At 31.9% G+C, this 132134-nt stretch overlaps 8 protein-coding genes, 1 long non-coding RNA gene and 1 other non-coding gene across 13 annotated transcripts in view; 7 read left to right on the top strand and 3 right to left on the bottom strand.

The window, feature by feature from the left end:
- Positions 1-6782, top strand: part of LOC118039682 (starch synthase 3, chloroplastic/amyloplastic-like) — a 10827-nt gene extending 4045 nt beyond the window's left edge. The window contains exons 3-6 of the mRNA XM_073412220.1: positions 5681-5837; positions 6166-6234; positions 6351-6526; positions 6762-6782. Of these exons, the coding sequence (XP_073268321.1) occupies positions 5681-5837; positions 6166-6234; positions 6351-6526; positions 6762-6782 (423 nt within the window). The remainder of the gene's footprint in view (positions 1-5680; positions 5838-6165; positions 6235-6350; positions 6527-6761) is intronic.
- Positions 6783-10718: 3936 nt separating this feature from the next.
- On the top strand, positions 10719-10790 carry TRNAH-GUG (transfer RNA histidin (anticodon GUG)). Its single transcript has one exon. It is a non-coding gene; the product is annotated as a tRNA-His (tRNA).
- A 5383-nt stretch (positions 10791-16173) lies between these two features.
- Positions 16174-17661, top strand: LOC118039680 (protein S40-4-like). Of its 3 annotated transcripts, none has more exons than XM_073412511.1 (2): positions 16174-16454; positions 16740-17661. In XM_073412511.1, exon 2 carries the CDS (start codon positions 16745-16747, stop codon positions 17309-17311), a length of 567 nt encoding a protein of 188 aa, XP_073268612.1. In that variant the 5' UTR covers positions 16174-16454; positions 16740-16744; the 3' UTR covers positions 17312-17661. The 3 variants fall into 3 exon arrangements, with proteins under 3 accessions (XP_073268612.1, XP_073268613.1, XP_034902336.1); XM_073412512.1 differs by having other exon boundaries at positions 16174-16465; XM_035046445.2 differs by lacking the exon at positions 16174-16454 and adding an exon at positions 16486-16647.
- A 7428-nt stretch (positions 17662-25089) lies between these two features.
- Positions 25090-30237, top strand: LOC118039681 (probable beta-1,3-galactosyltransferase 2). Its single transcript, XM_035046447.2, has 11 exons — positions 25090-25569; positions 26283-26340; positions 27115-27179; positions 27285-27475; positions 27576-27636; positions 28228-28300; positions 28409-28529; positions 28741-28828; positions 28905-29030; positions 29257-29366; positions 29742-30237. Exons 1-11 carry the CDS (start codon positions 25442-25444, stop codon positions 29888-29890), a joined length of 1170 nt encoding a protein of 389 aa, XP_034902338.1. The 5' UTR covers positions 25090-25441; the 3' UTR covers positions 29891-30237.
- Positions 30238-30509: 272 nt separating this feature from the next.
- On the bottom strand, positions 30510-32886 carry LOC140956125 (uncharacterized). Its single transcript, XR_012171184.1, has 2 exons — positions 32201-32886; positions 30510-31085 (listed from the first exon to the last, which is right to left on the bottom strand). It is a non-coding gene; the product is annotated as an uncharacterized lncRNA (long non-coding RNA).
- Positions 32887-40820: 7934 nt separating this feature from the next.
- On the top strand, positions 40821-43199 carry LOC118039679 (autophagy-related protein 8B). Of its 2 annotated transcripts, none has more exons than XM_035046444.2 (6): positions 40821-41017; positions 41170-41241; positions 42028-42083; positions 42176-42228; positions 42703-42821; positions 42898-43199. In XM_035046444.2, the coding sequence occupies exons 2-6, from the start codon at positions 41205-41207 to the stop codon at positions 42990-42992; spliced, it is 360 nt and encodes a 119-aa protein (XP_034902335.1). In that variant the 5' UTR covers positions 40821-41017; positions 41170-41204; the 3' UTR covers positions 42993-43199. The 2 variants fall into 2 exon arrangements, with proteins under 2 accessions (XP_034902335.1, XP_073268559.1); XM_073412458.1 differs by having other exon boundaries at positions 40846-40926.
- Positions 43200-52544: 9345 nt separating this feature from the next.
- Positions 52545-55584, top strand: LOC118039678 (uncharacterized). The gene is made up of 2 exons (XM_035046443.2): positions 52545-54018; positions 55043-55584. Exons 1-2 carry the CDS (start codon positions 52615-52617, stop codon positions 55427-55429), a joined length of 1791 nt encoding a protein of 596 aa, XP_034902334.1. The 5' UTR covers positions 52545-52614; the 3' UTR covers positions 55430-55584.
- A 12235-nt stretch (positions 55585-67819) lies between these two features.
- On the top strand, positions 67820-73696 carry LOC118039677 (arogenate dehydratase/prephenate dehydratase 1, chloroplastic). The gene is made up of 11 exons (XM_035046442.2): positions 67820-68669; positions 69785-69852; positions 69932-70024; positions 70113-70313; positions 71217-71297; positions 71390-71485; positions 71600-71677; positions 71781-71870; positions 71955-72022; positions 72911-72992; positions 73229-73696. Exons 1-11 carry the CDS (start codon positions 68381-68383, stop codon positions 73283-73285), a joined length of 1203 nt encoding a protein of 400 aa, XP_034902333.1. The 5' UTR covers positions 67820-68380; the 3' UTR covers positions 73286-73696.
- A 4046-nt stretch (positions 73697-77742) lies between these two features.
- Positions 77743-79260, bottom strand: LOC118039675 (F-box protein At5g49610). The gene has a single exon (XM_035046439.2). The coding sequence runs from the start codon at positions 79173-79175 to the stop codon at positions 77874-77876; it is 1302 nt and encodes a 433-aa protein (XP_034902330.1). The 5' UTR covers positions 79176-79260; the 3' UTR covers positions 77743-77873.
- Positions 79261-97723: 18463 nt separating this feature from the next.
- LOC118039676 (lactoylglutathione lyase GLX1) lies at positions 97724-101677 on the bottom strand. The gene is made up of 9 exons (XM_035046440.2): positions 101557-101677; positions 101309-101466; positions 100579-100703; positions 99803-99867; positions 99497-99709; positions 98965-99012; positions 98742-98849; positions 98505-98657; positions 97724-98030 (listed from the first exon to the last, which is right to left on the bottom strand). Exons 2-9 carry the CDS (start codon positions 101428-101430, stop codon positions 97986-97988), a joined length of 879 nt encoding a protein of 292 aa, XP_034902331.1. The 5' UTR covers positions 101431-101466; positions 101557-101677; the 3' UTR covers positions 97724-97985.
- Between the last annotated feature and the right edge of the window lie 30457 nt (positions 101678-132134).

Below are 132134 nucleotides of genomic sequence, written 5' to 3'. Positions count from 1 at the left end.
ACCAATCAGGAGGTTGAATGACAGGAGCAGAAGTAAGCAAGTTTTTAAGTTTAACAAAGGCTTCCTCACAATGTTTCAGTCCATTCAAAAATATTATCCTTTGTTAGAAGGTTACTCAAGGGCTTAGATATTACACTAAAATCTTTGATGAACCTTCTGTAAAAACCAGCATGTCCTAAGAATGATCTAACATCTTTAACAGATTTTGGTGTTGGTAAGTTGGCAATTAACTCAATTTTAGATTTGTCAACCTCAATTCCTTTCGATGAAACAATGTGACCAAGTACGATGCCGTTTGTTACCATAAAGTGACATTTTTCCCAATTCAGTACAAGATTCTTTCTCTTCACACCTGCTCAAAACCTTTTCTAAGTTAGTCAAACAATCATCAAATGAATCACCAAAAACAGAAAAATCATCCATAAAAATTTCAAGAAAACGTTCAACCATATCACTGAATATGCTAAGCATGCATCTTTGAAACGTGGCTGGTGCATTACATAATCCAAAAGGCATCCTTCGATATGCAAAAGTACCAAATGGACATGTGAAAGTAGTCTTCTCTTGATCTTCCAATGCAATTTCAATTTGATTGTAACCTGAATAACCATCTAGGAAACAATAAAATTCATGACCTGCAACTCTTTCTAGGATTTGGTCCATGAAAGGTAAAGGGAAATGATCTTTTCTAGTCATTGAATTAAGTTTCCTATAGTCAATGCACATGCGCCAACCCGTAACAGTCCTAGTTGGAATTAACTCATTTTTCTCATTTGTTATCACAGTGACTCCAGACTTTTTGGGTACAACTTGGGTAGGACTTACCCATTTGCTATCAGAAATAGGATAAATGATTCCATTATCTAGAAGCTTAATGACTTCATTTTTCACTACTTCTTTCATATTAGGATTAAGCCTTCGTTGCATTTCTCTAGAGGGTTTAGCATTTTCCTCCAAATAAATCCTGTGTGTGCAAATCAAAGGGCTAATTCCTTTTATGTCAGCTATGGTCCATCCTAATGCATTTTTTGTGCATTTTCAGAGTCTGTAATAACTTACCTTCTTGATGTGCATTAAGTTTGGAAGAGATTATTACCGGAAAAGTTTCATTTTCTCCCAAAAATGAGTATTTGAGATTAAATGGTAACGGCTTCAATTCAGGTTTTGGTGGTTGAACACTTGAAGGTATGGGCTCAATTGATCGTGGTGGCAATTCTTCAATTTGTGGTCTCCAATTGCATGCCTTTGATTCCTGAAAGTAGACCATTTGCAAATCATCAGATTCATCAATCTCAGTTTCACTGGAAGTGGTTTGAAATTGATCATGAACTAATTTTCAATAAAGTCCACTTCCTGTAAATCATTATCATCTTCAGGTTGCTTGTAAATGTTGAAAATATTCATCTCCAATGTCATGTTTCCAAATGATAGCTTCATCAGTCCATTCCTACAATTAATCAATGCATTAGAAGTGGCAAGAAATGGACGTCCTAAAAATGACAGGAATTGAATTACATGCTTCAACAGGTTGTGTTGTATCCAAGACAACAAAATCTACAGGGTAAATGAATTTATCGACTTGTACTAACACATCTTCAACTATTCCTCTAGGCACTTTTACAGATCTATCAGCAAGTAAAAGAGTTATAGAGGTTGGTTTTAACTCACCTAGATTGAGACTTTGAAAGACTGAATATGGAAGTAAATTCACACTAGCTCCAAGATCAAGTAAGGCTCTTTCAATTTTGTGTTCTCCAATAAAGCAAGAAATTGTAGGACAACCAGGGTCTTTATATTTCAAAGCATTATTGTTTTGAAGAATGGCACTTACTTGTTCGGCTAAAAAGGCTTTCTTTTTCACATTCAGTTTTCTCTTCACAGTGCACAGATCTTTCAAAAAATTTAGCATAGGAAGGAATCTGTTTAATAGCATCCAACAAAGGTATATTGATCCTTACCTGTTTGAAAATTTCAAAGATTTCAGAGTTGTGACTAACTTTCCTTTGTTTGATCATGGCATGAGGAAATGGAAGTGCTGGCGGGGAATCAGCCTTTTCTTTGCAATGTTCAGGTTCAACCCCTTCCTTACCTCAGAGATAGACTCATCATCTTTCTCACAAGGTTCAAGAATAGGTTTTTCAATAACCTTACCACTACGAAGAGTGATGACTGATTTGACTTGATCCATGTGTTGGCTTCCAGAACTACTTGCATTTGCATTGTATTGCCCCTTTGGATTTTTGCTGTGGTTGAGAAGGAAACTTACCTTTCTCTTGGAAACTGAGAGCAGATGTTAATTTTGCAAGAGCATCTTTAAAATCAGTCATGCTTTGAGCAAGTTGAGTGTTGATTGTCTCCTGCTTTTCAATGAATGCATGCAATGATTCCTCAAAATTTCTTCTAGGAGGTGGAGCATAAGGAGGTGCATATCCATGAGAATTTTGGAAATTATGGTGTGCTTGAAACGGTGGATGTGAAGTTTGTGCATTGTTGCTATCACTCTTCCAACTAAAATTTGGGTGATTTCTCCAACCAGGGTTATATGTTTGTGAGTATGGGTTATGGTTGGGTCTTTGGAAACTGTTTAAAGCATGGGCTTGTTCATGGAGGCATTCCTTGAAAGAAGGCAAAGTTGGACAATCATTGGTTGCATGCTCATTTGTTTCACAGATTTGACACACAATGTCTTCAACAGATTTTAATTGACCACTCTTTTTTAATTCTAGTGCCTCGACTTTTCTAGCTAAAGATGCAAACTTGGCTTGGAGGTCATGATCTTCCCTAAGGTTGTGCATACCCCCACTAGATGTATGAGGTTGAGTTTTACTTGGTGCCTCATAAGTACCTGTGGTGTCCCAATTTTGAGCATTTTCGGCTAGCAAGTCTAGGTACTCCATTGCTTCATTAGGGTCTTTATCTTCGAAAGTTCCATTGCACATCAATTCAACCATTTGCCTATCTCTAGGTGTTAAACCTTCATAAAAATGTGAAACCAATCTCCATGTTTCAAAACCATGATGTGGGCAAGTATTAAGTAAATCTCGATACCTATCCCAACATTGGTAAAATGTTTCTCCTGGTTTTTGAGTGAAAGTGATGATTTGTCTTTTGAAAGAGTTTGTTCTGTGAGATGGAAAAAACTTCTTTAAAAATTGTTGTTTGCATTTCATCCCAAGCACGAATGGATCCCGGTCTCAAATTTTGTAGCCATGTTTTAGCTTTATCTTTTAATGAAAAAGGAAAAAGCTTTAATCGAATGGTGTTCATGCTACAATTTGAGTCATTATATGTATTACAGACCTCCTCAAATTCCCTTAAATGCAAGTATGGATTTTCTAAGTCTAAGCCATGAAAAGATGGTAAAAGTTGAATAATGCCTGGCTTAAAATTAAAAATGAGATGCGTCAGGAGGGAAAAACTATGCATGAGGGTGCACTTGTTCTTGTGGGATTCATGTGGTCTCTAAGTGTTCTCATACGGTTATTCTCATTATTCTCATTATGAAGCGATTGATTATCTTCTTCGGCCATATTTTCTGAAAATGATGAGGATACCCTACAAAGTCGACCACTTAATGTACGTGACCAAACTCGCATGCACGTGTAAAAAGAGAAGAAAAAGAAGAAAAGAAAATAGAAGAAAAAGAAACAAAACAAAACAAAGAGAACAAAAGTTGGATAAAATGAAAAGTGAAAAGAGAAAATAAAATAAATATTATAATTTATACAAGAATTTACCTCCCCGGCAACGGCACCAAAAACTTGACACGACCAAAAGCTTGATGTCTTTTCCCAAGTGCAGGAGTGTCGAAGTAATAAATAACCCGGCAAGACCGGGGTCGAACCACAGAGAGGTTAATTGTATAAATTATAAATAACAAAACAACAACAACAACAACAACAACAATAATAACAATAGTAATTACAATACTCAGTACGTGGCGTTGTTACACCTGAGAATGATCCAAAAGACCGGGTCACAGGTTTCCAGCCTATATACTGAGTTTATGAAAAGATCAAAGGGATATATTACAGAATGTAAATAACAACAATAACAATAATAATAATAACAATAGTAGTAGTAGTAGTAGTAATAAAAGAAGATGAAGAAATTAATGAGAACTTTGAGTTGGAAGATTAATGTAAGGATTAACCAATGATAAAAACGAATGTCAAGGTTAGAGGATCCACTAACGGTACTTCAAACAAGTATAATATAAACTCTTATTACTCAATTGGAAATCACACATAAAGGAGGTTCCCATCAGATTATAAATTGTTAACATGATTACATTAGTTATCTTATTCGAATAAAGCTAATACTTGTAAATGTTGGCAGACATTCATGATTATAACTTATGTTAACAACAAATCAAGTCCCTTTCATAACTCAGGTGTCGGTTATACCATACAGTATGGGCTATGAAAGTACCAAGTATTTGTTGTACCAAGTGTTATACAACATAAATCTAGATTAACCATTTAACAAGCAAAGTATTAAAAGTGAACAAGATAACAAATATAAAACATGTTAGTATCCAACGTTAAGGTCCATGTTAAGTTTATATTATACTTATTCTTACACCATTAGTGTACCCTTTTCACCTTGACATAATTAACTTAGCTAAACATAATGAAAGAAAGAAACATAAATGAACAAGGTAAGAACATAAATGAGAAAGAAGTTAACTAAGTAAACGAAAGGAAATGAAGTGCATAAACTTGATATTAATGAAAGAAAAACATAAGCAATACAAAGAGAGAAAACAAGAGCATGATCTTGATCTGGAAACCAAGATGCCTCAATACATGGTAAGTGCCTCCTTTTATAGGCCAAAATTTGGAACTATTGATTTGTTGACTAATTGATGAGTGGGTGGCCACATCTTGACTAGATAACAATCCTTATCTTCTTGTCTGATCAAGACGTCATTGCTAACATCATAATTTGCCCAGAATCCTCAAGAATGTTCTAGGAAATTGTCTCAGCTTTCCAACAAAAAAAAGATGAGGTCATTTGGACTTCTAGAACTCAAGATATGGGCTGAACACTAAATAGTGTTTGGGCTGCAGGACAGCTTCGGACTTCTTCGTTGTTCCTTCAATTTGGACTTCAAAACGACCTTTTCAAATCTTGGGCTCCTCATGAAAGTTGTAGGCTTTTGTCTTACCTTTCCATCCATATAAAGTGGACCTAAATCCGAAATCTAGAGCTCCAGATATGATCCAATTACCGAGCAATGTTCCGGTTTGGACTGCACCGACATCTCTTTTCTAAGTTTGGCCATCTCTTTGTCCTTTAACTTTCAATGCTTAAACTCATCAATCAATCCTTTTATTTATGTGATAGTCCTGCATTTAAAATGAGAATTTACCATAAATTAAGGTATCTTATAATATCAAACTTGTTATTATAAAACATGCTTTAGTTAAGGAGTTATTGATACTTCAAGTGCAAAATGATGATATAAAACCTTGATAAACATGCACTTTTAAGTACTAATCATTTATAATGAAATTTCAATCTGTTTTGGTACCTTTTAGGAAAAGGGGGTGTCTTTGATGCATCCTCCTTTAGATTTATTTTTTGTTTAATTTATGAAAACTTGATCGTCTTAGTGTAATTTTCTGAATTTCAAGACTACTAAATCCTACTGCCTCTATGCTTTCTCTTGTCTCAGGCTGAGAAAACAGCACGTATGAAAGCTGGAACAGAGGAAAGAACTTTGAAAAGGTTTTTGCTGTCACAAAAGCATATAGTTTATGCTGAGCCTCTAGATGTTCAGGCTGGAAGTACCGTGACAGTTTTCTATAATCCTGCTAACACCGTTCTGAATGGTAACCCCGAAGTTTAGTTCAGATGTTCATTCAACCATTGGACCCACCGCAAGGGTCCATTGCCACCTCAGAACATGTTGCCTGCAGGTAATGGCTCTCATGTTAATGCCACTGGTAAGCTCTTAGTTCTAGCTTCTATTCTGTCTTTTGTGCAAGCAAGTTCTTTGTATTCTTAATATACTTAGTAATTTTATTCCACTTAAAATGGTGGCTTATCATCAGTTTATGTGTTATTATAGCATTCATATTTTTGTTTTTGAATCATCTTTTTTGTTCATGCCTCACTCTGGATTTTTCTTGTTTTTCTTGTCATGGAAATTGTGAGCAGCATCATACAACTCACAGATGACATCCATTGAGTTCAAGTTTAAAGGTGTAGAGTGTGATGGCATATCATGTCAGTACATATCACTTGCTTTTGTTTCCTGCTGACTAAGAGAAACAACGTAATTTACAAATGATGTCGTGGGTTTGTTCAGGAAAAGAAAGGTTTAATTTTGTGTGTTTTTGCAGTCAAGGTTCCACTGGATGCATACATGATGGATTTTGTATTCTCCGAGAAGGAAGATGGTGAGGTTTTTTACAATAGAGAAGGCATGGATTATCACATACCAGTGTCTGGAGGAATTGCGAAAGAACCTTCAATGCACATTGTGCATATTGCTTTTGAAATAGCCCCAATTGCAAGGGTAATTTTACATCTGCTACTACCGATTAGTTCCTGGAGTACACATGCAAACCAATTATCAACTCTCTCGGATTTTTTTCAATAAATTTCCTCATCACAGAAAACTTCTTTTGCCATCATATTTTTGTTTTGTAACTTCATATTTATTCTTGAACATGTGAAGAAGAAATGATCTGAGTTTTGACTGGGACACTGTACAATGTTTTGATGACATTAATCTCCCTATCCTGTTGTAGCTTGCATACTCGTGCATATAAAATCTCTTTCAGTTTTAGAGCTTGAAATGGATCGTCCATTTTTGAGTGACACAAAACCATAGGTTATACTACAATTTAACTTAACCCTTATTTGGTTGAAGTCTGCACAACGGTGGTGGTCCTTCACCAACAACCGTAATCTATCTGTCCATTGTCACGCGGGTTTGAATTCCTGACATGAGATGCATCTTCTTTCTGCATTTAATTACAATCCAATTGACACATCATACAAGTCATATAATATCATTTATGGGAAAGAAAGTTTTGCTCTTAAAGGTTTGAAATTAAGAGCCATGGAGCCCAAACACGGCCAATGCATCTCTTTCACATGAAAACTACCTGCTCAGCATTTGTTCTAGGAAAGTTCATGTCTTCATGTTGCGTTTATGCTGCCACTCCCGTGTAATTGTGGAGAGATTAAATGTCACTGTTGACAACTTGAGGCAACTGATCGAAACATCATATACCCTACCGAAGGTGAAGGAACCAAATAGAACGTGGTTGAAACTATGTTTTTAAATTTTTATTTTTATTTTTATTTTTGTTAAAATTTAATATGATTTATATGTTTTGATGTGCTGATGTTAAAAATAATTTTAAAAAAAAATAAAAAAAATATTATTAACATGTATTTTAGTATAAAAAATTATTTAAAGAGCCCAGTTAGCAAGAGAGCTTGCCATATATGTTAACCACCAAGTTTGCCATAATAGCTAGCCATCAAAGATGCATCCTTTTTGGCTGGCATTGAAGCGACCACAAACTGGTCGGGATGCTAGTTCTGTGACTTGACTGTGGGCCGGGGGGGTGTTTTGGGGTGCAAGTTTCGTTTAAGACTTACAAAATTGTTGTATTTTGGATCCATTTTCAATGTCCATATGCATCAAGATCAAAGGTAGATCATCATGTTGAAATTAAATGACTTGTTGGGGGAACCTGATCTAACTAGTGATGTAGGTTTTGGGTTGAATTGCATGGATTCAGAAAATCATCAACGTTGTTTTTTAAAAAAAAAAATTAAAAAGTTGAATTTGGTTTTCATCGGTTCGCAATTTAAGTTGATTAGATCAAATTGTTTTTTTTTTTTTTTTGCCTGTCTGTAAAACTATATATCAAGGCCATGTCAAAAGCATAACATGATCATTGAGTTAACCCTCTCTCATTTATCATCATGATTTTAAAAACCCACTAATTATAATCCCATGGAAGGGGGGGGAAAGCATGAAAGGAAAGGGAATTAATGTCTGCCTTGCTTATCTTATCATCAAGATTTGTTAATCAAGTGGCTGGATCCCTTTCGGATGGTAGGAAATGGTTTCTTTATTTAATGATTCGTAGACAAGCTTTTGATAAGTTGATTTTTGTCCATTCAAGTCTCATACTTGGATCCCACGTAATTATGTATTCAGCTCTCAATCCCAATAATTAAGTCAAGCATGTTATGCCCTGATTAATAATCATCTCACTTTAATCATCAAGTGTTAGCACTTGAAAATATACATGCAAAAACTCTTTTTTTAAATAAAAATAATAATTGATTTTTTATGTTGACATAAAAATGATGAGAAATTCAAGTTGGCCAAGGAGATAGAAAGTATAAATGATTCCATCTAGGATACTCTAGTTAAAACATTGTTGATAAGGTACTCAAGAGTCTTATCATTTGCTTTTTGTATTGTTGTCCAAAACAACACTTGATGTTATTTTTTAGATGCATGTTTAGTTTAATAATGTGGTGTATGATATATTTTTTAATTGAAACTATGTTAAAATATTTTTTTTGAAAATTTTATATTTTTTTTATATTAACACATCAAAATCATTGAAAAAACACCTAAAATATTAATTTAAAAAGTAGAAGCTACTGTAATATCAAGCAAGCACTAAATTCCATATTTTCAATGTTTGTCTAACATCATTTGTTATTGTCCTTTATTCAAAAAGGAAATTTTCTATATTAGCTTTAGCCTTTTGTAAGACTTATATTCTTGGCCCATCAAACTCAAATTCAAAATTCAGCTTAAATTCAACCCAAATAACCTTTTTATTTAAAGAAAAGATTGTAAAAGAATTTTCTTGACCTCTCTTCTATTTTTTTTTCCTTCTTTATCGTGACTTCCATCCCAAGATCTAGAGATTTCAGTTTTGAAACTTAAGCTTTTGGGTTTAGAGAAGGGTTGGAGCAACGAGTAAGTGATTTTTTTATTATTATTATTAGAAATTGATGGCTGAAGGATTAAAGAAGAGTTTAAGGTTTTATTATGATTTGATGATGGAATGATTTAAGAATCTTAATTCAAGTTTAGAGTGTTCATTTTGGCTTAAAACAAATTGATTAAAAACTGAAACTATGAGTTTTAAAGGAATAAATTGATTGTTAAGGAATATGTAATTTTGAAAACCAACAAATCAGGATTCTAAAAATCTCAATCAACCAGTCGATTAGTTGGTGTTAACCGATCGACTATTTGGCTTATGCTTCCGATCAACTAGTTAGCTTAAATTGGTCGGTTGGCTTGTGATGGCAATCAATTGTTTGGACATTTCAATTGACTGGTTGACCCAACAATAGTGGTTAATCAGGCATGTTAGGTTCAAATAGTTTGGATTATATTTGGGATCGATTGAGTGAATTACTAGTTCAATTTACATTTTATATTATTTTTTATTTGATTCATTTCTTAGTATTTTTTGTATCCGTTATAGGTTTTACTAACATTCCTACTAACGATCTTCACTACTCTCCAGTTCTACATCCGTTTGTCTTTTTTTTCTTTTTTCTTTTTGGATGAGTGGAATAATCTTTAATATGCATGTAATATAAATAATATAGGTATGTTGATTATATGATGAATACAATTAATCAATTCTTGAATATTTATATATGTTGCTTTATTATCTAAGTACTCATCTGCTCTTAAATTTCACATTCACATTCTGTTGAATTTAATTTTGTTTGATATGACATTTGTTTATATATATATGTGTGTGTGTGTGTGTGTGTGTGAATATCTATTATGTTTTGATATCAAACTTGTGAGTAACTTCATATTAATAGAGAGTAGTTAATCTATGTGCACATAATATTTTGTATACTTAGCTAATAAAAAAGACACCAGCATGTATTGATTAATCCTCCTATAGAGTTATCAGGGTTGTAAACCTCATATGTTATTGGAGCCTAAGGGTTTCATCTTTTATAGAAGTCAATGGCTTTGTCTGATCTCTAACATGTATTTAATTACTATATGCTATTATGCTTAATATTTTGTGTGTCTATGTATAGATATATTTGTTTTAGTTCTTATACTTATAAATTGCTAAAATATATATTAAATGTTATTCCTTTAGTAAGTTGGTCCAACTCACCCCTCCATTTCAATATTTTTTCAAGTTCTTAGCTCTCATTAGTAGGTTGACCTTTAATTGAAAGTTCCTACTACTTTTTTTGTTAATATGTCTTGCTTGCTTCCACGAGGCTTTTTATTATTATTATTTGTGATTTAAAATCTTATACACTCCACTGTCACGTTGTTTTCTTTAAAGTCTAGATTTTTGTTTCAAATATTGAATTTTATTTAATATAATAAGTATTTGAAATTATGAATTGAAATATTTGAAAGATTACAAAACGTTGCATGAATATGTTGCATATATATATATATATATATATGTTTTATGATATGTATGTTTTGAAACTTAATATAAATGAAATATTTCATAACATCACTCCTGCAATGCCCATCACAAACTCAAGATTCAGGTTGCTACAGATGGATACACAAATAATCATAGTTATGTGAAGCAGATTCGAAATCTAGTGATTTAAATTTATTTGATAATTTGTAATGAGAAAGGACTGCCTCTTATTATATAGCTAAAACCCAGTATCGGAATATATTGATCTACTTATATCTGAAAGCCTTTCACAACAAAGTGGCTGTAGTTTAGTGGTGAGAATTCCACGTTGTGGCCGTGGAGACCTGGGCTCGAATCCCAGCAGCCACACGTATAATTTTTAATATTTTTGCCAGGGGGATTATTTTTTTTTATCAAATAACTAATTTTAAGTTTGGATTGGGACCTTTTATATTAAAACAGTTTGGAACCCACTGACTTTGAGAATTGATCCAGAATCATGAAGTCCTAAAAGTTAAGATTGAATGAATACGAAAATATCTATTTTTTTTTTTTTAATTCAAATTTGTAGCCAATATTCAATAAATTTTATTAAATTTCTTTAAATATATCTAGTAAATATGGTACTTTGAACAATGATCCAGAATGATTAAATCTTAAAGTTGTGATTGAATAGGAAAATATATATTTTTTATTTTTTAATTCAAATTTGTAGCCAATATTCAATTAAATTTATTAAATTTCTTTAAACGTATCTAGTAAATATGGTATTATATCTTAGATAACGTTTGATTATTATTTTGAGATTAAAAAAAAAACAGAAATAATAAGGACAGGAGGACTTCGTATGTCTTTCCTATTTTTAAATGAAAAAAGATTCACTCGAAAACTTTAAGCATTTATTTTTACTTCCTTATATCCTACCTCGGGAAAAAAAAACACTTATTTTCGACTTAATCTTAAAAAAAAATATAAGGTTGGATTGAAAAAACAAAAATGCAACTCACTTCTCATAGGGCATGAGACTAGATCTTCTTGGAACAAAAACAGATGCATCTGGAACAGGATAAAGAACTGTTTCCTGAAGTAGAAATAGATAGTGCAAAATTAATTAAAGGCCTTGGTGTGTATAGTGCTCACTGATCAATTAATGACTTCCACGACACATAAAACGTAAATCTTGGTTCTATATCACTAGAATGAAGTTTATTAGTCCATAGCCAAGTTAAGAGGATGTTTATTTACGAGACAGCTTTTATTTTTAAAGCAAACTGTATAAATAATATATTTGGTTAATATTAAAATTTAATTTAATGTTTGTGGGATCGGTGAAAAAATATGTTGAAACCACAAGTTTGTCGAAAACAGCTTAAAGTTGCTTCTCTCTTTCTCCTACAATCTTGACAATGGAGAGTGAAACTCTCCACTATTCATGTAAACAGTGGAGAATGGACCGAGTCTGATCCAGTAAAAAAAATTCAATTTTTATTTTTATTTGTGTGTTATTCAAAAAACAAATATTTAACGTTATTCAATGACACTACATGAATTAGAAGGAGATCGCACGACGTAATATTTGCAGAATTTGATCACAATCTTAATTTTGTTCCCTATGATATTTTACTTAATATTGTTGCATGCTTGAAAAACCATAGAAACTATAGTTATTGTCAATTGGATTTCGTAATTGTAGATAATTTAATAGAACAATAAAAAATATTTTATATATAGTATTATTTATTTCATGATGTAATATCAATATTCAAATTAAAAATCATCAATATATATATATATATATATATATATATATAATCTCAGTTTAAATAGCATTTTTAACCAAATATATTAAACTAGTTTTTATTCAATCTTAATTTTAATCACATTTTTAACCAAACATATATAAATATCAATCGGTCAAATCGACTTGATACCCAAATAGAAGCTTAGTTTTGTTTAGATTTGAAAAAAAAAAAAAACAAAGTAAGGAAATGAGATGTATCGAAAAATGAAGAACATCACCTAACTCAATTTTTTTAAAAAAAAAATAAACAATGTTCAATCATGAGATGAAAAAAAAAAGATCAAAAACAAATTGAAGTGAACCCCCATTTAATTAGAAGCACAAAATAAAAATAAAAATAACCATGAAAATCAATTCTTAACAAATCACATATCGAATAATAAATTTTTTTTTTAAAATCAATTACATAAAAAAATACAGAATAAAAAACAATAATTAAAAGCAAAAAAGGCGCGAGCACTTTTTTTCCGCTCAGGTAAACTAACCAAACCAACGAGTTTTGTTATGAGATCGAGATAACCCAACAGAAAGGAAAACAAAGAAAATCATGGAACCCTATTTTCAAAAAAAAAAACTAATGTCGAATCATGAGATAAAAAAATATAATATGTCCCAAGAAAACTAATGCCGAACTTTGTCTTGGGCCATTTGATCGAAAGCACTAAATAAGAAAAAAAAAACCATGAAGAATAATTTTCACCAAATCAAAAATCAAAGAATAATTTTTAAAAAAAATCAATAAAAGAAAAGGATACAAAAGAAAAGGTAGTAATTAACAAAAGAAGAAGAAGAAGAAGAAGAAGCATGAGCCCATCCCAGTTAACTTGCCAAACACACAAGACAAGTCATGAAATCAAGAAAACTATATATATATAACCATGAATCCTTTTTAAAAAAATCAGCATCAAGTATTGAGATCGGAAAAAAAAAAAAGTAAAAATAATAATGTGAACTCATATTAGCTTATAAAACTTGTGACCCAAGCCATTTGATTGGAAGCACTAAAAATAAAAATAAAAAAACCACGAAGCTCAAATTTCAATAAATCAAATGTCAAATAATGAAAATGAAAAAATAAATCAATGACAAAAGGCGATTCAAAATTAAAAAAAAAAATTAAAATAATAGAGATCAAATTTAAAAAAAACCCGAAAGGATGACTAATTTTAGATTGAAGAGATAAATTAAAAAGAAAAATCAAATATACAAAAGAATTAAAAGAAGAAACCACTAAAACAATGAGGATGAAATCTTAAAAAAAAAATAACAAATTAAAATTTTCAATTAAAGGATGAAATTAAAAATAATTGAAAGTTTTATAAAAGAGGCAAGAAAAAATGAAGGCAAGAAAGAATCAGAACTAAATTTGAAACACAAAAAATGAAAAAATTAGATTGAAAGGTAAAATTAAAAACAAATCCAAAATTACAAAAAAACTAAGGAAAAAAATTATAAATCAAAAAATTGATGATTGATACTTAAATATCCCAACCTAAAGGACTACCTTGAATTTTTAAATATTAAGTGCGAATTTCAAGGGAAGAGAGGGGGACGAAGAATAGAAAAAAATTATTGGTGCCAAACCTGACAGCCTTTGGCCAAACACATGGCCTCTTTGAGAAGGTTATGACAAGGTCAATTAAATGTCATAGTGAAAGATGGTATTTGACCAACAAGCGACCTCATACGCACTGACGCGTGTTGCATACATGAATAGCCTTTTATTATTATTTTATATATTAAATTACACAATTACCCCTAAACCAACCTAATAATTGAAAAAAATATAATGTCAAATACGACAAAACCCCTAAATGTAAGACATAGCACTCCTGAGAGCATATGAATCATTTATCTATTTATTAAAAAGAAAAATACAAAAATGCCCCTGAATGTAAGCTTTAAATTTTTTTTAATCAAATGACATAAGGGTATTTTCATTATGTATTATAAAATAAAAAGATATAATTGCCCCATTAAATTATGAAATGCCAAATAAACCTTTGTGACAATACTAAAGAAACCAAGTTGATTGGCTTGTTGTTTTTTTAAGGATAAAATAAGTATTTCACCTAAAAGTTTAAAAACACCACCCATTACCCTTGTATTTTTCACTTTAGGTTATGTTTCTCTAAGTCTCACCCTCATTAGCCTAAATTGGTTCACAATTTGATCTCACAAAGGCTATGTAAAAACATAATAAAATAAAATCCTTGTGAGGAATGGATTCATGGTGTTATGTGAGGGGATCTATAGTGCATTGTACATAGTGAATTCTACACACCTTCTAGATTTACTTATAAGATTAATCTGAAAAGATATTTAAGTTATTGAATGATTAAATCAATCATGCGAGTCTTTTTTTATTAAAACAACATTATTATTTTTTTGAAAAAATTCTTGGTGTTAACCCAATAATGTTTGAATTGAGTTTAGTAGAATTAATCATATCACTACAAATTTGATTATATCAATTGAATTTTACCAAATCAACATATTATCTAATTCAACAAAAAATTCTATTCAAATTAAATTTTGAATCTTAAGTTTTTTAAATTAACTTAACGATTAGATCGAGTTTAATAACATAACTTTCCACCGAAAGAATAAAGAGAGAAAAAATTGTACTAGAAGAACGACAAGAAAAGATGGGGTAAGATTTGGAATTTGAATAGGTAACTTTGTGGAATGTAAAAATCTATCGCTAGAATGGGATCACACTCACATACTTGTCCATGATGAAACCAAATTAAGCGTTGACCCACACATTTCTCTCTAGTCATTATCCAACAGATCCTTCTGATTTGAGTTGAGAAGACACCTCCCTTTACCCCCCTCCCTGACCTAACTTGTAATTGCCTATTTGTAATTATACTTTAGTTATTTATGTTTAGAAACCTATAAAACCAGTCCCTCACTCTAATAGCTAATGGACTAAGTTATAATCAAGGGTAAAATACAGGGATTAAAGCACAATTCACTCTAATACACCTACAATAATAACACTCTCTCAATCTCTACGCTATCTGATGCAATCCCCAAAACCCAGGAAGCTTTGAAAACTGGAAGTACTGATAGATATTGCGTAGATACAAGTTCGAGAAACAGTTAAAAACCCACCTCGCCACATATCTCAAGGCAACAACAGCAATAATATTGCTGCTGGCCAACTAATAAAAGCGCTTCTGTAAGTCTCCTCCGTCCCTCCTAGGCAGCTGTGTACTCTTTAAAAAAGGTTGCTGCTTCACGCCTTCTTGTACTAGTTACTGCTACTGGACACTGTGCTGTGAGAGAAACTGCCTAATGAGGTTGTACTGCCCTTTGAGTAAATTAAAGAGGATAAGGTTTTACTGAAACTTGTGGCACTGCTCTAACCACTTGACTTGCACCATCTTTCCCAATCAAAATCCAGCCTTTCCATTGATTGCAACAAAGAAATACTGCTCAATTTATCTAATGAAATATTATTTAAAAACTAATTATTATTTGATGAATTATCAATTATAAACACACTGAAAATCATCTAAAGAACTAACTATTCTTATCCATAGGTGGTAAATTATGACCTAACATGACTTTTGTTCTATTGATTTTGCTCTTAACAGCTCTCAAAACCATTTTCTAGGACTGGCTGCTATTGGTTTCTGTGGGGCGTTTGGATTTTAGTAGCGAAGCCCACCAATACAGTGACCATTTCAATTGTGAGGATAAAAAATTACCGGGTTTTTATACAAATATTTTTTATTTAAAAATATATTAAAATAATTTTTTTTATTTTTTTAAAATTTATTTTGACATTAAAAAATAATTTAAAAATATATAAAAAATAATTTAAAACTAAAAAACTTCTTACAAAAATCTTAAAATTCCGGTTGAAGTGCCACTTTATTAAGATGGTAATCAAAAACCATTACAATTATTACTTTCTTTTGCTGCTTTAAAATTGTTTTTCCCGTATCAGGAATTTTGGTTCGATAGGCCATTAAAGCTGAACCCCCACCCCCCATTTTTTTTGTTGTCTTTTTCTCTCCTTTTCCCATATCAGGAACTGTAAAAGTTTGATGCCATTGAAGCCTGTGACTTTCTTTGGATCTATCCCATTTTAGCTACAGAAAAAAGAAGAGGTCTTGCTAGAGGTTTTCCTCTTTTGTCCTAGTTCGAGCTTCTTGTGTCACCCCATTCTAGATTATCTTTTCAAAAACTCAGTTGGAGGGTTTTGAAACTAAGCTAAGGTAGATTCCTGGTATTATTCTCTCACACAGCTTTCTCCCTTTCTGATTCCTAATACAAATAACTCAGTATTATCCATCTCTTTATTGTTAACAAAACAAAAGAGAGCACTAACTAATAGTAACCCAAAAGAAAAAAGGAAGAAAAAGAAAAGGAAACCTCCCTTTTACCTTATTTATTTATATATTCGTAGAAGTAAACTTCAATTTTTGCTCAAGTCCTTTCACTGTCTCTGTTTTGATTTCTAAAGAACTTACTTTGATTCCTTTTCTTTTTGTCGTTTTTAGTGCTTATGGCAGATTGGTGTGGTGTCATGGGCAAGGGAAGTGGTAGAGTTGGTGGCTATGGTACTAGGAGATCAATGAGAGATGAAGATTTTGAAGAAGAAGATGTTTGGTCAGTCATGAAGGAGATGGGAGATTCAAGCTCTAACTCCAAGTACCCCTCCTCAGGTTCTTCTTCTTCTTCTTCTGCATGGCATATCCCTACAACTGCTCCAAGAATGATCCCATCAACAAAGCCAGCTCCAACAAACCATGGAGGCAAAGTAGTTCAACAACAGTCATCTGCTCCTGTGAACATCCCTGATTGGTCTAAAATTTATGGGAAAAACCCAAGGAATATGGGCTCATGGGCTGATCATAACGGTATTGCATATGATGATGGAGATTATCATATCAATGATGATGAGGGTGGTGATGATGACATAGTGCCTCCACATGAGTGGTTAGCTAGGAAGCTTACAAGGAGTCAAATCTCTTCCTTCTCTGTGTGTGAAGGGATTGGAAGGACACTCAAAGGGAGAGATCTCAGTAAAGTAAGGAACGCTATTTTGACAAAAACCGGCTTTCTGGAATAGTGAAAAAGTTCTTCAACCACTATTCAAAACCAAGCTTACTGTCGTCTCCTCCTCCTCCTAATTAATTAATCATCATTATTATATGGAGGTGTTTGAAAGTAGAAGCCAGGGAGGTAGTAGAAAGTAGAAGCCTGAGCTTCCCTTTTTGTTGTCTGCTCTCTATGAAGGGAGGGGAAAGTGAAAGTAAAAAATAACAGAGAGAGTTTTTGTCTGGTAGCTGGACAGAATTTTGTGTTTTGAGTGATGCAGTGAGGTTGTAAGAGGATAGCATATGAACAAGAGTCTAATCTTCCGTATCTCTTTGCTTTTGGCTTCTAATGCATTATATTACTATAGCCTTTTGTTTCTTTACAGATGATTTCTAGCTGCCTCATGCCTTCCCTTATTGCTTGCATCGTGCTTTCGTTTCCTTTATGACTTTGATTTTTTCTTTAAAGTTGAATTTAGTGCATTAAATCATGAAATGTACCATCTCACCTTCTCCAGTTCTTAACTCCTTTGAACTGTCTATCAACAAGAGAATTTGGCACCATATATAGTATTCCTATGCCTATGGTTTTCTACTGGACTTTTTTGTGTACTGATCCATCTCTTGTCATAGCAAGAGTTGCGATTTCAAACACCGAGGCTTGTAGCCCAGTGGTGGCAAGGGTTTTCTTGCCTCTGCATCCTGGGTTCAAGCCTCAGTGTGTACGCCTGTTACCTCCATGGTGCCTTATATGTTCACTAGGTTTGCAGGATGTTCAGTGAGTCGTGGGATTAGTCGTGGTGCGCGCAAACTGACTCGGATACCCACATAAATCAAAAAAAAAAAATGTGATTTCAAATAGCTGAAAAATGTTTGGTCCTTGAGCTACCACAACAGCAAACAATCCCTTAGTCCACTGAGCTTTCATTTGTTTTTTTTTTTTTTTAAATAATGTAAGCTACTTTTATAAAGAATTCAATCCAGTGTTCACATCATAGTCATCATGTAATTAGCTAGACCTCTCATTGCAATACTTTAATATGCCATGTTACTTATACTTAGTTTTATTATATTTATATAAATATATATTTATTATTAATAAACACTTAATTTATTTTTAATATTCATGTAATATTATATTAATGAATCTAGAATAAATATAAAGTTCATGAGACAAAAATACTTTGCAAAGAAAATTATAAAATTATAATAATTATTAGATTTCTTATTACATCAAAATATTGTTTTTAAAATATTCTTGGTCGATGCTTTTTTAAATACTGAACATTTATTTGAGTCCGTAAAAACTTATATATATTATATATATTTTCTTTATGAAAGGAAGAAATTAGTTGTTCTCATAATATGAGATATAAAAGATACCTAAAACTAATATGTAGGTGTTTATCATAAGACATGTACATTATACTGACCTGCATAAGAATTTCATATGGAAAAAATCATCTATGTTTATGGAAAGGCTTAGGTGACGGTTGTATAAGTGATCTTTACACTACCAAAAAATTGGTGAATACAAACGGAAACACCAGCATATTTTTTCTATCGATATTTTACGATGATATTTACTAACCAAATTTTCCCATCACTAACCCCATCAGTAAACACCGACGGAAATATATTGTCGATATATACCGAGAGAATTATAGTATTATAGTCAGAATATAAGGAATAAAAAAAATCCAAATAGTGTAATGACATATAAGTTTTTACAAACGCAATTACTAACAAAATTATAGTAGAATTCAAATAGGCAAACCGTACAATGACATGGCATTGATATCGATAGAATAGTTGATGGAGTCACCATCAAAATATTTACATTGGTAAATCCATCGATAATATTTAACATATGACATCGCGCTCGACCCTTCTCTCCCCCTCCCCTCATTTCTACTTTTTTTCTTGTAAAATTTCTTTACAACAAAACAACCCTCCCTTCCCTACCCCCCCTTTTAATCTCAACACAACTTAACATCCTATAACTTAAGTAAGCAAATCTACTTTTTTTAAAAAAAATTAAACACAATTTTAAAATGCTATTTTCTTTTTTTTTGCATATTTTTGTAGTATTGTTTTTGGGTGTTTACTTGTTTTATTATTTTTTTCTCAATCAAACTTATCATATGGATTTATGATTTGTACATATTATGGTTTGATCTAGATTTTGTAAAATTATATTTGTTTGTAAATTGTTGAAACTTATATCAAATTACCAGAAATTACCAACGAGATTTTTTCTAACAACTGGTTTCTGCTCGTGAATCCATCGATAAAATAATCACCGACAGCATATTAGTATAAATACTGACAGAATTTTCCTTTGAGAAAATTATTAAATGTGGTAGTGTTAAACTTGAGATCACTAAGTCATGTTATATAAAGAATGTTATATTTTGATCCTATTATATATTATCTTAATCGAGAACGAAATGACAGACATTGGATATAACATGAACTACATGAAGGTACATGAGTGATTAAGAGATGATTCATCACTCTAGGTGAATTAGGAAAAATGTTCCATATGTTTTTAAATAGTATTGACTGAAAAATATTTGGCAAATGTGAAATGAGATTTGAAAAGAGTTTTAAATCTTAATTATTCAAATAATCAATGACTATTATGTAGAGAGCAAACATGATTTAACATTTAAGATATATTATATGCTTTAATGTTAAATCATAATATTATTAATGAAAAGATATTAATTACATTGAAAAGCCAGTCACTGAAAGATTAAATCAAACTAATAATAATTTTTTTTTTTAATATTTGGGGGATCATGATATATTGCTAAATGATGCACTTGATCTTCAAATATAAATTAATCAATTTTTTAATTAATAAAAAATTAATTTGCTTAATTAATTTAATTCTATTTAATTAAAACTATAATTTATATTTGGAATAACATAATAGAAGTGAATGTTTTTGGAGGTTATTGCGAATACAGTTGGTAAAGTAATGGCAATCTATCTCTTGTCTCGATGATTTCCATGGTCGAAAAGTGTTCAAGATAGAAAATGGATTGCCTTTTCGTTGTGTAACCTATCTATCAAAGATTTCAAAAATCCATTACAATCGGATCAAAGGGGCACCACCGTTGCCAAAAGTTCAAGAGAATTGTCCTCTGCTCATTGTCCTTGGACAGATTCTTGCTAGTAATGGTATCAAGATCTGGAACAATATATCACCAGCACTTGTAACTCAAAGCTCCCCACAGCTCCAAAAGATGCATGTACAGGTCTTTGACCCTTTTGCCGACAGGAATATCAACGATTTCCTTTGCAAAATTCTCCATTCCTTTCACTCCCCGCCTCTAGATTTCACATGTTAGGTATCCTCCAACTGTTTCGAGGACCACTACAAGGAAAAAAAAGAAGAAGAAAAACCTTTTGCTATTGCCGCGAATACCCGCCAAAGGATTCTTGAGTTCAGTAGTGTGTTTTTGGTAATGTGGTGAAAAATATTTTTAAATTAAAAATATATTAAAATAATAGTGTTTTAGAATTTTTTATATTTTATACGAATACGTTAAAATCATAAAAAAATTCTAAAATTTATTAATTTGATGTATTTTTTTAGAAGAAAAGCAATCTAAAAAACAGAAATTATAGCAGTGCCAATCGGAAATCACAAGTCCCTTGATTGAACATTGCTTGGTGATAAGCCGATATTGTTCCCTTTTTATGATATTGCCATCTTCTTTACACATTGGCAAAATAAAGGCGTAGCAGCCATATGCTAGTGTTCCAAGAGTGCTTTATTATGTGTGCTTGTAGCTCATCAAAAACCTCTAACTAGAACCTTTAATTTGTTCAAATGGATATTCCATTGCATAAAGTACAATATCCTAAACTAGCCGCCCCCTTTATTTTATCTTTCCATTGATGCATTGATTAAAAAAAAAAGGTGTAGGCTGCTAGTTTGTGTTTACATGACTTCACCTCTTATTAAAGTTTTCCTTTTTGGTTTTTAATTTTGTGAATTTGTATATTGGCATCAATACTAAAGATGATTTATTTAGTTAGATATAAATTGTTTAAAAAGAATTTAGTTTATATTGATATTAAAAGTAGTCTATGAACACTTATTGCTTAAAAAATAAAGAAGAAATAAAGTTATTGTTGAAGCCCAACCCTTATTGTTGTTAGATATTAATATAAATTATAATACTTAATAGTTTAAAATTTTAGATTGAATTTTTTAATGTGATATCAAAAAATAAAAAAAAAAACCTTACTACCCTGCATATTAAAAATAATATAAATCACATAATATATTAGAGCTTGACAATTACATATTTTGCCATGGTTCTCTTGTGAGTATTACTTCCACTTTGGCTACTAAAAAAAAAAGAAAAAAAAAGCAAAATGAGTTGCTTTTTCTATGCCATTCAGTCCAAAATTAGTTTTTTTTTTTTTAATTTCTTTTATAAAACATATTTGTTTTTTTTTTTTTAAAAATAAATAAAATGATATCATTTTTAATTGAACCTGAAATAACTCATAAACATGTGAATTGAGTCTTGAATTGGGCGAGTTTAATTACTATAATAAAAACGTTCATGTTACATCTTTTGCCATGGTTCTATTGTATATATTATAGTTATCAAATTCAGATTGGCCTAATGGGTTGACCTAGTGACTGAACCGATTAGGATAAGGTGAAAATCCAGCAAGAGCAAAAAAAGGTCAAAATCTGCTGACCAAGCAAAACTCGGAAAAGACTCGTTTTTTTTTTCAAATGTATTTTTTCTCCTAGCTAGAGATTCTTCTAGGTATTGACTTCAAATGATATGTTTACTTCCAATTGACGATGAGCCCTGCTTGGTATTGTAATATTAGTTGTTTTTTCAAAGTATTTTTTACTAAAACTTATATTGAAATAATATATTTTTTTTTATTTTTAAAAATTTATTTTTAACTTTAGTACATTACAACTTGAAAATACCAAAAACAAAATAATTTGAAACAAAATAAATAAAAAAAATATTTTTATAACACAAAAAAAATATACTCAAAATATAAGGTAGCTTTTTCCATGCTTCAGTTACGAGAAGAGATAGCCCACGACCGATTTTGCCAAAATATTTGCAATAAGCCCAATTCATTCTCAGAATATGATCAGTTCTGTTTTCAAAACTAGCAATATTAAAATTTTACAAATCATTTTTTTTTTTTCAAGAACAAGTTAGCCCAAATTTAGAGAGATTAATTTTCGTTAGGGGTAAAGTCATCATCAACAACAGGTACGGACAATTCTACCAAGGGAAGTGATAAGAGGACGAACACTAATTTGCGTAGTATGACCCAGATCAACGAACAAATCCCACAAACATTTCCTTCATGCAACATGAATCAACTTGTTTTTTTGTTGCTCTAAACATTATTTATATGTATTTTTACTCTCTTTTTTAATAATTACAAGTTTGTTAACTTAATTTCACAAAAATAATCAATCCCAAATATTTTTGCTATTTTCTTGTTTGTTTGTTTTTGCATTACAACTCGTTTTTTTTTTTTTTAAAAAATAAAAAAAAAACAAATTGCATGCAAAAATAAAAAATTATGCTTTTAGGTGTTTTTGGATGATTTTAATATGTTATGCCAAAAATAAAAAAAAATCTATTTTTTTATTTTGATGTATTTTTAATAAAGATGACAATTTAATCCGAATTCAATGGATACTAACTTGAATGGATAGATATTTCTTGAAATATTACCTTATCTTCTAGATAATGAATAAGGTTATAAACATTGTCAAATCCAATCCTCATCCAAGCATAGCCGCCCCCCCCCCAACACACACACACACACAAACTATTTTATTTTTTTTTAAATAATAAATAATAATAGATAATGAATAACCATATGAATACCCAAATCCCGATTGGTAATTAGTAATGTTGGATATATAAAAAAAATATAAGTACTATCATCTCTAATTTTTAATTAAAAAATATTTTTAAAAAAGTATTTTCATCACAATACCAAGCTAATTAAGCTTTCATTGAATTCATAGCATGAGAAGACCACATTAATGCCGAATTAAAAACCTTCAATTTGTTGTAAGAAAACAAAAACCTTTAGATTCATAGTTTTTTTTTTTTAAAAAAAAACATGTGAATTGAGTTAATGCTGTTTAAAGTAAAACATCTTTATTGTTTAAATAGCATTATAAATATGTATGAATATTGTCAAACCCAATTCCCATCCAAGCCTAACCCAACATGTATATTTATATTATATAGATATATTTGTGGAACATTTAATTTTTTTAACACACACACACACACACATATATATATACTATTTTTTATTAAATAATAAATAATAATAGATAATGAATAACCATATGAATAACCAAAACCCAATTGGTAATTAGTAAGGTGTAAATATAAAAAAAATATAACTATTATCATCTCTAATTTTTAATTAAAAAGTATTATTAAAAAGCTATTTTCACCACAATACCAAACTAGTTAAGCTTTCATTGAATTCATAGCAAGATAAGACCACATTAATTCCGAATTAAAAGACCTTTAATTTGTTGTAAGAAAATAAAAACATTTAGATTTATGGGTTTTTTATTCTTTTTTTTTTAAAAAGAAACGTGAATTGAGTTAATGTGTCCAAAATAGAACATCTTCATTGTTTAAATAGAATTATAAATAGGTTTTGTTTAAAGGGTTTTCTAAAATTTGCCATAATGACATAATTAATTGAGAGAAATAAAATAATTTATTTTCATAATTAAGTGGATTAACTTCTATGATTTAATACAATTCTAATTTATTACAGTTAATTATGAAAGTTATAACATTGTATTTTTATTAAGGGAATATGTTAGAAATACAATTGTTTGAAGCCTCAAATTTTTGTGTCATTTTGAGGAAAGAGTCAATGGATATAGCTTAAGTTGAAGAAAAAAAAATGTTTTTGGGGAAAAGGAAGAGGATATTCTATCATACTCCATTGATTCTAATTAACTAAATATATTATACTTATGGGAAAAAAATAGTGATAATTTATCAAGAATATTTTTCTATATCACTTTCCAAAAAATCCAATTGAATGAGATTTTTGGAGAAGAACTTTTTGTAGAATTACATCACCGAAAATTTTCTATTCGGTAAACTATATTATAGTCTCTATAGATTTAATAATGTTCTACTTCATTCCATGCAAATCAAAACATCAATATGTGTGATGATATCCCATAAAAATCCTAAAAAACTCTATTTTCAAGTGTTTTCTAATTCTAAAATTTTCTAGGAAAAATTTACTAACTGAGAAAAAAAGTTACTCTTGAAAAAGATTTTAGTTTTCCAGAAAAAATAAACACATGTAAACCTGTAGAAAATCTAATTCAAAAATCAAATCCAATATTAAATTGTGTTTGATTAAAAAAATAAACTGAGAATACAAAAGGATAAGTCTTCTATATTCTTGTTATCTTAATATGTCATGAGATAATAATGAAATGCTTCCTTAACTTTTATTAGTTATTTGGAATATGGCTACAAGATTAACATCCACAAATTATAAAAATGAAGGATTGAAATGGAACATCATGAAAGTTTTAGTGACTAAAATATAATTTATAGTTTTATACTCTTCTAACATGGACTCGACCCACTTGGGTTCCGATGTCTAAATTAATTTAACCCTATGAACAATCAAAAGAGAGAAAAAAGTACTAACCCCATCAAAATGAAACTGTTACTGTTATTAATGTAAGGCTATAAAAACTATTGTTATGGTTTCAAAGAAAAAACATACATTATTGTTAATGTTGTCTAGAACATGTAACATCATAAGTACATTAATGGTGACAAGCTGGAACATTTGATTAAGAGGTCGGTTAAGTGATTTTTGAGCTTATTTAATGAGTGGCAGTTGGTAAACAGGTCTTTTCACTTTGCACACTTTTCTCTGTGTGTGTCTTTGCTCTTTTGTGGAGGGAGGGAATAGTGTGTGTCATTGCATAGACATGAACACTTGTACAACACCACCTGCATTTGTTTTTTGAACCAAAACAAATTCTGGGTTGTCTCTAAATTTGGTTTAGAGTCTCATTTTTTGATGAAGTTTTAATCTTTTTGGTTTTGTGTGTGTAAGTTAAAAAGTAGAACAGAATGTCAGTGAAGGGTAGAGGAGGAGTTGGAGTAGGAGAGATGGGTTCAAGGAATGTAGTAGTGTCAAGGAATTTGGCACTTTTGCTTTGTTTTAGTAGCTTCTTTGCTGGGATATTGTTCACCAACAGGTAAGTTTTGATTAATGGGCTCTTATTGCTTTCTTCTAAGATGTAAACTTTGGTGGTTGTTTTGATTGTATGATGCATTTTAACTCAACTGGGTTTCACTGAATTCTGAGAAATATGTGATCTTTGAGAGAGATATTGAAATAAGTGAGGCTCTTTGACTGATTTCTTGGAGTTTTAATTTGCAGTATTGTCATTGATTTTCGAAGCTAAGTGTCTTGAGACAGAAGATGAATGTTGTAGAACAAATTGTGTAGTAATTTACTCTTCTGTTCTTGATTTTTGGATATTGTGGAATCAAATGGCAGCCATGATTATCTTTTTATTTTTTTTTGGCAAATATGTCTCCACCGACACTATCTTCACCTTGGAAACAGAAAACTGTGAAGGTGCTGTCGTTTCTTTCTTTATTTTCCTTTACTTAAACTAATGTCTAATGGTGTAGGGCTGGTTTCAATTGCACTTTTTATTCTATGTTTTGAGCCACATAATTGATAATTCCATATATAGCACTAGTGTTGGTGCCAAGTGGTAGCAAGCTTCATTTATTATATTTTGGCAGACAATTGAAGTTGTCCTTATTTTTTGTATTTACTTTTGGTTTTGGACTTCTTTAATACAAGTTGAGGTGAATGATATGTCATATATATGTATATGTATGGATGTATGGATGTGTATGTATGTATGCATGTATTGATCAAGAAATATTGTACCAGGATATGGACAGACCCTGAAAGAACAAATGTAGAATCTGAGGCTTGTGATCAGAAGCTTGTAAGTGCATTCCAAGCTTTTATCTAAATCTCACTTAAAAGCATATGGATAAAGCTTAAGCTTAGTGTTGTGTTGGACTATGTGGCATGGAGTGAATTCAGAATGCACCGTGACTATTTGGTTGTCAATGAATAAATTCGTATAACTAAATTTTTGTGTTTGGTTTGGCTATGAATAATTTTTTCATGTAATATAATCTTTACTTTCATCTAGCCTTTTTGATTTGTAAAATTCAACTAACATGGAAGAACATTGCGATTATTGCTTATGTTTCTCTGTCTTATGCATCTTATTATCCTAAGACCTTGGTAGTTAATATTTGGAACAAAAAAGGTAGGAACATGTAGCCTGACACATTAGCTATGACATTTCTGTGGTTGATCAATAATTTCTTGGAATTAAGAATTTAATTGTTTAATTTGACTATGGTTTGTCTTATCATAAAAGCCGTTTTCTTCTATATAAAACTTTTGATTTGTGCTTGCAAAAGTGGTGGACAAAAGAAGCAGTTCTCTTCAAAAATGTATTTTTGATTTGTCTGCAAACATGGTGGAAGAATATATTATTACATGTTAGTTTTGATATCGGTGCAGTTTTTTTTTTTTTGTCATTTTTTCAAGCAAAGGTTAGAATTTGCTGTGTGCATGTTTCTGGAAATCTATTTTTCTGCGTAACTAGCTTTCCTATGATCAGATTTAGCTATGCTTTTTCTATCAAGCCATTGCAATTGACATGCCAATTATAGTATTTGCTCTGATTTTTTGCCTTTATCAGAAGGTTGGAAATCATATATCCAATTACAGTCTAGGGAAAATTTCAAGTGCTCAGAATGATATCAGGTAAGCCCTGCTGATACATGTTGTGTTGTGTTTTTACATATACGAGGGTGTCATTACCCTTCCATTGACCTAAATTCAAATCCTAATGCTGTATTCTGAAAGCAGTACACTCAATAGTAAAATTTCAAGTATAGAGATGAAATTAGCAGCTGCCAAGGCAGAGCAGCAATCTTTGTCGAGTGCCGATGCTGCATCAGGAAACTTGAAAAGAAAATACTTTATGGTAATTGGAATCAATACAGCTTTTAGCAGTCGGAAGCGGAGGGATTCAGTCCGTGCAACTTGGATGCCACAAGGTGAATTGACTGGGCCATTATGTGTTCATATGCTATTCCAGTTGTAAATTTTGCAGTTAAAGTATGACTACTGAGTTCCATATTTCGAAATTTTAACTAGGTGAGGAAAGGAAGAAGTTGGAGGAGAAGGGTATAGTCATACGCTTTGTTATAGGTCACAGGTGATATTTTATACCTATCTTGTTGCTAGTGTTATTTGGTGGTGTGCTGGATTTTCTTAGAAAGTTTCTGCCCCTTGTCCATCCTTTCATCTACTATTAGTCCGTGGTTTTAGCAAGGGAGTACAAGTTTGATTATATCATAGTAAACAGATCAAAAAACTGATGTATTGATGAATGCAGGACTTTGTTTCAAAAGCAAGGAATCTTGAAAGATTTGAAAATTTGTGGATAAAATAATTGCAATGTCATGAGAAGGTGTCGATGCATGTGAAAGTGTGGAACTATTTGTCTGGTTATGTTATGAAAAAACCCACAGCTAGGAGCTTTATGAACCTTTTCGTCAATGTGCATGGATTATTTACCTCATCAAATAGTCACAATAGGTTAAGAGTTTGTATGCACGCCAACCTTAGCTATCACTAGTCCCTGCATGATATGATTAATGACTTGCTTAATGAGATCTGGTGGCTTATGTACACATACTTATTACATTCTTGATCGCTGAGTCCATTATTCATGCTAGATGGCTGTACATTATGTGGTTGTGGAGTATGGATTTGTAGAACAACTGTTAACTGGTTTTTCCCATAGTTCAACCGCTGGTGGCATTCTGGACAAAGCTATTGAAGCAGAGGAAATGATGCATGGAGATTTCTTGAGGCTGGTGATGCTCTTGTCTTAATGGTTTTACATTTAATTCATTTCCTAGCCATTACATTATCTCTGCACTTCCGATGGTTCAAAAATAGGTCTAATCATTATGTTTTAACAGGAACATGTTGAGGGCTACCTAGAATTATCGGCCAAGACAAAGACTTACTTTAGAACTGCTGTTGCTTTGTGGGATGCCGACTTCTATATCAAAGTTGACGATGATGTTCATGTGAATTTAGGTAAAACGAATTTCCATCTTTTCTTGCATGTTTAATTTGTAGATCTTGTATGCAATGTCTCTTTCTATCCCCCCAAGCACCCACACTAATATGGAGAATTGGAGAAAATGACATCAACACTCTAGAGATGAGTACCTGTGAATTTTCCAAGTACCATGTTTGTCACTTTTCTCCTATCTGATTGAGTTCTTATACTGTGAAATTGATGTAGCAACGCTTGGCACAATCTTAGCTGGACACAAAAAGAAACCTCGGGTTTATGTTGGCTGCATGAAGTCTGGTCCTGTGCTTTCTAAAAAGTAAGCTGAATGGCCTGAGCTTTTTGAATTACCTCAATATTAGTTAGGCATGATTTATGATATTTCCATGAAACAGGGGTGTGAGATATTACGAACCAGAGTATTGGAAATTTGGAGAAGCTGGAAACAAGTATTTCCGACACGCTACTGGGCAACTTTATGCTATATCAAAGGATCTGGCAACCTATATATCAGTAAACCAGTGAGTCTGCACTCCAGTCATATAGGTTTTTTGGTTTACAGAAAATTTAAAGTCCCTTATGAGTAATGATTGAATGAGCTGAAACATTTATTTTTTAATCCAGTTTACTACCAAGAAACTGGAACGAGGGGTTATAATTCTGGCTCCACATATTTGATTCCTTAAAGATTGCGAGCTTTGTTTTGCTAAATATGCACTTAAATTGTGTTTTAATCTTATCTTTCAGGCACATCTTGCATAAATATGTCAATGAAGATGTTTCTCTGGGATCTTGGTTTATTGGCCTAGATGTGGAGCATGTTGATGATAAGAGACTTTGTTGTGGCACCCCACCAGGTAAATGTGAAATTCCTAGCCTTACATGTTTATTATTATTTATTTGGTTTTCACATGGGAAAATGGAAAATCACTCCGGTCAATGATATGCTACAAGGAAGATAGCAACACCTGAATATGTGTAAAATTTCCATGCCTCTATGGACAGATTCATTTCTGTAACACCCAGATTGACATTATGCTTCTCTGTTGAACTTAATTATCTGGTTAATGTTAAAGGTTTTTCCTACTATCTGTGAGTTATAAACAGACATATTCAGGATTCTTTCAGGGTAATTATCCTTTAACCAAACGGAATATATTGATTAAAAGAGTGCGGATATAGCAAACAAGTAGAAATACTTACAGAGTTAATGATGTGATTTGTTACTGCAGATTGTGAGTGGAAGGCTCATCTAGGCAGCACCTGTGCTGTTTCGTTTGATTGGAAATGTAGCGGGATTTGCAGGTCTGTTGAAAGAATGATGGAAGTTCACAAGACTTGTGGTGAAGATGTGAAAGCGCTAGAGCACGCAAGCTTCTAACATAACAGACACCTTTCCTCCAAACTCAGAAAGGGCAACTGGGGAAAGTAGGTTGTAGAGATGCATGTGACATACTAACAGAAATCATAGATTTACAGTGAAAGAGAATCGAGATCCTTCCGGCTTTAAGGGCCGCCGTCAACAGGCGACCAGCCTCAGATAGTGGCAAGACAGTCAAAGGACAGAGCTGTAACAATCGTTCTTTGAATGGTTTGGAGGGCTGTTTTGTTGGTTCTCTGCCATGATTATTATTACCAAACGTTAAGTTAGAAAATCTATATGGACAGCTTTCACTTATATTTTGCTTTATAGATCAATATAATATACAACAGGTATTTTTTCTTGTGTCATGATTGTTATGGTTTTCACTTTTTAATACCCTTTTCTTTTCATGCTTAAGTTACGTTCTGGAGGTCACATGGATCTTTATTGCGTTTGTTAGTATCTAGGAAATAAAAGATAGATTTAGAGAAATTAGAAACATATTCAGTTGAAGAGATCATGAGCACTTGAAGAGACGACTTCGAAGGTCTAAAATAAACTTTTCTCTAAAATAATTGTAGAGTAAATTTGTATCGTTTTAAAATACAAAGTTCAGAGGAGATATGTTCTTTTTATATATATATATATATATACAGAAACCAAACATTACTAAATACTGTTGGTTAATGGCAATGAGAAGAAGCTAGTCATCGAACTTGGTCACATTATGTTACCATATCCAAGCTGATGAATATAAGAATGCTTCCAGGTCAAATGGTGAGTTTCAGCTTGGAAACTATTAGGCACCTGCAGGCTACAGAAACAAGTCAGCAACCCTTGTTTGTTTGCTAACCTAACAGGACCAGAAAGGAGAAAGCAAATTCCATCAGTAACCCCACTATCACCTAGAATAACAGTTGAGTGCAACACTGTCTTCCCCCCTTTAGACCTCTGCTAAGAACCCTCAGTTGTCAAAGAAATTAAAGAGAGTGACAGAGAAAGTGATGAAGAATCCCATGGATCATATTGACTCAGGAAAGTAGATGCAAGACTCAGGGACAAAATTATTGCAAGGCACGTTTTCAAAGTCTACAGGGACACAAAATACTAGCACTTGTCGCCATAGGTGACCTGGAAGTTCTGTGTAGTGACAATTTTCACCTCCCTGAGATAATGTGCTCATAGGGCCATGGGTGGCTGTTGAGTCTGCAACCTGTTGATAGTGTGCTTCAAAATATAATTAATAACATCAAAGGATGCATGAATACACTCAATTCATAAGTGTCGTATATACTACCAACTACAAAAAAGTTAGTGTAATGCGTTAAAACTCATTCGAGATTAATGTTTTAGAAAGAATAACACGCCGTTCACATAGAAATCTTAGCTAGACTTCCATGTGTTTAAGATTTTTCTTTCATTTCCCCTCTGCTAAGTGAAAAAACACGGGAAAATGTTGAGTATCTTCGTTTCAATGGGATAAACAGTTGACCTTCTATATATAGTAACTCGAATGAAGAAATATTTTCCGCATGAATTATACACTATGAAGAAAAACTATAATTTTGAAATATTTTTACAATGTAAACCTAGGGAGTTAGATGGTTTTGCAAGGAATTTGAAAAGGAGGGAGGAAAATAATGCAATTATTCGACTTTTGGGTATCATAGCGTCTTGCACATTTGGAAATTATTATTATATTCAAACTTTTAAAAATGCTTTTAAATAATGAATCTTTTTACCTACTAAAACCATTTTGTCAAATCAAAAAAGAGTGATGGTACTCTACAATGGAAGGAACCATTTGTAAAAGAAAGAATAAAAATTATTAATTTCTGGTCTAGTCCTTACCTAACACAAAAAAAAAAAAAAATCTCATTTATTTTGATGATTTGGTTACTTAATATGATCATGGTTTCTTTAAAGCCAGAGAAAAGGCAAATTTACTGGTAAGAAAAAGGGAAAAAAATCCAACAAGATTACATCAAACCATCCAAATACATATAATTTGTACAGATTAATCTTGCCAATCAAGTGTCTTGCTGGATTCACTTGATTTTCTGCATGGAAACATGGCCCAGATAGCACAACAAGATGTTGCAACGACCAGTATTGTTAACAATGAACTTATAACTCGATTAAATCCCATGCCCCCTCTGGTATAAAGGTATTGGGATCGAGATATTTTAAACAAAAAAAATGTGAAAAAATGATAAACTATTGCTTTGCTCTTTAAATCACACAATAATCTGTCTTGGAATAAGAAATTTAGAATATGTTAGAGACAAGGAAACATTTTGAAGAGGAGATCAGAGTTAAGAATCATACCTTCCAAGTACATCACTTTTTTTTTTTTCTTTTTTCCTGAGAGGAGGAACATAGACGTACGTGATATTGGCACGGCTCAATCAAACAATAGAGCTCTATGCTTATGGAGCATTACTATCAGATTGAACCGCACCAATATCTCGTTATATATAATTATGTTAACAAGTTTTATAGCAATATATGATTTCAAGAGAAAATTAACCACGCCAATAAAACTTAGTTTATAAAGAAACAAGCATAAGTACATGCAACACCAAGCCCTAAAAATTCACAAGAATTGAAGGAATAAAGCAATGGTTTCAGGTGAAAAGTAATATACCAAGAAAAGGGTTTCAATAGAGCTTTCAAGTGAGTGGATATATACTCCATATAGAGATAGAAAGATCAAGGGAGTAGGGAAAAGAAACTATGAAGGAAGAGAAAATTGGATTTTTTTTTTCTGCAAGGTAAGGAAATGTTCCAGGACTCTGAGATTGTGATTCATTACTTAATGTGTATGTCTGTGTCTGTGAAAGAAAGAGAGATGAGAAGAAGGGATGTATAGGCAAGAAGTTAGCAATAAATTCACTGACAACCCAACAACAAAAAAAAAGAAGGTGAGTATATTAAATTTAAAGCTTATACGAACGATGCAAAAAGCACTCTGAGGTCCCTTGAGCTTTCAATTTGTATTTATGACTTCTGAAAGAGAGCTTGAAAGAGAGGGCATGTTGCCATTGGGATGGTGCCACCAGTCATCATTTTGAATTTTAAAAAAGCAACGCAAAGCAAATCTCTTGGTGGTGAAAATTTCTGGGTTAAGTGTAGTCTATCTAGTTGATTTTTTACGAAACAAAATTGATAGCAAAGTTGGTTTGAAAATAAATAATAAAAAAAAAAACATGAAAACTTATTTTGTAAGAAAAGTACTGTCGTAAAATGCCTGAATTTTGATGGAAAAATAATAGAGAAGTTTGATGCCATCTTATGTATGGCTTGCGTCTCTTAAGAGATTTGTGTTTGTCTTGAAACAATATGAATTGTCGAACTCAACGGCGTATGATTTAACGAAGCATGAATTACTAATATGAGTTGTCGAACTCAAAGGCATATGCTTGTCTTGGAGCCTATATGATTGGATTAATCAGTACGTACTCTATGCAACATGTAATTAATTTTTTTATGTGTGATATAAAAAGGGTTAATTTTAGGTTTTATAAGAACTATCAACAAATGATTTTACATTCACATATAGTTTATTTAATTCTTGCTAATGTTTTACGTTAAATTTTTTTTGATGAAGATTCATTTTCAACAAATTTTAACATAAAAAATAAGTGAAATCCACTTTTAATTTGACGTCCACATTATTGATAAAGTGAAAAATATTAAGTTTCTTTTTGACAATGTTGAGTGGCATATTAAAAAGTTTATTTTTTGAGATTTGTATCTTCTTCTTCGATTATAAAATCCACACCTTTTAATTTAAATCAATGATTGAGATTCTAATTCATATATGAATAATGGGTAATTGTTCAAAAACATAATATGATAATTTATTAAAATTTGATAAAATCATACTATGTTCTTTATAATTTTAATAACATAAAAGAATCTTAATATTTTTTGATAATTTTTTTTTTTCAAATTAAAAATGATATGTTATAGAATAATTTAAATTATATCGTAGAACTTTACATAATAGTTTAAGTTATTGGGTTGTGATAATTCTTTGATATGGTATCAAAGATTTAATCATCAAGTAATCACGAGTTCAAATCTCATCATCTCTATTTATTTAATAAAAAAAAATTAGTATAAGGTAATGTAGGTTTATCCAAGTTTTAAACCCATTAGACTTTCATTTAAAGGGGTATGTTAGAAAATAATATAAATTATATTTTGAGACTTCACCTAACAATTTAAATTATTGGGTTGTTGAGATGATTTTTTGACATTATAAGACTTTTTTATTCTAATTTAGATGAGAAAATTTAAATTGTTAGTTTTTTTTATTGTTTTTTTTTTCTATTGCTGCTCATTAATAAACCCATTTAGAGTCGAATCCTCTATACCTTGATATGAATCTTACGTCTTTTTTTATTATTGGGAATTTATAATTTTCAAATTTGGAGATATATGCTCTTTTTTCCACCATGGGCTCTTGAATAGATCTTCAGAAATTCCAATAGATAGATAGATAGATAGATAAAAAAAAAAAAACCCCTACCCTTTTAAGGATGGATCTAAACTCCAATAACTAATGAAATTACATCAAAACTAAAAAAATAAAAATTTAAAAAATATATATCTATAATTATTTTGGACATCAAACAACATCAGGTTTTATGATAAATCACTAGTTTTTGGATGACTGATAAAGAAAAGGAGAGAAGAAAAGAAAAAGAGAAAATTGTATCTATAATGTATAATGTATTTGCATGTTTAAGAAAAGAGAAATTAAGTAAATTAATTATAATTTTAATAAGCCTCGTTATGGTCTTACACAATATTATTTGTAAGACACAGACAAAGTAGGAGACTTAACTAAACTTATTTAACCATTTGCTATTGTAGAATTTAGTATTTTATTTTTAAGTAAAATAAATTAAAAGTTTCCATTATAGTTATAAAACCTGACCGAGCTCTAACCAAATGTTGATGGGTTAACTTAGATATAATGGGTTTGTTTTTTTTAATGAAACAACATTGTTTTTCATTAAAAAAAAAAAGCAAAATAAATGATGTGTTTTAGTTAAAAATAAAATCTTTAATCAATTCTCATTTATATCTTATGTTGATTAGGCAATCACATAGTTTGATCGAGTAAACTATTTAGATTATTTAAAAACAAACCTAAACTAGATGTCATGTTATTTTAGTTTTAAGTAAAATAAATTAAAAGTTTTCATTATAGTTATAAAACCTGACCGAGCTCTAACCAAATGTTGATGGGTTAATTTAGATATAATGGGTTTGTTTTTTTTTTTTAATGAAACAACATTGTTTTTCATTAAAAAAAAAAAAGCAAAATAAATGATGTGTTTTAGTTAAAAATAAAATCTTTGATCAATTCTCATTTATATCTTATGTTGATTAGGCAATCACATAGTTTGATCGAGTAAACTATTTAGATAATTTAAAAACAAATCTAAACTAGATGTCATGTTATTGAGTTTAATAACTACGGTTTCAAATAACTATGATTTGATATTTCATAATAACTGTTGATTTCACTTATAAAATATATTTTTAAAAGGATTATTTATAGTTTTCTCAATTATGTGTGACATTTTTTTGGAGCCATTTAAGTATTTTTATTGCTTTTACGAGCGTTTCATCATCTTTTATTGTGTAATGAATAATCATATTAATGTATAAAAGTTCGTTACAGTAGTTTTTTTTTTTTATTAAAGGGATGTTTAAGAACATTAAGATACTGGACTTAATTGCACTCATAGTTAATGAATTAGGACATAAAATTAAAAATATTGAGGATTAAAATTAGCAACCTAACCAAAAGTGAAAATATAAAAGCTAAAATCATTTATGAGTATAATGCAACAGCCTTTCACAAATTCATGTATTTTGACCAATTATATATATTGAAAAAAAAAAAAAAAAACCGTTTGTTATGTGGTCCACCGCATAAAAATCAACAATTCTTTAATTTTTTTTATATGGTGCACGGCACAAACAATCAAACCTTAAATTGCACAGCTCCCATACAAGAATCCTTTATTATAGTAGACATTAAGGTCATGCTCCAAGTAAAGTGAACTTTAAACATTTATTAGGAATAAAATCCATTCACACATTGTAGACTCCACAGCTAAAAATTTTGTTGAGAAACATACCAGTACGTGAATTACTCAATCATATAAAAAAAAGTACATAATTTATGGCAACTTGTAGATATATAAAAATTCATTAACCCCAAAATAATATTAACTTGATAAATAAACCTTAATACATTAAAAGTTTAAAATAACTAAAATAAAACATAATCCAAATAACTCTTAAATGATACAGATCCTATAATAAACTAAAAAATAATAATAATCTTGGATGGTTGTGGTGAAAACTAATAGAGTATATATGTCATTATACCTTTATTAGTGATCTTAGTTATTAAAAAATTCGTTTGGGTGGTGTTGGTGGCAAATCAAGGATGTGACATTAGCACAATTGTCCCCTTTGAGAACCATTATTTTGAATGGGACAAATGTCGATATTGCCTTGGGACAAGGATTGATTTAATTATTCAAGTTGTTTATAACACGTAAGGAATCATATATGAATTTTGGATCCATATTCTATTTTCGCTAGGATTGAGCTCTAAATTATATTATACGTACGTTGAACAAGTCCAAACACCAAAAATTTCAGAACCTCAGCCACTCAAATATTAGGGTCTTAAGGACAATTGGGACCTAAAAGCTTGATGCATATTGGTATAGTGATTACACACATCTTTTTGCTGCTAACGGTTAGACTGTGCAATTGAAATGAATTTCGACCTAATTTGATCTTAAACAAGCTACTTAGTTCTTGATTACTATATATATATTACAAATTTTGTGTTCTTAGAATCCATTTGGATATGCAGATGTATCTGCGCGCAGTTGCACTCTCTACTGGTGTTTTCAAATGAAAAAGATCAACAGTGCTGCAGTCGTGTGCTCGTCACTTAAGAGCTTTAACCTCTGCAAAGATTCAAACTCAAATGACAGCGTGCATGGGCACACTTACAATGAAATGATAAATTCATCAGCATTCAACCAATGATGGTAAAGCAATTTGTTGGATTAGATCGAAAGTCGAGAGGTGAAAAGGAGTTACAGTTGGGCATGAACCGAAGCTAGCATTTGAGACTGATGATTTTTCTAGCATGGGGTCTCCTAGAGAAGAGTCAGCATTCCCATAACGTTAGATATGCATTAATTTCACTTCTTCCTAATGTCAGAACCCATGGTCTACAAAGATTTGAATGCTTCGAGCTTGTTCCCCGATAATATAAAATAAATGTTTAATTTAATAGTTATTTTTTAAAACATTTTAGAAGTATTTTAAAATAATATGTTTTTTTAATTTTAAAATTCTTTTTATACGTTAGTGTGTGTTTTTTTTAATTTTAAAATTCTTTTTATACGTTAGTGTGTGAGTGTGTGTGTTGAGCCCCCACTTCGTGTTGGAGGTGTTCTTGTTGATAATTGAAGTGGAGAAGGAAATCACGAAGGTGAGGATCACCGTTCCATATATAATGCAAATATGGAAACATAAGTATAGTCAATAGCCACAAAATCCCAACTTTGTTTTGTTGTCTAAGCTAATGTTGTTTTTAGGGGTTCACCAGTAGTTGTTTTGGGAGATAGAATTAAACTAGTTAGACTGTCCGTGGAGTTTTGGTGCTTAATATTGTCTATGTCTCAATATCACAGCTCCGGTGACTTTTGATATTTGTTTTCATTTATGTGCTCTGCAGATTTATTTTTTTATCTTATTTCACATTTAACATGCGTTGTTAATCATCATCCTGCTTACAGAAGAAGAAAGAAGAAAGAGGATGGATATCTTTGATGAAGAAGACGACGTCTTACCTTAGGCCAAAATCCAGCCCCATCACTATCAAACGTCAAATGCAAGTAAAATTGTATTATCTTCTCCGATTTAATTTACCATTTTTCACCACATTTCCTTGATAACATGCACATATGAAATAAGCCATAAAATTCAATTCAGTTAAATCCAAGCAGGATTAATTTGGGGTTAAACTTTATGGTATTACATGGACAGGCAGTAGGTTCATAGCCCACAAGCCAAATCTAGTCCTTGTCTCCCAAGTCCCACCAAAAATTGCCGTGTCTAAGATCTGCTGTCCTTCTCCCGATGTGAATTAATGGCTGTCTTTTCCTAGCTTTCCCTTACAGTAAGGAAATAAAATTAAGCAAGCCCCACTTTAATCAATGTTTTCACGTGAAAACCCTGCAGCAACATATTTCATCTCCATCTTGGTGCACAAAACCCTACTGTATGTATATCATGATCAATTCATCCTCTCTAACATTCTTCTAATGACTTATTAACTGACAATATCTCCTGACTACTTGTCTAATCCTTAAGAGTCAATGCCCTACTTAGGATCTTAATTATTAAGAAAAGCACAACATTAACCACCCAAAAAATCATGACCATATTGATTGTTAAATGCCTTAATTAAGCTTGGTAGAATACAAAAGAAAAGATAAACGAGCAAAACCCCGTTTTCTTCGATGTTTCCTCAACCTTCATGGTGGTTTTCTAGCCTTAAAGTTGTCCATGCTATCAAGAGACAAGGAGTAATAGCGGTGCCGGATATGTAATGAGCTTAGTGTTATTAATACTTGCCGTATTTCTGCCAGCATAGTAACATAATGATGCACCTCCTCTTTATGTAGAACCTAGACCTTTGTTCTCTAGCCATAAGCACCCTTCTTTTCCTCAAGCTCGAAGATGTCTGAGCATGATCTCCACTACAGTGTCCTCCGTGTGTTGATGATGATGATGAATAACACTGACCCATATTCCAATTTTTTACCACAATTAAGGAGCCACGAGCTAGAGGGAAACTCTAATAAAGAAGAGTGAGAGATTTGTGCAGGCTTGAAGGGGTTAGTAGATGCTCTTTTTTTTATGTTACCTAGATGGACCACTTCCACAAATCTCTTGGTATCTGGTCTGTCCTCAAAACAGGACTAGAATAGAGACTTTATGAAGAGAGAAGAAGAGATGTAGGAGATGCCAATGCCTTGGAATACTAATGTATGTGTTGAGATGAAATTTTGGAGTGTTTACACACATTTCTTTATTTTCTGTTGAAGTGTACTAGACTAGACCAAGCTTTTGTTTGTATACTATTCAATATTTAATGCTGTTAGGTACATTGATTATAGCAATGGACAAGTTGAGATCATGTACATTCCTATTTCAAATCCTATAAAACTCCAAATTCTTTGTAGATGTAAAATTAAATGTGATTTATTGGGCTTGCTATGCATTTGTTGCCCAATCTGATGGACACATCCTGAGCAGCCCAAAACTGTGATTGAATATAGGGGTGGGACTTCATAGAAGTTTGAATTTGAGAGCAAAGATTGGACTTTTTGTTGGCTTATAGTTGAGGAAATTTGTAAGTAACATTTCAAATGATGCATGTGCTTTATTGAAAAGAAAAAAAAAACTATCATATTTTCTTGACATCTATCATTGTTTTTCTTTGAAATCCATTTACATGTTGTCATTGTTTTATACAATTTAACAAACTTCACAATAAATCAAAAAATGTTCCCTTCACTTTATTCTTTTACACAATAACATTTGTGAACTCGTAAAATGTCAACTTTTTTTTTTTTGAGTTACAATTTGATCCTTCCACTAAATAAATCCATAATGTCATTAGATGAGGAGATACAATGGAAGGAACAATATTTTCCTGAACTCTTACTTCAATTTATTGCAAAATCAAACACTCATCAAGTGTTGGAATGTATTTTTGACACCTCAAAAATCCAAACTCAAGTTTATCAAGACAAATAATCAAACTCAATATTAAATTAATTTAATATAAAAGGATCAATATAAAAAGAAATCATGACCAGAAAAAAATAATCAAGCACCATGTAAATTCATAATGTTAGAAACAGAGAAAGGAATAATATTTGACCTAACTCTAATTACAACTTTTAAAATAAATTGAGATGAGTTTGGTAGAATTGAACATAAACTTGATATTATTTTTAACTAATCTTTAATCTAGAAAGTAAAAATATGAATGTGAAAGCTATCTTCTTCCTTGCTTTAGAAGAAAAATTAAATAACTCAACACTCATAACCCTAAGAAAACTAAAATACACTTTTCTTTTCCTTGTGCAATAACCTAACTAAGTATTGAAGGATAACATTAAGTTTTTTTTTTTTTTTTTTTTTCACTTTGATAGCTAAGACATCTTCATTAAAACTAAATCTGAAGTCTTATGCATATCATTTATGTCCCAATCACCATAATCATGAAATTATCCCTTTCCGTACTTTAATTGAATTCAAATCCCAAATATCAAAGGAGGAATAAATTTACCCTTGTAAGTCTAAAGGTTAAAGGTTATAAGTAACATTAACTTTTATTTTTCTTGGGTCATATATAGCAACAACTCTATGAATTAGCCCTTGAATTAATCTACCGGCCTGTTAACTTATTATGTGTTTGGTAATACATATTAATTTTTAAAAATATTTTTTAATTGAAAATACATTAAAATAATAATTTTAAAAAAATTATTTTTAGTATTAGCATATCAAAAAAAATATATATATATATATATAAAAATATTAATTTAATATATTTTTAAATAAAAAAACTTTAAAAACACACATTGTAATACAAAAATAAATTCTCATGTTGATCTATAAAATTCTTTAGGATCCTAGTTGGCTAAACCAAGCCCAACTAACATGCACTTGCTGCCTCAAACCAGAATTCTTTCTTGACAAGCAGGCAACCCAAGTATTGTTTGTGATCCAATACAATCTTCCTAAGACACTTCTTGTACCAAACCAATAGGTTTCTTGTTGGCTTCAAATTAAAACCCAAACAAGTTACCTTAAGTCCTCAACCTCTTCCTCCCATAATTTATGTATATAAACAAACATAAAAACACTCTTTTAAGACAAAGACACCGAATCATTCTCTCTTCGATATTGACCCCTTTAAGGTTCTTGTTGTCTTTTCTTAAGCTTCACTTAGATCGATCAATCAAACCTCAAGCCACCTTCAATTAATCTTTGGTTTTTTTTCTCTGTTAGGTGTGTTGTAAAGTTTGAAACTTCATCTGGGTTCATTGTTTTTTATACAAGATTGAAACTTTTTATTGTTTTTGATAAAAAGATTGAAACTTTTCTGTGGGTTTTAGTGAAAGAGAGGATTTTAATGATGTTTTGGTGTTTTAAATTTGCAGTGAATTATAAAAGTTCCAGTCTTGATACAACCACCATGGCTAAAAGTTCATTCAAGCTTGATCATGCTTTGGGTTAGTATTTTTTTTTTGTTGTTTTGTTTATTTTTTGATTGAATTGTTAAGACCCATATTTTTGTTTTGATCAATTTTATTGAATATATATTTTAGTAGTTTGAAATTCGTGTTTTTTTGAGTTTTTTGAGGAGTTGTGGAAGATATTGTTAATTAGAATTAATGCAATTGTGAAGGGAAAAAAAGAAGCTTGATGATCTTATTTTTAGTAATTTGCTCTTTATGTTTTGAATTGTGAATAATTTGGGATGTTTGAATTTCAAGTTACTGTTTTGATGATCTTGTTTGCTTGGTCATGCTGTGATTTCTTATTAGGTAGGTATTTAATTTGATATATGCAGATAAGATAGGCTTATTTTTGGAAAGAGATTCTGGGTCTTAATCTGGTTTTGTCTTAGGTGACATTTCAGTGTGATGTATAAAAGAGTATTTATTTTCATAATGAAACTGTTGGACTTAATACAGTTTGATATGAAGAGCTCAGATGTGTGTTTATTTTGGTACGCGACTCATATGAGTTTGCAATGTGCTAATGTGGTCAGGGAATTTCGCTAATTTCATTGTTTCCAAGTATTCTGTCTTTTGTCTCATCTATGCTTTTCTTTGATGACATGGAAGAAATCAACTTTATAATGAGATTTGAATTTTGTGACTGTGATTGTAATCAATTGGTTGGATTTGTTAAAAACAACAAAATGAATGTCACCTTTTCTTTTTCCTTCTTGTTAACATGTAGATCCTATATAAAATCGTCTTCCTTGCATCTAAAATTTGGTCTTACTTCAGAGAGGAGGCAAGCAGAAGCTTCTCGCATCAGAGAGAAACATCCTGATAGAGTACCCGTAAGAATATCATCTGGCTATGAAGACTCTTTATATTCAAGTAATTCTGGCAATACATTCCCTTCTAACCAGGCATGTGGTGCACTGTGCAGGTGATTGTGGAAAAGGCTGGAAGGAGTGATGTCCCTGACATTGATAAGAAGAAGTTAGCTCCATGTTCTTTTATATTCTGTTCAGTTTCATATTTTCTTACAAATTTAAGTTGCAGAACAATGGTATCTTACTTTAAGGAGCTCCTATTAGATAAAACAATCCTTGAAGAAGACACGATGTCGAAACACACATTTCCATAGAATGCTGTACATATAAAAATTAGAAATCGTTGATGAAAATGACAGGGGTGCATTGGGATAGGGTAGGTCAACCCAAAAAAAATCAGCGGTATAGGTATTAGGAAAGCTAAGGAAAATAATAAGGCTCTGATCATGAAGCTAGGATGGGGTTTGTTAGCACAACCGGATAAAACTGGGTGCAGATTTTGAAAGGAAAGTATGCTTTGAGTATTTAGCAGCATTAATGATACACTGCTTACTGAAGTTCTGTAGACCAGAAAGAAGATTTCATTTTTTACTCCATACTCCTCTCGGTTCTAATTACCTCTCTGTTGTTGTAAATTCAGATATCTGGTGCCAGCTGATTTAACTGTGGGTCAGTTTGTTTATGTTGTCCGAAAAAGGATCAAGCTCAGTCCTGAAAAGGCTATATTTGTCTTTGTAAAGAACACTCTGCCTCCCACCGGTGAGTAGTACTCTGTAATATTCAAGTTTGAAGCCTTCTGTGAATTATGTTGGTAATTTTCCTTTCCTTTTTGCAGCTACATTGATGTCTGTACTCTACGAGGAAAACAAGGATGAAGATGGTTTTCTTTACATGACATACAGCGGGGAGAATACCTTTGGATTTCACTAGATTGTGTCGTCAATTTGTGTAAATGAATCCTGGAAGATGTATATTATTAGTATTCAACATAAGCTCTGGCTTTTCATCTTTAGTTTTGAGTCATGCCATTGGGTGGACAATGGAAGTTATTTGATCTATGAAATGAAATGGAATGGATGGCATGGCATCATTGCACATATAATGAAAATTGAATGGATGAAAAGCTTCGATTTGTTAGTGCTGCTTTTCCACTTTGCTTTATGTTTTCTTGTTTTTTTGTGCTAGTTGCTTTGGAAGCATATCTTTTTTCGAGATTTTTTGATCTTATGCTTGGTGTTCGAGGATACAAAGTGAAACTTGTTCTTGATTCCCCTCGAAGCAATAACAGGTGCTGAACAACTTATAAACATGGTGTTCAAATCATCATGCTATCAAGTTACCTCCAGAAGAGGATAACCTCGTAGAGGAAAAAAAAAATATAATCAAAGCTTTCAAGTCAAATAAAAATAAATATAAAAAGATGAAATGAAAAAAAAAAAAAAAAATGTCAATCTGTTTAACTAGCATAGCTTGTTAGAATGGAGTAATTTTATAAAAAAACAATTCAAAAAAATTATAAAATTTAATTTTCAAACTAGCACATGAAATTAAAAAATATTAATTTAAAAAAAATCAATTAAAAAAAAGGAATTGTCAATATGATAATTTTATAAAAAGAAAAATGAAAAAAAATTAAGATCAATCTCGTAATAATAAAAGATAAAATTAGACAAAAAAATAAAATAAAACAAGGACCTAAAAAAAGCAAGGTAACCAAGGTAACTTTTTAAATTTATGACTTGGGTTATGACTCTATGATTAGTTCATAAAAGACAAACTGAAAAAAAAAAAAAAAAGTCTAATTAACAATCAACCTAATGAGAAGGGTTGAAATTAAAAATAAAATCTAATTAAAAAAATATATAAAAATAAAAAAATAACAATAAAAAGAATCAAAACTAAATTTAATATAAAAATAAAATTGAAGACACCTTGGTATTTTTATAGAATTTGCTTGAAAATCAAAGCGAGGAGAGAGAGAAAAAAAAAGAGAAGAGAATGGAAAAAAGAAAAAGGAAAATGAACCTCCACGCTTGACCACTCTATACACATGTCGCATCAACTATTAGGGCTTGCTGAGATGCATCCAACACCACTAAGAAAGGCAACATTCTGACAACGATAAGATGGGGCATGCCCCATTTGATCGCAATGACATCTTTCTTCATACACAATGCATGTGCCAATCATTTTTGTCACTGTGTAATTGTTTTAAATTTATTTTTTATTTCTCAAGTTTTAATTGTTTTAAATTAATAAAATTGATGTTTATTTTGTGAAATGGCATCAATAACATTAAAAGTCTTCCTTAACATTGCAAGATCCCCCATATCTAGACAATATTCAAGAAACATCATTAAGCTCAAAACTCAAATAAATTCAATGTTAAAAGATCAAATTGAAAAAAAAAAAAAAACTGAAAAGATAAATGGGGTTGATATTTTCTTTGCCCTTGCAAGTTAATTCTCTATTCTTTCAAGAAAAAAAGGCTAGATATTTTTCTATCATTCAATTTTGATTCTTATTATTAATAAAATTTAATTTAATTATTTTAAAATTGAGCATAATGTAGCGTTTTTTTTTTCTTTTTAAATCATGAGAACCCTATGGCGTCAATTAAATCAAACTCTCAAATCCAATTTGAATTTAAGCCAATTTAAAATGATGAATTCAAATAGCCAAATAAACTCTAGTGATGAAAAAAAGAAAAAGAAAAAAAAAACATGTGGCACTATCACAATCCATTGCAGTGTGAATAGTGTTTCCAAAAAAAAAAAAACTATTGCAATTGTAATTACCATAGTTTTCCAAAAGTAGTGGTTGGTTTCATGGTGTGTGTTAAGTTTTTTGGATGCTGCAATGGGGGAAACACATCAGATACTTGTATGGAATGCAAAACGTTGCTTGCTTTGGGTGCTGATCCTGTTTATTTTGTGACCCAGCAAGCTTTCTAACAACCTCTTAGACTGATAAACATGCAAAAAACAAAAGAGAGAAGACAAGGGAAGGATTAATAGCAGCCCAAAACATAATCTGCCGGAAATATTCATCTGCTGTTGCAAGTATAAGATGAGGCCAATTTCTTTACATGTCTTTCAGAAGATTATTTTTTCTGGCATTTACTTCTAACCCATTTGAAGCTGTTGGATGCTCCACTTTTGAGCTTTTGAGCTCCAGACACAGCAGCTGCTTTGGCTTTGTTTAATCCCCCTTTGGCATCTTCCTTCTTCTTGTTGCTGGTATGTTGCTTGGTCCCAGTGTAATTGTCATCTTCCATTGAACCAATACCTCCTGCACCCCATTGATCTGCCCAGCTTGGGGCCTCACTCGCCATTGTTTCTTCTTTTCCTTCAATAAATCCAAGAATACAAGAGCAAAGCCATTGATTAGTAGCCTATATTGCATGCATCGAAAGGAAAGCACAGATCCAAATAGCCCATAAGAACAGGATAAGTGAAGGATCAACAGAACTGGTCACATTTGCAAGAATTTCAAGGGAAGCATTGAGAAAAGCCATTTTTCATTAATATGTAGCGTTTAAAGATCATATTCAAATGCATGGAGGGGACCTAAACTTAATTTTGTCATTTTATGGAGGCTAAGGAACAGATCCAAACCATGAACATCTTAATTCAATTTTAAAAACAAAACACAATCGAAGAGAAGATGAAGATATTGCATATAATTAGGTGGGTGAAAGAGAAAGAGTAGGGTTTACCTTGTGGTGATAAGCTTTGGTGAGAGATAGAGAACCTTGATGGAAGAGTTGATGGAAAATGATTAAGGGCTCAAGAGCCTTTAAGCTAATGAAAAAGAAGAAAGCCGCCTCTTGATAGGCTGTCTTTAACTCCATTTCTATGCTTTAAAAAAGAGACTTCCCAACTTAACTTTTTCTTTCCTATCTTTGGCATCCAATCACCATTACATTTTAATGCTCTTTCTTTCTAGACTTCGATCCAGTTATGTCCACTTGCAAATTTTAAATGCTAAGTTCATGCATTCCATGTCACTTCCCATTGGCTTTTACTTATAGTTGTTCCATGTCACTTCCCATTGGCTTTTACTTATATTTGTTATAATCCTGATGTAATATACAAGGTTAATATGAAAAACTTACAATTTAAATCTCGGAGCCAAGTTTATAGTTGAATAAGAAAATGTATTGATGTGATAAAATCAAGTTCATATATACCTGATTAAATTTAGTCTAAACTCGAGTGTGTCAAAATCCAAAGTTTTTTTCTTAATAAAAAGAATGAAATAATATTATTTTTAATAAAAATAATTAATCCAAATTCACCTGAAAACTTGATTTTTTTTTTCTAGTTAATCTCTAGATCAAGTTTGACAATTATAATTCTAAAAGCAAAATATATGCAGCACATAATTAAACATGCATTCATACACCTACATGCATTAATACATAATTACATGTTGGTGTTTTTCCATTCTATTTAGACTTGTGTGCTCATTTTATCATGTTTAACCTTGTTAATTCTTGACGGGATATAATTGGGAAATGGGAACTCACATATACATCTAAAAAAATTTGGCCTCCTTCACTGTAAGAAGACGTGCTGTTTCTCTCTCTCTCTCACCTTTTTTTTTTTTTTTTTTTCATTTCTTTCCTCTCTTTTTTTTTATTCCTTTTTTTCTTAATTTTTTCCTTCAAGATTTACTTCATTTTGAATTTATTATTTTGATTTTTTTTTATATAAAATTATCATAGTTTTAGATAAAATATCTTGATTTTTTATTTGTACTTAATTTTATGAACATTATTATTGTTATTGTATAATTAAATAAAACAAAATTTAAAAAAAACAAGGTTTTCAAATCCAATTGTCCATCACTTGAATATCTAATATATTGTATCTCAATATTAAAAATTAAATATTATCTTGAATTATTTTCTTTTAAAACCAAATTATATTTTTTTATCAATTATTCAAGTTGTTTTTGGAATCAGTTAAATTGACTAGATCACATTGTGAATAACTTTTACATGATTTAATTTGAAACTGAGTTTAAAAAGTTAGGTGGAGAGTTTTCGAGGTTCACTCTTTAAACTGAGTTTAATAACAATATCAATAATTTCTTATAACTTGAACATTTTTTATGTTCAAAAAATCTTTGATTTGAGTTGAAAGCATAGTGTGATCTTGTAAACTAGTTGTAATTATAGATTATGTCAATTTCTTATTTATCTATTTTTATTTATTTTGTGCTTCAATTAATCTATTGAGATTTTTAACATTTCTCATTGAGCCTACCATGCCATAACTTTAATCCACCTTGAACATATCATGGTCACGAGACTCTTAGGTGGGAGCACTTCGTACTAATCTTCTCTTTTTATGTGTTCAAGAAATGCTTCTCCTTGTTATCATCACTTATTATTTTGTATAATCGATCTCCTATAAATGGATTGTTCTTGTACCATTTAATTTGTCTTTAGTTCTTGGATGATGTTAAAGAGCATCTCCATAACATAATAATAAGAAAAATTAAGACAAAAATTAGTATACAAAAAGAAATTAACAAAAACTTTTACAATAATTTTGGCTATTGGCTATGATGATTAAGTTGCTACTAGATGTAAGCCTTTATTATTATTATTATTATTATTATTATCATTATTATCCATGCACTTCTATTTAATTATATAATGATCTAGTGGAAACATTTTATAAAACATTAAGATTCTCTCAGTTCAATAATTATTTTATAAAAAAATTACTTGTATTTGTAACAGTTTTTACAATATGAGGACCAATTTCTAGTTAAATGTCAAAGATCATATATTTATAATAATTAGTACAAGAATTTCTTATCGTTTTTATTCATAAAAATTTCTCAAGAACTTTTATATTAGTTTTGATTTACTTTCTTATAGGATAGGGATTTGCTTCCTACTTGTATCAATGACGTTTTTCAAAGAATAGGATTTTGCTTTCTACTTTTATGATTTTTATACTAAAATTATCATATAAAAATCTAGCAAATTATATAAAAGTGTGTATATGATTTATTATTTTAGCTTTTTTATTAAGAGACTTAGATTCTCACCTTGTAAATTAAGAATATAATTAAAGAGACTCTTAAAATATGTAATTATTACTTTAGAATTAAGTGATTTGTAGAGATTTACCTACCTTGTAAAACTTTCTAGCCTTTGGTTTGGAACCTATAAAAAGGTCAATAAGCTCGTTGTTCTAATCGGGACTCAAGTTGTCTTTGTAGTGTTTTCACCGGAAGTAAGCCTCTTTTCCTTTGTTGATCCTTCTGTTAAATCCATTTCTAATCACTTTCTTGGTATAGATTTAATAGAAAGGATGATCAAAGGAAAAGAGGCTTACCTCCAGGTGAAAACACTACAAATGCAGCTTCAGTTGACACTCAAATTCATAGTTTTCAAAAGTATTTATGTTACAAATATGTGTTTGTGCGAGCGCAGGCGATTTTTCTAAACTCAAACACAATATCAAACAAGCACACTGATCGATGAAGATAATATCAAATGGTGAAGGATAAGTTCAGAGAAAATGAGAGCAAGGATTGATGGGACGATCTTGTTGAGGAGCTCAACTTTCATGAGAAAAAGTTCTATGGTGCTACACATGATCTTGTGAAGGAGATCGAGTCATGAAGAACATCACTAATGGAGCTCTTCTTCGCATTCTGTGCAAATGAACAATCCCTTTACTTTTATTTGTAAATCGCTAAGAATTTTCTTCTTGGCTTTCCTTCTAGACGTGTGAAGTTTTGAATAAATATTTTTTGTATTTATGCTATGATTAATGGTATTCTTATTTAATTATCCCTAATTTAAGTCATCTCATTATCTTTAGAGAGAGAGAGAAAACTTGTTGTCGTCGTCTCTATTGTGAATACTTGAGAAAAACTATGGCTATAAGATTATCATATCACTCGATACAATGTTCATTAAAATTAAGCTACACGGGTAAAATAATAATGTATTAAAATCGATATGATGTTTGTTTTTTATTTTAAATAATATTTTGGTTCTTCTAAATCATTTAAATTTCTCAAGATTGATATGATAAGTCATTTTGTTTATGTGGCACTCTTAATTAATTTTTTTCTATTTATTTGTAAGAACATGATTCTAACAACTCACTATATTAATTGCTTCATTTTTTTAATATCCATAAATGAATTCAAATAAGAGTTAATTAAGGTGACTTTAAGTTATTTAACAAACAACATACTTTATTTTTTACAAAATATATTTTATTTATAATACAAATAGAACAAATATATCATCATTTTCATCATTTAATAATACAAAAAACTATGATACGAGTTAAATATTTGATAAAATCCTTTACAGTAATTTTGATTGTTGGCTATAATGATTAAGACACCATTTATGTTGTAATTTCTGTTTCCTATCCAATCATAGAAAAAAAACTGTTAGTCAAATAGCTTATGCTTTTTGCAATAAGCCCCACATATAATTACGTTACAATCCTTTATTTTGTAGAAACTAAAATATCCTTCTTATTCATGGAGACTCTGTTTTCATTTATTTTACATATAAAAATTTATCCCATAATAATTTTAACTAAATATATATTAATATTGTTATTATTTATTTTTGGGATCTTATATAAACAGAAAATAAAAAATATAAAAAATATATAAAAAATATATCAATGCAAAGAGTATACTAAAACGTTTAAGAAATTACTAAAAACTAATTAAGAAAGATCGAATATAAAAGATAAAAATTTTTTTACAGTGTATCTTTTAGTGATAAACATCCTATTAATAAAAAATATTAAATTTGATGAGAAAAATTAAAAATTGAATGTTTTTCACCCGTTAAAATTAATATATAAAAAATGTCTTAAAAGAGGTGAAGTTTCTTTATGATGAGCTAGGCACGCAGACCGAGAGCATGAATTGTTCTGTTTTATTGTGTTTTTTCTATTTTTTATATTTTTCCTGGCATTTTACACCTTAACTTCTTTTTTTTTTTTTTTTTTTTTTATGTTGTTTAACACATTTTCAGTCCCTCAAATTAAAAACAAAAATCTTCATCATTTGTTATTCAATGATCCATTTTTTTATTTTATTTAACTTAAAATAAAATAAAAAACCTCTTTTATTGTTAAGCTTAAAAACATTAGGTATACATTTGCTATCTTAGTCTCATGTGTATTGTTTTTTTTTTTAAATAATATTTATTTCATACAAAAAAAATCCCACAAGCAGTATAAATTAAATAAAAAAATAATTTTAGGGATAGAAAATTATTTTGCGTGAAATATAAACCTCCCTTAAATGCAAAAAAGGGCCAGTAATCTGGTTCCCCTTACAGTGTGCGCATGGCATGGAAGAAAGTGAAATCAATTAGGGTTTGGTCTAAGCTAATGGAGACATGTTCCACTCTTGTGGGTTTCTGGCGCTGCTTACGGTCACGACAAGGGGAGATTAAATGCTTAGAGACTCATCGTTTTTACTTACCCTGCTAATCATTTTTTCATCAGCTTTCTCGAGTTTACCTGAAAAACTTCTAAACAGTCAGCTATTTTTATTTTTAATTTGGAATTATTTTAATAAGATAAGAAGATTGTCCAATGACTGTCCCCATCTGGAAATTATAGTCAACTGGATTAGTGATAGAGTGCCCAATTACAGAATGACAACTCATCCTCAATCCTCTTTTTTCTGCCCTTGATGGTCTTTCTAACTGTTGGCTTTGCTCATCAGTCACACAACTAATAAAATTGCAGAGACTAGAGACAAGGCTATTTATATGGGGTTTATCAACACTTATCAGGAGTCACCTGACCTGTATATCAAATCTAATATTTGTATTATTATTTTTTAAAAAAAGTTTTTGTTTTAATAAATATACTTAGCTAAGTTCCCGAAGGGCTTAATTCTGATTAAAAAAAGAGAGCTTTCTCACAAATAGCTTACCAGTAGAGAGCTAAATGCTCCCGATCGAATTAAAGTCTCAATCTTGTTGAATATATATATGCTTGTTGTCCTTCCTGTATTGATTTTATTGGTAGAATACATGCATTTACGTATAATGTGTGTAGAATTCATGACTGTAGAACTGGGTCCAAATCAACCAAATTGTACGAAGAAAGTAGCAAGAAGGGCCCAAGAAGAGATCGGAAACTTAAAAGGCAAAAATGGCAGATAGCTGGCTCTGGTTTTCCTTGCAGTGTATGGTAAGGCATGAAAGGGAGTGAAATCCGTTGAGATTTTGGTGTAGGTTAGTGCAGACAGGCTCCACTGTCGTTGGTTAATTGCTTATGGTCACGACAAATTAAGGAATGCTTAGAGACTCCCTTCTTTTTTAATCATTTCAGGCACAACATAATCTTGACATGCTTCAAATCAAGAGTAGTTTAAGCCTTAAGAGTTGTTCACTTGCTGTCCTCATCTCAAGATTAGTCATTTTAATTAACAGTTCGTTTAATTAACGCCACGATCAGTGTGGCCACGTTAACAAACACACACTTAATTATCAAATTAAGTGATCATTTACAAAACCTCATCCTTTTCTCTCTTTGCCTCCTTCATTGTCTTGCTCATCTTTCATATGCTTGCCTTTAGAGACTATTATCGGTGTAGTTTATAGGTGAATAAGAAGGAAAAGAAAAAAATATTCATATTCTTCCTCAAAACAATAATATTCATATTTCCCCCCTAAATTATCACAAGGCTACAGAAAAAAAAAATTAAAAAAAGAAAAGGGAAAGCAACGGAGAGTTTCAAATGTTGTGAAAAAGGGGCATCTTTTATCATTAGATCATAATTTCAAAAGCTCAGTCATTCGGTCAAAAATCAGTCCCTCTTATTTGAAAAAAAGAAACAAAAAAAAAAAAAAAAAAAAGGGGGAAGAAAAACCATTACTGACAGGGAAAGAAAACATCCACAGGCTCCTTCCTCTTCCAGCTCCCTGCTGTCTGTTGTCTGTCTCCGGCGTATGCAAGAGAGCATCAAGAAAAGTCGAGCCAAGGACAAGATTCCGTGCATCTTCCCTCTCCTCTCTTTTACACTGCCTCCAATAAAACCATACCACACTCTTTCTAAAATATCTTGTGCTCTGTGTGGCCAAGTTGTTCGGGTACGATTAGGAGAAATTTTGTTCCTTTTTTTTTATAGCATCAATACAATAAAGTTTTTTAGCAAACAACGAAAATATCAGAAAAGAAACATTCAAAAATATAATATAATAATGAATTTAAATTTAATTTCAAAATATAAGTAATTTACTAACTTGTGATTAGATTTAATTTCAATAAATACAAATTAAATGAAAACAACACCTCAAATTCCCTCCTCATAATATATAAATTTAATTTTCCATCCAATTTGAAATTCTTTTTTGTTTTTTGTTTTTTATTAATTGAGTAAGAGACAATTCTACCCTGCCCACAATCCTTCTCCTTGCCTCCATAACATTCTTTCACCAGTCAAAAAGAAGACAGAACACAGACACATGCTGTCTACTTCCCTCTCCTTCTCTCATCACTTTTCTCTCTAACAAGACCAAAACTAGACGATGTCTAGATCCTCTTCAACGTCGTCGTCCTCCTCCTCAGCAACGACACCGTCTCCTTCAATAAAACCCGAATCCTACTCTCACAGTCCAGTCCACTACGCCGTCATACTGGGCGACCACACAACCCTCACCCGCCTCCTCTCCACTCTCCCCAAACTCACTGATCCCACCAAAATCCACACCGAGTCAAACTCACTGAATCAAGAGCAACTCGCAGACAAAATCTCCTCTCTCGTCGACCGCCGTGATGTCCCTTACCGAGAAACGCCTCTCCACCTCGCTGTCCGCTTAAACGACCTCTTCGCCGCCAAATCCCTAGCAGCTGCTGGCGCTGACGTGTCATTGCAGAATTCCGCTGGTTGGAACCCTCTCCAGGAGGCATTATGTCGCAGGTACTCAGAAATCGCTCTCATTCTCCTCCGCCTCCACCACCGCTCCGCCTGGTCCAAGTGGCGCCGCCGCTTGCCTCGCCTCACTGCCGTGCTCCGCCGTATGCGTGACTTCTACATGGAAATCTCCTTCCACTTTGAAAGCTCAGTCATTCCTTTCGTGAACAAACTCGCTCCATCTGACACGTACAAGATTTGGAAACGTGATGCTAATCTCCGTGCCGATACTACCTTAGCTGGATTCGACGGCTTGAAAATCCAGCGCGCCGATCAAAGCTTCCTCTTCCTCGGCGACGGCGACCAAGCTCACTCCATTCCTCCTGGTTCTCTCTTAGTTCTCAACCACGATGAACGTAAAATCTTTGACGCATTCGAATCCGCCGGAGCGGCGATGAGCGAGTCCGACATCGCCGGATTCTGCTCCCAAACTAGCGTTTACCGTCCCGGCATGGATGTCACTAAAGCCGAATTAATAAGCCGAACGAACTGGAGACGCCAAGAGAAAACAGAATCTGTTGGCGAATGGAAAGCTAAAGTTTACGAATTGAACAACGTCGTTTTTAGCTTCCGATCTCGGAAAGTAATCGAAAGCGACGTCGCAGGAAGCGAACAGATCTTACCATTAGAGCTTGACGAAGATGATGACGGCTTCTTAGTAGCTGAAAATCCTAGCTTTCTCAATTTCGAGTTTAACAATGGAAATGAGAGTAAAAGGAGGCACAGTAGTTTTGTGAGGGAGGAGAGGGAGTTTGTGAGTGTAGGGAGGAAGAGTGTAGATATTTATCCGTCGTCTACGAAAACGGAGAGGAGGAGAGTGGTGGCGGTGCCGGAAAAGGTGAAGGAGAAAGAGTATGTGAAGAGTTTGAAGCCGTCAGTTTGGCTAACGGAACAGTTTCCGTTAAAGATTGAGGAGTTATTGCCGTTACTTGATATTTTGGCGAATAAAGTGAAAGCCGTTAGGAGGATGCGTGACCTGCTGACTACAAAGTTTCCGGCGGGAACGTTTCCGGTTAAGGTAAATTAATTAGTTAGTTAATTGCGTATTTAGGTTGTGATTTTTGGATTAGTGTTTTGTGTGTCGTTTTGGGTTCTTTTTTACTGTTATATTCTGTCGTTTCACTGGTATTTAAATTTCTGTTAGACTTCCGTGCAGTGCTGTGGTTCAAAGCCACGGAGATTTGTGGACCCATCATGCAAGAGGGGTCTTTCGTTTTGTGTTTTTCTTTTTTATTCATTTGACTTCTGATGTGTGAGATTAAATAAACTTGGAAAAGGATTAATTTGGTAATTCAATGATAATCATATGTTTCAAATTATATTATCAAAACGATCAATGAACTTGTGCATCAACTCTGGAGATAGGCTGCCTTGTTGTTCTATTGATTTCTGTGTGGGGCTGTAGTTCAAACCTATAGAGACTTGTTGACTTATGTTTTTTTACTCTGGTCATTATTGATTGATAATACTAGGTTAATTCTAAATTGATTTTAAAGTTAGATATTCAATTCTAAATTATTATTTTTTATATTTTCGAATCTGGTTAGGGGTTGAGTATAGTACCGGTTCCAAGTCGGACCCGACATGGGATTCGTGGGACCCATTTTGTGTTTTTGATACAAGCTAGGGAGAAGAAAAGGGGTGATGTGTGCGATTAGTGGAGAAGAAACTTTAGTGAGGAATGTAAGGTGGGGTTGGGGGCTTTTAATGGTCGGTGACGTGACGTGACGTGGGATACTGTGATCAGTTTTTGACCTGATCGACGATGATGGTGTATGGGACCCAAAAGATCCGATGTTTTCCTTTTCTTGGGAAGCAGGGAATGGAGCGGAGGCCAAAGGGTACCCCATGTTTGCTCCCTTCTGTATCTCCTCTGCTCTGATTTCTTTTCTTGACTAAAAAACAATAGTACCGCCCTGATTCTGCCACGTCTGACATGGCAAGATCAAGGGCTTGATGGGGAACAAGTTTTATTGATTTGATTTGGTGGATTATAAATGTGTTAACGATGGTGATGGTGGTTGGTGTTTTGGTGGATGCAGGTGGCGATTCCGGTGGTCCCAACGGTGAGGGTGGTGATAACGTTCACTAAGTTTGTCGAGCTACCACCTGTTGAACAATTCTACACTCCACTTTCTAGTCCAAGACTTTTGGGTGGTCATGAAGGAAGTAGAGTAGGATCATCAGATGAATCAGACAAACATTATCCATCATTGTCATCGTCCTCCTCAACGTCGTCGACCACATGGTTACAGCGAAGCAGCAGCCAATCGGCGAGCAAGCAGCACCGGCATAGTTCTTCAGTATGGGGGCAGCAGCAGCTACAAAGTGACCCTTTTGCCATACCAAGTGGATACACATGGACAAGCGTTGATGATCAGAAGTCGACCAAAATGAAGAAATCCAAGTCCACAAGGAAATCCAAGTAAAGATGGCTACTATAGGGCAAAGGCAAATGAGGGATTTAATTAGGGCAAAAGGATCGAGTTAGGAGATTGGTTGGTTGTGATTAATTAATTACTTCCGTGGATCTTTGAACTTGCAAATATATATAATGTAGATATCTCCATTCTATTTAATCATATTGAGCCTTTGATGTGTGGTTTATGACAGTTTTTGACAGCATTATGATTAGAAGATTAACTAATTAATTACTACAAGTTTAGGTTTTTGTCCCAAATCTTGTTGATTTTCATTGCTTTTTTGAATTAGATCATGTTGTTTTACCATCAATTTCATGACCTTGAGCAAAGGCCGACCTGTAAGAGATGCTAGTTGGCTTCAATTTTTTTTAGTTTTCTGTTTTCCGCTCATACTAGAATATCCATGAAATTCACTTAAAAGGTGGCGGGAATTCGACGATGAGGGTCGAAAAACAGTGGGACGTTCTTACATCACGACAATCATAATTAACAGCAGTAAACATGAAAGCAATAGCACTTGCTTGATTTGCCAAAAAAAAAAAAAGGTAATGGGGCATGTTGAGCCTGTTCAGAAATGGCAGGAGCCATTATTACTGCTGAGAAACAACTATCTCTTTATTCTTTTTACAGCAACTCAATGTTGTACCCATGCATAGGCAATCCCAGGTTTGTAACCACAGTTATGGTTGCGGAGATTTATGTGTTCTTGAGTTTAGATTACTAGATTGTCGAGTCCATGTACGGATCATTAAATCAATTTATATTAATTATTTTATTTAAAATAATATTTATAGTTTTGACCGGATTAACCAGGTGAAGTATAAATTATACTATGCTACTAGAGTTTGACTAACTTAATATAAAATCGGTTTAAAATGAAATCTGACCATGTCAAGCTCCGAATCACCGAGTCACTAAATGGAACAGCAAAGCTAACAATGTAATGTGAGTGCCAAAACCTCCGCAGTATTTGTTTCAGTGTGCTCCCCTGTCAAAGCAGGGTATTAATTGTAAATCGAATAAGAAGAGATTGAATCTGCAAAGTTATATTTTATTGAACCTTTGGAGAGAAATATATACAGATGATTACATGAGTAACTGTTAAAATAATAAAGCTATTCAATGCTACAATAATGCAGAATTCTAAGGGATTTGATTTACATTCAATGAATCATAAAAGGAAACAAATACATGAACAATAACTGTTAAACATATTGCAGCAGATTAACCTTCCAACACTCCCCCTCAAGTTGGAGAGTGGATGTCTTGCAATCCCAACTTGCGGACCATAGGAATGAAGAATTCCTTTCCCAATGGCTTAGTCAAAATGTCGGCTAGCTAATTTTCAGAACTCACAAATCTTGTTTCTACAGAACCATCTTGAATCTTATCCCTTATAAAATGACAGTCCATTTCTATATGTCTCGTCCGTTCATGAAAAATAGGATTCGATGCAATGTGTATCGCGGCCTTATTATCACAATACAATAATGTTGATTGTTGATGCAACACACCCAAATCTTTAAGTAAGCAACGAAGCCACGTTAATTCGCAACAAGCTCCTGTCATAGCACGATATTCTGCTTCAGCCGAAGATAGAGACACTGTCTTTTGTCGTTTTGATCGCCATGAAATCAGTGAGGGACCTAGGAATACGCAGTATCATGTGGTCGATCTTCTCGTAAGTGGGCATCCTGCCCAATCAGAATCAGAGTAAGCTCGCAGTCTGAGATCACTGGTTGCGGAGAAGAAGAGGCCTTGACCAGACGCAGATTTCAGATATCTCACCACCCGTAAAGCTGCTTCCCAATGATCCTTTCGGGGTTGGTGCATAAACCTGCTTAATATGTGAACAGAATATGTAATATCTGGCCTTGAAACCGTGAGGTATATCAACCTCCCAACCAATCGCCTATATCGCTCTGGATTTTTGAGTAACTCACTTTTGTCAGACAATTTTAGGTTGCGTTCCATAGGAGTATTGATGGGAGCTGCTCCCAGCAAACCTGCATCCTTAATAATTTCCAATGCGTATTTTCGTTGAGAGATAAAAGTACCAGCTTTGGATGTGGAAATCTCAATACCAAGGAAATATCTCAGTTTACCAAGATCTTTAAGGTGAAATTTTCTATGCAGGAATTTCTTGATATCAGCTATGCTCACGGGATCATTACCAGTAATTAAGATATCGTCTACATATATCAAAAGAACAGTAAATGACTTGCCTTGCTTTCTGATGAAGAGAGAATAATCGGCTTTTGACTGTTCATAACAAGCTGATTGTATGGCCTCAGAGAATTTGGCAAACCATTGCCGTGATGCCTGCTTCAACCCATACAATGATTTGTGTAGACGGCAGAATAAGTGTTCCTCCCCCTGTCTTCGAAGCCCAAGAGGTGGAGACATGTAAATTTCTTCGTGAAGATCACCGTGGAGGAATGCATTATTGACGTCAAGTTGATGAAGATTCCATCCACGGGCAGCAGCCAGAGCTAATAGACACCGAACTAAGATGATCTTGGCTGTTGGGGAGAAAGTATCCTGATAATCAATGCCAGCTAATTGTGTGAAACCCTTCGCCACAAGCCGTGCCTTGAACCGTTCAATTGACCCGTCTGAGTTATGCTTGACCTTGAAAACCCAACGGCAACCAATCGGGGTCTTACCAACTGGGAGAGGGGTGAGTGACCAAGTGCCATTGGCTTGAAGGGCTTGTAGTTCGGTCTGCATGGCTTGTTGCCATTCGGGATGAACAACGGCCTCAGAGTATGATTTTGGTTTCGTGACAGTTTCAATTTTAGCCACAAAAGAGTGATAAGCAGGGTTATATCTGTGGTATGAAACGAAATTGGACAGTGGGTATCGTGTACCTTTGATCGGAGCTGGAACGAGGGAGGTCGATTGATCGGAGTAAGCAGCGGAGCAGAAGTAATCGGCGAGTTTAATTGGAGGAACAATTTGGCGGCTGGAGCGACGTGGGGCTACTGGAGGTGAAGTTGTAGGTACTGGAGAGGTGTGGGTTGGGTCAGGTTCAGGCGAGATGAGGGATCGGAGGGGTATTGGTTCAAGCGGTGGAGACGAAGATTGTGGAATTGGATTTGGGGAAGTTTGTGTGGATGACAGGTCATTGGCTGGAGAGGGCGTGGACTCGGTTTGGATAAGTGGAGAGGGGCTGGGCTGAAGGTGATGATGTAATGGATCGGGAGGTGAGGCTGAGTTGAGGGGAACTGGGCTGGGCCGAAGGTGATTTTGTAAGGGATTGGGAGTTTGAGCTGAGGTGAGGGTTTCTGGGCTGGGCCGAAATTGAGGCTCAAAAGGATCATGGGGCGGGGTTGGAAGCGGGAGGGGTCCAGATTTGTGGGTTGATGAGTTTTGGGCAGAATAATGGGGCACATGGGAAGGGTTGACCGTGGCATATGGAAAAATATTTTCATGAAATTTTACATCCCGGCTAGTAAAGACCTTTTTTGTTGATAAATCAAATAACTTGTATGCCTTTTGACCGATTGGATATCCAATGAAAATAGAAGGAATGGCGCGTCGGTCAAATTTATGAGAAGTGTGAACATTAGTGGCATAAGTGAGACAACCAAAAACGCGAAGATGAGAGTATGAGGGTGGTTTGGAATAGAGAAGTTCAAAAGGTGTTTTGAAAGAGATAACCGGTGAAGGTAGCCGATTAATTATATGGACAGCCGTGAGGGCACATTCTCCCCAAAATTGTGAAGGGAGTTGAGCATGGAATTTTAAAGCACGAGCAACTTGTAAGATGTGTCGGTGTTTGCGTTCCACTACCCCATTTTATTGAGGAGTGTAAACACAAGAAGTTTGAAAAATGACACCTTTATCTTGAAAAAAAGATCGAAGTGAGATAAATTCTCCACCATTGTCACTTCGAAAAATTTTAATGCGAGATTCAAATTGAGTGAAAATATAACTGAAGAAATGTTGTAAAATTGATTGTGCTTCAGTTTTGTGACGCATTAAAAATATCCACGTAAAACGTGTATAATCATCAACAATGGTGAGAAAATAATTAGCGCCAGAAATAGATGAATGTCGATAATGACCCCAAATGTCACAATGTATAATATCAAAAGGCTTGGTAGATGAAATAGTACTAGTACCAAAAGATAGACGACTTTGCTTAGCCAAAGGACATGTGGCAAGCATTTTTTTGACTCAACGGAAAAATTCAAAAAAAATTTAGCGAGAAAACTTAAACGGGAAGGTGAGACATGTCCTAGACGATTATGCCACAGGTCGGTAGAGGAGAGGGTAAGGTAGCATGCAGGATGATTTGTGGTTGAGGAAGGTTTGGTGAGGTTTTTTTTGTCGCTAATGCCACCAAATAGTATAGGCCGTTTCGCTGTTTACCCAAACCAATCGTCCTCCTCGTAGCCAGATCCTGCAAAATACACCAATAAGGGAGAAAAGTCACTGAACAGTTCAAACTCCTTGTCAAACGACTGACTGACATCAAGTCGACTTTGAATGTAGGCACAGATAAAACATCATGCAGATAATAGACTGAATTTAAGGGTAAAGACCCTTTCGCAATAATATCTGCCTTGTCTCCACTAGGTAACAGTACAGGTGGTAGTGAGCAGTCCTTATTTTCATTCAACAATTCAGATGAAGATGTGATATGGTCAGTAGCCCCACTGTCAATAATCCAGTTATGGTTATCAAGTTCAGACAAACCTGGCTTTGTTACTGCATTGGTTTTTGAGCTAGAACTGTCCTCATGATTATTTAGGAGTGACAAAAATTGCTTGAGTTGAGTTTCTGACAACGAAACCGTGGGCCTTACCTCATCTTTGTGGGACATTTCAGATACCTGGTTAGCTAAGGGAAAACCATTGTGCTGATTTCCAATTGAGTGCTGATTTCCAATCGGGCTTTGATTTCCAATCGGGTACCCATTCATCCTCGCTTTAGGGTGTCTCGGTGGATACCCATTTAACTGGAAACACTTTTGCACCCAATGCCCCATTTCTCCACAATGGGTGCACTGGGGCCTTCCCCTTCCTGACCCAAAACGGCGCCGATCCTGGTCAAAACAGCGTTCTCCTTGCGGTCGAGTATCACGAGGCTGAGAGAAGCGATTCACGGAGTGTTGTGGGCGATCTGTCTCTAAGACAAAATTTCTTTTTCCTTGATTATTATAACGTACTGCCATGGCAGCACTCTCACCCATCTCCGTTTGTGCAACGCTGAGAAATCGTTGCTTTTCTTCTTGACATACCGAAGAATAAGCTTGGCGAGTGGATGGCAGAGGATTCATCAGCAAGATTTGGCCTCGAATTGCAGAGTAAGTGTCATTTAAACCCATTAAGAACTGCATTAATCTTTGTTGGTCTGCCTGCGTTCCATGTGTTGTGTCTGTGTATGAAGCCAATTCATCCCACAAACCTTTCAATTTCGTGTAATATGAGGAGATGGAGAGCTGCTCCTGTCGAAGATATGCAATGTCCCTCTGAATTTCAAATATGCGAGGCACATTGCTCTGTGAAAAAAGTTCCTGTAAATCTTCCCAGACTTCATGTGCGGTGGGATAATAGATTACACTATCTGCAATTTCCGGGTTCAATGTATTGATGATCCAGGAATGGACCATATCATTATATCGTGACCAGGTAGCATAGCCTTCAGGATCAGTCTGTTCTGAAGGAATTTCAATTGAGCGATTGACAAAACCGAGTTTGTTCTTGGAGTTTAGGGCGAGAGTCATAGCCCTTTTCCACCCAGAATAATTATCTCCATTCAGTGATTTGGAGACAAGGATGAGGCCTGGATGATCCGAGTGATGGGTGAAATATGGGTTTGAGATGTCAGATTTGCAGAAGTTTGATGCAAGGTCTGATTTGGACGAATCAGATGGAGCAGCGATGGTGCTGGGACTTGATAGATTGATTTCTTCATTGGCCATGACAGTGAAGGCAAAATTTCGTGAGAATGTTTAGGAAGGATTTTGAATGCAGAATTTTGATTTTAGAATTTCAATTTACGTGTGCTCTGATACCATGTAAATCGAATAAGAAGAGATTGAATCTGCAAAGTTATATTTTATTGAACTTTTGGAGAGAAATATATACAGATGATTACATGAGTAACTGTTAAAATAATAAAGCTATTCAATGCTACAATAATGCAGAATTCTAAGGGATTTGATTTACATTCAATGAATCATAAAAGGAAACAAATACATGAACAATAACTGTTAAACATATTGCAGCAGATTAACCTTCCAACATTAATTGCCTAAATCAGTCTATAAACTGGTACTATTAATTTAGCACAACTTTTTGTTCTTAAGTAACTGAGATTATGCTACTAAGCTAATCATTTTTCACTTGTGCTCATGCTTCCAATGGACCTCATTTGATGGCTTGTCTGGAAAAGATAAATGTAAGACTTCATCATCATCATGCTTCCCTTTCACTGCTAATCAAGTTCAAGTGGGACACAATCTTTCCATCTTCTTTTCTTTTGGTTGCCAACGGTACAAGGCTTTAGATGCACAAAATACCAGTTGTACTAGGCTTGAAATGATTAGTGGGGCTAGGTTAAGAAGAACAGCACTCTCTAACCATTTCCATTGTCGTGACCTTGAGCAGCCAACAACAGTGAAACATGTCTGCAGCAAACTAGACCTAATCTAAACACATTTCACTTCCTTACAAGCCATGCACTCACTAAGGGGAACCAAAGCCAGCTCCAAGCCCCTTTCTTTTCCTTCATGTTTCTTCTATCTTCTTGGACCCTTCGTCGTCCTCTTAATTTCCTCCTGCATGGCGCCTAGCTCTTGTCATACAGTAAATTTGGCTGGTTTTCTTTTCGGATTCCATTTACAAGTACTCTTGGTATCAATGCTCGATGGCTTGCAGCTTTGACGATGAACTTTGAATCAATTAGCATGGTGTGTACGTATAACCTCCCCGAGACCTATGCCAATGGTGCCATCAGGGAGGATCGATCGACATGGTTACCATTACGTGTGATCACCGTGAAGAAAATGAGCCCACGCCCGTGTTAGCATAACATGTTCACTTTCTTTTTTCTCAATAGTCGTCCATGAGTGGAGGATTTTTATCACTATATGATAATAACAAAAAAAAAAAAAACTTTAAATACTTTTCCTGAAAACCATGATTAACTGTAATTTATATTCGATATATAATTTTAGAAAAAAAAAATGAAAGTGGAAAGCAAGAATTATGATTATTTTTATTTTTATGTTTTGCTAAAACTCAATTGCATCGCTCGACTAGTTAAATTCCAAAAACTAAAATAGTATAGCGGGGGTTTGTTATCATTTTTCTTTCCCTTTTTGGAAGGGAAGAAATTATTTATGAACAATTTCTGTGTACAAATGGTTAAAGAGATAGGCCTGTAGGCCCGATGATGTATGTTTTTTCTAGGCTTCAAGCCAGGCCTTTTAATAGTTTTAGAACCCACCTGTGTTTTCTTGGGGCCCATAAGTCCTTTTGAATCCTAACGTCATTAAATGGGCCTTGGAATGAACACGAGGACTTTTTCACATGGCTTATATAAAACTTTTAAAGTCTCATCTCATGGCATCCAAATTAGAGATAAATTGAATTTCTTTATATAGTCTGTTTTATCATGTGATATGAAAGATTTCAGTAAATTCAAATGTTTTTAATGAGTTAAAGGGAAATCAAATTATTTTTAAATGATTTAACTTTTTGAAGGACATGATTTTCGATCAAATCCTTGACTATTATGCTAACTTAGACTAATTAAAGAATATGATTGAAATGTATTGGTATGATAAGGATCTAATTGAGATGGAAACTATGGACTGGGAACTTTTTAAATTAAGGCTTGCCTTGAAGTTTCTAGTGTGCCGTACCGCTACATTTTTAGTCGGTGAAAGCATCTTTAATGAGTGTGTTAGATAAAAAGCTAAATATTAAAAAATATTATTTTGATTTTTTTATGTTTATTTTGTACATTTAAAGAAAAAGCTAAACAAAATATTAAAATGTTTTTTTCTCTCTCATAAATACTATTCATACATATCTTTCAAAAAAAACTAAAACCAATAAAGTGGGACCACTAAAAAAATAAACAAATTAAATGTAATCATATAAAAAAAATAACATTAAATTTATTAAGAAATAATAAATTATTAGCTTCTTTCACTCTAATATAATTGGCTCTTCAAATGGTTTTTTTTTTTATTGAAATAAATATTGTAAAAAAAGCTATATTTATATTATTTAAAATATTATTTTATTAATTTAAGTTTTTAAAATAGGATTTTTTTTTTAGAGATGCTGACACTGAAATGAATGATGATATTGTCTTCTTGCCATGTACGTACAATATCTCCATCGTTGTGGAAATTATGTGACAACGAAATTTCAACCATGCTAGAATTGACCTTAGCTAGCATGTGAAGTGTTTCTTTCCTTATAGCAGCTTAACCCAACATGTCATTTGACACATGGGGTCCAAGGTAGTTGTTCATGAGATTTCTAGCAGCTGCCACATAAATTTGGATGCTTACTTGTGAAGAATTCTAGCGTGTGTATAAATGGAGATGGAGAAAGAAATTGTGTTTCCATATCAAGAACTCAAAGCAGAAAAAACCCTACTGGATCTAAAGAATTCGTTTTCGACATAATTTAAGAGCTTAATTGCCACAACTAGCTTCTTATCGATGGCTTTGTTGCCTGGTTTCCTTAGCTGCTTCTCGGATTCTGGCAGGTTTGCATGTGAAGGAGAGGGAAGTTCAGAAAGAAGATTGAACGAAGAGGACGAGGTTAAAGAAGACAAGTCCATGAAGACGAACAAGTCGACTAGCAAAAGCCGGCTAAAGATGCTCTTGGAATAAGATTCTCTCACTTATGATCAATAGCATTTTAGCTAGCTAGGGCATATAAAACTAAAGATCATTTAACATGTATGATAATAGCTTCTGTTTCATACACAGTAAATTACATATTAGAGTCCGATTTTCTAAGTGAATTCTTTCTATTTTCCCTCTTTGAATCTTCAAGGTAATCTTTAATTAGCAGACATATTTTATGATATAGTATTACTTCCAATCATGTATTGAAGTCAAAGTAAAGAAAATACACTTGATGACCAAATAGTCAATAAAATTAAACAAGAGAGATCATATGATAATTCAGTAATAATTAATAGCCAGACATTTACCTGAGATAGGATTGGCTAAGAGAGCTTTAGGTGTAAGATATCCCTTCAACTTGAAGCCCACAGATTGAAAAAGAAGAAAATGACGCTCCAAATTCCCCTCTTCACAAGTACTGCAATGTAATTAACTTTATCTTTCAAGAATATCATAATGTTTGCTATCATCATTTTCTACTCTATGCCCTAGCTCCTATCACTCTTCTTAGATCAACTTCTTTTTCTTTTTCCAATAGACTTTTCAACACCTACCTCTTCAAGAAAACAAAACGAGGTTAGGTGGAGGACTTAACGCAACATCCAAGAGAAAATAAATAGAAATATGAGGATTTGATTCAACTACCTGAGGAAATATGTGGTTTGTGAAGGGTTCGAAGCTGTGACAGGGACGACACTCATTGTTTTTTTATAGAAAATTCTTGTACATATATTATATATAATCCTCCCACCGATTCTCCTGTAAATAGACTAGTAGACAACTCTATCACATTGTGGGATGATTGGCAGATGGGTAAAAAAGGATGCATTGTCCTCGACATTAATTTTCATTTGTCTATCAAGATTTGAATTTTAACTTAATTGCTGTAAAATCAACAAATATTAAATACATGGAGAATCATATGCGGTAAAATATTATAATGTCTCATACACTAACTCTAAGGTCACTAGCTCGATATATTATTGCAGCTATATGATATTGTGGGATGATTGGCAAATTAAAGAGTAGACAAGGATGTAGTGATCGATATAATCAAAGGAATCTAATTGACTCACTATGATATTGTCGCATATGCACCCAACTTTCTTAGCATTCTTTATAAGGCCAGGATAGTTGTGTGTTTTAAAAATATTTATTAATTAAAAATATGTTAAGATAATTTTTTTAATTTTTAACATTGGTATATTAAAATATAAAAAAATTAATTTAATATTTTTTAAATAAAAAATATTTTAAAAAACAAAAATTACTGTAATATCAAATACGCAAGTTAGCATTGACATATTCTAGAACTCATTATCTTTTACCTAAAAAATGATACCTTTGAATAATACAAAGGATATTTCATCAAAGAATCCCATCATCACACGCGGGTTGTGTGCACATCATGAACCTTTTCTGCTGATCATACTTTCTATTTAAATAAGAGCAAAAGCTTTTAGGTGTATCCTCAAACCTTTCCAAGAAAACCGAATATATATATATATATATATATATAGAGAGAGAGAGAGAGAGAGAGATAGAGAGAGAGAGAGATTTTTATCCCTGTCAATGTCCTTCAATCAATGTAACTATATATAAATTTTTAAAAATATTTTTTACTTTAAAATATCTTTTTTCTCATATTTTTTCTTTTTATTATTTACATCAAACACATTAAAACTATAAAAATACTAAAAAAAACATTAATTGAATAAATTTTCAAGTAAAACACACCTAAAAATATAAACTATATATAATACTCTCAACACACTTTTAAAGTACCTTATGTAAGTTACGTATAAATATAGTTTATATTTTTAAAATAACTTGTTAAACTCATGATTTAAGTCTTGAAATCAAGATAATTTTATAGAAAAAAAAACTTAAATTAACATTGATTAATTTGTCAAACTCATAATCAAAATTATAAAATTGAGATATCTCTATTAAAAAAAAATTATGAAACTCAATTTATAATAAACTCATTGTTAAAGATTAATGATGAAAAAAAATCAATTTTAAAATAGAACACAATAAAATAACCCGAATTTACTACTAAATATAGTATTTTGTGAATAGTATAAAAATAGTATTTTGTGAGATGATAAATAATAATAAAATTACGAATAGTATTTTGTGAAATGGTCAATTATAGGGGAAAAAAATGTATAGAAAAATTTTAAAAATAAGTGTGTGTCGGACGGAAGTGCAAAACACCACTAAATATAGTATGATAACGAGTTGCTTTCATCTTTCACGAACTTTCCAAATAAGCCGAGCAATCCAGGGACTGCAGTGGGGTTTCAGAGGACAAATAGCCAGCTCAGTGTACTGTAAAGAATCTACACAATACCAATAGAGCAATTCCATGTCATCGTTCACCCTGTCCTTCTCTTCTTGTCTTGCCTTAACATGGAGATTGCTCTTATCTGGTAAGAAGATTCTGCTTCACAAAGCCAAATCTAACCATTTTTGGTTGCCGGAAAGTAAAATTGCAGGCTTTTGGCCCTACCAAAGTGAAAAATTCATGATAACGGTGACTCCTTTCCAAAAACCTTTGTCCAAGATAACCATGCGCCATTACTTTTGTCATGGGTTTTTTCCAAGTATTTTTAATTCAAAACATATTAAATAATTATAGAAAAAAAAAATTTGAGATATAAACAATTGCCGCAAATGTAACATCGTTCTTCACATATAGTAATCAAAACATGCAAGGAAGAAAACTCTCAAAATGGGATATCACAAAACCACTAACCGAAACCTAATTACTATTAGACAAAATTAGGGAAACATTCCTGACTAAAATTGCTAGGTTTGGCTTTACTATAACAACTCTGTTTTCCAAGTATTAAATAGCCATTAACAAATGTTGATAGCAACATGGTTAGATATGACTTTACCGGATTATTATTTAAAAAAAAAAAACAAAGTTGTTTTTATTTTTTTTAATATGTTAAGCCTATGGTTTTAGCCTTAAATAACATTGATTTCAAGGGATGAAAAACTACTTCCTATGGTTTAAAATGCTTAGCAATACTCTAAAATGATTGAAAGAATCAAAGAAAAGAAGAAGGGTGCATTCTAGTTTTATTTATCATTATGGTTTTATCAATGTCATTTCCCTGTCTTCCATAAGTTTAAAATTTCCCAATCTTACCTCTACAGTTGTCAAAATTCTTCAATTGTGTTTTTTACAACGAAATTATTATAATAAATCTCTCTTTTCATCATGTTTTTGTTACTTTTTCTCCCATTCTTTCCTCTCGAATCCCCATAAACCTATAATATTTCACAAAAACACCTAGCAGCCTAAGAAAACTCAAAATCCAAATATATATATATATATATATATATATATATATATATAGAATTGTTAAGGGGGAAAAATACTGACATAATACACTTGGGACCTGCTAGGTATTAAAGTGAAACATTGATAAATCTTCAAGGGTAGAAAACTAGAAATAACGTTTACCCCACCACAAGATAGAACCACCTCCCACCCTCTTCTTTGGTAATACCTGTTAAGAGATTGAGTTTACTTGTAAATGCATACTAGAGACATTGAAAGCAAGAAAACACATTTATTTCTCATTCAATGCTGTCTCTTTAATGCCTCTTTCTCTTGTAAAGCCTTTTCTCTTTTGTATTTCTTTTTAATTTTTTTCTCTCTCTAGATTCTGTGGAAACGAGTAGCCAAAATTCTGGCTCACCTACCTCACTAACAATCTCTTGTAAAGAGCCTTTTTTTTTTTGGTCGTCAAATTCTTTTTATGAAATAACAAAAAGTGAAAAAGATCACTTCTTTTCTTGATTTTCATTACATAGAGAGACCATAGAATTGTGGGTTTTAGTTGTATGGGTTTTTTGGGTTAGTGGGGTCCATTTATTTGAGTCTCCTTGACAAATGCTGTAGGAGATTTCACCAAAACTCACCTCCAACAACCCCATCACCAACAACCCTTCTCTTATGTTTTCTTAATGCCTTGTTGGTGAGGTTGTTTTGTTTTGGTTTTGGTTTACATTTGCATATACATTGTGAAAGTTGCAATCTTTTTTACTCTTTAATGGCTTTAAGGGCTGCTTCTCCCATCTGGATTAGCCCTTTAAGGCCTCATTCTAAAGTGGGCGTGTCAGATTTGGGGTTGAGGAGATGTGTGGATTTGAGGTGCTATTGGGATCTTGAGAGGGTTCCTAAATGGGAATGTTGTTGCTTAAGTGTTTTGGCTCAAAGAGCTATCACTCCTGTTGAAGATGAGAAGCCTTCAGCTCCTCCGGTGGATACCTCTGGGGCAACTGATCAGGTTCAGGACACTCAGTCCAGAGGGTTTCACAAGGATTTGAACCTCCTTCCTAGTGAGTTATTATATAATCATTCACTGTTTTTGAAGTTAAGCTGTTTATTCTTCTTGGATTGTTATATAGTGAATTACTGTTTTAAATTTACTAGCTTTGTATGCTGTAGAATAGAAAAACAGCCTGCTTTAGTGTAAAACAGGACTTTGATTCACCGGTGGATTACTAATTTACATGCGTCTGTAGATGAACATTCAATTTGGTTTGGATTTGAAAACCAAAACATAATCAATTGGTTGGCAATGCAGATTGATTTTCGGTTCTGTTCTATAGTTTTTGTGGTTCTCAGCCAATGTTATTGTGGTTACAGCTGGGATGATGGGATGGATTTATCTTATTTAGCTGATAGAATCAATTATGTGTTTCCATTTATATTTGGAAGATAACTAATGATTTGAAGCTATTAGGATCATTTTGAATGTTTATTCAATTTATGGGAAGAAGATTAATTCAGAATCTTGAAATGCAATATATGATGCTGATTGTGTTGGATGCTTATAGAGGGCATGCTTTTAGGCATTTTTAGGTTTATATTACAAGAAGAATTTGTTGAGAATTTGTATTTCCATAGAAGAAGATTTATTCAAAATCTGGAAATGCCATATAAGACGTGATCAAGTTGGATGCTCATAATGTGCATGCATTCAGGCATTTTTAGGTTTGTGGAAGAAGATTTTGTTGAAAATTTAAAAATTCTATATAGGGTGCTAGCCTTGTCGCAGATGCTCGTCGAGTGCATGTAGTTGAGCATTTCTTGGTTTAATTTTCGTGTTCTGCATGCATAATTGGACTAAGGATCGATTTTTATAGTAGTAATTAATTTAATTCCTTTTCAGTCATTAATATGAAATTAGTGGTTTCCATTATTTGTATTAGTTTGTCCACTAGTCTGGGTATGTTAGATCTTTTGGAGGTTTGTGATGGATCTTATTCATACGAATAGCTTCAAACCATGTGATGGATAATTACCATGTCGCCTATTAAGTTAGTCAAAGCAATAACAATGCATTGTGCCAGTGCAATAATGACAAAGAAAATCTAGTAAGCTGGTGTCGATTTCCAAAACTCCAAAAAATGTTCTTTGATCCATTTTGCATTTTTGCTATGTATTGTAGAACCGCTGTCCGCTACAGATCTTTCTTCTTCTCCTGGAAATGGTGCACAAGTACGGGTTGCTTATCAGGTAACCACTTGGATATTCTTCTCCCTAACATCCATGTCTTTTGTGCTATTCTTATGTTTGCTTGGATGCCCACTTTTAGGGGATACCTGGTGCATACAGTGAGGCTGCTGCGCTAAAAGCATATCCAAAGTGCGAAACTGTTCCATGTGATCAGTTTGAAGCTGCTTTCAAGGTTCATAAATTTCTTATGCATCACTTTTCTTTGTTAAACTAAGCTACAAATGATTGTCACCAATATTTTCATGTGCTCAATTGACCAGGCAGTTGAACTCTGGTTAGTGGATAAAGCAGTCCTCCCCATCGAGAATTCAGTGGGTGGCAGCATCCACCGTAATTATGATTTACTCCTTCGTCATAGGCTGCATATAGTAGGAGAGGTGCAGATGGTAGTTAACCATTGCCTTTTGGGATTGCCTGGTGTACCAAAGGAGGAATTGAAACGTGTTTTGAGCCACCCCCAGGTTAGTTGTACTCAGAGTTCTGCTCTCACTCTTACATTTTTATTAGGTCCACATACAGTTTTTACGAGTAGATCTTATATGAATGTTAGACAAGGGAATAAATACCCAGTTTATTGATTTACTCTTCTGAAAATGGTGTTTTTTCTTGCTTGCATGAGACAGTAAATGGAGATAGGCTTCTCCAAAATGTTTGATCTAACGAAGAACAATATCATGATTTGCCTTGAGAAGTGCATCCGATTACATACAAAATTTTAATTTTGCTGATATTGTTAGTGTCATTACCATTATTGTTTTCCTTTACAAGTATAACTAACGATTTTCTGGATAAAGTGATACTAAATGATTTGGAAAGCCAAACTTTGCATGCAGGAATTTATTGGAAGTTTGTTTTAGATTAGGAGACACCCTCCAATGAATGGTTGTGTGCTAATTTTGGTTTGTTTTAGAAAACATCTACTGATGTATACCATGAGATTCAGCTGTTAGATATAAACACTCATCGATAGATTAGGAGACACCCTCCAATGAATGCTTGTACTAATTTTGGTTTGTTTTAGAAAACATCTACTGATGTATACCATGAGATTCAGCTGTTAGATATAAACACTCATCAATTTGTGGTCAAAGTGCTTGTGAAATTTCATTTATTACTAAAAACTTTGGAGCTCATTCCATTATGGTAAATCATTTCTAACCTTGTATAACACCTATTAACTAGTGCTAATCCAGCCAATGTAGGGTCATTTTAGTGTGATCTAATTACTTTCTCAACTTTTGATTCTTGACATTTCGAGCATTTGATCTTTAAACTTTATATGAGACCGACTAATGATGCTTGGACTTGATGGTTAAATTCAAAAGTACATATGATGCTCTATTAAAAGATATTCTAACTTGTAGGCACTTGCTCAATGTGAGATGACTTTGACCAAATTAGGTATCATCAGAGTTAGTGCTGATGATACTGCAGGTGCTGCTCAGGTAATTTTCAGATCCTTTAAATCTTGTTTTGACTAAGCTTGAATCATGCTATAGATTGTCTGTGTACCAAATGTTAAAATATTCAAGGACAGATGGTTGTGGCAAATGGGGAAAGAGATACTGGAGCAATTGCTAGCGCTCGTGCAGCAGACATCTATGGGCTCAGCATTCTATTGGAAAAAATCCAGGTAAGGCTTCTCCTTTAAGTTTCCCATGACTGTTTATTGCATGAATTTTAAAATTAAGTACTTTCCTCATATTGAACTTAAATTAGCCTGATTTTGTTCACTTACACATGTTAGGATGATGATGATAATATTACCCGCTTTTTGATACTTGCAAGAGAACCTATGATTCCTGGAAGTAACAGGCCCCATAAGGTACTATTACTCACCTCCCTGTCCTGTATACTTTCTTTTAACATATCAACAAAAAAGTTGTTATAAACATTTGTTACCGAGTCATGATTTTTCCCCATCTTAGACAAGCATTGTTTTCACTCTCGAAGAAGGTCCTGGCATGCTGTTCAAAGCTCTAGCAGTGTTTGCTTTGAGGGACATCAACTTGACAAAGGTAATTTTTCTAATAGCTAACATATTTTCCCCCCTTAACTGTGTCCAAAAAACCAATTTCTTTTTCTTTTTGACCAACTTTCAGATCGAGAGTCGCCCTCAAAGAAAGCGTCCATTAAGGGTTGTTGATGACTCTAACAAGGGAAGTGCCAGGTTAGTGCTAACCTTTTTTATGAAGGTTTGCAAGTTGTGACGTTGGACGTGAGCTAACCTACTATTTATATCTGGTGGTCGATTCTGTTGATGAAAATCAATGCATTTTATGATGAATGATTTGGAAAAACCATCAAATAAAATTGAAAAGGAGAATAACACTAGAAAAAGATATGGAGAAATAGGTAGTTAATAGCAAAACTAGGAAGTAAAAAATGTATATACTTTGGGTCAATGGAGCTTTGTAAATTATGAAGAATACCTGTTGAAAGACCCGAGAGAGAGAGATGTAAAATGCAATAGTTACATATTACCATGCATTTTCCTATATTTAATGCACCTGTAATGACCAAGATGATGACTGGAAAGGATTTTTTCTTTATATGAAAAAATGCTGCCGATAACCCTGTTCTTCTATCAAGCAAATAGAACCATGGTTAGAGTTGAGTGAGATAATTTCTCAAAGCACTCTTTTATGTCTCTATGATATGAAGAAGATGAGATAAACCATTTCATGAAACATTCGGAATGGAAGTCTTGTGCTTTGTCATTGTTCAGAAAGCTTGTCATTTTTCAGAAAGTGTATATATTTTTCTGTTTTCTTATCATTGAGACTTGAGACATTTCCGTGCTCAATTCAGTGCTGAAAATATACTGTTCATCTCCATTTACCTATGCACCATAAGTTTTGCATTATTGTCGATATGCAAAATATAGACTTCACTCAACTGAACCTAAAATGAATTTTTGGTGAATCTCGAGTTTCTCATTTCTTTCTAAGACCTCTGCAACTAAATGGTCTATGCTGTCTTCTGTAGTTTCAAATGTAAACACCATTTCTTGAATTCTGGATTCTGTGTAATAGTGATGATGTATTTCTGGTGACAGGTACTTCGATTACCTTTTCTACATTGACTTTGACGCTTCCATGGCAGAACCTCGGGCCCAGCATGCTTTGGCACATTTGCAGGTCAGTGAGTCGTCTTAAAATTTCCTGACACTTCTGAGAAAAATCATCCTTGTTATATTTCAGAAGCGAACCCCTGACTATATGTTTCTTCTTCAAGCTTCTACTTCGTATAATTCTGCATTTTGAATGTACTCTCTGATATATTGCCTGTTTTTTCTTTCACATACCCTAAACCTCGAGCCAGAACTTGTTAACTGCAACTGAATTTATTTTGGATTTTATTTATCTTCGCCCAGGAATTTGCAAGATTTCTTCGTGTTCTTGGCTGCTATCCAACAGATGCAACTCTTTAGGTGGTCACTGAACCTGCAATGAAGAGATTATGATTTAGCTTTTGTCACCGTACATATGCATGCTTCTGATAAATCTGGAGGAAGGGAGATAACTGGGATGGGGTGAAGATATGTTGAGGAGAGATTACTGGGATATGGTGAAGACTTGTTGATGAGATGTTTGTTTCTCTTCGGCATGATCTCTCTTTCCATTTTCAATTTTCTCTTTCAAAATTCTTGCAAAATTGAGGTTTCTTGGAGTAAGCTGTAACAATTGATGCCTAAATGGTCTCCGAGGACATTCCCTCGGTTTCTTGAAATAATTAGTGCATGAGACGTGTAAGCCGCCGCCGCCGCCCGCGCGCCCTGTCCTCCTCTATTTTTGGATCTGAAAGATTTAATAACATGGTCTTCAAAGCATTTATAGTTTTAGGCATGCTTTCTCTAGTGAATGATCATTTCTTCCCATTATTTACTGTCATATGTTAAAGGACTGATTATAAATGCATCTTTTAGAGCAAATATAAACAAGTAGCTCCCTCCCTCTATCCACTTCCGACCACCAGGAATCATAAGCCTTGTTGCACTTGTTAGTGTGGTGTCAGGGGTCGAGGAAGATGCCATAAAGTTGTTTGATTTAAGGTCTTTAAGTATTAGTTTTATCGAGATTGGTTGTTATTAGAGAATATATTAGCATTTCTAACACACTTTATCTATAGTAAGCTGTATTATGTTGTCTAAATGCGGTTTGAAGGTTTTTATGAGTTTTTAATTGTTAATCTGTCTATGATTTAGAATGAAGATTTTCAAATATATTATAGGCTCATGTGCTCAAATTAATTCTTATAAAAAGGATCCATGTACATGTCCTTACATGGCTCGTGTGTCGTGATGAAAAGTACTTTAAATTAAAATTGATAAATATTTAGAATAATTTTAAAAATTTCTTAATCAATTCTTAATATTTAAATGCTAGTCTATGTAGGTCCAATATTTATACTAGAATATTTATCATTAATTATCAAAAATTAAGATTTTATAAATTATTAAAATATTAGTTAAATTCTCATGGTTTCAATAAAAGTGATTGTTAAATCTAGTTAAGAAAAATAAAACATATCATTTATTTTATTTAAAAAAAAAACAAAATATAATTTTTATTTTTATTTTTGAGAGATTTAATGGTATATACCAGACAAAAAAAATTTTTTTTATATTACTATTATTATTTTTTATATTTTTAATATTTAGTTATTATTTATTATATTTTTTTTGCAACGCTATATTTGACAAAAAAAGATTTCTTGAAATAAAAACTAACCAAAATAAGTTTAAGGAGTGTTTGTCAAACACCACTATAAATTAAAAAAAAAAAAAGTGACAAACTAAACAGGGCGCCTATGACTAACACGATTGGGTTGCCCTGAGTGGGTTGACTCGACATAGTTAACACAAATATGTTGACCTGAATGGGTTGACCGGACAACAAACCAAAACAAAGACTCAAAACCAAAACAGATTCAACATAACAAAAACATAAAAAATCAAAAATTTCTTAAGAAAAACAGATCAAATACAAACAAAATGAAGAACACGAAGAACATTCTAACCTAAACCCAAAAACATGAATATCAATCTAGACCAGATCTCAAGCAATAAAAAGTAAAGTTTTGTGCACAACCAAGAATAGATCAAGAATCAAGTGTCAGTTTTCTTTGATTATTACTCAAACATTATGATTTTTGTCAAGAATAGGTTTCGGTTTAAAACCAAAATCCTAAGATTAAAACCCACAAAAATATATTATTGATGCTTGAAAGTTCTAGATTATTTATTAATAATGATATATAAACTTGCAGAAACCAGAATTGAATCAAAACAAGCTCTAAAACTAGCATCCCCAAAAATATTCTTTGAATGAATATGAAGAATATGAACCTAGTATCCCAAAAAACCTAAAAACATTGTTCAATCCTAGAATGGTCATTTAAGGCCTCTAAAATATATTTTCTTCTGCAAACCACAATACTAATGACAAACATAATTGAAACAAAATAGACTAATAAAAACAATAAAAACATGCTTAAATCTTCATTCCCTAAATAGCCAACTCAAAACAAAAGGCATGCTTAAACAATCTAGGTTTTAAAATTGACATTTTGACATTCCATAGGGCTAAACCACAACTTAAGAACCTGAAACCATACATTAACTAACCAAAAAAAATCAACATTTTGCTACCACATTTGGTAGATTTCAAATCTAACTAAAATGTAAACATAACGTACTAATTCAATCAATCCAGCAGATCTCATGGACTCCACTTTCAAGGTTTGTAAATATATACCTTCTAAGCTTGAAATCTTCAAGTAAGAATTGATTTCTATTGCTACCTTCCTTTCTTTTTATCTCTCAACTCAACAAAACAAATTGAAACCTTGAAATCATGAATTGTATTTCTTAAACCTTAACTAAAGTTTTTTTTTCCTCTTCCTTTTCCCCTGGATTAAGAGCTTTTAGATGATTTTGTTAGGACTGTAATAAACCAGAACTAGGTTGGTTTCACCACTAGATCAATGATTTGGATTTAAGTGGTTTTGTAACAAATTTGAAGACCAATGTGAAGTGTTTTTGACCTTTTGATTTTGAGAGAAAGGTTTTAAACCTTGATGAGAAAAATCTTTGAGTGTTTTATGTGTGAACACACTAAAGAGTTTGGTATTTTGTGCAAATGAGTGTCTCAGTTAAGGCTAATTGAGTTGGTCACTCTCCTAGCTTCACCGAAGCAACTCCGACATTAACGTTGCATGAGACCATCTGAATTTGGCAGAAAGGGTGCATATCTTTTTGTTGGATTCATTCTTGCTTAATTTGGAGGTCTGTTGCTTCACCTTTATTTATTTGAAAATGTCAACTCAATCAGTATAGAATATGAAAATGCAATAATGAATGATCGTGGACAAGATATTGTTGAGATAATTGGAGAAAATAGGATGTAAACGTTTGATTTCATGGAAATGAGGTTGTAGATAGGGGTGTTTTTCAGTTGAATGGTGGTGGTTACAACCTCTGAAGTGATTGGAAACGTCATATTTATTCGCCTGAAAATGCCTACTCAATTAGCCAAAATTGTCGAAGAAAAAGATGCACAATATCCTGAACAACATCTTTTAGCTCAACTCTACAAATTAAGGTTTTTGATTTGGGATCTGACAAACTTTAGTTTACTCTCTATTCTTCCAAATTCTTTTAATTTTACTTATAAGTCCCTTATAAACTTCTAATTTCATCTGTCAAATTCAATTACCAACCCTAAATTTGAGCATCCTTTACAAGTTGGTCCTTAGTTTTTGATTTGTTTAATTGAACCCCCCCAGACTACCATCAAACTTTAATTTTTCTTTGATTTCGCTCTTGGTTTCAACAAATGCAATCCCTGAAGTTACTCGTCTTTTGCAAGTTGATCCTTGGTTTTTTATTTATTCAATTAAATCCTTAATTTTTCATTAATTTTTAATATTTATGCAATTAAACCCTTGATAAGCTCTTAAGAATTGCAATCTTGCCCCCAGATTTTAATTTTTTCCAATTAAAGCTTAAATTGATTTCAAGAATTGATTTTTCTTGTAATTAAACCCTCAATAAATTCAATTAAACCTTGAAAAATTTAAATTAAATCCTTAAACATTCAAAATTTGAAAATTTCTCATCCACTTGAATTTTCTTTGCTAATAAGGTCTTTCTTAGTTAAAAATATGTTGACAAATTTTCTAATTTTATATATTTTGATCATCCTCAGCTAGTCTTTAACAAATTTTTAGGTGTTATGATATATTCGTCCAACATTTCTCAATTTGTTTTAGTATTTTATATATATATATATATATATATATATATATATATATATGAGGCTCTAAAAATAAATAACTACAAGCCTCTTGCCAACTCCAGGAACCATGAACCTCTTACAACCACTGCCAACATAGCAATCCCTCTCTCTCCCAATTTCACTCCACCCCAACTCCACGAAGAAGACTCCACCATGCTTCACCTATTTTCTGGGACCTCAAAGCAGCCTAATTTCAAGTCCAGTTCTTCCATCTACAAGAAAGTTCCTCATAAACTAGGTAGTAAAGTATGTGATTTTGAAGCTGTGAAAGATATAAATGAAGGTTTTTTTGTCTGACATTGATAATGATTCTTTACTTGTGCTGAAAGTTGTGTCGGGTTATATAATGAGATTCTTGAGTTTCTTGCTGTCATGGAAGTTGAATTTGGGGCAGCAGAAAATACTCATTTTTATAATTTCTTGTTGAAAGGAAATGGAAGCAAGTATTTGTGCAAGAAATGATATAACTTATCATACTTTGATGATTTGGTTTTGCAAAATCAAGATGCTTGCAGAAGCAGAGGAGATCTTTGACCAAATGGAAATATAAAATTAAAAGAGGTATGGAAATATCTGATGAGAAACTTAATTCAAGTAACAACCGACAGACTAGCTCATGGCAGTCAATAATACTATTATCATCAGTAGATGAAATACACACCATCAACACCAAGATGAAGTTTTGAGAGTAACAGTACAGAACAATAACCAGTCATGTTCTCAATAGCATGGAAGGATTTCAATTGGTTTCGCAATTGGAGTAGGCCACAATGGGAGTTCAACATGGAAGACCTTTCCGTGACAAAAGGAATCTCTCACACCTGGAATCTTACCAGCCATTTTCAACTCTTTTGTCCGCGTGTTGAATGAGATGACATAAGTTTGGAAGTGCAAGTAGACAATATTCCCATCACTTGGATGGAAACCCAGCGGTTTTAACTTGTTCTCGCTACCATCAACGATTTCCTGGACCAAGGAACTTTCAGGGATCATTGCATTGAGAGAAACATGGTCCTCCAAGCTCCATTCCCCGTTATTATAATCCTTGAGTTTCCAAATATGAAAAGTCCGATCAATGCCCACACCTACCAATTCCATCAAACAAAGAAAGCCCTGACGCACCCCAAAGCATTTTCCAATTGCGGGCAACAACCTGGTTTGCATATAAGAGCAATTGATGGAAGTGAATAGCTCTGGATTGAAGGGATCATAAGCAAAAATATGCTCACGATTGCACCAAAGCAACTTCCCATTGTGTGCAACAACATCAGTAATCCACCAAAACTCGGAACCTTCGAGAACTGACCTATACCATTTTTGAGTCTCTGAACAATATGTCTTCATAACTATTTGCGTAGATTCTACTCTAGTGAAATGAACTACCCTAAATCGATATTTGCTATTAATAAAACTTTCTCCTTGACTATCTTCAAAATAGTAAGGTTCACAAACAAATCCCACCTTGTAATCATTCATGTAATCAGCTTCAAGCAAAGGGAGGGCAATCCATTGCATTGTAAATGGATTGCATATATAATATTGCAACATTCCAATTTCAATCTTAGCTACACAGCATAACATCAAATCGTTGACGATAGCTGAGACCCTAACATACCCATTTCTTTCAGGGAGATAGCTGAGCTCAAATCCACGAAATTTGAACATGGGTTCATCCGAAAATGTGAAAAGGACATTCCAACTGGGTTTACTCCAGTAACTGATGAAAAGTGCAGAAGGGTTTTGCTTGTGATGATGATTGAGATGGTGGGTTATAAATCGACCAGAAAAATAAGGAGAAGATATTAGAGAATACCAATTTTTGCATACACACTTGCACAGAAACGCAGATTGAGTGGAGGGTAGCCTATGAAGAATTTCAATCAAGAGAGGTTGCAGATCATTAAGAGATAAACGGGACTGTTCTGATGAAGATGGGATATCTCTCCTTGTTCTTTTGTTGGAGCAGCATGACACAAGTGTTCGCTCTCTGCTTCTGCTTGGCTTCTCATCATCACCGACCATGGCTCTTCTCTGTCCTCCTGTCCTCCCGCAATCTCTCGTCTCTCTCTTTTCCTTTACCCACACACGACATAACAAAATAAACTAAACGGAAAAGAGTCCGGACAATGTTTATACTGTAGCTATTGTTAAAATAATTAACATCAAACATGAAAAGAAAACTAGAATTATATATATATATATTATATATATATATATATATATATATTAAACTGAAAATAATATTTTACCTTTAATAAATAAGACTACATAAATATTATTTAACATTTCCTCTCAAACTCATGATGTGGCAGCTACAAGCATTGAGAGTTTGCTAATTAAAAAACCAAAACGAGAGATGGAATGCACATTAGTAAATAAATCTGCAATCTGCAAAGAAGAAAGAACAAAAGGGGAGATGTTATCATTAACAGAATCCTCAAAAAATGGATCTATACGAATAAGATCAGATTTAGTCAGGTTATGAGTAGTGGATGAAATAAAAAAGAAAGGTATATGCTTAAGGAAGACAACATGATGAGACACATAAAGTTTCTGAGTTATTGGATCAAAATAACGATACCTCTTTTTACCTTCACCATAACCCAGAAAGACACAAATAGCGGATCGAGAGGATAACTTACTGTGTTCTACATGAAGACAAAGAACAAAACAAGTACAACCAAAGACTCTAAATGAGGAATAATCAATGACATACTCATATAACTTTTTAAAAGGAGATAGATCCAAACTATGAGAAGATAGAATTGTATTAATCAAACTTACAGTAGTAAGAATTACTTCTCCCAAAAACTCATTAGGAACAAAAGCAAACAACAAGAGAGAACGAGCAGTTTCGACAATGTGCCTATGTTTTCTTTCAGTAACACCATTTTGCTCAGAAATATCTGTACATGAAATTTGGTGAATAGTTTCATCTAAGGCAAGCAATTGACAAAATTTAATCACAGCATAATGTTGAGTTTTGATAAGAGTTCGAAAAGCTGCATTTATCTCAAAGAATTCAGAACGATGTTTCATTAAATAAACTCAACAACAACGAGTATGATCATTAATAAAAAAGACATAATATCAAGACCCTCCTTTTGGGGCAACAAGAGAATGTCCCTATATATCAGAATGAATCAAGTCAAATGGTGAAGAAGAAACAGAAATACTTCGATTAAAAGATAAAGTGGAAAATTTTGTAAGTTTACATCCACTACAATCATAAATCTCACAAGTTTTCAAATTTTCTAAAGCTCCTGTGGATGCCAAAAATCTCAAACGAGAAGACAAAACATGACTTAGACGAGAATGCCATAAATAAAAATTAGAAAATGAAGGACTCAAACGAAAGGAAGACAAATCAATAGTAGTAATAGCAGTGGCGACAACAACAACTGGCACTTTGAACTCATCCAGAATATATAGTCCATTCTCCCTACAACCTGTCCCATCAGCTTCTAAGACTATAGAACTTGTACACAACAAAAAGAACAAGAAAACATGACTAAATAATAACCAAAATTACATATTTGATAAACAGACGCAATATTCAATTTGAGTTTCGGAATAAGATAAACATTAGGGAGAGACAAGTGAGGTGTGAAATAGAACCAACACCTATTAAGGGCATATGAGTGTCATCAACAGTCATAACAAGAATGGAGGATAAAGGGGACACAGAGGTAAAAGATGAGGAATTTGGAGACATATGATGGGAAGCACCAGAATCCAAGACCCATTTAGGGTGTGACATACTTGATGAACTATAAGGTAGTTGACCCATGGAAAAAGAAGCGAACATTGCTTGCGGCTACAAGGAGAAAAAATTTTGAAATTGCTTAGCCAAAGTATTAGGATCGATAATAGAGCTTGGGGAAGCTACTGCTGCGGTATTGTGGTATGATGGTTTATAACCCTAAGGTGGTCTATGAGCATTAGATTGTGACTGACTACCAGGCTTCTAAGCTTGATTTTGTTGTCTCAACTTAGGACATTAAGCCTTCCAATGACCTTTTTGCTTATAGAAATTGCACTTATCGAAGCCAACCATGGTGTAAGGCTTATTTTGACCATTAGAGAATGGTTTAGAAGGTATTGCTAGTACAAAAATATTTGAAGCAAAAAGGCTTAGTACAATTTTGACTATTAGAAGGGAGTGGAGAACAAGGTAGAATTGAACCTCTAAGTCCTTCGAAATCACTGCGAAGTGCTGTTAAAAATTGTACCAATCATTGTTGCTCTTTACACTCAATATAGGTACCACATGCCTTTAATCCTGTTGATTTTGTAAGAGTCAATTGATCCCAAAGATCTATAATAGCAGAATAAAACTCTTGAATACTTATATTCTTCTAATGAAGAGCTCGTATGTCATTCTTTAATTGATATTATTTTGCAAAATTTAATTATGTGAATAACCTTTGCAGATGATCCCAAACCTCTTTTGATGTCTCATACTTCGCCAATTGCGTACCTATCGAATGCTTAACGGAATTGTTGATCCAAGTAATGATCTTTGCATTATTTGCTTCCCATATATCTATCAAAATAGCATCCCCCTCCTCAATATTTTTAGGTATCATATAAGTTCCACTAACATACCTCAACATCTTCTCACCCTAAAGGAAATTTATCATTACATAACTCCAATACAAATAGTTCTTCCCATCCAACCTCACACTCACAGACTGAAGCGAATCATCTCTTTCAATAGCCATAATCAACAGTCACAGAGAACCAGAATGCAAAAGTAGTGGAAAACAAAATACCAAATTGTAGAAACTAAACAGAGATTGCAGAAACTAAACAAATATCTTCTTGGCAAAATACCAAAATAATTGCAGAAACTGAATGCAAATATCAAATTACAGAGACTGAAGAGAAGATAAAATACCATAATAATTGCAAAAACTGAATACAAATATCAAATTACAGAGGCTGAAGGAAAGATGAAATACCAAATTTTACAGGAGCGGAAGACAAAATTTCACTCCAAAAAGTTTGTGTACAGGATTAAGCCTTATTTTCATAAAACCTAATTTGATACCATGTTAAAATAATTAAGATTAAACATAAAAAGGAGGCTAGAATTCTGAATGATTTGTATATTATACGTGCTTAGTGTTAACCTAAATACAAATAAAGTATATATATGTTAAACTGAAAGTATTATTATATTCTTAATAAATAAGACTACATAAATATTATTTACCAGCTATAAACTTGTATTCACCATGTATTTGAATAGTAAATTTATGATTTTACCTCTCAGATCATAAACAATTGGGCTACTTAACGAGGGTATCAAAGTTTTATTATTATTATTATTATTAACAAGTAAAAAACAAAAATATTCATGTAATAATTGTTTTTAGGTTTGGTACACAAAAGTATTTATGTTTTTTTTTTATTATTAAAAGCACATTTATTTTACTTTATTATTCTTGAAATAAAAAAACAAACATAACTTTGGTCCATGGTCATTGTTACCTTTTTCGTATTGATTTTTTTTTGTTATTTTTGGATCGGGATGAGGGGCAAATTTATCATTTAATGTTTAAATAATATTAAAAAAATGACTATATTGCATGAATCAGCACGTGAAAAAATATTATGGTTTTTGGGTCGTGCGTGTGACATTACCCAATAATAAAATAACGGCTTTTAAATCATCTTAATGGACCCTTCATCTCTGGCTAGCTCGTATTCTAAACAAATCTCATGTGTGTCATTTGTGAAATTTTTTTTCCTTCCTCTTTTTTCCTTGATTTTTGTGCCTAGCCTTGAAAATTCTCAAAGCCACCCCTTAATTTGTTTTACCTTCATATTTAACCCTTGCTTTTTTTTTTCTTCTAATTTTTATCCTTGATATTTTTGTAAAGTTTAAATTTTTAAAAACATTTTATTCTTCAATCTAAATTTGTCATTTGTGGTTTTTTCCACTATGGTTCTCATTCTTTTAATTTCTGATTTTTTTCTTAACCCTTTTGTTCAATTTTTATTAGTTTTCAATTTTATCTCTTAATCTAAATTTATAGTATATATATTTTTTAATTTAGTCCTTATTTTTTTGATTTTTTTTATCATTTTGTTAAAAAAAAAATTTCTCAATTTTACCCTTCAATTAAAAAATTTGTGTTTTCCTCTAATTTATTTTTTATTTTATTTTTTATCCTCATTCTTCTAATTTTTTCTTTTCTTTTGTATGCTTAATTTTTTCCTACAGTTTCATCCTTCAATATTTGATTTATTCGGATGGGGTTTCACAATTGTTTTATGTATGATGCTTCCAATCTAATGATTTAGATTCTAGGTTTAAAAAGTTAATGCGAGTCAACATTTATTTTTGGCTTATTTTCACCCTCTTGTATTTTGATATTTAGTTAAACAGGTCATTCTTGATATCATAAAATTCCAAAAACTAAAAAAACAAATATGCATGCATTAATTTACTGGCGCTAGAGTCAGGAATACCATTCATTTTTATTTTCTTTTTTGCTACATAATATTTACCAACGCCAGAGTTGGATATATCCGTAGTTAAATATTCACTAACGCTAGAGTCAGGAATATTACAATTAAACCATCATAACATAAATCAACAAACTCTTAGCAATTTAAGACAAAACTGACAATGCAGCTTACCTCAGGTAGGGTGTGTTAGGGGTGTTAATACCTTCCTTAGCCACAACCAGTCTTATACCATAGAATCTTTGTTAACCAGTTAAGGTTCATAGTAACTATAATACTAGGTGGTGACTCCTTAAATAAGACCTTTTCCCATAAAAAAAAAAAAACAAGATGCCAAAAATATATTCTTTTCATTTAATTTTTTAAGGCCGCTGCAATGTTCAGTGTTACACCTTTTTAAATGAAACAGTGCGTTTTGGCTAAAACGACAACGTTTCATACATTGTGAACAAAAAAGGCTTGAAACAGTGTCGTTTTGAACGACACTATGAATTCTCTTCCTTCCCCCGACAAACAAACAGGGAAGAAGAAGCTTTCTTTGATTTCTCTTGCGCTTTCTCCCCCCTGATTTGACCAAACACTGACAAGCCATACCCTCTCCAAATGCCCTGCAATCACGCGGAAGAAAGGAGAGGTAAGCCATGCCCTGCAGAGGACGCGCTATGCCACCCTACCCTGCACAATTATGAGACAGGGTAGGGTGGCCTTCTCTCCTCTTGCCTATAAATATGAGGGAAGAGAGCAGAAAAAAAGGGGAGACCGAAGTGAAAAAAAAAAAAAGGAAAAGCAAAAAAAGAAAGGAAGAGGAAGGAAAGGGAAGAAAAGTGATAAAAAAAAGAGACAGTAAAGGGAAAGAAAGGGAACAGAGGGAAGATTTTGAAGAGGTTTGAAAGAAAAAGAGAACGAAGAAAAAAAAAAGGAGAAACAAAAAAAGAGAGAACAAAAGGTAGAGAAGAGAGAAAACAAACAAAGGGAAATAAGGGAAAGTAGGGGAGAATAGGGGGCAGAAAGGCAGAACAAAAAGGAAAAGGAAACAAAAGAGAAAGGAAAGCACAACGGGAAGCCAGAAAGGAGAAGAAAAGGAAACAAAAAATAGAGGCATAAAGAAGAAACAGAGTCATTCTACTAACAGTAGCATCACCACCATTACTTGGAGCCACTGACAGTGAGTCATTCTTGTTCACCACCAACAAGTTACCGCTAGCTCAGCCACTAGAGCCCCTTCTGTTCTAAGTAGCACTCTCCTTCTCATTCTCCTGTTTATTTACTTGCATGCAGAACGTGCATTGTGCACGTTTCTGCAGCAAGAAATATAATTAATTGGTTATTCTGCATGAGCACAATAACCGGCTAATTATAATTAAGTGGTTATTGTGCATAGTAGAGTAACCAGACCATGGTTGCTTCGGGTTGGACCATTAGTCCAGCCCACACGTCTAGGCCGAGCCCATTCTTATAGAAAGTTTTTTTTTTTTGGGTCGGTCTCGACCTAGTTTCATTGTGTGCTCACTACGGCCTTATGTCTTTTGTCCTTACTGGGCCAATCATGGCTCACCTTCTGTGGGGCTACGCTTTTCCTGATCAAGTTGGGCTCCGCCCATATAATTAGGTTGGGCCCAGACCCAATCCAATATTGTAATATATAATGTTATATCTATTATATATTTTTATTATATTTTTTAAAAAAAACCATGGAAATTTCACAAAAATTTACAAAATCCTTCAAAAACATTGTCCTTTTCTAGCGTATTTGTTTTTCATCATTTTAGACTAATATTGGTTGGCATTTTTATAATGTAAAAATACAAATCCGATATTATAATACATGTTTTTTTACTGAAATGTTGCAAACAAAAATCTTGTTTTCATGCATAAGACCAAGTATCTCAAAGATTAAAAAAAAAAACATTCATGTCATATTTTCATACACCAAAAATTAAAAAAAATATATATGTTTTAGCATGTATTTTGGCTTTAATAACCAGTTTATTAAAGTCGTGAGAGCTAGCTCAATATTTTTAAAAAATTATTTTGTTTGTTTTTAATATTTGAGATTATGAACTTACACATAAGACTTATTCTTGATATTGAAAAGGTAGTTTTTTTTTTTTTTTTGACGTTAGAATTATTAGATTTTACTCGACAAGATAAAGATCTCATTACCGAGGAAGACTTATCGTAAACCATAGATTGACTAACAATTAAAAAACACAACAAGACATTAGTTTTTTATCAGACAATTAAATAAAGCAGTCTACCTTATTTAGGGTGTATTTGGAGTGCACCTTCTATTTACGCATTCAATTCTCGTGCTTGATCTCTAAGACCAGTTAGGGTTCCTAGTGACCAAAATACTAGGCGGCGACTCTCATTCCCTCATTCCACTAATAAAAGACAAGAATTCATTCTATTCCTCATTTCCATATTTTCCAGATAAATATGAAGAGTGGAAGATCGCCGCAATGTCACATACGTGCGACAAAATGTTTGAAAAGTTATTTAATTTATGTTTGTAACTTAAATTAATTCTATAAAAAAAATTAAAAAGTACGGTTGAAATTTATTAAAATTGAAGATACTTAAGATCTTTTTTTATTAATTTGATATGCACCCTCTCACAATTCATTGTGAATTCAAGCAATGTTAATTTTTTATCCTCAAAGTTTTTTTCTCCTCGGATGAATCCTTTTGTGACCAAGTTGATGGTCAATTGCTTTTGATTTGTTAACACATGGCTAAAAAAAGAAGAAAAAAAAAAAAGGACCAAAGTAAAAAAAAAGTGATGAAAATAAAAGGTGGTGTCAAAATTATCGCAAAAAGTTCACTTTAGCCCTACTTTTCAAATGATAATTTTTCAGTCCTTTTAGATTCTAAAAATATGAATTTTAATTCAAAACTATATATTTTTTTTTTATCTTTTAGTCTCTGATTTAAGAAATAAATAAGAGAGGGGCACTAGATTTTTTGACGGTAAAGAAAAAAGATAGTTGGTTGACACTGATTTCTACCATAAAAAAATCAATTTTGATGTCAATAAATTTCATTCAATAAGAAAAAAAATTTTTGGGGTGTTCTTTAACCTTCTCATCATCCGAGTTAGTATATTTAACATCGGTGAATTTTTTGAATTGGGGTGACTTTGGGTTTTTGAACCAGGTTTTCTGTTATTTGATACTATAAATTAGTTTATCAAAATGTTTAAGATATATTTTAAGATATATTTCTAGGTGTAAACATGGGTTGAAAAATAAATTTTAAATCATAAGATATACTTACCTTGATATTCAGCTGCTCTTTAGTCTTCGGAATTTGGGGACGTAAACAACGGGTTATTTGCATTATTTGTTTTTTGAATAAAGATTGAACGAAACATCATCCACCCGGGGAAAATAAAATAGCTTGTGTGCCTTCTGTTTTTTATGGGCCAGGCATATAGGTAGGCCACATGCTTGCCTAATTATTAATTTTTTGTCATAATTTTTTAATATATTTTTCACTTGTTAATTGTTTTGTAAAATAATTATTTGTTATTTATAGGTTTCTTTTTTTATTTTATTTTAAAAAAAACTCTTTGCTATTTAACTTAAGAAATAGGTTTTTTTTTTCAATCCCAAGTGCTTGCCCTTTTTTTTTTTTTTTTTAATTTGATATAAAAAGAGTTTATATATGCTTTACTGTCATGTAATTAAATGAAAAAATAATTTTAAAAATAAAAGTTATTAAATTTAGTATGGTGCATGAACCATATTATAGATGTGGTAAGTTGATCAGAGTTCACTCATGTTTTTTTTTTTTTAACCTTTTTTGAATTGATCAGAGTTCACTCATGTCTCTCTTCTTTTTTTTTCTTTTTTTTTTTTAACCTTTTTTGAATTGATTTATGAGCCAATTAAATTTGAAAAGGTTAATATTCAAAACAGTTATTAAATAAACTTGACTTGAGCTGGGCTATCCTTTAGAGTCAGTATGTTACTTAATCAATTTGCCAAATCAAACCAAGTTTACGAAAGTTCAATAACTATGCTACAGCTGGCGTTTGCTTACCAAAAGTGATCATATATATCTGCCATGCTCCCCCAATAATTGAAAGGAGTTGGAAGTGGCTTGGGAATAATCTATGTTATCTATCTTCCACTTCCGATTAATTATTTGTGCAACTTGCAAATTAACTTTTGTTGCACGTGGCACGCATGGCCCTAGGATTTCTCTTCTCTCATACACGTGGATACTTCGGTCATCCACGAGGGTCAACGTCTTCTCCACTCGCAAGCTTTTTCACTTATTAAACACAGAGCTAAGCAGGCGACTCATGAAGTTTCACAAAGACAAACTGAAAACTAACCTGAAATTAATGTCGGTGCGAAAAAGAACTGTTTTGAATGTGAAGAAGTGAAAGAAAAAAATTACTAACGATAAATAAACAAAATTAAAAAATAAATATAAATTAAGCTATTTAATATCACAACAAGGGGTTAATTAGCCGATTATGTTTAATAAATTTATTTATTAAAAATCAATTTGTAATAAAAATCGATTTACACATAAAATTTATTGAATAAAATAAAAGGAAAAAAAAAATTATACAAGACTGCACAAATTAAAAATATTTTTTTTATTTTAAAAAATAAATTTAATATATATAAAACAAAATAAAATCACAAATAAATCATACTAATCTCTTTAAAAATAATAAAAAAATCCAATATAATTAAAAAAGGGCTGTTGGGTCTAATAAGTTAGGTCAAACGCTTACCCTATCAAGAAAGGGCTAACGCGTGAGCCTACAAGGTTTGGCCACGCACACGGGCCTTTAATTATTATTTTTAAGTTAATGGGGTCATTCACACTAATTTTTTGGCAAAAAAATAAACGACATGTCATCTAGAATTTCCTAAATTTCAGTCACTATGGTGACAGGAAAAGTTTCTATTATTTTCACCTAAAACCCAATTTCAATCCATTTATTTACTCAAAATACCTAGAAAATACCCTAGGAATCTTGTTAAATTAATTTATAACCTCTAAAAATGCAAAACACCGCCTTAAAACTCAAAATCAATCCAAAAACAAAAATCTCCTCGAGCTCGAATCTATTATTTTAGACACTTTTAAAGTACAAAAAAGTAATTTGATTTCCCCTCATCATATAAAACTATTTGATACAAAATCGATTGTTTTGGTGGTCGAAATAATCATTAACGACAACTTTCTCTCTCTATGCCAGAATCTAGTAAGCCCTTCTCTTGCCTCCCACCCAAAAACGACTGAAACATGAAGAAAATGAAGTTTAATATTGAAATTGAATTTTCAAAAATTAAAGGGATCTGTTACCTAATAGCTAAAAAAATATGGAGGGGGGGTTCTAAAATGAAGTTTTCAAATAAATTTCAAAGTCATCATCAATTTTATCAATTTATTTTTTTTAAGATTATCCCCCCGAATATTTCTTGCCAAATTAGTTTTTAACCCAAGTAGATCTAGTTTATTTCTATCTCAATATTAGATAAAAATATCATTCAATTCATGGTTAAAATTAATTTTTTAGAAGATATGTTGCCAATGCCTAGACATTTTTTTTTTTTGCTCTTAAATGTTTTTTTACTCTGACTCGCAATGTAGCACGGGTTAATAGGCTAATTTAGCTCTATACTTTATCTATATTTGAACTTTTATTTGTGTGTTTTCCATTACTTTTTCTTATTTTCAACATCAAACTACATGAGAATTAATCTAATATGACATGATTGACTTTGCAAATCTAAAAATAACCTAAATTACTAATAAAAAATATCATGTCACTAAAAAATGAACATAATGTTTTTAAAAAATATTGAAATGACAACATATTAGATAGACTCGAATTAACCCTGGTTAACTAATCTAATTAGCTACCCACATCATTAGGCCTTGATAACTCTATGGAAAGAAAAATATTTTTTTATTATTATTAAACTCAATTCTCAATTAACTTAATGTTGAAGGATAAAAATAAAAAAATATATCAACTAAAAAAAGGAATTAAGTCAATTCGGGTTAATTTTTTCAAACCTAGGTTATGAGATCAGGATAAACCCATAGAAAAAAAATAAAATAAAATTATGAAACTCAATTCCCAATAAACTTAATGTTGAAGGATGAAATTATAAAAAAAGACATAATAAACCACACGAATCAACTGACCAAACTCATGATCCGAGTCATGGGACAAAGATAACATCATAGAATACAAATCAAAATAAATTATGAATCCTAATTCTCAATCAACCCCAATATTGAAGGTTGAAATTGGAAAAAAAATTCAACTTAAAAAAAAAAAAAACTTGAGTCAATTTACCTAACCTGCAACTTGAGTTATAAGATCGTAATAATCCTATGAAAAGAAAAAAAAAATATTAAGCTTAATTACCTATCAACCCAATATTGAAGTATTAAATTGAAAAAAAAAATAAGATAAAAAAATAATCCGAGTCAACCCAGATTGACCTGCTACCCGGTTAGCAGACTGACATAACTCTATAGAAAGAAAATAAAAAATATTATAAAGTTCAATTCTAAATCAACCTAATACTGAAGGATGAAATTGAAAAAAAAATCAATTAAATAAAGACATAAAAAACTTGAGTAAACTTGTCTAACTCGTAAAACTCGCGACTCGGGTTATGAGACCATGATAACCCCATAACCATAAAAAAATTTAAAAAAATTATAAAGTTTAATATCTAGTAAACTCAATGTTGAAAGATAAAATTAAAAAAAAATTGAAATAAAAAATAAAGAGTCTTCAAAAATGTTAAGACTATAGCTAAAAAAAACTTTGGAATTTAACTCTTCATTGTTATAGTAACATGCCAATACCCTTTAATAAATGTGAATCATTGTTCATTGTTATAGAGAAATGTCGATGTCTTTTATCATATGTTAATATAATAAACAATTGAAACCTATATCTATTTAATTACAATCTTTCTATGAGTTTAATTCTAAAAAAATAAAATTAATTGGTAACACAAAAACACTTGGAATGTGTTTGTTGGGACTAATGAAGTTAGCAATTAATTAAGGATAACTACTAGTATTTTTTTAGAGGAAAAAAAACGTGGGAGGTTAATAGTTAAGGTGTTTAAAATTTAACCTTTAAAAGGTGTAAATTAGGGTTGGGGGAGGGGATTTTAACCTTTGAAATGAGGGGTAAGAGAATTTTTATTTTTACGTTTTTTCTCTCTCATTCTCAGACTAATAAACATGTTTTATTTAAAAAAATGTTAAATGCTAATAAATTTAACATTATGTGGACATCACATTCCTTGAACCTATGATTCTCTTTTAAAATGAGGAGAATCTATTATTTCATAGTGACTGGGAATGTTAGTCTTTTTCTTTTTTAAAAAAAAAAAACTTAATTGCTCCTATTTTTTATTTTAAAAAGATAAACATATCCTTATTTTTACCAATAATACAATTGTTATAGTCTTATAGCTTATTTCAACAACAACTAATATGTATTTTTAATTAATGACTTTTATTATATTAGAAAAAATATTTTTATTATAATATATGTATCATGTATTTTTGTTGGTAGATGTATTATGGTTATTTTTATTTTGTTTTTATAATCTTAGATTTATTATTGGATTAGACTTTAGCCATGAGAGTATAATAGTAAATTTGTTGGAATTCATCATGAATTTCCTGCATAAATCAAATTTAATGAAGACATATTATTAACATTTTTTTTTAATTTTCAATCAAATACAAATATTACATTCCCAATATCAAACTCCTTCTAATTACATAACACTTTAATATACAAAATCTAATATTCATTTATATTTAATTATAATGAGCTCCACTAATATATTTGATGTTTACTCTCCTATCAAACAACTTTTTCATCCTTAAAATGTTATTTTTATAAAAATTAATCATATAATAATTGATCCATATTATCTTAAGCAGAGCCGGTATTTTATTTCCTGTGTTATATGTATGAATTTACATATTATGTTTTGTTTTCTTGAATCTGTTTTTTTTTTTTTTTCTGCGCAGCTTACCCTGTAATCAGTTGAGACTAGCTTTCCTACTATAAAACACATTCATACTCCTAAATGATTATTTAATTAAATTAATAAAAAGAATAAAATTGATAGGATTTTAAATGCATGGACATTTCATTTATTGATGATTCTCCTCAATTTTTTGTAAGACTAAGTGAAAGCGGTTAGTTCCACTTCTGAATTAAATTAATCGTACTTGTTTATTTATTCTTAATTAATATCTTTTATTCCCAGACACAATTGTAATGAATCTTGTGCAATCTCTTAGTTTGAAGAATTAATAAAATTAATCTCTACTATTATTAACACTTAATTAATTATTATATAAATCAAGAATTAAGTCTAATAAAATGAAGAGTTATTTTAAAATTTATTTTTTATTTATCTATAATTTATTTTAAATCATATTAATAAAAAAAAAAACTTTCAATTAATTAATTGTATCATTTACGTCTTATGTTTTCTTCTCTGTTTTTTTTTTTTTTTTAGCAGAAATGCCGTACAAATTAATCCTTGCTAGCTTATGGTTCCATGGGTAGCAAGAGAAGAGTGTAGAGGCTTCTCGAAGAAACTCGGCGGAAGGTAAAAGGTTGAAATGTTGAAAAAAAAAAGCTTTTTCTGCGTAAAAGGCTACAAAATTAATCCTTGCTAGCAAAATTCTCCGAAAAGAAAGATAGTTTCCAATGTTGAAGAAAGAAGATCATAAATTTATTTCTTAAAAGGTAAAAGGTTGAGATGTTATACCATGCCCTTTCCACGCTCCAATCATCCTTGGAGTCACATTGTTCTCGTGGGTTGTCGTCATTATTAAAATAATATTTTTTTTTATTTTTTTTTTTATTTGATGTATCTTCGGCTTCTCTGTCTATGCCTCGTCACTTCGTGTGGCTTTGACGTTCAAGCCCCAAACCTCCCAGCTTCTCATAGAAACTAGGCGCCTGTTGTTTTGATAATAAAGTCTACACACGAAGCTGTTCATTATATGATATATGATGTTGTATAAGTCGGCGCCTTTCGCTCCTTTATAGCAGGAGAAATTGACTACGCCTTATAAATATTGGAAATCAATTGAATTTTCTTTGGATGTCATCTAATTTACTATTCGGATGTCGGATTTCAAGAAAACTAAAAAAATATCCGTAGCCAAGAAATTAGGTAAGGACCTGTACCTGGCGACATTACCCAGTTCATTTTGTATAAATGTGATCACTGCCTCTTCTACTTTCATACCGCTATCCCCACAAAAAAAATTCCTGATAATTAGGCAAATACCCTTCTTAACCTCTTTAATACCTTTTTCTCAGCCCTTTTAATTTACTAGAAATGGAGGCGGTGGCAATGGAAAAATCAGTGTCCAAGAGTGATGCAACAAATAATCGAATGGAATTTCCGATGAAAAGCCTAGGGAACTTCCCCAATATCCCTGCTGGTCAAAATTATTTCAATTTTGTTGCAGTGGACACGCTAGGCCGGCGATGGGGATTCAAGGTCTCCACTCGCAAGGTGGGAAGACATAAGAAACCTTGGATGTCTGGCCAATGGAGGAGGTATGCTCAAGAGAAAGGGTTGAAGAAAGGAGATAGAGTTAAGTTGATAATGCAAGTGGAGGGAAATGGTGTCAGGAGTTATCGTATCACGGCTGAAAGAAACCTGACGATGCGCATCTGGATACCGGTTGAAGAGTTTGCAATATAGAGATGGAAATACCTAAGGTGAGCTAAAGCTGTGGTTAATTTCTTATAAAAAATGAAGACAAACAAATTGCCCCTTTCTTTCGTGGCGTTTAGTCTTCGCACCTTGCATCCTTTGTAGTAGTTTGCACCATTAATCACTAGTTCCTGTACTTTGTTTATAGGACTGTTGACTTACCAGTATACGGTGGGCTCTTGTGTTTTTATATCCGTTTTTTTCTTTATATGAAAGGGGCATATGCTACGTACCATGATCAGTTTTTTAGCTTGTAATTCCATCTTTGTATAAAATATTTTGGTGTTTTTTAATTTTATTTTATTTTCAATTTCTTATAAGCATTGGTAGATTGTTGAAAATTATAAGAGAAGCTCTAACAGACCAAGAAATTATGCTAAACTTTTATATTAAAGCGAACTTCGACGGCGCCGACGGACAGATCCACACCTGACAAAACCGAGGAGGGACCCAAACCTCGAAGGATACACTCCTTAGAAAGAAAGGGATGTTTAGAGTTTCTTGTAATAATATAACAATTATAATTTTCCCTTTCGACAAATCATACATGAACGGGCTGCAATCTGCTTAATTTCTTCTTTCGCACGAATGGCCGTGCTAAAGAGTATATACATGCCTGAACCAACTTCTTCTGACAGATTTTGCCTTCCTATTATATTTTAATTAGCCATCCGGACTTTCAGGTTTGTATGATATTATTAAATTTAGTAGCTGAAATTGTGTTTTATTCAACTTATATATTACTGATCTTTTAATTATTACTTATTTATCTAATTGGAGATCAGTAGCTAGTTTTGACAAGGCATGAATCTAATCTCAATAATTCTAGCGCAGTAAAGCATGCATCAAAACTCACAGCTTACGTCAAATTGATGTTCTTTACATGCGAGAAAAAAGAAAGAACATATGTCGTTTTCTTTTATTTTGAGAAATAGAAAACCTGGTGGACCAAGTGAATGCTAGGTTTTATACCAGCTGAAATGTTCTCTCTCTCTCTCTCTCTCTCTCTCTCTCTCTGCCGGTAGATTTTTTATACCAAATCACATTCACGTGAATTTTAACCTAATTTTATAACTGTGGGTTGCATAAAAAGTTACTTAATTTTATTTTATTTTATAAATCTTGATAAGCAATGAGAAAATATCATTAAATATATGCCTAATAAATTTTGATAACCCTAAGAGTTGGGGGGAAGTGATTTTTTTCTTATAATAAATAAAAATTAGAAGATACAAGAATCATCCTTGCTTAAAAGGATTCATTGGATGGCCTTGGAACCGTAGGATGAGGGCGTTTCTTAGGAACCGTATGAAAAGAAAGGTTAATAGCTTCCTGCCAATTTCTCATATTTTTATGGTATAAAAAGAAATGATTTTGTGCTGCTAAATCTAGTTCATAAAAAGAATTGATTTTATGTAGATCATAAAGATTTTCATGGAGAATCCAAACTATAGCCAGTGATCTTCTCATGAAATTACATAGAACAAGCAATTTCAAAATTGATGCGACCAATTTCAAGTCAATATTAATGTTTCCTTGCACCAAATGCAGATTTAGATAACATATGAAATTGCGGTAATCGTAATTTTTCAAAGTTATTTTTATTTAAAATATATAAAAATATATATTTTTGTTTTTTTTTTAATTTTGTTATCATCACATCAAATTAATATAAAAAACATAAGAAAAAAAAATATTAATTTAAATAAAAAAATTTTAATTCTTAAAACAACACAGCTATGCCATTTAAACAAACACTCCCATAGAATGAAATGATTTGGGCTATGAAAATACCAAGAACCAAGAAATGTGGAACAAAATTGAGATAAAATCTCCGAGAACCAATCAAGTCAATAATGCCAAGCCAGCCAGCCAGGAACTGCCAAAGCAAGAGAGTAGCGGCAGTAGCATATTGAGAAATTAAAAGAATCATTAAAGCAATTTTTGTTCTCTTAATTCAACCACCACTCTACTTCAACAAGGGAGACAGGTACGTCAGCTCATTTCATAATCTGACGTTTTATGCATGATTTCACCTTTTGGTATGCAAATATAAGCGTAGATAATCTAATTGAGAGTGTTGGATTGCGATAATTTGAATTAATTCTAAAATAATATTTTAAAAATAATATAACTAATATTATTTTTAAAAATTAAAATAAAAACATTCATTAAGTCAGCCAGTCTAAAAATAACAAAATTCAATACTATTATATTGGACTAAAAGAATGTTGCCCAGACTACACATCAATCTTGGTGTGTGTGTGTGTGTGTGTGTGTGTGTGTGTGTGTGTGTGTGTGTGTGTGTGTATATATATATATCCCCTTACTATGTAATGCTTAAAACTTAAGTATAGTTAGAGCCTGGATATAGCTGATCATTTTCTACTTTCGATAATTCCAGTTTAGTTGTTTTAGCTACAATGTCAGCAAGTCTTATTGCTTTGATTCACTCGTCATTCACAACAACAAACCCACCCACATAAACCTAAAAGAAGTACAAAAAGTATCAGACGAAAAACTTAATTCAAGTAACAACTGAACAGGCTAGCTCATGACACTCAATTATATTAATATCATCAGGAGGTTTAATACATGCTAACAACACAGAGATGAATGCGGTAGAGAAGTTTCGAGAGGAAAACAGACAGTCCAGAACTATAACCATTCGTGTTCTCAATAGCATGGAAGGATTTCAATCGGCTTCGCAATTGGAGTAGGCCACAATGGGAGATCGACATGGATGACCTTTCTTCCACGAACAAAATTGGTTTCACCTGGAATCTTACCAGCCATTTTCAACAGGTTTGTCTGACGTGGCAAAAGATAATGGGGCCATAATGCTGTCATGGTAAGATGGAGTGATCTCCGGCTATCGGGACGGCTTACGTGGAGATGTGTTGGATTACATGTCGAGTCAAATCGGGCCATGTTATCGGGTCAGGTCTGAGCATCCGAGCAAAGAAGACAAAGCTAAAGTGGCTGGCACAAGGAGGCGCGTGAGGAGTGCATGGGCAGAATAGGGAAAGGTGCATGTGGTTTTCACCGTTATGCTCAGGAATGAACCCTCGTAAAGTCGGTGGTTTGTTTCCTTCCCTCAAGGAGTATTATTCACCTATAAAACGACACCAACAAGAGGAAGGAAAGGGAGGGAAAAAAAGAAAGAAAGAAGGAAAGACAGAGACAGAGTGGAAGAGAAGAGGTTGGTGACAAGAAGAAGAAAAGAAAGATCAAAGCAACAGAAACCTTGTACTGCTACAGTTTCTTTTCTATCTATCATCAGGTCTGAGCAAGTCATTTTATCTCTTTCGTTCAACAAAACTGTAAGAACCATTATCATAATTACCTTGATTTTCTCTCTTTCTTTGTATATATGTTAGCTGAATAGTGAAGTGAGATGATAGTCCCGTATCACCACCACCATGAATGTTTCGAGTATATGTAATCTTACGAGTCCCATCGTTGAATTATGCAAGAACATGATGTTCGGGTTTTGCTCATCTCATTGAAGTTTGCTTTCAGCACTGATTGCCACAGAACTTGTAAGGAGAATCTTGAAGTTTTAAGATTGTAAGAAATCCTCACCTACGGTATGCTAGAGTAAATTGAACTTTTGACGCATCCTGTCCTTAAATCCAATGTTGACATCAGCAGTATGCAAGAGTAAATAAAAAGGAAAAGCAGTTCTCGTAGTACTTTAGCCTTGTATCTTGCAGAGGGATTTTTCTTTCGCTTTTATTTAGAAGCGATGGATCCGGGTCACCTTGGGTCTGCGTTCATCAAATAGCCATGCGTGGAATGAGGGAAAATAAAATAAAAAGCTTCCAATAAAAGTTGTGGTTCTGGTATGGTTTAGAAATCCTGGGATTGAAAGGAAGGAAAAGACTGGTTAAGGACTCAGTTGAATGCACGAACAAGACTCACGGGTTATATTCACCTATTGAAGCTTTCTTTTTTCTTTTTCTTTTTTAAAAGAAGAATTTAACGTTGGTTATATTACAGGATTGCATTGTTAAGAAGTCCATGTGTTAAAAAAAAAAAAAAAAGAGTCAGATAAAAAAAAATGACAAATGGATGCTGGGCAAATTCTTAGAAGTTGATTAGCTTGATCTTCAAAGCATGATATGTGCTCTTACAAGTTAAAATTTTTAAAGGAAATCTGGATAATAAAAAAACTACAAGTACCCCCCCTGAATCTCTGGTGGTTATGACGACTCTCAATATATATTTTGGTGATGTCCACACAACAGATAAAATAGATCAAATGAAGATGAATGGTGCTATTATTTCATTTATAGAAAACCCAAGCCAGAACACAGAACCCAGTACGGATCTTATAACTATGATTATTATTAGCACAAAGCTGAAGAGGAGGCAGGAAACTGATAATAACCATGCAAGTCAGAAATGCCACTCAAAAACACAACATTTTCTCAGTTCGAAGTAGCAGCAGATCCATACATCTCAAGTGGACACAAGCAACAGCCATATCGAAACAGGGATTACTGGCTGCTATGGATATAAATACAAACACCGGCCTACTTATTCTTCATATATCCGCAGCTAATGGACCCAGAATCCTCTGTTTGAGCAATTACCCGTGCAGCTCTTTGAGAAAGTCTTCATTGTCAACCAGAACCTACAATTACAGAGTAAACAGCAATAATAACTAGGAGACAAACTCAGAACTGCAGAATCTATGTTTAACAGATCTATTTAACACATCTTCTGGCCAACAATATCTTTTTCTCCTATAGCCCGGAAAGACTAGCAAGTCTAGCTTTTGAGACTCAAAGGGATATAAACTAAATTAATTTTCCCACGTGCAGTCACACTTGATTCTTCTTTGAGACTCGAAAGTCTTGTTTTCTCAACTCAAAAGGCAAGCAGATTATCAGTCAGACAAATTTAGTGTGGATAAGATACCATTTTGTCCAGAATTTTTCTGATTGTATATAACATTTTAGTTAATAAATTGAAAACAAAAATGAAATTAGATATCCCTTTCCAGCCAATTTCAACAATTAGACAAATGTAATAGAATACTAGAAAGCAGAGAAGTATGCAACATCTTATTTAACTTTGAACCCAAAATTTATTAGAAAAAACTTACAGTTTTCCAGCCATCTGGATCAAGAAAAGAGGTAATTTTGGTGTTGATTCCTGGAATTGGTCCAGGTTGACGGGTTATCTTGCCACCGAGCTCTTGTATTACAAGGTTGACAACCTCACCACTTTTGTACACATCATCAGTACAGATTGCAACCTATAAGGAATACCAGATTCATCAGTGTTCAAGCAGAGGAAATGTCAAGGAGATAGAATAGGTGAAAGAATGAATTTAACTCACCTGCGCATATGCATTTCCTTTGGTGTATTCAGTCACTCCATAATTGTACGTCAATTCTAGGACAGTGGTCTTGTCTTCATCATCATAGCCAATCATGGCTAGAGTGTACTGTGATGTGCAATCAACAAGGTGAGTGAACTCAATAGCCTCATCTATATCTCAAAGAATATTAGTACACCTAAAACTAAATATATGAATCAAATCATTAAAGAGAACATTTCACCTTCTGCTCAGGTCTGTCAATCTTCCTTAATAGCTTCATCCCCAAGGCCTGCACAGAAGGAAAAACCAAAGCTTAGTTCAAATGTGTTGTTTTGGGTCATTGCTAGTTCCATGATGCCCGCAACATGGTAGCCTCACAAACATATAGAACTAGACTTGACTGATTTACTGAAAAGAAGGGGCAATCATAAATTCCTAAAGACCAAACAAGTTTAAAATTCAACCAAGTTCTGTTATTAAAGAGTCAGGTTTAAATTAATCAATTGAGATTTAAAAACAACCCATCATATCAACCCAAAAATGGTATTCGGTTTAAATTCTTGCTGATAGTTATTTTCTTTATAACCATCCTGAAGATGAGCTCTCACCTGATCGCTAATTACATGGAAACCAATTAATAGCCCAAATAAAATGGGTTCTTTTCTGCAGATGCTAAAATATTCTGTCATTAAATATTGCCTCGCCTACTTAATAATTGCTCCTGCCATTACCATCTCAGATCAAACAAAATTCACACATACAATCAGTAATACCTTTTCATAGAACTTGATAGAGCGATCAAGATCTCCTACACGAAGCATTACTTGGCACAGGGGCTCAGGAGTTGGACCTCTTTGGATAAGCTCAAAAGTGTAACCATCAGGATCCTTCACAAAAGCGATGACAGATGTACCACCTTTGACAGGACCAGGCTCCCTAGTAATGTTGCCACCAATGGCACGAAGTTTCTCCACCAGCTTGTAAACCTAAAAGACCATGAAACACGATTTATTCATGGCACCAAGTAGGGGATAAAAATACATCAGCTTAAAAACCTACAAACATAGCATGACACTTACATCCTCAGTTGCAATTGCAAAATGCCCAAAACCAGATCCAATATCATATGAATTGACTCCATAATCTGTAAATTATCAACCAAGTACATAAATTGCCAGTGCCACACAAGGAAGAGGATTGAAAGATTTCAGTCGATTTTTTGTTGCGCAATGATATGATTAAATGGATTTTTCATGCAAAACCTAGCCATTTCTAACCCCTTCACTACTTTCCAACATCAGAAACACATTAACAATTGTGTCCTGGAAGTAAAATCCATATAACCATCACAGTAACAGTAATGCCTCACTCCTTGGATACGGAAATCAATCCCTATCCAATAGCACAAAGAGTTCTAATATGGATAACCATTATACGTAGATCTCATTCCACACCACAAAAATTCTTAGCTTATTATCATCTTCCTCAAAGAAGATCAACATGCTAGAAAATAATGAAGGTGAAAGGTAGCAAGCAAATACATAAGTAATTAGTGAACAACACATACAAAAAACATAAATTTCAATTATAAAAGAATAAAATTTATAAAAAGTTTGAGAAACATAAACAATGACCCATTTGAATCTGAAGAGTCCACTATTCATTAAACAACATAAAGAGATTCCCTGCAGCATAACTCCTTTTATTATACTACACGATACCAATGTCTATCATCGGTCCATTTTTTCCTATGTGATTTACCTTTCACAAACAAAACAAATACGTAAATAACCAATGAATTTACATGTGAAAACAAAATTAAGGAAAAAGGGATACGATTTTGAGAGGAACATACTATAAGTCAACTCGACAACAAAATTCGACTCTTCAGGTCCAAACCCAAGAAATGCATTGGAGTATTTCTCTTCTGGTATATCCCTATGCCTCAATAACTTCATTCCAAATCCTTCTGTGTAAAACCTTCACCAACAGCACAAAAACAAACAAATCAAAATCCAACCTTTATATTAAATGCCTACTGAATGCCACAATATAACACCATTGAGTACTAAATCGCAAATACAAATTTGCAAAATCACACATGACAAAACTCCCAAGCATTTCAAACTCTTAGGTTTAAATTGCAGAAAACAAACAAACCAAGGCATAAAACTTCAGACTTTCTACATGTGCGTATTTAATTCTACATAAATTAGAAAACACCCAAATTTAAAATATATACGAAAAATCACACAAATTGTAAAAAAGAAAAAGAAAAAACCTAATGCACAGTTAATTACACCAAAATTTAAAAAACAAATCACAAAATATGCAGAAAATCACACAAATTGCAAAACAAAACATTAAAAAAAAAATATAACTATGAATTTAGTTAAAATCACATAAATTCCAAAACAAACAAAAATAAAAATAAAAATAAAAACCGAAACTTCATAATAAACGCAAAGTTAATTACAAATAAATTCACAAAAATAAATAACAAAACATGAAGAAAATAAAATAAATTACAAAACATTAAGAAAATCGAAAAAGAAATACAAAAACAAAAACAAAACCTCACTCACTTAATGGTGCGTTCAAGATCACCGACGCGATACACAGCATGAAGTAACCGACGCTTGTCCTTCTTCGGCCATTCTAGCAACTCCGCATTAGGCTCCACTGCTTTCGCTGCCTCCTCAGCCATACCGTAATACTTGAAATCAGAAATTCAGCTTCGTCTCTATTCACAAATTACAGAAAATCATCATGAAAAATTTGGGGTTTCGAAACCCTAATTTTAGAAATAATGAGAGAGAAAGAGAGAAGTTACCAGAGAGAGTAGGGGTGCTCAAGTGATCACTGTGAAAATGAACCGGGGCTGGCTTTTAAGGAATAACTGTGTAATGAACCTGGACGGGTTTTTAAAGCCACGAGGATCACATTTGTTTAGAGGGGGAGTGGCTGTTACTTGTGTACTATTATTTTTTAAAATATTTTTTATTTAAAAATATATGTTAATAATATTTTTTTTATTTTTTAAAAATTATTTTTAAAATTAATATATCAAAATAATTTAAAAACGTAAAAAAAATATATTAATTTAAAATAAAATAAAAAATAAAAAAATTTCAATTTTTAATTTTTTTTGAAAGTATTTTTGAAAAGAGCTCCAAATAGATCGGAATGACGGGGCTGTGACGTGTGGCTGTCAGGTTAGTGGTGGACAGCTGGACTTTGCTGTGTCACGTGATTTAGTAAGATTTTGCTGTTTTTTTTAGGGGATTATATTACTTATTCTATTTTATTTTTCTTTTCTGTCCTAATGATGCAAATGCGTGAACTTTGCCACCTCTAATCTTGTTTTAATAGTATATCAATAAAATGGGTTCTATTGGGCTTGAGGAATCGGGAAAGGTTTAGATTTTTAGGTCTGTATGGGTCATGAAGTGATGAACAAGTATGGATCCATTTACTGGGTTTATTTCTGAGATATAGAGGGTTTTGAATCGGGAAAAATTACAGTTGCTCTATGCAAGAAGCATTAGGGTTTGATACCTCTGAAATTTATTGGCGTCACCTGTCTTGGTAACCCAAATCAACGCAAAGTTTTGATTGTTTCACTGGTTTTGAGACAGTAAAATTAGGGTTCTGGAAGATATCAGAACATTAACTCTATGAAAACATTGTTGTTCAGCTTGGCCTTTCCTAGTTTTAACAGTGGGTTATTGCCGTGCCAATCTGCTGTGGCTTTCAACCAAAGAAAAAATTGGGTTTCCATGGAAAATGTTAATGTTTTTCATACTTCTGAATCAGCTGGAGCCTTGAGAATGTCCTCTTCTGTTATTTTTGTGGACTTCTTTGCTTGCTTTTAGAGTTTAACTGGACTATAAGCCCTATGCAATGGCTTCCAACTTTACATGGAGTGTGGATAATTATGTTATTGGGCTTTAGTCTTCGAGGCTTATGCATATCACATATTGTGAAATTAGAAAAACAGAGCTAGAAAACTATTTTCCATCTCCATCTCTATTTTTTTTTTCTTCTTCGAGAAGTTGAAAGAAATGAAAAGCAAGGTGATTTGAATTGTCACTTGTCTTTGAAATTTCATCAGATTTTATCATGAAGTTCAATAACTATATATAATCCAATTAGTTTTTTATTTGAGTATCGGAAAATTAAATGTAATCGTTTACTAGTTAGTTTACCAAAAGAAATTATTGAAATCAAAATGTATTTATAGGGTGGCTGAAATCTTAGAAAGGGCACTTCCTCATAAGCTATCCGAGCTCTTTTCTTTCCATTCATCAACATAAAAATATAAACAAAAAAATATGAATTCAAAGATAAGTATAAATATATAAAATATTTACTTTATAAATATATAATTTTGCATAAGAAAATACATTAAAGAAAGCTGTTATTGAGGATTGTAGCATTTGTTTTTAATAATAGATTGATTGTTCATCAATTGGTTCAATGTAATTTGTTTTTTAAAATTCAATAACATTATGTGAGAAAAAAATACACTTCTAGCCAAGACCGATAAACTAGAAAACTTAAATTTTTTTCTAAATAAATTTTCAAAGATCAATGCCATGAAATCTTTCTTTAAAGATTGATGATGACACTTTGATAAATAGTTTAAGAAAATTAAATACATTTTAGTGTAGATAATATTCCACCGGTTCTCATGAGAAAAGGAATTTACCTATGTAACCTATAAATTAAATACAATTTATTGCTATCTGCACTTAATGTCTCAAATCTTGCAGCATGCGAACGATCGATGGAAGGCTAAATGAAAGAGTCTAGACAGCCTGCGAGTGCTGGCGTGTGGTTCTTCACATTTTGACCTTGTTGCTTGTCTTTTTTGGCAGCTAGCACAGCCTACCATAAGGTATTTGAGACTGACAATCGCTCTAGAAGACTCTTATTTCTGCTCGAACCTCCATTGCCATATGTCCTTTGCTTAGTTCTCTTGCCCCGTTCGCCGGCAACGAAAAGGTTTAAAAGAGCTTAATTGTCTAGAATTTGTCGTTGATACTGATTGAAATGACATCGCAAGGTTACAAAATGGTGCTCGAAATGTTTGGGGGATAATCTTGGGGCCGTAAAATGTCAAACAATGAAGCATTTTAATTTGGTATAATTTGCTCCGGACCCAACAAAAATATAAATAAATAAAATATACTACTTCGGTTTTTTTTTTTTTTTAACTTTGATTTTTTATGGGATAATTCGTGTTCTTATATTCATTTTTTTGTTTATAAATATTTTTCGAGGTATGTTCATTTTCTTCACTTTCTATTGTCAAACTTTTTACACTTACATATAGAGGAATTTATTTTAATTTGATATTTAAGTTTATGTAAATTTTAAGTCCAGATATTTTTATGTAATGGAATGTTTAGAAAATAGTATTAATCCAAAATGTGGGCGATCTTCTACTCTAAAATCTTAGTTTGAATTGATACTAGAATTTGACAGGGGTCGGTTGCTCTGTTGTCTCATCAAAAACAAAAAAAATTAATGTTTGATTAGCCGACAATAGAATTTGTCTTCAACACTGATTGAAATGATATCGCAAGGTTAGAAAATGGTACTTTGGGTGTTTTAAGGATAATTTTGCGGCAGTCAAGTGTCAGACATAAAGTATTTTCATCTGGTTCTGCTAAGGACCAAATTCATAATAAAATAAACGAGGCTTAGATTGAGAAGTTGAAGATACATCAAATATATGTAACACACCAGTACTACTGACAAAATGAAATCTCCATACATATATAAAAAGCTAGCAGCCTCTCCACTCCTCTCTTGCTACCCATGGAGCCAGAAGGTAGCATGGAGTAACTCGTATGCTGCATATATAAAAAAGCAAATACAAGGAACAAAAACAGAATATGTAAATCACACAACAACAATTAAAAACACCTAGCAGATTACTAAGAACAGCTTGCTAGAAAAACAGTCACTAACTCGCATACTGCAAGCGTAATATGTTTTACCAATAGGCAAAGATATGTCCCCTAATGGACACAGGCCCAAACATTGAATATCTTGCGTTCAGTTCTGATTTCGTAGCTCACTTCATCATCTTCATCTACTTCCCTAGTCAGAACGATCCTGTCTCCGACTCCAAGGCCCTTCTCTTGCACAAGTGACAACCACTCTCCGGTGATGGCTGGTTTTGGATAGCCTTGAGTCCGAGTAGAAAGCTTAAGATTCCAGACTTTCCCAAGAGTATCTCGTGCATCAAAACGTATTGAAGTTTGGCCCTCGGACAATAGTGGAAAGGCCCAAAGACTGTGGGTTGGATAAGCCAGACGGTTTTCTAGGTCTCTGCGCGTTATGATTTTATTCATGAGCTCCGCCATTGATGCTAGAAATGGATTTCAAGAACACTGTGGGTTCACGCGCCGCTGTGAAATCCAGAGGGCGTGGGGAGATCCGTAATGGCTTCCTTCCCTCTTCACCCTCCAGTCGGCTGTGAGTAGCTCCGTTACCTGCAAATCACCCAAAAAACGCAACAAGCCAATCTGTTTTAAATTTGTTTTCAGATCGGCTCTTCCCAGTCTTCTTCCTTTTTCAGATCTGAGTCCGTCTTCCCTTCTTTCGGATCTGTTTCTTCTCCTTTTGTTTCACCTTCTCCTCTGTTTTAGGTGGCCAGCGGAATGTCCAAGGGACTGCTGGCGAATGGGTTCATGTCGCGTCTGTGCAGCTGCTGGCTGAAGAAGCGCCGCTGGTCTGTGGCTGCTGAGGTGTTCCAGCTGGTCTTGGGTTGGCTGCTGTGGGGAAGGAGACGGAGGGAGTGAAGGCCGCTGGGTCTCCAGTGATGGCAGCGCTGTTGTTCTGGCCGCTGCTATTGGAAGCCGAATGGAGGGGGACCTGGTTCGGTCGCTGATGGAGAAGAAGCAAAGGGAAATCGGGGCCGGTTTTTGGTTTGTTTTGGGGCTGAGGGTGAGAGGGTCTGGGTCTGTCTGAGAGAGAACCGGCTGAGGGAAGGGGAAGGTCTGTGTTTGCTCTGGTTTGGGAGAAGAAAATGGTGAGCGGCGGCCTGTTTTCTGGTTTTTTTTTTGGGAGGGGGAGATGGCCGGCTGGTCTTGGGAGAAAAACGGTGATGGAAGGGCTTTTCTTTGTTCTCTGGTTCTCTTTTTTTTTGCCAAGGGAAGGGAGGGGTTGTTCTGGATGGAGATTTGTAGCGAAAGGGAAGGCTTTGGCTGGCTTCAAGGGAAAGATTTTGCTGTTTTTTTTAGGGGGTTATATTATTTATTTTATTTTATTTTTCTTTTCTGTCCTAATGATGCAAATGCGTGAACTTTGCCACCCCTAATCTTGTTTTAATAATTAAAGAACTCTAAAAGGCGTGGGAAAGCACTGTAGCTTCCCCACGCCTTTTAATTATACCTAATATAATAATAATTATTATTATTACTATTATAATTATAATTATATTATAATATTATAATATATATTTTTTTCTCTTTTATAGTATTTTTTTTCTGCTTTTCTTTTTTTTTTCTGTAGTCTTTTTTTTTTTTGCTTTTGTTTTTTTTCTGGAGCTTTCTTTTTTCCACTTTTGTTTGTTCTTCAATTTTTTTACATGTTTTTTTTTACCTAAAATTAACTTTTTTTAAAAAAAATTCAAAATTATCTTTACTAATTTTTTTAAATATTAAGTTAGTTGAAAATTTAACTATGTAGCTTTTTTCTTTAAAACATTATAGATTGCTATAATATTCTCATACATTGTTTTTTTTTTATGATTTATTTATTCTTTTTTTTTTTAAATTGTCTTTGTAGATTTTACTTTTTTATATTAAGTTGGTTGAGAATTTAGCTTTGTAGTTTTTTTTTTTTAAAAAAAATAATATGAATTGCTACAGTGTTTCCCCTACATGGTTTTTGTTTTGCAGCAGTGCTTCCCCACATATTTTTTAAAAAAATTATCTTTATCGAATTTATTTTTTCAATATTGAGCTGACTGATAATATAGCTTTAGCTTTCCCCACATGTTTTTTTTGTTTTTTTTATTTCTTTTTCTTTTTTTCCAAAATTGTCATTTTTTACATATTTTCTTTTTTTTTGTTTTGTTTTTTTTAGAATTTTTTTGTTGATTTTATTTTTTTTGCTATTGAGCTGGTTGAAATTTTAGTTTTTTTGGTTTTTTCACTGTAGCTTTCCCCGCGTGTTTTTTTTCTCGCTTTTATTTCTTTTTTTTTTACATGTTTTTTTTTCATTTTTTTTACCCAAAATTGACTCTTTTTTTTAATAGTCTTTGTCAATTTTATTTTTTTTATATTGAGCTAGTTGAGAACTTAGCTTTGTAGCTTTTTTTTATTAAAAAAAACACTATTAATTGCTACAGTGTTTCCCTTACGTGGTTTTTGTTTGTTTGTAGTGTTTCCCCCACATGTTTTTTTTTTAAATTATCTTTGTCGAATTTATTTTTTCAATATTGAGTTAGTTGAGAATTTAGCTTTAGCTTTCCCCACTTTTTTTTTTGTTTTTTTAAGTTTTTCCCAAAATTATCTTTCTTTTTTATATTTTTTTTTCATAATTATTTTTGTTGATTTTATTTTTTTACTATTGAGTTGATTGATAATTTTGTTTTTTAATTTTTTTTCTTTAAAACACTAGATTGATGTAGTGTTTCTCTACATGGTTTTTTATTAAATAATTTTTTTTTTCAGAATTATCTTTGTCAATTTTAATTTTTTTATATTAAGCTGATTGAGAATTTAACTTTGTAATTATTTAAAACACTGTAGATTGCTACAGTGTTTTCCCACATGGTTTTTTCCTTGCTACAATGTTTCCTCACATGTTTTTTTTTTATCAATGTTTTTTTTTCCAAATATGTTTTTGTCAAATTTATTTTTTTTCATACTGAACCGGTTAACCATTTAGCTTTTTTTCCTTAAAACATCGTTGATTGCTACACTGTTTTCCCATATGCTTTTTTTTTGTTATGTTTTTTTTTTAAATGGTCTTTGTCATTTTTATTGTTTTTGATATTGAGCTGGTTAAAAATTACAACTATAGATTTTCTCATGAAACACTATAGATTGTTATAGTGTTTCCATGGATGTTTTTTTTCCTTTCGTTTTTTTTTTATATTTGTCAAAATTATCTTTATTGATTTTTTTTAATATTGAGTTGGTTGAGAATTATAGTTGTATATTTCTTCACAAAACACTATATATTGCTATAGTGTTTTCTTAAATGATTTTAATATTTAGCTGGTTTGAAAATTTAGCTTTAACTTTCCCCACATGTTTTTTTTTTTTTTTTTTTTTTTTGCTTTTTGCTTTTTTTTCTTCCAAAATTGTCATCTTCTTTTTTCATTTTTTGTGTTTTTTTTTTTTTTAATATTGAGCTGGTTGAGAATATAGCTTTGTAGTTTTTTCCTTTAAAATATTGTGGATGGTAACAATTTTTTTTTATATTATTTTTTTTCACAAATCCACAATAATGCCCAAGCATGCCACAAGCCCGTGGCATCACGCGGGCATGTCACGCCTTTTACTAATATATTTACTTATTAATATATTATATAATTATAATTATTATATTATAATTATAATTATAAATATTATTATATTGTATTGTATTATATTATATTATATAACTATTTTTTTTCCTTTTTTCTTTTTAATTTTTTTAATGAATTTTTTTTGTTTGATTTAGTTTGTTGATGTTAATTTTTTTTTTATTTAGTTATCAAATTTTCATGATACGGATCTCGAGTTTGATGGGTTAGCCTGATTTGACAAGTTATTTTTTTCATTTAGTTTAGTTTGTTAAAGTTAATTTTCTTTCTATTTAATTATCATACTTTCATGACACATGTCCTAGGCTTGACGGGTTAACTTGGTTTGATGGGTTAACCCAGTTAATTCAGGGTAAACCCGTCATTTGTTTTTTTTATTTAGTTATCAAACTTTCATGATGTGAATCCTAGGTTTTACGAGATAACCTGGTTTAAAAGGTTAACCTAATTAATTCATTTTTTTTTCTTTTTCTTCATTAGTTTTTTCCTTTCTGTTGATTTTTTTCTTTGTTTTTTTTTAATCAATCTATTTAATTATCACACTTTTATGACACGACCTTATATCTAGACCCACATCCAATATTCTTGGGTCCGGTGTTGCAGCCAGGCTCACTTAAACTTGGGTCATGCAAGTTTAATTTTATTATTAATATTATAAATATTACTTTTAGATCAGGCGTTGCAGCCAAACCCAAGTTTCTTGGGTATAACTTTGCAGAAAAACCCAAGATTTTTAAATTTTTATTTGTTTTAATATTTTTTATGCAAAAAAAATAACCCGCGGCATCGCGCGGGTCAAGTGTCTAGTATATCAATAAAATGGGTTCTATTGGGCTTGAGGAATCGGGAAAGGTTTAGATTTTTAGGTCTGTATGGGTCATGAAGTGATGAACAAGTATGGATCCATTTACTGGGTTTATTTCTGAGATATAGAGGGTTTTGAATCGGGAAAAATTGCAGTTGCTCTATGCAAGAAGCATTAGGGTTTGATACCTCTGAAATTTATTGGCGTCACCTGTCTTGGTAACCCAAATCAACGCAAAGTTTTGATTGTCTCACTGGTTTTGAGAGAGTAAAATTAAGGTTTTGGAAGATATCAGAACATTAACTCCATGAAAACATTGCTGTTGAGCTTGGTTGGCTGGGGTGTGAAGAGGATTTCATTTCTTTGGTGGGTTATTGCCGTGCCAATCTGCTGTGGCTTTCAACCAAACACAAAATTGGGTTTCCATGGAAAATGTTAATGTTTTTCATACTTCTGAATCAGCTGGAGCCTTGAGAATGTCCTCTTCTGTTATTTTTGTGGACTTCTTTGCTTGCTTTTAGAGTTTAACTGGACTATAAGCCCTATGCAATGGCTTCCAACTTTACATGGAGTGTGGATAATTATGTTATTGGGCTTTAGTCTTCGAGGCTTATGCATATCACATATTGTGAAATTAGAAAAACAGAGCTAGAAAACTATTTTCCATCTCCATCTCTATTTTTTTTCTTCTTCGAGAACTTGAAAGAAATGAAAAGCAAGGTGATTTGAATTGTCACTTGTCTTTGAAATTTCATCAGATTTTATCATGAAGTTCAATAACTATATATAATCCAATTAGTTTTTTATTTGAGTATCGGAAAATTAAATGTAATCGTTTACTAGTTAGTTTACCAAAAGAAATTATTAAAATCAATAATGTATTTATAGGGTGGCTGAAATCTTAGAAAGGGCACTTCCTCATAAGCTATCCGAGCTCTTTTCTTTCCATTCATCAACATAAAAATATAAACAAAAAATATGAAATATTCAAAGATAAGTATAAATATATAAAATATTTACTTTATAAATATATAATTTTGCATAAAAAAATACAGAAAAGAAAGCTGTTATTGAGGATTGTAGCATTTGTTTTTAATAATAGATTGTTCATGCGAATTTACCTATAAATGAAATACAATTTATTGCTATCTGCACTTAATGTCTCGAATCTTGCAACATGCGAACGATGGACGGAAGGCTAAATGAAAGAGTCTAGACAGCCTGCGAGTGTTGGCGTGTGGTTCTTCACATTTTGACCTTGTTGCTTGTCTTTTTTGGCAGCTAGCACAGCCTACCATAAGGTATTTGAGACTGACAATGGCTCTAGAAGACTTTCTTTTTTAACTTTGATTTTTATGGGATAATTCGTGTTCTTATATTCATTTTTTTGTTTATAAATATTATTCGAGGTATGTTCCTTTTCTTCACTTTCTATTGTCAAACTTTTTACACTTACATATAGAGGAATTTATTTTAATTTGATATTTAAGTTTATGTAAATTTTAATTCCAAATATTTTTATGTAATGGAATGTTTAGAAAATAGTATTAATCCAAAATGTGGACAATCTTCTACTCTAAAATCATAGTTTGAATTGATACTAGAATTTGACAGGAGTCGGTTGCTCTTTTGTCTCATCAAAAACAAAAAAAATTAATGTTTGATTAGCCGACAATAGAATTTGTCTTCAACACTGATTGAAATGATATCGCAAGGTTAGAAAATGGTACTTTGGGTGTTTTAAGGATAATTTTGCGGCAGTCAAGTGTCAGACATAAAGTATTTTCATCTGGTTCTGCTAAGGACCAAATTCATAATAAAATAAACGAGGCTTAGATTGAGAAGTTGAAGATACATCAAATATATGTAACACACCAGTACTACTGACAAAATGAAAGCTCCATACATGTATAAAAAGCTAGCTAGCAGCCTCTCCACTCCTCTCTTGCTACCCATGGAGCCAGAAGGAGCATGGAGTAACTCGTATGCTGCATATATAAAAAAGAAAATACAAGGAACAAAACATAATATGTAAATCACACAACAACAATTAAATGCTAGAAAAACAGTCACTAACTCGCATACTGCAAGCGTAATATGTTTTACCAACAGGCAAAGATATGTCCCCCCTATTGGACAGGGGCCCAAACATTGAATATCTTGCGTTCAGTTCTGATTTCGTAGCTCACTTCACCATCTTCATCTACTTCCCTAGTCAGAACGATCCTGTCTCCGACTTCAAGGCCCTTCTCTTGCACAAGTGACAACCACTCTCCAGTGATGACTGGTTTTTGATATTGGCCTTGAGTCCGAGTAGAAAGCTTAAGATTCCAGACTTTCCCAAGAGTATCTCGTGCATCAAAACGTATTGAAGTTTGGCCCTCGGACAGTAGTGGAAAGGCCCAAAGACTGTGGGTTGGATAAGCTAGACGGTTTTCTAAGTCTGTGCGCTTTATGATTTTATTCATGAGCTCCTCCATTGATGCTAGAAATGGATTTCAAGAGCACTAATCAGGTTTTTTGACAGGTTGAGAAACAGATGAACTAATCAGGTTTTTTGAAAGGTTGAGAAACTGATGAATGCTGGAGGGCTGGCTATTAGCATTTTTATAGGTGTAGTGAGTGCACGTTCACTGTTAACTCTTGTTCATTATCGTTCGATATCAACATCCTAGATTGCGTTGTCACATCTGGTGGTTTGGTTGGCAAGGTATTCCATGGTCAAAAAGTTAATCGGAGATGTGATTATTTTTGATCTTTGACAAATTAAAACAAATGCATTGTCCAGTTGATTTGAAAGTTGCATAAACGTCTTAATCATTTTTAGCTTAGAAATTGGATGCAGGTGTAATCGTTGAAAAGTGTTTATTAACTTTTTTAAATTATAAAAACACAAGATTTTTTTAATACAATTCAAGGAAATAACTTATTTATTATATAATAATATATGGGGTAACCAGTCTTATAATTTGATAAACAAATTTAGAAGATTTGCCCCATTTAACTTACGTTTTTTTAATTTTTTATTTTAATTTTATAATTCAATATTATATTATTGGATTGTAGAGTTAAATGAGTTCAATCGAGTTTCTTTGAAAAAAATTTATTGATTTTCTACAATTTTACCTTTAATTATTATTATTATTTTTTGCTTAAAAATTGACCTGCATTGTTTCTATTTAATTTATTTTATAAGGTATCATCCCACCCTTAAAAATTTGGCGATGTATTTAGCATGCTAAATAAAGTTAATTTTTTGTCATTTGTTTTTTAATTTGAATAAAAAACATATCTCAATGTTTTAGAATGGACTTCAATCGTGTACAAATATTGAGATTTATTATATTAAAATATTATTAAAAAAAATAAAAATCATCATCTAATAATTAAAAAAATTAAAGATCTTAAAATGCGCACCGGTTCATATCGAGTAAAATTAGAAGTTATTATTCAGTAATTAAAGGAACTGAAAATCCTAAAATATACATTAACTTTAAAGATTGAGGTAAAAAAATTAGTTATGCTTAATAAAAAAAAAATGTCATTTTTATTACCTTATTTCTTATGAAATGTTTTATTATATGTTTTTCTCCTTAGAAAATTTGTCTGCTTGCATCCAATATAAAAAATAACCTTAAAAATTACACACACACACATTTAACATGTCTTTTTGTTTTTGAAGGATTCACAACTCGTATGTGTTACCGACATGTAGGGCCCGAGTTTTTATTTCGCTTTCTTTCTTTCAGTATTTTCAAGCTGGAAAAGCCACTGTTTTGGAAGAAGATAGTATTAATTAATGCTGGATCGTCGACATCCATCAGACTTATGGAAGACTTTGCAGACGTTTGGAAGGACCCACTAATCATTTCTTAATTCTTGAGAGCTAATATCATTCAAAGGGCCTTTATGACCCTCAACAAATGAGACGGTAGTCAGTTTGAATTAAATTAAATTAAATCTATCATTTTTATTTTTTATTTAATTAAATTAAATAAGTTTAATAAAATGTAATGGTGAGTATATCTACTATTTAAGGATAAAAAACTTTTTTTTGATGAAATATGTTAAAAAGTTAAACAAAATTATTTTTGGATTTAAAATCACATCTAAAACTCTTAATTTGAGATAGTTATTTAAGAGTATTATAAAAATTTTATCCATAAGATTACTTGAGTAGAAGAGTTCGTCTCAATTGACACACCAGCGAGCCTCTAGATATCTCTTGCATTCCATCTAAATCTTTTTTTTTATGTCTATAATTATTATTTTTAATTGGATTCAATTTGCCTAGGGATTTTGTTCTATAAGATTTAATATTTAAGGATGACATTCATAATAAAATAGCTGAGGCATAATATAAAAAAGTTGAAAATACATCAAATATTTAACACATCGGTACTACTAACAAAATTAAAGATACATATATCAAATAACTTAAATTATTGAATTTAGATAATTTTTTAACAATTATTATTATTATTATTTACCTAAGAAGTGACTGCATTGTTTCTATTTAGTTTATTTTTGACCTTATAAATTTGGCCATGTATTTAGCATGCTCAATAAAGTTAATTTTTTTGTCTTTTTTTCTTTATTTGAATAAAAAAATATCTCAATGTTTTAGAATTGGCTTGATCCCTGTACACAGTTATAGAGATTGATAAAAGAATGTTGGCTGTGTTCCCTGCTCAAATGGAGGCCACGAGATGAAAGGAAGATGTATATTTTTATGTTTTGGAAATGTATCTCAAAAACATCTGCAGAGAATTTTTATATTTTCTCTTTAATTTAAAATATTATAATTAATTCGATTCAATTGATCATTTGGTATTGTTTAATAAAATAACTTGTTCTTTATCATGCGATCGATAACAGCATCCTAAATTGTTTGAATTAATCTTTTTCATCCTAAATATTTTTTAAAAAGGGTTTTTTTTTTTTTTTTTTGTCTTGTGATGGAATTAAAAATGTTTCACACTTTGTAATATAGTGGTGGGCTAATAATGTACGCAATCGATTAATATTTCTGATCTTTCACAGTACTGAAGACAACATAGAAGGCCATCGTCGCTCGACAATTAAGAAAAGTTACCTGTAAACGAGCGACAATCACCCTAATATCACAAGATAAGTTAATTTACAAACACAGCTGTATCTTTTTCTCTCTTATAATCCCATGCGCTCGCTTACTTACGACCAAGGCCTATATCCAGCTGGCGACCGACCAGCTTTGTTGATTGGATCAGCTCTAAAGAGAATTCATCAACCTTTTATTTTTTAAAAAATCATCATATCGTCCAAGAAAAATGTTGGCAGCTTCAAATCCCTGTCCGAAATGTGGTGTGTGCTACATTATACTATGGATATCGTGCGAAAATCCCCCCTTATTCAAAGAGAAAATTAGAGAGAGAGAGAGAGAAATTAGAATGGCAAAAAAATAATCTTATAAGACAAGTTAGGTGATCGACGTGTCCGAGAGAAGAGAAATCCTATGTCACGTGCAGCATAAGTTAATTTGCAAGTTGCACAAATAATTAATCAGAAGTGGCCAAAAAGTGATAGGGACTGCCTAGTCCTTTAACTTTTTTAACAAAAACAATAAAATAACAAAATTAGCTACATAAAAAATCATAAACTTATTGTCAGGTTTATTTTTTAATCTTTTCATTTTTTTTTTAATCACATGAGTTCAGAAGTGATTTGATAATTTATGATATTACAATATTATTAAAAAAGAATGATCATAGGTTTTGAACATGTTTAATATTATTTTTTGAAGTATGATTGTAGTTGCTTTTTAAAATATTTTTTTATTTAGAAATGTATCATAATAATATTTTAAAAAAAAAAATTATTCTTGATATTAGTGTATTAAAATAATGTAAAATTATTAAAAAAAATATGAATTTAAAATAAAAAAAATTTTAAATTTTAAATTTTTTTTTAAAAATATTTTTGAAAGATTAGCACTCGCCAGTATCTAAGAAGATCATGAAACATTAATCTTTCCATTTAATTTCGACTACTCAAATAAACGACGAAACTTCCACGACTTTTTTTAGAGGGAGCAAAAAAGCATTAAGGGATGTTTGTAATTATGGTTATAATTGTTTTTTAAATTATATTTTATTTGAAAATAATATTATTTTTTAATTAGAAAATAAAAAAAATGCAAAAGCACACAAAAAAAATTAAAACAAGAAAACATTTTAAATTTTTTTAAAATACAGTTTTTACCTCATTGTAGACCAACATATATAACTAGTAAAGCATTTTAAAGTGGCCTTATTAATCAATTGCTTTCAAAATCATTCTCATGACAAAGTTTTTGACAAGCAGGAACATGTGTTTTTAATTACATAATATTTTTAAGCTTTTTTTTTTTTTTTTTTTCCCAATTGTATCTTGGTGGCATTTGGTTGTCCCAAGTCACGCATTATCTAATCTATATGCCAACTCTTGGCTTCCATATAAGATAATGTTGATTGGTTTCTCTTATGAATATCCATTAAGTCAAAGAAATTGTTGGTTAGTAATGATAGGTTAAAAGAGAGTTTAAGAGTGCAGTAGCGATTACTTTTTAAAGTGTTTTTTATTAAAAAATACATCAAAAAAATATGTTTTTAAAAAACATTTTTGACATTAACATATCAAAATAATCTGAAAACACACAAAAAAAAATTAATTTAAAACGAAGAAAAAGTAATTAAATTTTTTTTAAAACACAAAAACAAATACACACTAAAACAGCAGATACAACGTACTTCAGTACTTCAACTTTGTTGCTTATACAAGAACAGTCAAACTCTATTCTTTCTGCTGATATGTAAAGAATTTAAATATGGTATGCTACTTTAAGTGCAAAAGCTAATAAGAGCTATATAATTTCATGCCTGATGGGTTATGATTTTTTAAAACCTCCATCATTTAAAGGTCATTAAAGGTCATAAAACGAAAGTCGTAGCCTCAAATAGAGTTGTGTTTTCTCCACGCCTAACTCTAAATTGAATCATGGTGCGCTCGCACCCAATGATGCCCAACTCCATGTTGGGTCATGATACATCCAAGCCTGACCATTCTTAAATACAGTCATAAGCTGAACTTAATTCCTTTGGGTTCAGCATACGAGCTGAGCCCAACTTCTCTCAAATTCAGCGTATAGCTAAAAAGTAAGTACTCCACACTAAGCTTTCCATACTCTGAGTCTAGGTTAGTAATTATAATGTTTATCACATCCCATTAATTACAAACAAGTAGTTCATGTTTATATTAATTAGATTAGATGTGATTGCACAAGCAGTAAAATAATATTATTTTATTATTACAAAATTATATTTGTACCTCTTCGTTGTATGAAGGAAGTCAAGTTTGGTAATTAATTCAACTAATTTCATAATTTGCATAATCAATCAAATAACTTTTCAAAGATCAATGCCATGAAATTTTTGTTTAAAGATTGATGACACTTTGATCAATATTTTAAGAAAATTAAATACATTTAAGTGTAGATAATATATCCACCGGTTCTAAATAGAAAAGGAATCAAATCCTATGACATGCACAATGCCATCAATGTGTTTTGTGTGTATAACTCCATAGTATTTAAAGACTGTTTAGAAACGGAGTCCAGTTTTCAAAAAATTCAAAATTTGTTTTTGTTAAAAATTAATTTTTTTCCTGAATTATTTTGATGTATTAATCTAAAAAAATAATTTTTAAAAATAAAAAAAAAATTATTTTAATGCATTGTTAAACAAAAAAACACTTTAAACCGTAATCACAATCACAATCCCAAACATGCTTTAACCGCTGCCTTCTGTTTTGTTTTTATATATATATATATATATATATATATATATATATATAATTAGAATGAGAAGATGCTCTAAGCAAGCTAAGTGATCCACATGTACGAGGTTAGAGAAATCCTATGTCATGCGTGCAATGTGCAAGGTTTTTTTTTTTTAATGAATTTGAGAAAAAATCTTAGTATAATCTTGTCATAATCAATATATATATATATATAATCTCAGTGAGTTAGACTGTAATAAATTACCGACATAAAGGGCCCAGGTTTTTCTTTCGCTTTCTCTTTTTCAGTATTTCTAGTTTGAAAAGCCACTATTATGGAACAAGATAGTATTAATTAATGCTGGGTCGTTAGCATCCATCAGACTTATGGAAGATAGTATGTAAGGACCCACTCTTCATTTCTTAATTCTAGAAAGCTAACATAAGGAGACGCTCATGAGTTTGAATTCTATCAATTTTATTTTTTTAATTAATTAAATTAAATAATTTTAATATAATGTAATGGTGAGTATAATTAGTATTTAATTAAGGTTAAAAAGCTTTTTATTTGATAAGATATATTAGAGAATTATATAAAATTATTTATTAAACTTCAAATTACATCTAAAACTTTTGATTTGAAATAATTATTTAAGAGGATTATAAAACTTTTATCTAAAGATCAAGAGTTGAAAAGTTAGTCTTAATTGACACATAAGCTAGCCTCCATATATCTCTTGCATTCCAACAAAATCTTCTTTTATGGCTATAATTATTATTTTTAATTCGAATCAATTTGTCTTGGGATTTTGTTCTATAAGATTTATTATTTAAGGATGGATTAAATTCATAATAAAATAACTGAGGCATAATATAGAGAAGTTGAAGATACATCAAATATTTAACACCACCGCTGACAAAAGAAAGCTCCATGCATATATAAAAAGCTAGCAGCCTCTATACTCTTCTCATGCTAGCCATGGAACCAGAAGCAAGCAAACATAACATGTAAATCATACAACACATGAAATAAAATACCAGCTCAGATGAGCTTAAGATAGCACTTAATTAGTGTGAACTTGAACGAACTTGGGAGTGAGTTGGTGTGATATGATTTTTATTCTTTATATATAACAAAAGCAGATCATATATAATTGTCAAAGACCAATGATAGTTGATTGCTTTTCATAAACGAGGACTCACATCTCCCTTTTTATCTTCACCTATCATCCACTTTTTAAACATGCATTTTAGCTTTAATCAATATCAAAATATAAAATAATTTTCCAAGTCAAATGATCGGAAGTATCACTAGTGCCGGCCTTTTGAATATTCTAGCATTGCACGTATCATATATATATATATATATATACCATGATCACAATCTAGAAGCTGGTGAATGTCGAGCGATGATTGACAAAACATTACATGCAGACTTTCGATCACCACCTTATGAAAATAATTTAGCATAAGATATTGGTTTATGAAAATTTAAATTTTTAAAAACTTTTATTAGATAGTAATATAAAGTCATTTACTAAGGTTCATCTAATAATTTAAACCCCTTTTTTTTTAAATAGTTATTTAATGGTAATATAAAAACCTTATCTATAAGACTAATTGAATAGATTTTAAGGGTGTTTAAGAGTATGATAAAAGTTATTTTCAAAATGTTTTTTTAAAAATGAATTAAAATAATATTTTTATATATATTTTAAAAAATAATTTTTGATATTAGTACATTAAAACGATGAAGAAACACTAAAAAAACTAATTTAAAACAAAAAAAAAATCACAAAAAAAATTTAATTTAAAATAAAAACTATCATTTTAATTTTCAGAAGATGTAACTTGTCTATGTATTCTTAACTTTGTAATGTAGTGGTAAAGCTAATAATGTACGCAATCGATCTTTCACAGTACTGAATACAATAATATAGAAGGCCATCGTCGCTCGACAATTAAGAGAAATTACCTGTAAACGAGCGACAATCACCCTAACATCACAAGATCAGTTTACAAACTCAGTTGTTTCTTTTTCTCTCTTAATCCCTTGCGCTCGCTTACTTACGACCAAGGCCTATATCCTGGCGACCGACCAGCTTTGTTGATTGGAGGTCTAAAGAGAATTCATCAACCTTTTATTTTTTAAAAAATTATCCTCGTTATCGTTTAGATGTAATCATCATATCGTCCAAGAAAAATGTTGGCAGCTTCAAATCCCTGTCCGAAATGTGGTATGTGCTAGATTATACTATGGATACCGTTCGAAAATCCCCCTATTCGAAGAGAAAATTAGAGAGAGAGAGAGAGAGAGAGAGAGCAAAAAAAATAAAAAATTAGAATGGCTAAAAAATAATCTTATAAGACAAGCTAAGTGATCGACGTGTACGAGAGAAGAGAAATCCTATGCCATGTGCAGCATAAGTTAATTTGCAAGTTGAACAAATAATTAATCGGAAGTGCCCAAAAGGTGATAGGGACTGCCTTGTCCTTTACCTTTTTAAAAAAAACAATAAAATAATAAAATTACCTTGGAAAAAAAATCATAAACTTATTTTCAAGTTTTTTTTTTTTTATCTTTTATCACATGAGTTAGAAGTGATTTGATAACTTATTATATTAAAATATTATTAAAAATTAGTGATTAATACGTATATTGCACAGGTTAATATTTGGGTGTGTTCATAAGTTTTGGATAACATATTTGGTATCATCTTTGAAAGTGTATTTGCGTTTGCTTTTTAAAGTGTTTTTTTTTTTTGAAATATATTAAAAGTATATTTTTTGACATCAGCATATTAAAATGATTTAAAAATATAGAAAAAAAATATTAATTTAAAGTGAAGAAAAAAATAAAAATTTTAATTTTTTTTAAAATATTTTTAAAACACAAAAATAAATAGAATCTTATCCAAATAGCCTAGATTCTAGGACAGTGTTGGAAAATATTTAGCATCCCTCTATGCTTTGATGGCATATATGTTCAATAGATCAATGATTTGTCACCTATGATTTTTTTTCCTTGATCCCTACACTAAACTTAGTCATAGAAAAGTTTAATTTCTATATAAGTTCTTAACATGACTTTATAGATTAGAATGCTAAAATTTAATTGAAATCAGTTGCAGTTTTGGTTTGTAAGAAACAAAATAAAAAAAATAAAAGATAATGAAAGTTTGATTAGCCGCCAATATATAAAATTCTCTCTCACAAAGACTTTTCAATCTAATTCCAACTCCTTTAATAATTGGGAGATAGATGATCACTTATGGTAAGAAAACGTCAGCACTGGCCAGTGTCTAGGAGATCATGAAACATTAATCTTTCCATTTAATTTTCGACTGCTCTAATAAACAACGAAACTTCCACGACCCTTTTTGGATAATTTTCCAAGTCAAATGACCTTTTGAATATTCTAGCATTGCACGCATCATATATATATATACCATGATCACAATCTAGAAGCTGGTGAATGTCGAGCGATGATTCACAAAACATTACATGTAGACTTTCGATCACCACCTTAACATCACACTATGATTAAGACTTCTCTAATTTTTTAATTCTCAGATGTTCATATGATCATTACTATATATTTATCATTATCTTGCTTGAACTCTCACACCACTAACCCTGCTTTGAACTTTAATCCTTCGAACCATTTGCTCAACCTGTTTGATTGTAACAAAAAATGGAGGTGATGAACAAAATACTATCCGAGAGCGATGCAACAAATAAGCGACTCGAATTTCCGGCTAGCAGTCTCCCGAACTTCCCCATGCCAGATGGTCAGAACTCGGTGGAATTTGTGGCATTTGACATGCAAGAACAACAATGGAGACTTAAGGTCTCCGTCCGCAATGAAGGTAGGTATGCGAAACCTTGGCTAAAGGGCGAATGGCATGACTATGTTCATCAGAAAGGGCTCCATAAAGGAGATAAAGTTATCTTGACTATGGATGAGGAAGAGAATGGTGAAAGAATTTATCGTATCAGAGCTGAAAGAAAGCATTTCGGTTTCTGGTATTCAATTGATGATCAGCAGTAATAGCTCTCCATAAATCGAAGCATGAGGCTGGGCTCATGTTTAGTGTGGCAGGCAAGCAGAAACTATCTTTTGGATCTGCCTGAATTAAGTTCACTCTGGTTGTGTATTGAATTAGGTCAAAATAAAATATGTGTCTGTCTTGTAGAAGGTAAGTCCTAGCTAGTCGTAAGAACAATTTTCCCTATGAATTTGTTTCCTTCAGTACTCTGCCTTGGTGTTCTGTCATTGTTGTATTTTGTTTTGGGTATTATGCTTATTTATGTGAGATGTGCTTTGTGTCTGTTGGAGTGGATACAATTCCAACATGTTTGATTAGGTTTGTTCTACTGCCTTTGTAGAAATCCCCAACAAGGATGATTCTTGTATCTTCACTTCGAATTTATATTATATAAAAAGAATTTCTTGTATGTGTGTATGGTTTTTAGCTTCCGGCAATTTCTCATATTTTTGGGTAAAAAAACATTTTTTACCTCTAAATATAGCTTCAACTTCTATTTTGAAGGTTTTTTTTTTTTTTAATTGTATCTTGGTTGCATTTGGCTGTCCCAAGTCACGCGTAATCCATATGCCAACTCTTGGCTTCCATATAAGATTTAATCCATCACAACTTTTGATTTATATGTGTTAGGTCAATTTTATATGGATTAACAAAATAATATAAGGGTTATATAAAGATAAGAATATACCACTCACCATAATTTTTAAGCATTTGTTAAAGGTAATGTTGATTGTTACTTTTTATTAACACCCATTAGGTCAAAGATAATGTTGATTGGTTTCTCTTATGAATATCCATCAAGTCAAAGAAATTGTTGGTTAGCAATGGTCCTAGTGCCAGCTAAGCCGGCGGATCCAACATGCTTCGGTACTTCAATTATATTAATAATCTGTTTGTTTTTATATTTTAAAAATATTTTAAATAAAATTAAATATTTTAATTTTTTTTATTAACTTCAAATTAATATGTTTTTAGTGTTTTCGAATTATTTTAATGTGCTGATGTCAAAAATAATTTTTAAAAAATAAAAAAAAAATCATTGACATGCATTTTGGCACAAAAATTATTTAAAAAGCAATCGCAACCACACTATTAAACAAGTTCTTATACAAGGATAGTCAAATTTTAAAGCATGACTAGGTTTGATTGATTTTTTTTAGGTTGATGTATGTCTTAACAGTCCAACAATAATGTTGTTTAAGTGAATAACATTTTAGAGTATGCACAGCTCTTTATCATCATCCTCATGAGACTATCACTTGACAAAGATATATATGATCTGTTTTGAGGTATATAATTGTGGACTTACATAACTTTTGAGGGAGTTGGTCTGTTTCAATCTCAAATTTCAGGACAAAATTTGATCCAACTGAAAAGACTAGTTATATTTTAAATTAGCCTGCTTTTCTTTTCTTCGAACTCCTTAACTATGTCAATCTAAAAGGCCATTTTCACGCACCAATTAGCAAAAGTTATCTTTAAAAGTGACAACCATGATCCTAACATTATAAGCAACAATTGGATGGTATATGATCGCGGACTTATATTAGAAGTGAACATCAATAGGTTTGGTTAGGTTGGATGAAAGAATCCAGTCAAATTGAAATATTTTTATAAAATATTAAATCAAACTAAAATAAATAAAAAAATTAAAATAATCAGTGCAGTTTTGTTTAACTTTTATGAAAATTGAATAAGTTTAAATTAATTTAAAAAAATGAGCTATTTTCATCGATTTCTTTTTTTAAATAAAGAACATGTCATTTAGTGTAGTGTAGTTAATTATATATAATTTCTGTTTTTCTAGTTTTATTTCATGTTTTTCTTGTTTTTAAAATTTAAAATTAATATCAAATTGAAATGATTTTTTTCCAAAAAATAATCAAATTTTTAAGTTAATTTTAGATTGAATTTTATAAATATTAGGTGTAATCTAGTTATTTCAAATTACCTATGCTTTTCTTTTCTTTGAACTTTTTGTATACAGTATAGAAGAATCCCATTGTCACGCGACGATTAAGAAAAGTTTGATGTAAACGAGCGACAATCACTCTATCATGACAAGATAAGTTTGAAAAATCTCATGTCCGTACGTGACAAACCGGCAGCCCTTTTGGCTCCTAAAAAACAAAAGACAAAAGATAGATTAATGTTTGATAAGGCGGCCGACAAATAACAGTCTTTTTGGCGACGACTTTAATGTCCGGTTATCTTTGTCGAACTTCACGAGTCCAAGAAAGATATATGTTCACTTTTGGTAAGCAAACGTCAGCTCTAGCCAGTGTCCAAGGAGATGAAACAGAGGATATTTTTTGTGATATTAATTAATCTCAAATAAAAAAAGAATGATATTAAAATTCAAAATCTCAACAGGAGAGACAAGAGGAGATTTTGCACATAGTCGCACCACAACTAAGAAAAGTTACATTGGAACGAGCGGCAATCACCCTAATATCGCACGATAAGTTTGCAAACTCTTCTATCCTTTTGGCTTTGAAGCTCGTGTGCCTACTCACCATTTTTTAAATTAATAAAAAACAAATAGCCACTATACGACGAGAGGTCTATATCCTAGCAATCAGCGTCGTTGATGTTTTTCTTAAAAGACGGTGGTCGTGATCCCTGCTATTTATGTAGGCCAATGGCGGCGGATGATTATATATAGCATTCCGCTACGCTTCACAAATATCTTTTATATCATCCAAAAATATGTATCTTAAACATTATTGAGTTTTAATAAAATAATTTGATAATTATATGTGTTTTGAAACTGCTAATTCGAATTATGTTTAAAATGATTAAACTGGTTATATAATTAAATAATACCTTAAATATAATATCATTTATTAAATCATAATAATATCTTAAATAATTTTTTATTTGTTTAACTATGTGGCATAACACATACTAATGATCTAATTTAAAAACTTATCAAATTTATTACTTGAGTTATGTATATTAAAAACAACAATTTTAAATATAAAATTATAAATTTTTTTATAAAAAATAAGAATTTATCACCATAATTATTTGAATATGAATACATTAATATGGATAGTTTTAAAGAATAAAAAAATCTCAATGTTTTAAAATTGGCTATGCCTTGTACTTATGGAAACTAAAAGAATAATGTTGATTGTGGTCGTTCTAAAAATTACTATTGAAAGATTCACTGAGGAAACATTTCCGTCGGTACTTTCATTAGTAAATTAATTACTAATGAAATGATAGTACAAATACTAATGGAAAATTCTGTCACTAAAAACTATTAATTATGGTAGTGACTATTGGTATTTTCATTTGAATTTACAAATTTTCTAGTAATGGTTATGTTGGTGTAATTTTATATTATATTAAAAAACAATTAATTAATTTGACAATGAAAGTGTCGAAAAAATAATGTTAGAGAATAATATAAATTATATCTTGAAATCTTATCTAACAATTTAAGTTATTGAGTTGAAATGTTTCTTTAATATATATTATATATCCCAATTGAAAAAGAAGAAGAAGAAAACGATAGCAAAGATATTTTATTTCTTTGTTACAATCTTAAGTATTTTCTTATCTTACATAGGACGTAGATTGAATAAAATAAAACTAATTTTTAACCCCATTTAATCTTGAGATTTTTACTTGAATGGTAATTTTTCCTAGTAACAATGTTTTTTAAGTCAACTAGTTATAAATTCTATCACCTTATTCTATTTTAATTAAAATATAATTCAATATATAGCACTGGCTTCCACAATAAAAAAGTATTTAAGATACCTAGATGTATGTGGGAGCTCGATTGGTCGTAATTAAAACCATAGCCTAGACATGTGATGTGATCAAGATTAAGTAACCATTTTCAACATTAGATCAATCGTTGTCAATGCAGTCCTGGTGCAATAAAACAATTAAAAGAGAATCCATCACATCATCAATGTCATTTCCAAACTTGGAATTTTTTTCTTCTATCTTCTTTCTTTCCCTTCGGATTATTTGGGGATTTTCGAACGATATCCACAGCTCAAGCTCGACAAGCAACCAGAAAAGCACGAGTGAATGCGCCCAGATAGGGACTTGAACCTACCAACATTGCCCCATTGATCGGTATAAATAAAGATCACTACCACTGATCTATTTTCATACCAAAACCCCTACAAAAGATTCCATATCATTTGGCAAATAGATTTCTAATTTTCTTTTATAATTTTTTCTCAGCCCTTTCAATTTACTAGAAATGGAGCAGGTGGCAATGGAAAAATCAGTGTCCAGGAGTGATGCAACAAATAATCGAATGGAACTTCCGATGGAAAGCCTTGGAAATTTCCCCATCCCTGATGGTCACAATTATTTCGAATTTGTTGCAATGGACATGGGAGACCGGCCATGGGAATTCAAGGTCTCCATTCGCAACGAGGGAAGATATAAGAAGCCCTGGATGTCAGGCCAATGGGGGAGCTATGCTCATGAGAAAAGCTTGAAGAAAGGAGATAGAGTTAAGTTGATTATGCAAGTGGAGGGAAATGGTGTCAGGAGTTATCGTATCACGGCTGAAAGAAACCTGACGATGGGCGTCTGGATACCGGTTGAAGAGTTTGCAAGATAGAGATGGAAGTACTTAAGGTGTGTTATAAGAAATGTTGCCCCTTTCTTCCTTGATTTTAAGTCTTGTTGCTTTGTAATTTTGGTATTAAGTTAATTAGCCTAGTTGCTTTGTACCTTGTATCCTTTGTAGTTGTTTGCACCATTGATCACTGGTTCAGTACTTCATGTCTTGTCTTGTGTAGACTTACCAGTACATGGTGGTATGTCGTGTATTAATTTCCGTTTTTTCTTTTATAAGAAAAGGGCATGCTATTATGAGTTTTTTGGCTTGTAATTCTATCTTTGTGGGTTATTTTGGTGTCTTTTTTCCTAATTTTTTTAAGCACTGTACATCATGAAATCAACTAGAACTTTCTGAAATTAAAAAGAAAAGATATACATTAAACAAAATTAAGAGTCGTCACCTCATAATTAAAAGAACTAGAAATTTTAAAATGCACATTAGATCGTATCAAGAAAAATTAAGAGTAACAACCTAGTAATTAAAAGAATTGAAAATTCTAAAACATACATTAACATAAAAAATTTAAGTAAAGAGTTAATTATTTTTTAATAAAAAAAAAACGACATCACTTTTAGTGTATAATTTCTTATAAAATGTTATTTTTATTATATATTTTTCTTCTAGATTTATCTATAATTATATATTATTACAACTATCTGTCGTAATAACCTTTAAAAATTATATTAAAAAAATATCTAACATGTTTTTTTTTTAAGGATTTGCAACTCGAAAGTGTTACCGACATGTAGGGCCCGAGTATTTATTTCACTTTCTTTCTTTCAGTATTTCAAGTTGGAAAAGCAACTCTTTATGGAACAAGATAGTATTTTTATTTAATTAATTAAATTAAATAAGTTTAATACAATGTAATGGTGAGTATATCTAATATTTAAGAATAAAAAGTTTTTATTTGATGAAATGTGTTAGAAAACTTTACGAGTCCAAGAAAGATTATTACCAAACCGCTTCCAACTCCTTTAATTATTGGGAGAGCATGGCAGATATATGTTCACTTTTGGTAAGCAAAAGTCAGCTGTAGAATAGTAATATTGTTATTAAACTTTCCATAAAATGAGTAAACAAGACGAAAGTATTGATATTAATTTTGGTTCGATTTGGCAAATTAATTAAGTAACATACTGATTCATAGTATAGCCCAGCTCAAGTTAGGCTTATTTAAAAACTATTTTGAATATTAACTTTTTTTTAAATTTAACTAGCCAATAAATTAATTCATTACTTGATTGACTAGTGAAACTTGAATAAAATTAAAAAAAAATTATTTTATTTTTTAAAAATAATATTATTTAAATTATTTTTAAAATATTATTTTAAAATTAATTCAGATTATCACGATCCAATTCATACTCTCAATTAGTTTTAAAAATATTATTGTTTTTACTGTATTAATTAATGTCGTGTTTTTAGTCCTCAAGCAAATGGGATACTCCCATGAATCGTGCAGCTTTGCCGATGCAAATACCCTTTCTTTGTGAAGGATTTTCCAAATTGCCAATGATTTAATTATTTCCTTAATTTCGCATTAAAAATGATTGAAAGGTGAAATCATGCATAAAAACGTCAGATTATGAGATCATCCATGACGTCAGATTATGAAATCAGCTGACGTACCTGTCTCCCATGAGTGGTGGCTGAAATAAGATAACAAAAACTGCTTTAATGATTTTTTAAAATTTTTCAATATGATTAGTGGGTCCAACGAGATGAAACATTAATCTTTTCATTTATTTTTCGACTACTCGAATAAACGACCAAACTCGCACGGCCTTTTCTTTAGGGAGTTGGTGTGACATATTATTTTTTTAATTTCGTACAGAGTTCTCTTGCTTTCAAATACAAGTAGAATCAGTCAATTTAATATAATTTATATTATTTTTTAATATAATTTTTAACATGAGAGTTTTTTATGCTTAAAAACTTGAATAGAATTATATTTTTTATAATATTAATTAATCTCAAATAAAAAAGAGAATGATATTAGAAAAGAGAGACAAGAGAAGATCTTGCACATTGTCTTACCACAATTAAGAAAAGTTACATTGGAGCGAGCGACAATCACCCTAATATCGCACGATAAGTTTGCAAACCCTTCTATCTCTGTCTTTGAAGCTCATGCATGTGCCTACTTCCCATTTTTTAAATTAATAAGCTCATGTGCCTGCTTACCATTTTTTAAATGATTAATACTAATTTGAATTAAAGAATTAGATCTAATCAAATAATTTATTGAAAGACCGATGGCATGATATTTAATTCTATTTAAAGAGTATTAAATACATTTTTGTCTAAATATTTATCCACCGTTTCTCACCACCGATGAAATTTCTTCCAATATCACTGAAAGTTTCTTGCTATCTGCCCTTTATGTCTTGAAATTTGCAAGATGCGAACGATTGATAATTTATTGAAAGACAGCTTGCGAGTGTTGGTGGGGGTCTTCACATTTTGACCTTGATGCTTGCCTCTTTGGCAGCTAGCTTAATTGTTTAGAATTTATTTTTACGGTGTCATAATTCAATTTTTTGAATAAATAATAAAAAATAAATTGATAATAATATATTTGCAAATGAGATTAAAACAACACAAATTCAAAATTAAGAGATGAAATTATTAAATTTGAGAGTAAATTGCTTAGAAATTGAAAAATTAATAAGTTTAAAAAATTTAATTAAAATTTGGATTAGTTTAATTAATGACATCAGGAGAAATTAATAAGTTTGTATACTTAATTAAATAAATGCAAGGATTTAATTGAATTTAATCAAAGTGGCAAAATTAAAATTTATTGATTAAGGGACCCAATTTATACAATTCAAAAATATCATAGACCAATCTATAATTTATCATTTTTCCATGCCCAATGACACCGTTTTGGATCTTTCTGTTCATCATCTGCTCCGCAGGTAAGTTTCCATTCTTAATTTGCATTCAATAAAACGCTTGAATGCAGTGGAAAGGTAATTTAATTACCTTCACATTGTTTATGCACGCGTGAATTTACTTCACACTTGCTTCTTCTTCTTGTGCCCAGCCGGGTCATTGGCTTGGGCTAGTGACGGGGCCGAGTCGGGCTGGCTGGGGTCTAGCCTAGACTATATAGGCTAAGTTGGGCCCAACCCCCCAAAAAAATTAAAAATTAAAAACTTAAAAATATATATGCATAAATAAAAAATAATATATATTTATTGGTTTATTCACTAACACCAGAGTCAGGAATAAAAATATTGATTTAAAATTTATTTTATTTTAGCTACATAAAAAAATATGTGTATGCATAAAAATAAATTTTATTTTTGTTTTTATTTTATTGACGCTAAAGTCAGGAATAAAATAATGGATTTAAATTTATTTTGTTTTTATAGCTACATAATATTTATCAATGTCAGAGTTGGAAGTATTCGTTGTTAAATATTCATTAGCGCTAGAGTTGGGAATATTACACGCAAACCATCATAGTATAAACCAACAAAATATTAGTAATTTAAGACAAAAAAAAGCAATGCAGTCTGCCTCAGGCAGAACATTTAAATGGTGATAATATCTTTCTTTTTACGTAACCAGTCCCAAACCATAGAATTTCTATTGACCAGTTAGGGTTCCTAGTGACCATAATACTGGGTGATGACTCCTTAAACGAGACTATTCCCCATCAAAGAATAGAATGCCATAAATCCATTCTTTTCCATGAAAATATTTAAAGCCGTCACGATGTCTGGGTGTGACATACGATATCAAATTTAATAGTTTTATGGATGGAAAATTTTGTTGATATTTATATTTATAATTTATCAATAAGTATTTTATTAATAGACTCGTAAATATGACATGCCATTAAGAAAACTCTCATGTGTAATTTTTAGTTATAAGCTCCTCTTCCTCTTCTTTTGTCCACTATTCATGCAGTGAACGTTGGGGTCGACCCAATTTTGGCCCCACCCAAATGGTCGTGCTGAGCCAGACCCAAAAACTAGAAAAAAAGAAGATATTTGTTGGGTTGAGATCGGCCCAATATTTGTTAAAGCTAAGTCCGACATAGTTAGTTGGTTCGGGCCAGCCTACATGTTTATAATATTTAATTATAATAATATAAGATTGCATATTATAATATTATACATTAAAAACAAAAGAAAAAAAAAAAATTTAAAAAAATATTTTTTAAAAAAAATCCTTTCAAAAATATGTGATTTTCTTACATATTTTTCTGTTAATTTTGCTTAATATTAGGTTGTATTTTTGTAGAGATATAAACTTGATATTAAAATACTTGGTTTTGTCTGAAATATTTCTAAAAAATTTCAAAAAAATTCAAAAAAAAATCAAAACTTTTGAATTAATCTCTTTTATTATATTATTATTATTCTTATTTTAACGCATATAACCAAATCCTAAAATTTTCCAAACATATTTTCTTAAAAAGAAAAAAATTGCATCTTTCTCATGTTTAAAAATAAAAAAATAATGAATATCGTAACCAATTTATAATTATGCATTAAGATTTGATCAAAATATCAAAAACACGTTACCAATCTATTTTTAGGATCTAGATGCAATTTTTATATTTATGGGGTGTAAAATTATATAATAGAATACACCATCAAATATTAAAGATACAAGGGTATAAAAATAAATGCGATAATAAAATTCAAACTTTAAATCGGTTAGAATTAAACCCGATGAAATAGAGACTCTCTCATGAAGGAAGATCTACCTTGAACTTTAGACGAGACCAACATATAGAAACCCGACCTAGAAAAATAATCAAACAATAATACAGCTTACTTTAGGTAGGGTGCACTAGAGATGACTTATCTTTTCCTTGTACAACTAGTCCCTTACCCAGACTCTTACAGACCATAAGTTCCTAGCAACCATAATATAAGGTGGCAACTCCTGAATTTTAATAATAATTTTATGATTAAATCTAAAAACCTTCTAAACAACACACACATTCCTCATAAGACACAATAAACCTTGTTGTCGCCTCGACATCACGACACCCCCTTGATAACCACAACATCACAACATAAATGAAAATGGATAGTTAAAAAAGCTGAAAAAAAAAATAGAAAAGTAAAGAATGACAACATACCTTAGGATGAGAAGAGAAGATGGTGCTTGATTTTCAGCTCGGGTCGTGAACAAAAATAAGAAAATGAAGAAGAAGACACAAAAAGAGAGAGGATGAAAGAAGAAGAATGAAGAAAATTAAACCTCGTCTATTGTGTTCGTGGTTTTTTATATTAGGTTTTACCGAAGAAATTCCTGACGAAATATTAAATATTAATAGTTTTAATATTTTCATTGGTGATTCCATATGTGAAGGCAAAGTAAAATTTTCAATTTATATTTTTTTAAAAATCCCTCCAAATATTACCAACAACTTTTTATTTTGTCGGTGATTATGTTTTAAAAAAGTAAAAATTGTCAACAATAAAAAAAAAATATTAATTACTAGTGCATTAGAATCTCATTTCGTTATTGATTTTATTGGGAAAGTGTACCACAATAAAAAAGAGTATTAATTACCAGTGCGCTAGAATTCTCATTCCATTGGTAATTTTTAATTATCACTGCTGTCGCACCCCAAAAAAAATCCGGTCTTTGTTTTGCGACATTCGACTAGCGACTTTCGTTTTGTTTTACTGATTTGCTGATTTGGTTCTTTGGAGTCGCCACCTAGTATTTTGGTCACTAGGAACCCTAACTGGTCTTTTAGAGATTCTCAGGCAAGGGACTGGTTGCGTAAAGGGAAGGTATTAGCACCCCTAGTACGCCCTACCTAAGGTAAGCTGCTTGGTGTTTGGTTTGCTCTACAATTGCTATGGTGTTGGTATTTTCTAGGCTCGTCAATTGATTTTGGATAGAAATCTAAGGAGATTCCATGTGCTTTAAAAGCTCATTTTTCCCTTAGTATTTCAAGAGTTTGCGACTCGTAAATCGTGAAATAAAAAATTAAAACTTTGAAATGTCCTCGATTACAATCAAGGCTTCTTTCAAGCATGTGTGGATTTATTATTCCCAATAATATTTTGGATATTCATCCTTTTAAGGATTTCTTTATCCAAACATTAGCGGTAAATAATAAATGAATTTCCTCCCCAAAAATAAGATTTTATAGTTTTTGAAATATTGGCCCAATACCCTTTGGAGTTTTACAAACATGTTGTAAAATCCAGAAATGCAAGAAAATAAATTTATGTTTAAGAAATCAATGCGAAAACACACACTTTCAAAAGCTTCCAATATATTTTTTTTGTAAAAGGAACATCAAAACATGTTAGAGTATTGGCCGTATGCAACACGCAAGAAAAACACATTTTTTTTTTGTAAACATTTTTTTTGTGAAAAACGGGTATTTTAAACACTGAATTGGTATTCTTACGGATATAAAAATACAAAACCAATATTAATCCACCCTAATAAAAATATGCAGGAAAAATCAACACTATTTTTAAGGCCTTTTTGAAATTTTTTTTTGAAAGCCAAAAACATTTTTTTATTTTGAAAATCTTTGATGTTTTGACGAAAACCGGGTATTTTAATACCGGATTTGTATCTTTACAATACAAACTGATATTGATCAAAAATA

Source organism: Populus alba, chromosome 11, assembly GCF_005239225.2.
Source record: "Populus alba chromosome 11, ASM523922v2, whole genome shotgun sequence".
In the NCBI taxonomy this organism is placed as follows: Eukaryota; Viridiplantae; Streptophyta; class Magnoliopsida; order Malpighiales; family Salicaceae; genus Populus; species Populus alba.
This window is presented reverse-complemented; position numbering and strand designations above follow the sequence as displayed.

Excerpts from the sequence above, each read along its gene's own strand:
- LOC118039677 (XM_035046442.2), top strand. The coding sequence starts at position 68,381 with ATGGCTTTAAGGGCTGCTTCTCCCATCTGGATTAGCCCTTTAAGGCCT. Across the intron at positions 71,486-71,599 it reads TTCTATTGGAAAAAATCCAG|GATGATGATGATAATATTAC; the intron begins GTAAGGCTTCTC and ends TACACATGTTAG. Across the intron at positions 72,993-73,228 it reads ATGCTTTGGCACATTTGCAG|GAATTTGCAAGATTTCTTCG; the intron begins GTCAGTGAGTCG and ends ATCTTCGCCCAG.
- LOC118039676 (XM_035046440.2), bottom strand. The coding sequence starts at position 101,430 with ATGGCTGAGGAGGCAGCGAAAGCAGTGGAGCCTAATGCGGAGTTGCTA. Across the intron at positions 100,704-101,308 it reads GATCTTGAACGCACCATTAA|GTTTTACACAGAAGGATTTG; the intron begins GTGAGTGAGGTT and ends CTGTTGGTGAAG. Across the intron at positions 98,658-98,741 it reads AAGGAAATGCATATGCGCAG|GTTGCAATCTGTACTGATGA; the intron begins GTGAGTTAAATT and ends TATTCCTTATAG.
- LOC118039681 (XM_035046447.2), top strand. The coding sequence starts at position 25,442 with ATGTCAGTGAAGGGTAGAGGAGGAGTTGGAGTAGGAGAGATGGGTTCA. Across the intron at positions 25,570-26,282 it reads GGGATATTGTTCACCAACAG|GATATGGACAGACCCTGAAA; the intron begins GTAAGTTTTGAT and ends ATATTGTACCAG. Across the intron at positions 27,637-28,227 it reads CGCTTTGTTATAGGTCACAG|TTCAACCGCTGGTGGCATTC; the intron begins GTGATATTTTAT and ends TTTTTCCCATAG.
- LOC118039678 (XM_035046443.2), top strand. The coding sequence starts at position 52,615 with ATGTCTAGATCCTCTTCAACGTCGTCGTCCTCCTCCTCAGCAACGACA. Across the intron at positions 54,019-55,042 it reads CGGGAACGTTTCCGGTTAAG|GTGGCGATTCCGGTGGTCCC; the intron begins GTAAATTAATTA and ends TGGTGGATGCAG.
- LOC118039679 (XM_035046444.2), top strand. The coding sequence starts at position 41,205 with ATGGCTAAAAGTTCATTCAAGCTTGATCATGCTTTGG. Across the intron at positions 42,229-42,702 it reads CCTGACATTGATAAGAAGAA|ATATCTGGTGCCAGCTGATT; the intron begins GTTAGCTCCATG and ends TTGTAAATTCAG. Across the intron at positions 42,822-42,897 it reads GAACACTCTGCCTCCCACCG|CTACATTGATGTCTGTACTC; the intron begins GTGAGTAGTACT and ends TCCTTTTTGCAG.
- LOC118039675 (XM_035046439.2), bottom strand. The coding sequence starts at position 79,175 with ATGGTCGGTGATGATGAGAAGCCAAGCAGAAGCAGAGAGCGAACACTT.